Source organism: Ahaetulla prasina, chromosome 4 (genome assembly GCF_028640845.1).
Source record: "Ahaetulla prasina isolate Xishuangbanna chromosome 4, ASM2864084v1, whole genome shotgun sequence".
In the NCBI taxonomy this organism is placed as follows: domain Eukaryota; kingdom Metazoa; phylum Chordata; class Lepidosauria; order Squamata; family Colubridae; genus Ahaetulla; species Ahaetulla prasina.
Window position 1 is genome coordinate 15,600,374 of NC_080542.1, and position 121,184 is coordinate 15,721,557.

At 39.6% G+C, this 121,184-nt stretch overlaps 6 protein-coding genes across 6 annotated transcripts in view; all 6 read right to left on the reverse strand.

Annotated features, from left to right (window-relative positions):
* The window catches only part of LOC131197998 (vomeronasal type-2 receptor 26-like), a 10,573-nt gene extending 2,185 nt beyond the window's left edge, over window positions 1-8,388 (reverse strand). Inside the window, exons 1-3 of the mRNA XM_058182507.1 lie at window positions 8,216-8,388; window positions 7,431-7,716; window positions 5,024-5,106 (exon numbers count right to left, since the gene is read on the reverse strand). Of these exons, the coding sequence (XP_058038490.1) occupies window positions 5,024-5,106; window positions 7,431-7,716; window positions 8,216-8,388 (542 nt within the window). The remainder of the gene's footprint in view (window positions 1-5,023; window positions 5,107-7,430; window positions 7,717-8,215) is intronic.
* Window positions 8,389-12,506: 4,118 nt separating this feature from the next.
* On the reverse strand, window positions 12,507-27,336 carry LOC131197999 (vomeronasal type-2 receptor 26-like). The gene is made up of 7 exons (XM_058182508.1): window positions 27,164-27,336; window positions 26,055-26,340; window positions 24,340-25,191; window positions 22,577-22,780; window positions 14,144-14,371; window positions 13,501-13,627; window positions 12,507-13,405 (listed from the first exon to the last, which is right to left on the reverse strand). The coding sequence occupies exons 1-7, from the start codon at window positions 27,334-27,336 to the stop codon at window positions 12,507-12,509; spliced, it is 2,769 nt and encodes a 922-aa protein (XP_058038491.1).
* A 4,346-nt stretch (window positions 27,337-31,682) lies between these two features.
* On the reverse strand, window positions 31,683-55,004 carry LOC131198000 (vomeronasal type-2 receptor 26-like). Its single transcript, XM_058182509.1, has 6 exons — window positions 54,832-55,004; window positions 54,001-54,286; window positions 52,737-53,588; window positions 33,319-33,546; window positions 32,677-32,803; window positions 31,683-32,581 (listed from the first exon to the last, which is right to left on the reverse strand). The coding sequence occupies exons 1-6, from the start codon at window positions 55,002-55,004 to the stop codon at window positions 31,683-31,685; spliced, it is 2,565 nt and encodes an 854-aa protein (XP_058038492.1).
* A 2,923-nt stretch (window positions 55,005-57,927) lies between these two features.
* LOC131198001 (vomeronasal type-2 receptor 26-like) lies at window positions 57,928-68,225 on the reverse strand. The gene is made up of 6 exons (XM_058182510.1): window positions 68,008-68,225; window positions 67,226-67,511; window positions 65,980-66,831; window positions 59,561-59,788; window positions 58,918-59,044; window positions 57,928-58,826 (listed from the first exon to the last, which is right to left on the reverse strand). The coding sequence occupies exons 1-6, from the start codon at window positions 68,223-68,225 to the stop codon at window positions 57,928-57,930; spliced, it is 2,610 nt and encodes an 869-aa protein (XP_058038493.1).
* A 10,264-nt stretch (window positions 68,226-78,489) lies between these two features.
* Window positions 78,490-93,262, reverse strand: LOC131198002 (vomeronasal type-2 receptor 26-like). The gene is made up of 7 exons (XM_058182511.1): window positions 93,090-93,262; window positions 91,050-91,335; window positions 88,827-89,602; window positions 83,014-83,197; window positions 81,886-82,113; window positions 79,489-79,615; window positions 78,490-79,388 (listed from the first exon to the last, which is right to left on the reverse strand). Exons 1-7 carry the CDS (start codon window positions 93,260-93,262, stop codon window positions 78,490-78,492), a joined length of 2,673 nt encoding a protein of 890 aa, XP_058038494.1.
* A 1,190-nt stretch (window positions 93,263-94,452) lies between these two features.
* LOC131198003 (vomeronasal type-2 receptor 26-like) lies at window positions 94,453-110,463 on the reverse strand. The gene is made up of 6 exons (XM_058182512.1): window positions 110,258-110,463; window positions 109,407-109,692; window positions 100,469-101,320; window positions 96,503-96,730; window positions 95,442-95,568; window positions 94,453-95,351 (listed from the first exon to the last, which is right to left on the reverse strand). Exons 1-6 carry the CDS (start codon window positions 110,461-110,463, stop codon window positions 94,453-94,455), a joined length of 2,598 nt encoding a protein of 865 aa, XP_058038495.1.
* Window positions 110,464-121,184: the final 10,721 nt, after the last annotated feature.

Consider the following 121,184-nt stretch of genomic DNA (forward strand, 5'->3'; position numbering starts at 1 on the left):
ACCATATAATTGCATTTATTTCACACAGTAGCAAGGTTCTATTCAAAATGCTATAAGTTAGGCTTCAGCAGTATGTGAACCGAGAACTAAGAAGTACAAATAATTTTTTGAAAAGGCAGAGGAACTGGAGAACAAATTTCCTCCATTTGTTGGATTATGACAAAGCAACATTAGTTTCAGAAAACCATCTACTTCTGCTTCATTGACCATGCTAAAGCCTTTGATTGTGTAGATCACAGTTATCTGTGGCAAGTTCTTAAAGTGTTGGGAGTACCAGACCACCATAACTGCCAAGTGAGAAGGCTAATGTCAGTTCTGCCTGATTCTTTTTTCAACTAAACATTTGAAAAAATATAGTTTCCTTAGTTTAATTTTAACGATCTAAGAGGAAATCAAAAATTAAAAAAACACAGAAAAAAGAGACAGACACTTAAGACAGGAAAGATACTGATGAATTTTTCAAGAGAACAAAAGGTCAAGAATTCTTATAAACTATTAAGAAGAAATATGATTGTCACTTAAAATGCCTAATTTGTTATCTGTGCTTTGTAATTGTATGACTGATTTCTAGTGGCAGAGGAAGAATATAAGAATCGAATGGCCCTTGTGATTTCAGGACCATTCCCCCAAAGATTGATGCGGAGGTGATAGCTTTAAGAAAGGATTTTGAAAGGCTGCCTTTAGACTTTCGTTAAGGAATTAAGCAGAGAACTTTATTATGGATGTAAAAATACAAGTGGTATCTATAAAATAACTATTAATGATATTTTGAGGAATGAAGGAGGATCAAATGGGGAAGGAGGGAAATAGGTATTAAAAACTCACATTGAGGAAATAAGATTATTTTTTCCTTTTTTTAAAGAATTTGTAAGGAAATTAAAATGATTAGTAACTTTCAAAGGAATAGTTGAATATAATCAGAGAAACTATTTGGATAGATAAAAGTATTTACCCTTTTAATTTTATTTTTTATTGAGAATTGATTATGTGGGACTTTTAACCATAGGTTATCTAGAGGCAAAGATAGATGGTAAGAGGAACAATCTTTGTGATTTCAGGACCATTCCCCCAAAGATTGATGCGGAGGTGATAGCTTTAAGAAAGGATTTTGAAAGGCTGCCTTTAGACTTTTGTTAAGGAATTAAGCAGAGAACTTTATTATGGATGTAAAAATACAAGTGGTATCTATAAAATAACTATTAATGATGTTTTGAGGAATGAAGGAGGATCAAATGGGGAAGGAGGGAAATAGGTATTAAAAACTCACATTGAGGAAATAAGATTATTTTTCCTTTTTAAAGAATTTGTAAGGAAATTAAAAATGATTAGTAACTTCAAAGGAATAGTTGAATATAATCAGAGAAACTATTTGGATAGATAAAATATAAATATAGTTTCCTTAGTTTAATTTTAACGATCTAAGAGGAAATCAAAAATTAAAAAAACACAGAAAAAAGAGACAGACACTTAAGACAGGAAAGATACTGATGAATTTTTCAAGAGAACAAAAGGTCAAGAATTCTTATAAACTATTAAGAAGAAATATGATTGTCACTTAAAATGCCTAATTTGTTATCTGTGCTTTGTAATTGTATGACTGATTTCTAGTGGCAGAGGAAGAATATAAGAATCGAATGGCCCTTGTGATTTCAGGACCATTCCCCCAAAGATTGATGCGGAGGTGATAGCTTTAAGAAAGGATTTTGAAAAGGCAGAGGAACTGGAGAACAAATTTCCTCCATTTGTTGGATTATGACAAAGCAACATTAGTTTCAGAAAACCATCTACTTCTGCTTCATTGACCATGCTAAAGCCTTTGATTGTGTAGATCACAGTTATCTGTGGCAAGTTCTTAAAGTGTTGGGAGTACCAGACCACCATAACTGCCAAGTGAGAAGGCTAATGTCAGTTCTGCCTGATTCTTTTTTCAACTAAACATTTGAAAAAATATAGTTTCCTTAGTTTAATTTTAACGATCTAAGAGGAAATCAAAAATTAAAAAAACACAGAAAAAAGAGACAGACACTTAAGACAGGAAAGATACTGATGAATTTTTCAAGAGAACAAAAGGTCAAGAATTCTTATAAACTATTAAGAAGAAATATGATTGTCACTTAAAATGCCTAATTTGTTATCTGTGCTTTGTAATTGTATGACTGATTTCTAGTGGCAGAGGAAGAATATAAGAATCGAATGGCCCTTGTGATTTCAGGACCATTCCCCCAAAGATTGATGCGGAGGTGATAGCTTTAAGAAAGGATTTTGAAAGGCTGCCTTTAGACTTTTGTTAAGGAATTAAGCAGAGAACTTTATTATGGATGTAAAAATACAAGTGGTATCTATAAAATAACTATTAATGATGTTTTGAGGAATGAAGGAGGATCAAATGGGGAAGGAGGGAAATAGGTATTAAAAACTCACATTGAGGAAATAAGATTATTTTTTCCTTTTTTTAAAGAATTTGTAAGGAAATTAAAATGATTAGTAACTTTCAAAGGAATAGTTGAATATAATCAGAGAAACTATTTGGATAGATAAGAAGTATTTACCCCTTTTAATTTTATTTTTTTATTGAGAATTGATTATGTGGGACTTTTTAACCATAGGTTATCTAGAGGCAAAGATAGATGGTAAGAGGGAACAATCTTTGTGATTTCAGGATTGCTCCTAAGCATGATGGAAATGTCTATGTGATTGCAGGGCATTAGAAAGAGCTTTTAGATAGTTTGACCTCTGAGGTAAAAATAATACAGAAATAAGCTTTGACTTGTGAAATTTAAAAAGATATAGGTTTAAAAGGGGTTTAAAATATTGGGACTAGACTTCATTTAACTTTGATTTCAGAATGGGATGAATTATTTTTCTTTTTACCAGATCTGTGCAAATAACAATCATTTTAGAGAAGGAGAAGGAAATATATTGTATACAATACAATGGGGGATGAAATTTGAAATATGTATAAGGATGTACCTGAGTGATAACCTGTTCAAAATGATCTTTTAATTATGTTTATAAAAAATAAAAAAAAAATCTCAAAAAAAAAAAAGAATTCTTATAAACTATTAGCCACAGGGAAAATATTTAAATTTTTAGAAACATTTAATTTTTTAGCAAACAAATAAAGAAAAAAAAGTGATGGAAATGGACACTGACAGTATAGTGACTTGCAAAGAATGCCATATGTTTCAGCTTATGCCCACAGAGCTCAGATACTTTGGGATGCTTTGGGCTCATTGGACAATCCCCTGATGTTGTGAAAGATTGAAGGCAAAAGGAGAAGAGGATAACAAAGGATGAAATGGTTAGGTAGTGTCAGCAGCACATTAATATGGGCAAATTGCAGAAAATAGTGGAAGACAGGAGGACTGAGAGTCTATGGTTCATGGGGATGCAAAGATTCAGAGAGAATTTAGCAACATACCAACAACAATAACTGAGATAGCACAGCAACCCTTAAGTACAGGTGTTCCTTCTTTAATGACTGTTCAGCAACCATCTGAAATTGAAAGAAATTATAATTGCAGAATACACGATACTTATGATTTCCTTACAGTGCTTGTGTGATCACAATCCTGGAAATTAGGAATTGGCCTTTATTTCTGTCACGGCATCCCACAGTTACTTGATTGTGATTTGCAATCTTTCTTGCTAGCTTTCAACAAGCAAAGTTAATGGGGAAGCTAGAAGGAAACTGGAAGTTGTGATCACATGAATTCCATGCTTTAAAAACTATGCAATCCTCACTTAACAATGGTAACTGTGGTCTGCCAAAGTTATTGTTGCTAAACCGCTGTCGTGTCCCACCCCCCACTCCGACGAACGAGTCAAGGAAGTCTGTGACAGACTTGGCAACGAAGCCTCTGCAGCTTGCCAAGTTCCTTCGAGGTTTATCAGGGCAGGCAGGAGTCCAAGTTGTGACTTCAGCGATAGGGTCCGGTATCAGCAAACTCGATAAGACTTTGCTTGACTCAAGGTTGGAATGCCAAAAGCAGGTCCTTTATATAGGCTGTGGAGTGTGGCTCCATGACTCAGCATTTATCCAGGCCTGCCCCACCCCTTCTTCTGCTGGCGTCACCTCTCAGATCTCTGAAAGTGAGGGTCCTCCCACCCTGAATCGTCTTCAGCTGGATCTGCTGGCAACTTCTGGGAAAGGGAGTGGTCAGAGGGAATAGGGCCGAGTAATTCCAGCATCTGGCTGATGTCCCGCTCTGACGGCTGAGCCAAAGGAACACACGCTGTATGAATGAGGTTTATTGGGCTTGTCCTCCCACTCCTGGAATCCTCTCAGGGCATGGGGCCAGGGCTGGGGGCTGGAGGCATGTCAGGCCATTCATCTTCAGTATCAGACTCGGAGTCTGATAAAAGGCCCGGTTGGAGATGGGAGGGACACGGCTGAGGAGAGGAGGGAGGATGAGTCACAACAACCACATGGTCAAGTGATGTCACAATTTATAACTGCATCACTTAGCAATGGAAATTCAAGACCCAATGACCATCATTAAGTAAGGGCTGCCAGTAAAATTTACAATATAATCGGAGATAGACTTACTTTTACAAAATAAAATGTAAAATTAATGACCTACACCAACAATATGACCCGGCATGATTTTTCATGGTGCTCGCAATATAAGACCTACCCCTCCAAATAAGCCTTAGTTCAGAGAATCAGCAGCAGGGATGGGGCTGTGTGGGTAGCTATCATAGGAGGTGGCAAGCATGTGCACAAGGCAAGATGGTGTCCAGAAGCAGGTGCAGCCTGTGTGGTGCCAGGGAGGAAGGAACATAATCCGTTCCACCACCAGTCTTTCCTTGCAGAGTGTGTGGCAAAGCTGGAGGACCCCATTGGACAGTGGGAACTGAGAAGGCAGGGGCGTTGCCATGTTACCACCACCCACCCCACCATTTTCTGACTGTATGAGGTAGTCCAGTCAGCATGGCTCCACTGGCAGCAAGAGGATGGTTTGGAGGTCATAGATCTGGGATGACTCGCCCCATACCATGCAGGAGCAGCACAGCAGGGTACCTGAGAGTAGCACTACCAGGAGGGGAAAGCACCCCCATGAAGCCAGCAGTAGTACAGGACGGGGCTGGTGGGCTTGCCATCTCCTGTACATGGAAAAAATAAGAGACACCCAAAAATAAGAGACACTCTCAAATGGTCTATGAAGCAGTCAGAACCAATTCCTCATCAAATGGGAACATTACAGCATGCTGAATCTTCTTTGAGTAAGAATGACACAATATATCAGTCCTTCCTTTTCCACCTTCCACCCATGGATTGTATGGGAAGAGCCTCATCAGGAAATGCCAAAAAATATTGGCATGATTCAGTGGTGGGTTCCACTTACCTTCGCTACCGGTTCGCTATCGTGAATGCATATACACAGAACGTCCCTGATGAAATCAGGGCAGTGAGCAGAACGTCCTACCACCGGTATTGGTTTGTGTGAACCTGGGTGAACTGGTAGGAACCCACTACCAGCATGATTGTACTTTCAACAATCAATGAACTGTGTCTGCAAATGCAAACATTCCAAATAAAGCATATATAACAACAACAAGAATAACCAATACAGCTTCAGCATTCAGTAATAACCTCCTTCCATTTATTCATAGATTGAATTTATGGAACAAGAAGGAAGTGGCTTTCCAGGATGGAGGCGAAGCATTTCAGAGAAGTAAAAGACATTTCAGGTTGGATTTTGTGTCTGTGAGAAAGAGGAGTAATAACTCACAGAGTAAATTGAAGATACAGATAGTGGAGTGCTCAGATTGTCAAGATTTTATCTATAGATGTAAAACAAGAAGAAATCAGCTTAAAAGATTTACTATCTCTCATTCTTGATTTTGGTCTTGAGAGGAAGTTAATTTCATCGAGTGAAAGACATTCTACGAAATTTTGTAGAATGCCATTTACAATTTTAATATCAGCATATAAATATTTTGATTACTTATTCCATTACTCTCACTTTTGGGTTTTCAGACATCAATATCCCTGGAGACTATTGTTTGTTAGAGGTTATGGATACATGTTGCAACTATAGATATGGTGGTTTCTGCACTACCTTGCTAACAGATTTACCTGCCACCATACTTGATTGTGAAAATGTTTCTTCCTTTCTTGCATCATTGTTGTTTCTCTAGATTCGGATATAGAGAGAGATTGCAAAGCATATGCCACAGCATAGACTGCATTGTAAATATTGTAACTCTGACTACTCATGCTTGTTTCAAATACAGATGTAGGAAGGGTTTCAAGCTTTTCCTGTCCAGTGCATATTTTCTGAGACGCCTCCATTTTTGAGTTTGAGAAGAAACAGCTGAACGCCTGTTCCCAGAAATCTTTCCGAAAATGATCATTCTGATTGTTGCTTGGATTTAGATTTTGAAGGAATTCCTGGAAGTTTTGGATATCCTTTGTGTGTACCGAAAAGGATAAAGCACCATGCAGAAAATGGATATCCCAAGATTTATGTAAGGAAATTGAAGTATAATCTGTTTGAGCAGTTATAAGCCAAATCTTATTCTTCTTTGGTATATCATCCACTTCTGAAAACTGGAGGATACTTCTCAGAACTAATAAAGATTGAATTTCACCATATAAGATTATCAAATTTGCTGTGCTCTTCATGAGAACATGATATATATGTAGCACTTCATATATGGTTTCAGTCGAATCACTGTAAAAAGATCCATTTGGGAATTCTGCTACTAATTCAGTGCAGATGCCATGCTCAGAAAATGTGGGGAGCACCTCCTGGAGAAATTTCTCTCCTTTCTCATCCTTTACTACAAGAATTCCAACCCAGATCCATCTAAAATACAGCAATAAATGCAGGAGGCCCTTACGTTGGTGGGATTCATTTGGAAACATTTGTTGGAAGAAAACTGCTTGAGTCTCTTTATCTATGACCGGAGCAGAGCCATAGGTCAACTACGCAAAGATAAACATATGCAATTGCAAAGTTTTATGTGAACCTCTGAAAATGTATATATTCATTTCAGTTGGGTATCTTTGACCTTTTACACTGAAATTATGCAACTAGTTGTGTTTCTCGTCCCTGTGCTAATGTTCCCTTTAATTGTATTCATTTTATGTATTCAATTCATGCTTATATATTTTATCTAATACGTACTCAACAAATATATAAATAAAATAATAAATAAATAATTTCCCCCCCGAAAGTAGTCTCATTGTGAACATTTCAAAGTTGAACCTTAGTTCAATGTCTGGAATTGGAGTACATTTTGCTGTGTCAAATATCCCCACCATCTGCTCAGAATGACAATTATTCATGTTGCTGTGCTGATTCTATCAAGAAGATAATAATATTTAGGAATCTGAAAGGTCTCTCTTTTTACGAAAAGAAGCATACCAATGTTTGTGGAGGTGTGGCAAAATGATAATATCTATCTTCAGCACATTTTACCTGAGGAACTTTGTAGATTCCCAGTACAGTTGCCATGTGAAGAGAGATGTCAGGTGTACCAATGACTGCAGCCAAGGTATTTGGGATCCCACACTTGTAGTTAGGGTTGAATTTGCCCTGAGTGAAAGGTAGATTGATTGAGGCAAAGTAAGTCCAGCTTGGACTAAAATTGCTGTTAAAAATGTGGAAGCCCAGAGTGACATTGGGGAGGATCTGGGTTTTTTCATCTATCTCTATTACAGAAAAAACTAAAGCCAGGATATGCTGGTAATTCTGAAAAACTATCCTGGAAAACAGAATTAAAAACAGCTCATTAAGAAAGATCTGCTTTACATTATGGCATCTACAAGCCTTTTGTACAACATATTTTGTGGAATGTGGGAAATAATTCTTCTTTCTATGTGTGAGAATGATTCACTGTCAAACTGCAGCTTTTAAGAATGGCTTATATGGAAAAGGAAGTTGCTATAGTGTGGTACCTGAAATAAAGAATGAGAAAACGTATCATGGGAAATATGTGTGTTTCCTTGCTTAATAGTAGTAACAGCTTCATATTCTTATGGAATTAAGCCATACACACCTGTATATTAATAGATATTGAGATGTAATTAGTTATAAATGGAGATTTGATCTCCATTTCAACTTTATCTGGAAACTGAAGTAAAATATAACAGCAGATAAAACAAATCTAGGATCCTATTTGAGATGTTTATATCAGGATTTTTTGCCACTAAAGGAAAATATTTCAAGAATCATATGAGTTTGACAATTAATGATATACTTACATAGGTCCATCATGAAATGCCTTGGAAGGATGTTGACTGAACACAATGGGATCAGAAAATATTACGAATGCAGAAATAATGCCAGCAATGTTAACATCTCCAAGCTGATGATAGGTGTGCCGAATAGGAAGAGGCTCACGAAAGTCACATTGAAGGTTAGGATTCCTGCACATCCCTTCAGGCAATACTATTAACAGTAATGCCACAAATGCTAACATCTTCCATGAGTGTCTTCTTTCTATGTATAAATGCCTCTGTCTGCTACAAAATCTTTGAAATAGACCAGAGAGATCTGCCTCCTGGAGGTCTTCTTCAGACAAAACTAGAGTGCAACATACTAACAAATCAACTCACAGAGTTTTGGGGCTCCCAGCCATGGGTTGGAATAGGAAGAAAGACAATAATTATAATTATTCATTATCAGTTGCTCCAATTTTTGTGGAGTCCCAGAGCATTTGGAAGAGGGAAACTGTCTAATTTCATAATGATAGTAAGACAGTCACATATGTCTTACCCACAATTATAAAACATGTGAGGTCTTGCAGAGGCACGAATGCATGAGCCACAAGACAAAAAATAAAATCCTTGGATCTATAAAGTGAAATAGAGATGTAAATATATGTAAGTGTAAATGCATTGCTGTAATTCTATTCTATTCTATTCTATTCTATTCTATTCTATTCTATTCTATTCTATTCTATTCTATTCTATTCTATTCTATTCTATTCTATTCTGTCCTGTTCCGTCCCATCCCGTCCCATCCTGTCCCATTCATTCTTACACTACATGACACCACATTCTCTACCCCATTGCACTCCACTCCATTCCAGCTAGTTTTATGAAATTATTTGAGGGTTTTCATGGAATGCCTTTTCACTAAGAATTGATTGCTTCACTTTTTGAAATGTATTGTTATTTATTTGATAAAGTCATTGGTATTTTCATGATTGATTCTTTTACATAATCAATATTTTTTTCTGGAGACCCATAGGAAGATGTGTGAAATATCACAATGAGACTGGTAGGAGTACGAATTTATTGAATCAATCATTTATAACTCTGGCCCAACCAAGAGTGCCTTCAATTTATTTCATTCATGAGTTCAGGATGAGATTGAAGAAAATATTCTATGGATGCAACGTAAACAACAAAAGGACACAATTCTGCATCATATAGACATACAAGTGGGAAAAAGTATAACTCCCAAATTTCCACAATCCATTAGACTATAAAATATTTCAGCTATAGTTGAGTGTAATGTATTAAATGAATACAACACCAGGCCCTCTTCCAATTACTTCACTGTCCTCTGCTGTCACTTGATCAAAATATGGTCATATTTATAATGCATGCCCCAGTCTCCCTGGAAACTTCTAGAATTCCCTCTCTGTTGTACTTCTACAAAATCTGGAGATTCCTAGCAGTGAAGGTTCTACTGCTCCTTTTTTGTAATTGGGGGATGTCATCATCTCACATCAGATCATGAGTTCCCCTCCAAGTTCTTTCAAATAGTCCTCAATTTTCAACCATTTCTTTAGTGATCATTGAAAGTTATGATGGCGCTGAAAAAGGTGAGTTACGATCATCCTCACACTTAGAACTGTCACAGCATTCCTGTGGCCATAATCTAGATGCTTGACTATAAGTTTACACTTATGAGATAGTTACAGCATCCTGAAATTTCACTATCTCAAGCAAAGTCAATGGCAGAGGCCAGCAAGAAAGGTTATAAGCCATGGCTTCATGCTGTCTCGGTTAACAATAAAAAAGATCATAATATCAGATGAGATCACATAGCAATAGCAATGTCACTTAGACTCATATACCGCTTAACTGGGCTTTACAGCCCTGTCTAAGCAGTTTACAGAGTTAGCATATTGTCCCCAAATTGGGGTCCCCTTTTTACTGACCTCAGAAGAATGGAATGTTGAGTCAACCTTGAACCAATCAGGATCAAACTCCTGGCAGTTGGCAGAATTAGCCTCCAGTACTGCATTCTAATCACTGTGCCACCACAGTTCTATGATGCCTCACTTAATTATTGCACCACTTAATGAACGTTGGGATCCCAACTGTGGTTTTAAGTTGCAGGCTACCTGAAGTTTTAGATCATGTTGACAAATGTCTCAGCTCACTACTAGAGGGCAGGGAACGGGCCACAAATCTGTCTTCTTCAAAGGCAGAAAGAAAGTTTGCAGGTGTGGGGAAGGGAGAGGGAGGATAAGGGGGAGAAACAAGTGAATAAAAGCAAATTTGCAAGACAATATGACACACCAACTTATGTTCTGGTCCCTGCAATTTTGTAGATCTGATTTCTGGGGTTGGTTGAGAGTTTCTATAACGTTCACAGCACTCATAGTTCCTTTAATGCCTAGCAAGGAAGAAATACACATGAAGGAAACAGATCAAACTTTATTTTATGTCTATTTATTGAGAAGCGTGTATATGATTCCTACATGCCAGACTTCAAACTTCTTAACAAGTACACCAAAAGAAACAAAGGCATTGGACATTGGTGGACCTTAAGACCATAAGAAACCATTCTGGAGGCATTTTTGAAAAATTAAATGAAGGATGGCTGGAGTCTCATGGTTTTGTTTGGAGGCTATAAAGGAAAGCAATCATGGTAAGTAGAACTTGAATGGGGTTACTTATTTATTTATTTATTTATTTATTTATTTATTTATTTATTTATTTATTTATTTATCAAATGTATACAGCCACCCATCCCACTTGCATGTGATTCTGGGAAATGTAAAAAATTTAAACACATCAGATCATCAACATAATTAACAGATGAGTAATAATGCATAATTAGAAGGAGGAAGAAGTATGAGGTATGTTCTCCACCTTGAGTTTGAAAAATATAAAGACGGAGATCTGAATAAATAAAATAATAATGATGGGACGGTGGACAACATGCACTGAAGTTAACATATCAGGAAGACCTAATCAGTACTGGAGAGACCAAAATGGCCGGGGATCACCTGGCAAGAAGATTGCACAGACTGACCACAAACCACAGCATGACAAAGTAGCAACAATGGTGCATTGGGAAGATCTTCAAGAAATACCATTTGCCTGCATGCAAGAACTGTTCGGATCATAAAATAGAGAAAGTCATAGAAAATGAAGAAGTTACATTGATCTGGGACTTTGGAATTCAAGCATACAGGCACCTGCCACATAAACACTCCAGATTAACAATCATTGATAAGAAAGACAAAAAAAGTCTGGATAGCAAACATGACAGTAGATAGAGACAACAGAATAGTAGAGAAAGAATTGAGAAGATAATAAAATACTGCAAATACAAATAGAATGACTGGCCAAAAAAGAAAGCGAAGGTAGTACCAATAGTAATAGGCATCTTGGGTTCAATCCCAAAACAATTGGAGCCCTTGTTGAACAACATTGGCACTGACAAATTTCATCACCCAATTGCAACAGGCAGCTTTACTTGGAGCAGCTTACATCCGGTGATGATAACTATGACACCATGCAATATCTACATCTGTCTATGCCTGTCTTTGGGAAGGATTTGATATGTAGATAAAAATGTGAAATCCAATCTGAACAACTGGTAATTGTGTGACAAAACATAATAGTCCCCAATGAGACAGTTCCTCACTGCATAAACTGAGGGATGGAATCAAGATCATGTGAAATGTTAATACCACTTTATACTTCCTTGGTAAGGCCACACTTGGAATACTGCATCCAATTTTGGTCACCACAATGTCAAAAAATATGTTGAGACTCTAGAAAGAGTGCAGAGAAGAGGAACAAAGATGAAGAGGGGACTGGAGGATAAAACATATAAAGAAGGATTGCTGGAATTGGATATGTCTAGTCTTTTGAAACAAAGAACAAGGGGTGACATGATAGCGGTGTTCCAATATTTCAGGGGTGGCCTCAAAAAAGTCAAACTATTCTCCAAAACACCTGATGGTAGAACAAGAAGGAATGGGTGGAAACTAATGAAGGAGAGAAGCAACTTAGAATTAAGGAGAAATTTCCTGAGAGTTGGAACTATTAATCTGTGGAACAACTTGCCTCCAGAAGTTCTAAATGCTCTAACACTGGAAGTTTTGAAGTGCTCTCCAAAACATACTACATTTATAATTGCCTCCCAGGAGGAAAAGAAAGAAAACTTCCTTCCTATTCAAATCTCAGAGGAGAGGGCAACATCGAAGGTCAATGTTTCTTTACATTGTTCTTTGATTTAAATGTCAAAATGGGGAAGTTCTCGAACATGTACATATAAAAATATCAGGCAAAAACAGACTTTTTAAAACTTTCTCTTCATGAGCTGGTGTTTATCATTCAGCTCAGGTCTCATCACAATGATAAAACACTTGGGAAGAAAAATACACACTAATAAGCCAGCACTGGAGGAGATCATGGAGAAGATCTCCACAGCCAACATATATTTTCCCCTTGTGCTTAGATAGGTTGGAATAAAACACAACCAAACACTGCAGAAGACCAACATGCTGAAGGTGATCAATTTAGCTTCATTGAAACTGTCAGGTAAATTCCTAGCTAGAAAAGCAGCAGAAAAGCTAAGCAGAGCAAGAAAACCCATAAAACCCAAAACACAGTAGAACATGACCGAGTCTTCATTGCATTCCAGGATGACTTCTTCAGACATTGACTGCGTATCAAAATCTGGGTATGGTGGGGAAGTTATCAGCCACAAAGCGCAAACACATATTTGAATAAGGGAGCAGGATAGAAGAATGAAACTGACCATCCTTCCTCCCACCCATTTCCTCAATCTAGAACCAGGTTTGGTGGCCATGAAGGCTAGAACCACAACAAACGTTTTGGCCAAGACACAAGAAACTGCCACAGAAAAGATAAGACCAAATGCTGGTTGTCGAAGGAGACACACAATCGTATTGGGCCTCCCAACAAATAGAAAGACACAAAGGAAAGTGAGGAGAAGAGAAAATAGAAGTGTATAAGTGAGATTCCGGTTGTTGGCTTTGACGATGGGAGTATCTTTATGTTTCATGAATACTGTGATTACCAAAGTTGTCATTAAAGAAAAGCAAAGAGAAAGAACAGTCAGACTGATCCCCAAAGGTTCTTGATAGGACAAAAAGGTGATCCGCTTTGGAATGCACATATTTTTCCTGGGATTTGGGTATTGATCTTCTGGACATGGAGAGCAATCATCTACGTCTGAAAAAGAACACAGTGGAATTGATATAGTTATTTACAGGCAGTGTTGTACCCCATTGTTTCAGTCCTATTATATATATAGAGAAATTTCCTACCCTTCTGCTTTGATATTTTCCCCTCTGGACATAGATGGCAATCATAGCAACAAAACATCTTCCCTTCTTTCTTGGCCTTCCTGTATCCTGTCTCACAAGGAGCATTACACAAAGATAAAGGTAATATCTATCAATGAATGGAGAAGAATATATTAAGATACAGAGAGGAAAGGAAGTGTTTGGAGAGTTACTGTGGAATTAACAGATTAAAAATGAATTAGTGGGATGACATAATTTGTAATTGCTCTGAAATTATAATTAATTAAATCTCTACAAAAATTGTATTGATAGCCTTTGTTAACCATTATTACTCTTCAAAGCCAATTTCTGTACTAGTTAGGTAAAGATGTTGGTTTTCTCAACTTCTAATTTTGATGTCAGCAAACTGATGAGATTTAGTGTGATGATATGCAGCTCTTACTTCAAAAGAATAAAACCATTGTCTTTAATTAACAGGGAGACAGGAAAGTATATTTCTTAATATTCAATAGAATTTGCTAGAAAAGTAAAAAAAAAAAATCTTACTGATATCTTTTGTTTTCCAGGAAATTTGTACCTACATTAGTCAGAGATGATACCATGACACTTTCATCAATAAAGATATTTAAATGAAAGCAGACAAATTTGGATTCAAAAAGCTAACCTGGTTAAAGCCTACTGGCCATGTGATGGAATCTACAGAAATAATGAAGAACTTGTCTGCTGGAACTGTGGGATCTATCACTCCAACTTTGACCCTCGCAAATGACTGGTTTGGGAATGTGATCCAGTTGATAATATCAAATCCACCAATGAATTCTCCATTTGTATCAAAGGAGATCTTTTCACCAACACTATTGTTGAATCTGACACTTCTCAGAAAAGAATGAACCTGAAACACAGAGGCAAGCAGAGAGGAACAAAGTGATGGAGGGAGAAATAATTCATATATTCAAAACATACATATGAATGTTTCTTTAAACAAAGACAATATAAACACTTTTTTTATTTTTGTGATAGGCGAGTATCAAATAAGTAACATAACTATCATTCTAAATAGCAGTAGAGATTACATATCAGATTTCTGAAACAGAATTAACATAGAATTACAAAATAGACAACCATAAAAAATTAATGAAATTGGACTTCCAGTGGTGCTGTTGAGATGGCGCAGAGGGAAGAGAATGAGCTCCATCCTTTACCTCTGATTTTTCCATGTTTGGGGATCCCTTGAAATAGAGGGGAATCCTGGAGATCAGTGAGGTGGTGTGCAATCACCCATTGAGGCAAGGGAAGCCCTCTTTAACCCAGCGAGAAGACGTCCTGTCATTTCGCCTGATATGATTCGCCTGAGGCTGTGACAGCCCACAAGAGGACTGGAAGAAAATATTGTTGGCAAACTGTGTCTATTTTTGCTGGTGACAAACTCTCGTGCATGGTGAATGGACCTGTCAAAGTAAGAAAATATAAAAATTATTTAGCAAAACTGAAAGAAGCTCTGATAGAAAATTAGTGGCGACTAAAAGAGACTGAAAGAGACAAGCCATGACTCATCAAAAAGAAAAGTGCTGAGGGAGAAGAGTGAAAAGGAAAATAAGATTTGAATAAGACTGTAAGTGTGAAATCAAAAGTGGGAAGATATAGGATAACAGCGGAAAGAAACAGAGAGAAAAAGAAAGAAATTACGCACTGGGAATTAAAAACTATTGGAGATTAGAAGGAGAAAGATCAAAACAGAAGTAGAACGGTGATGAAGAAGTGTGTGAGATGCAAGAAATCAACTTGGGAAGGAGAGGAGAATCAGATGAAAAGATCTGGAGAACTGGGGAAAGCACTATCGAAGAGAACAGACTTGAGACCCTCAGCGAGAAAAGTGGAGAGAAAAGAGAATGACTGTGCAAAACTGGACTCTACTAGCGGAAATAAGAACGCTAAGGAGAAGCAGTGAGAGAGTGAAGTGGAAAACAAAGGGGAATGGCAGCGATAAAGAGACTTGAATATAATATAATATTGAATGACCAAGTGGAAAAGAGGACAGTGGTGTTGCGGAAATGAAGTAGGATTAGTAAAGGAGTTGAAACATCTTAAAAATTTAAAGGATACAAAAATATCCTTTAAATTTTCCATATGGAATATTGCATATGGAATATTAATAAGGCAGTTATATTATAGGCAGTGGCTATTGTTTTAGAGATAGAATAGTTTGAATAGTGCTTTTGATATTGTTTTGATATTTGATATTGTTCTTGCAATGAAAATATACTTAAAAATACATAGATCAAGTACTACCAGTAATCATTGTTTAGATAGATAATAGAGAAGAAACTATATTATATTTAATGAAGAAATATCTAAATTTTCATAAACTGAACATACAAGAGTAGAGACACCTATTATATCTATCATATTTAACTTAGCTTAATTTACTATAATTAATTAAAGGAATAGATTAAATACGGAGTAACTATAAAGAATAGTTTGTAATTGGATTGTAATTCTATAAAATATTGTTTTCTACATTTTGCTATTGGTATATAATGGTAAATTTTTGGCTGAGTAATTAAGGATAATAGAATAGAAATAGAATATTAAACTAGAATGTAAGAAACACAAATTATAAATAATAGACAAGCAACTCAGTGGATGGTAATCTGAGCAAGAATTTATAAAATCTTGGGAGAACAAAGCAGAATCCTAAAAGAAATGACTAACATTACTACTACAACCTTAAGAGCAGGGGAAAAGGCAGCATGAAGGGCCTCTGGTGGCTCAGACTGGTAAGACAGTCTGTTATTAACAGCAGCTGCTTGCAATTACTGCAGGTTCAAGCCCCACCAGGCCCAAGGTTTACTCAGCCTTCCATCCTTTATAAGGTAGGTAAAATGAGGACCCAGATTGTTGGGGGCAATAAGTTGACTTTGTATATAATATACAAATGGATGAAGACTATTGCTTGACATAGTGTAAGCCGCCCTGAGTCTTCGGAGAAGGGCGGGATATAAATGCAAATAAAAAAAAAATGAAACCTGATGGTGGCGACGGCTCTCTATTGAGCCAGATAATGATTGACATGATGCTCCCAGTAGAAAAACTCATCTGCTCAAATGTTGCAATCTACCTTGGTAACAATACAGGATACCATGATGAAACTTCAAGAGAGGATGGTTAAAAATCATGGTGACCTGAAAAGTGATATACAAACTCTGGATAATAAAATGGACTCAATTCAACAGGCAATACAAAAAAACGAACCAAGAATTAAATTGGTCGAAATAAAAACAGAACAAACTGGAAAAAAAATAGAACAGGTAGAGCAAAAACTGTTGGTGGTAAACAAGGATTTGGAAAACTCTTTGATAGATCTCGAAATGGACCAAGCCTCTTTCTACTTGAGGTTTCAAAATGTAGCCGAAACAAAAGAAGAGAACTTAGGGGAGATAATGGTGTAACTGATTCCAGAAGTCTTACAGAAAGGTAAAAGAGAAATTAAGAATGAGCTCGATGAAATATATTGAGTTCAAACTATGCAAGGCATCATCATCTCTCAAAAGAGGTGCATATTAGATTTGCACGTAAAAAAAATTGTGATGATGTATATAAAACTACAAGAGAGGAATCAATATTCTATAAAGGGACAGAAATCATTACACAAAAACAGATTCCTAGACGGATACAAGAACAAATTCTTGTATTCTACAATTCTTGGCATCTCTATTGAACACAAGGAAAATTCTTTTTAGGTGGAATGATAATAATTTGGCAAGGTAAAAAAAATAAAATTGACAATTTAGACAAAGCCCAAGAAATATTGGACCGATTAACAGGAATGGAGGAAGGTTCAAACAGTAGAGAGCAATTGGAGACAGCTAGCACCGAAGAACAAATACAAGAATCTGGAAGTGAGGAAGTGGAAGAGGGAACTAAGGTGACAATAGAAAATTGAGATGAAGGAAAGAAAAGTAAGAATGGACCACAAAGAACCACTAGAGCAACCAGAAATCAGAAACCAGCAGATAAATAAGAAAATAGAAACAAGAACCCAATTACTATCAAAATATGTAAATGGACTGAATGACTAGATAAAAAGGAAAAAGATATTTTCAAAATTAGCAAAGCAGAATGTAGATATAAAATGTCTCCAGGAGGCACACATTAGAAAACAAGATAGAAAATACCTGGAATCCAACAAATTGGGAAGCTTGTTTGCAGCACTATCAGAAAAAAGGAAAGGAGGGGTAGTGGTATATATCAGAAAAGAAATAATAGCTAAATCTATGAGGATCCTAAAGGAAGAGTAGTTTTGGTAGAAACGATAACAGGGGAAACCAAAATGTTATTAATTAACTTATACGCTCCCAACAAAAAACAGAAAGAATTTTATAGGAAAATGCATGATATGATTATTGAGGTGGATTACCAAAATGTATGTATAGTGGGTGATTATAATGGAATAATAGATATAAAAATGATTATATTTGTAATAAAAAAACAAAAAAAGAGGAATGTATTACCAAAAACTTTTTTAGTATGGCTGAAGAATTGAATCTGAAGAATGCATGGAGACTATTAAACTCCAGGGAAAACCTTACTCCGATCAGAATGGCTTTCTCCCACTGAGGCAAATTATTTATTTGTTTGTTTGTTTGTTTATTTATTTATTTATTTATTTTATTTTATTTTATTTTATTTATTTATTATTTATTTATTTTTGTCACACAGTATATATAAGCATAAGCATGAAATAATTATACAATATATAAGCATATATATGAGTATGAGTTGTAATAACTATATTAATTGGATATTACGAAGGAAAACAATAGGACAGGAATGGTAGGCACGTTTGTGCTCTTATGCGTGCCCCTTACAGACCTCTTAGGAATGGGGTGAGGTCAATGGTAGATAGTTTTTGGTTGAAGCTTTGGGGATTTTGGGAAGAGACCACAGAGTCAGGTAGTGTGTTCCAAGCATTAACAATTCTGTTACTGAAGTCATATTTTCTGCAATCAAGATTGGAGCAGTTAACATTAAGCTTAAATCTATTGTGTGCTTGTGTATTGTTGCGATTGAAGCTGAAGCAGTCTTTGACAGGAAGGACATTGTAATAGATGATTCTATGAGTTAAACTCAGGTCATGTCGAAGGCAGCGTCGTTCTAAATTTTCTAAACCCAGGATTTCAAGTCTGGTGGCATAAGGTATTTTGTTGTATTCGGAGAATTGGAGAACTCTTCTTGTAAAATATTTCTGGACACGTTCAATTGATGTCAGAAATGTGGTATGGGTTCCAGACAGTCGAGCTGTATTCAAGAATTGGTCTAGCAAATGTTTTATATGCTCTGGTTAGTAGTGTAGTGTTTTTGGAGAAGAAACTACGCAAGATTAGGTTTACAACTTTTAAGGCCTTTTTTGCGATGTAGGAGGTTCCTGACCACTCTGAGGATCCTGACCACTCGGGGAATGGGAAAAGACAGAGGGACCGGAGCGCGAGATCATTCGCAGATAATGTTCATGCCCCCCCAACATGATATGGTCCCCTGCTTCCACCATTTCTGCCCCTCCAGTTACTGTGCTAATGGAATGACCCTCATGGAACCTGCTCCACCCCCTCATGGAGTCTGCCTCCACCCCCATCCCCGAACCCAAGCTAGCAACGATGCGAGCCTTTGCAGAATCTGGTCATATCCTCATCCCTCCCCTTGGTGGGTTTTCCCCCAAACCCACCCTAACCCTCCCTCCCCTTAAAAACCGATTAAAACGCTCTTTTAAAAAAAAACCTAAGATCTTTCTTAGCTGCATGCCACCTCTCGGGATTCCAAAATCCGTCATCGAGGTAGGGCCTCAATAGAGCGGAGGGCCATTTCTGCGAGAGATCTCACAGACCAAGAAGAGTCGCTAGCGAATACATGTATATTGCGAAGCATGGAGGGTAGTCTCCTCCCGGCCAGTCCAGATGTTAAACAGACAAGTTTCCGACTAGGAACAGATGGAAGAAGTCAGTCCACGATTGAAAATGATGTTAGGGTCGACAATGTTCAGCAGCATCAATGCAAACCCTCAAAGGAGAAAACGTTGCAGCCAATGTCACCACTGTCACTGCTGCATGATGCTGCCGTCGTCAGAAGACGCCACAATCACCATCACAGCAGCCGTATTTCCATTCAGACCAACCCCCCATAACTCCCGGGGGGGAGCTCCAGGTGGTCTCCAGGTGGTCTCCAAAGGGCTTCAAGGTCTCCAAGCCTCCAAAGGGCTCCAAAAAAGAAAACCCCCGCAGGGCCCAGGGAGGGGGGGTGCGAGGCCTCCATTCCAGAGGAATATCGCCAGTCATCACCACCACCCAAATGTAACAGCCCCCCAAGATCTCTGTGGAGCTTCAAAGGGCTCCGTGGGGCCTTGTAGGGCTCCGTGGGGGGTCTGCAATGTCTTCAGGGGAAGGTCCATGGGGACCTTCCATGTCTCTGGGGGGGCCTGATCTTTTTAGGGCTCCATGGTGGTTCCATGGGGCTTTGTGGGAGGACTGGGTGATTCGTGGGGGCTTCATGGGGGCTTCATGAGGGGGGGGCATGATGGATCCATAGGGCTCCACGGAGAAACCTCCCTGCTTCCTCACCGCTGCCACCCCCACCGCTAGTCATCTCTGCCTCCCCTACGGCCATGGATAAATAGAAATGGCCGCAGAATAGAAATGGCTGCAGAAAAAACACCATTTGGAGGCGCCGTCCTGTCAGCTCCTCAGCTGCCGCCGTCACCATTTTCAGCCTGGCCGGCCAGGCCTCTTACCGCTCGCCGCTATTTACCACTCCCCCGGCCTCGTTTCGCTCCCAGACACATTTCCCAGGCAGAGGGGGAGTTCTACTAGCCGGGCCAGGGGTCGAAAGGATCTAAAAATCGATTCCCTGGCTCGGACCAGCCGAAAAGACCGCCAACTGCCGTTCTGTGTTCAGCTCCGCAGCACCATCTTGGGCATGCGTGTGATATATCTATATATGAAAATGCCTGGGTAGGTGTCAACAATGGAAGCAATGATACACCCAGGTGACATGGATATAAATAAAAGAGTCAAATATTATGAAATTTTAGATGCCCAATGAAATTTTAAAAATAGGCAAGACTTGGAGAAACAAGCAATTAACATTGATTGATGGCCTTACCTATAAGTAAAATTGCAGTATTTAAAAGATAAAGAGGAATATGGAATTGAATTGGCTCCGCAGCACTTAGATAATTATTGATTGGCTCAGATGAAAAATTAATAACTAAATTCTATAAGTATTTTTTGGAATTTGACAAAGCAGAAGAAACAGTGAAGGGAGTAATGATAGCATGGGCAAAAAATGAAGGGCACAACATTGAATTCGATGAATGGGAAACAATTTGGAACAGAAATTATAAAATAACAAGATCGGCAAAATATAAAGAAAATCAATACAAAATGTTCTACCGCTGGCATTTGGCTCCCTCAAGATTGGCAAAAATATATCCAAATTTAACCCCAAATTGTTGGAAATGTGGACAGAAGCCTTCTATCATTCATGGTGGCTGTGTCCAGAATCGAAAAAATATTGGAAAAAAATAAAAAATTGGTTACAGGAAATAACCGCTGTTCAACTGGAATATACAACAGAATTGTTCCTTCTAGGGATAATGAGAAAACTTATGACAAGAAAACAAGACATATGATTATATATATAACAACTGTGGCAAGATTGGCCTTTGCGTAATGTTGGAAGAATGTAAAGATGCCTTACGAGGACTTAATAAAAAACTTTTTAAAAAAATAATTAAAAGAAATTTTATCCATGCTGAAATGGATAAACTATCATTGGAACTGAGTGGAAAGAGAGACTTGGAGTATTATTTATCATGGGAGAAATGGTACAAATGGATTGAAAACAGAAGACTAAAACAGACTCAGACATAGTAAAAAATTTGATGAAGTAAAATGTATAGAATATAAAAACTTTGTAGTGATATCTAGTGTAAATGGTCACAGTTCTGCACAAAATTTTTCTTTTTTGTATTTTTGTATTGCTGTATTTACTTTTTTTGTTTTTTTGTTTGTTTTAAAATTAATAAAATATGGTTTAAAAAATAATGAAATCAAAAAATAATGAGATGGTTAGGTATTGTCATTAGTACAATGAACCTTAATTTGGGCAAATTCTAGAACACAGCGGAGAACAGGAGGGTCATTGCTATGGTTCCTGGAGTTGCAAGAGTCGGACAAGACTTAGTGACTGAATACCAATATTAATAACTGAAACAGCACAGGATCCCTAAAGTACAGGGGTTCAATGTTTAATGACTGCTTGTTCAGCAACCATCTGAAATTGTAACAGTGCAGAACAAGTGATAATTATGACTTCCTTACTGTGCTCATATGATCACAATCCTGGAAGTCAGCAATTGGGTTTTATTTCTGACTGTCATGGCATCCCACAGTTACTTGATTGTGATTTGCAATCTATCTTTCCAGCTTTCCACAAGCAATGTCAATGTGTAAAAGCTAGAAGGAAAATGGAAGTTGTGATGACATGAATGCCGTGCTTTAAAAACTATGCAATCCTCACTTAATAATGCTAACTGGGGTCTGCCAAAATTATTGTTGCTAAACCGTAAGGTCAAGTGATGTCACAACTTATCCCTGAGCAATGGAAATTCAGGTCCCAATGACCATCATTAAGTAAGGGCTGTAGCTGAAGATAGACTTATTTTTACACATTAAAACCTAAAATTAACGACCTACTCCCAAAATATGACCTAACATTATTTTTCATGCTGCTTGCAATATAAGCCCTACCCCTCCAAATAAGCCCTACTTCAGAGCATCAGCAGCAAGTGTGGGTTGGTGGGAGTAGCCAGGTGGCAAGCATGCGCACAGGGCAAGAGGTGTCCAGAAGCAAGTGCAGCCTGTGTGCATCCAGGGAGGAAGGAACGTCATCCATTCCACCACCTATCTTTCCTTGCAGAGTGTGGGCAAAGCTGGTGGACCCTGTTGGACAGTGGGAACTGAGAAGGCAGGAGCTATGCCATGGCACCAACCCCCACCACACCATTTCCTGGCTGTGTGAGGTGGTGCACTTAGCATGGTTCTACTGGCAGCAGGAGGGCACTCTGAACATCATAGATCTGGGACGACTCACGCCATGCCAGGCAGGAGCAGCCCAGTAGGGCAGCCAAGAGCAGCACTACCAGGAGGGTAAAGAGTTCCCATGAAGCCTGCAGTTGAGAAATGTCCTTGAAGCAGCAGGGCAAGCAAGCATTGAAACAGAGAGGATGAGGCTGGTGGGCTGACATCTCCTGTACGTGAAAAAAGTAAGAGACACCCAATTATTTCAATCCCTAAAAGAAAATAAGACCGGGACCTATTTTTCAGGGAAACATGATATATTCTACCTAAGAAATAAAATCTCAATAGAAGAGGTTAGACAATAGGAATTGAGGACCAAAGGGCAATGGCATTTCTTTTATTGGATGCATTAAAGTAGAGCCAGAGTCAACATTAGCAGGAGCTGCTGGAATTTAAAATCCTGCATTAAGTGGATGCTGAATTTGATGGCTGAAATGTCCATCATTTGAAATCTATGATTGTTTCATCCAATGGGAGTACACTGTGCCGAAGTGGTGCAGTGGTTAGAGTGCAGTACTGTAGGCTATTTCAGCTACTTCAACTGACTGCTAGCTGCAGATCAGCAGTTCAAATCTCACCAGCTCAAGGTTAAATCAGCCTTCCATCCCTCTGAGGTGGGTAAAATAAGGACCCAGATTGTTGGGGGCAACCTTGTAAACTGCTTAGAGAGGGCTTTAAAAGCACTTTGAAGTGGTATATAAGTTTAAGTGCTATTGCTATTGCTAAATATCTTTTTTAAAAAAGAGTCAAATTAACATCCCACCTTGGCCCTCTTTTATTAAGTGCCTGAGATATTAAATGCAGGTGACTCTCAAATGGTCTATGACATGGTCAGAACCAATGCCTCATAAAATGGGAACATTCCAGCATGCTGAATCTTTGAGTAAGAATGACACAAATTATCAGTCCTTCCTCTTCCACCCATGGATTGTATGGGAAGAGCCTCATCACGAAATGCCAAAAAATATTGGCATGATTCAGTGGTGAATCCACTTACCTTCGCTACCGGTTCGCTATCGTGAACGCACATGCACAGAACGTTCGTGATCACGTCCGGGCGGTGGGCGGAGTCTCCCACTGCCGCTGCAACTGGTTTGCGCAAACCTACCACTGACATGATTGTACTTTCAACAATCAATTAACTATGTCGGCAAATGCAAACATTCCAAATAAAGCATATATAACAACAACAAGAATAATGTTACACAATACACCTTCAGCATTCAATAATAACCTCCTTCCATTTATTCATAGACTGAATTTATGGAACAATAAGGAAGTGGCTTCCCAGGATGGAGGGGAAGCATTTCAGAGTAGTAAAAGACAACTCAGGTTGGATATTGTGTCTGTGAGAAAGAGGAGTAACCTAACCTCCCTAATAATTCACAAAATAAATTGAAGTAACAGATAGTGGAGTGCTCAGATTGTCAAAAGTTTATCTATAGATATAAAACAAGAAGAAATCATCTTAGAAGAATTACTATCTCTCATTCTTGATTTTGGTCTTGAGAGGAAGTTAATTTCATGGAGTGAAAGATATTCTACAAAATTTTGTAGAATGCCATTTACAATTTTAATATCAGCATATGAATATTTGGATTACTTAATCTATTACTCTCACTTTTGGGTTTTCAGACATCAATATCCCTGGATTGATTTGCTAGAGCTTGTGGTCACATGTTGCAATACAGCTATAGTGGTTTCTGCACTACTCTGCTAACAGACTTACCTGCCACCACACATGATTGTGAAAATGTTTCTTCCTTTCTTTCATCATTGTTGTTTCTCTAGATTCGGATAGAGAGAGAGATTGCAAAGCATGTGCCACAGCATAGACTGCGTTGTAAATATTGTAACTCTGGCTACTCATGCTTGTTTCAAACACAGATGTAGGAAGGGTTTCAAGCTTTTCCTGTCCAGTGCATTTTTTCTGAGACGCCTCCATTTTTGAGTTTGAGAAAAAACAACTGAATGCCTGTTCCCAGAAATCTTTCCTAAAATGATCATTTTGATTGTTGCTTGGATTTAGATTTTGAAGGAATTCCTGGAAGTTTTGGATTTCCTTTTTGTGAACAGCAAAGGATAAAGCACCATGTAGGAAATGGATATCCCAAGATTTATGTAAGGAAATTGAAGTATAATCTGTTTGAGCAGTTGTAAGCCAAATCTTATTCTTCTTTGGTATATCATCCACTTCTGAAAACCGGAGAATAGTTCTCAGAACTAATAAAGACTCAATTTCACCATATAAAATTATCACATTGGCTGTGCTGTTCATGAGAACATGGTATATATGTAGCACTTCATCTACGGTTTCATCAAAATCGCTGTAAAAAGCTCCATTTGGTAACTCTGCTATGAATTCAGTGCAGATGCCATGCTCAGAAAATATGGGGAGTACCTCCTGGAGAAATTTCTCTCCTTTCTCATCCTTTACTACAAGAATTCCAATCCAGATCCATCTAAAATACAGCAATAAATGGAGGAGGCCCTTACGTTGGTGGGATTCATTTGGAAACATTTGTTGGAAGAAAACTGCTTGAGTCTCTTTATCTATGACTGGAGCAGAACCATAGGTCAACTACAGAAAGATAAACATATGTAAATGCAAAGTTTTATGTGAGCCTCTGAAAACGTATATATTCATTTCAGTTGGGTATCTTTGACCTTTTATCCTGAAATTAGGCAACTAGTTGTGTTTATTATGAAATATTAACCAAGATGTCATTTCTGAGGTATCAGTAAATATATTTTTTGTGAAATTAGTTTTATTGTGAACATTTCAAAGTTGAACCTTAGTTCAATGCCTGGAACTGTCCGTCGCCTTCGACAAGACCTAAGTTTAACTCACAGAATCATCTATTGTAATGTCCTTCCTGTCAAAGACTACTTCAGCTTTAATTGCAATAATACAAGGGCAACCAATAGATTTAAACTTAATGTAAACCGCTTTAATCTAGATTGCAGAAAATATGACTTCTGCAACAGAATCATCAGTGCTTGGAATACTTTACCTGACTCTGTGGTCTCTTCCCATAATCCTAATAGCTTTAACCAAAAACTTTCTACTATTGACCTCACCCCATTCCTAAGAGGACCATAAGGGGCGTGCATAAGCGCACAAACGTGCCTACCGTTCCTGTCCTATTGTTTTTCTTTTCTTCTTCCTATATATGTTTATATGTGTATATACTATATAATCTTTTTGTATGATGTTGTGACAAAAATAAATAAATAAATAAATAAATAAACTGGGGTATATTTTGCTGTGTAAAATATTCCCAATATCTGTTCAGTTTGACAATTATTCTTGCTGTTGTGCTCATTTTATCAAGCAGATAATGATATCTAGGAATCTGAAAGGTTTCTCTTTTTACAAAAAGAAGCATCCAATGTAGGTGGAGGTATGGCAAAATAATAATATCTATCTTCAGCACATCTTACCTGAGGAACTTTGTAAATTCCCAGTACAGTTGCCATGTGAAGAGAGATGTCAGGTGCCCCAATAACAGCAGCCAAGGTATTTGTGATCCCAGACTTGTAGTTAGGGATGAATTTGCCCTGAGAGAAAGGTAGATTCATTGAGGCGAAGTAAGTCCAGCTGGGACTATAGTTACTGTTAAAAATATGGAAGCCCAGCGTGACATTGAGTAGGATCTGGGGATTTTCATTGATCTCTTTTACAGTAAACACTAAAGCCAGGATATGCTGGTAATTCTGAAAAACTATCCTGGAAAACAGAATTAAAAACAGCACATTAAGAAAGGTCTGCTTTACATTATGGCACTTAAAATCCTTTCGAACAACACATTTTGTGGAATGGGTGAAACAATTCTTATTTCTATGTTTCTATGGGTGAGAATGGTTCACTGTCACACTGCAGGTTGTAAGAATGGGTTATATGGAAAAGGAAATTGCTACATTTTGGTACCTGAAATAAAGAATGAGAAAATATATGGGAAATATGTGGTTTCCCTTCCTAATGGTAGTAACAGCTTCATATTCCTATGAAGTATGGAATTAAACCTGTATATTAATAGATCTTGAGCCGTGATTTGTTAAAAATGGAGATTTGATCTCTATCTAAACTTTATCTGGAAACTGAAGTAAAATATAAGATCAGATAAAACAAACCTAGGATCCTATTTTAGATGTTTATATCATGGGATTTTGCCATTAGAGGAAAATATTTCAAGCATCATGTGATTTATTTTATTTATTTTTATTTTATTTATTTATTTTATTTTGTCACAACAATATATGTAGGTGTCATACAAAAGATTATATAGTATATAAACACATATATGAGTAAATATAAGGAGGTATAAGCATATATATAGGCACGTTTGTGCGCTTATGCACGCCTCTTATGGTCCTCTTAGGAATGGGGTGAGGTCAATAGTAGAAAGTTTTTGGATAAAAGTTTTAGGATTATGGGAAGAGACCACAGAGTCACGTAAAGTATTCCAAGCACTGATGATTCTGTTACAGAAGTCATATTTTCTGCAATAAACAAAGTTCAGAGCTTGACAATAAATCAGTGATATACTTACATAAGTCCATCATGAAATGCTTGGGAAGGATGTTGACTGAAATCAATGGGGTCAGAAAATATCACAATTGCAGAAATAATGCCAGCAATGTTAACATCTCCAAGCTGATGATAGGTGTGCTGAATAGGAAGAGGCTCACGAAAGTCACATTGAAGATTAGGATTCCTGCACATCCCTTCAGGCAATACTATTAACAGTAACGCCACAAATACTAACATATTCCATGTGTGTCTTCTTTCTATGTAGAAATGCCTCTGTCTGCTACAAGATCTTTGAAATAGACTAGAGAGATCTGCCTCCTGGACTTGTTCTTCAGACAAATCTAGAGAGTGCAACATGCTATCAAATCAACTCACAGAGCATTGGAGCTCCCAGCCATGGGCTGGAATAGGATGGAGACAATAATTATAATTATTCAGTGTCAGTTGCTCCTATTTTCATGGAGTCCCATAGTATTTGGAAGAGACAAACTGGATAATTTCATAATGATAGGGAGACAGTCCCAAATGTGAACAAAACATGTAAGGACTTGTAGAGGCAGAAACACATGAGCAACAGGACAAAAAAATAAAATCATTGGCTCCATAAAGAGAAATAGACATTTAAATGTATGTATGTATAAAGGCATTACCATAATTCTATTCTATCCTATCCTATCCTATCCTATCCTATCCTATCCTATCCTATCCTATCCTATCCTATCCTATCCTATCCTATCCTATCCTATCCTATCCATTCTTACAGTACAGTACACCACATTCTCTACCCCACTGCACTGCACTCCATTCCAGCTTGTGTAATGCAGTTATTGTGGGCTTTCATGTAATACTACAGAGGAATTATTGAATCTGTCATCTGCACCTGTATAAATGTCTGGTTTGGTTCTGCAACCCAACAAGACAGACACAGACTTCAGAGGATAATTAGAATGGCAGAAAAAAACAATTGCTACCAACCTGCCTTCCACTGAGGACCTGTACACTGGACAAGTCAAAAAGAGGGCTGTGAAAATATTTACAGACTCCTCATACCCTGGACATAAACTGTTTCAACTCCTACCTTCAAAATGACACTACAGAGCACTGCACACCAGAATAACTAGACACAAGAACAGTTTCTTCCCGAACGCCATCACTCTGCTAAACAAATAATTCCCTCAACACTGTCAAACTATTTACTAAGTCTGCACTACTATTAATCTTCTCACCGTTCCCACCACCCATCTTCTTCCACTTGTGACTATATGACTGTAATTTTGTTGCTTGTATCCTTACAATTTATATTGATATTGTTTCCTGATTGCTTATTTGTACCCTATGACTATCATTAGGTGTTGTACCTTAGCTTTCTTGATGAATGTATCTTTTAGTTTATGTAAACTGAGAGCATATGCATCAAGACAAATTCCTTGTGTGTCCATAACACTTGGCCAATAAAAAATTCTCTTCTCTTCTCTTCTCTTCTCTTCTCTTCTCTTCTCTTCTCTTCTCTTCTCTTCTCTTCTCTTCTCTTCTCAAGCATTTTCACCATGGGTTGATTGCTTCACTTTTTAAATGAATTGTTATTTATATGATATAGTCATTGGTATTTTCATGATTGATTCTTTTACATCATCAATATTTGACCATAGGAAGACTTGTGAAACATCACAATGAGACTGGTAGGACTACCAATTTAATAAATCCATCAATTACAACTCTGGTCCAACTAAGAGTGCCTTTTTCTTTATTTCATTCATGAGTTCAAGATGAGATTGAAGAAAATATCTTTTGGGTAAAGTATAAATCAAAAAAGGACGCATGCTTGCATCATACAGACTTCAAAGCAGGGAAAGATACAAATTTCAAGTTCCCACAATCCATTAGAGTACAAAATATTGAACCAGTCAGGATCAAACTACTGGCAGTTTTCAGAACTAGACTCCAGTACTGCATTCTAATCACTGTGCCACCACAGTTCTATGATGCCTCACTAAATGATTGCACCGCTTAATAATGAACATTGGGATCCCAATTGTGGTTGTAAGTTGCAGGCTACCTGAAGTTTGAGATCATGTTGGCAAATGTCTCAGCTCACCACTAGAGGGCAGGGAACGGGCCACAAAATCTGTCTTCTTCAAAGGCAGAAAGAAAATTGCAGGTGTGGGGAAGGGAGGCGGAGGATGAGGGGGAGAAACAATTGTTCACCGAGACATCCCATCAACTGATGAAATTTATTTGAATTGACTAGAATTATTTTTTGTGCCAAAGATTTCTTCGATCTTTACTATTGAGAAGAAGACATATGGCCAGCTTTTGAATTTACCGCATGTTTTGTAGGTGATGACTACAAGTGGTGTGCATCAGGGGATTCCCTCTTTCTGATTGCTTCAGGAAAAAAAATCATAGACCTTCCCTGTTTAAACAAATTCCCATTTGTATTTAACTGCACTTCTTTTTACACATCCTATTATATATGAATTAAGATGACTAGTAAAGACAAATTTACAATTCACATTTAACCAATACATTTAGTCAGAGCTCACCATAACATACTAAAATGTGTCAATATATCAATAATGTCAATAAATACATCAATACGTTAATTTGTTCTGTAATTGTGCAGGGAAGCGGAACAAAGATGATGAGGGGACTGGAGGATAAAACATATAAAGAAGGATTGCTGGAACTAGATATGTTTAGCCTTATGAAATTATTATTATTTATTTATTTTTTATTTTTTATTAGATTTATAAACCGCCCTTCTCCCGAAGGACTCAGGGCGGTGTACAGCCAGAATAAAAAAGCAATATACAGTTAAAAATACAGGTAAAAAACTTATTATACAATGTGGCCGAATTTATAATAAGTAAGAATCTAAAAAACCCCAATTAAAACCAAAGAGAAATTTAGAAGTTAAAACTAAACAATTTAAGAAAGCCCCGCACGAACAAACAGATATGTTTTCAGTTCGCGGCGAAAAGTCCGAAGGTCAGGTATTTGGCGTAAACCAGGGGGGAGTTCGTTCCAAAGAGTGGGGGCCCCACAGAGAAGGATCTTCCTCTGGGGGCCGCCAGCTGGCATTGTCTGGCGGACGGCACCCTGAGAAGGCCCTCTCTGTGCGAACGTACGGGTCGGTGGGAGGCATGAGGTAACAGAAGGCGGTCCCGTAAGTACCCAGGTCCCAAGCCATGGAGCGCTTTAAAGGTGGTTACCAAAACCTTGAAATGCACCCGAAAGGCAACAGGAAGCCAGTGCAGTCTGCGCAGGAGAGGTGTCACATGGGAGCTACGTGTGATTCCCTCTATCACCCGCGCAGCTGCATTCTGGACCAACTGAAGCCTCCGAGTGCATCTCAAGGGGAGCCCCATGTAGAGAGCATTGCAATAATCCAGGCGGGAGGTAACAAGAGTGTGAGTGACTGTGCATAGGGCATCCCGATCAAGGAAGGGGCGAAACTGGCGAACCAGGCGAACCTGGTGAAAGGCTCTCCTGGAGACGGCCGCCAAATGATCTTCAAATGACAGCCGTGCATCCAGGAGAACACCCAAGTTGCGCACTCCCTCCTTTGGGGCCAATAACTCGCCCCCAACAGTCAGCTGCGGCTGCAGCTGACTGTATCGGGGTGCCGGCATCCACAGCCACTCCGTCTTGGAGGGATTGAGCTTGAGCCTGTTCCTCCCCATCCAGACCCGTACGGCTTCCAAACACCGGGACAACACTTCGACAGCTTCGTTGGGGTGGCCCGGGGTGGAAAAGTACAGCTGAATATCATCAGCGTACAGTTGATATCTCACCCCAAAGCCACTGATGATCTCACCCAACGGCTTCATATAGATGTTGAACAGGAGGGGTGAGAGAATCGACCCCTGTGGCACCCCACAAGTGAGGTGTCTCGCGGTCGACCTCTGCCCCCCTGTCAACACCGTCTGCGACTGGTCGGAGAGATAGGAGGAGAACCACCAATAAATGGTGCTCCCACTCCCAATCCCTCCAACCGGTGCAGCAGGATACCATGGTCGATGGTATCGAAAGCTGCTGAGAGGTCTAATAGGACCAGGGCAGAGGAATAACCCCTGTCTCTGGCCCTCCAGAGATCATCCACCAATGCGACCAAAGCTGAAGAACAAGGGGTGACATGATAGCAGTGTTCCAATATCTCAGGGGTGGCCTCAAAGGAGTCAAACTATTCTCCAAAACACCTGAGGGTAGAACAAGAAGGAATGGGTGGAAACTAATGAAGGAGAGAAGCAACTTAGAATTAAGGAGAAATTTCCTGAGAGTTGGAACTATTAATCTGTTGAACAACTTGCCTCCAGAAGTTCTAAATGCTGGAAGTTTTGAAGTGCTCTCCCAAACATACTACATTTATAATTGCCTCCCAGGAGGAAAAGAAAGAAAACTTCCTTCCTATTCAAATCTCAGGGGATAGGGCAACATAGAAGCTCAATGTCTCTTTACATTGTTCTTTGGTTTAAATGTCGAAGTGGGGAAGTTCTCGAACATGTACATATAAAAAATATCAGGCAAAAACAGATTTTTTAAAACTTTCTCTTCATGAGCTGGTGCTTATCATTCAGTTCAGGTCTCATCACAATGATAAAACACTTGGGAAGAAAGATACACACCAATAAGCCAGCACTGGAGGAGATCATGGAGAAGATCTCCACAGCCAACATATATTTTCCCCTTGTGCTTAGATAGGTTGGAATAAAACACAACCAAACACTGCAGAAGACCAACATGCTGAAGGTGATGAATTTGGCTTCATTGAAACTGTCAGGTAAATTCCTAGCTAGAAAAGCAGCAGAAAAGCTAAGCAGAGCAAGAAAACCCATAAAGCCCAAAACACAGTAGAACATGACTGAGTCTTCATTGCATTCCAGGATGACTTCCTCAGACATTGACTGTGTATCAAAAACTGGGTATGGTGGGGATGTTATCAGCCACAAAGCGCAAACACATATTTGAATAAGGGAGCAGGATAGAAGAATGACACTGACCATCCTTCCCCCCACCCATTTCCTCAATCTGGAACCAGGTTTGGTGGCCATGAATGCTAGAACCACAACTAAGGTTTTGGCCAAGACACAAGAAACCGCCACAGAAAAGATGAGGCCAAAAGCTGGTTGTCGAAAGAGACACACAATCATATTGGGTCTCCCAACAAATAAAAATACACAAAGGAAAGTGAGGAGAAGAGAAATTAGGAGTATATAAGTGAGATTCCGGTTGTTGGCTTTGACGATGGGAGTTTCTTTGTGTTTCATGAAGATTGTTATTACCAAAGTTGTCATTATAGAAAAGCAAAGAGAAAGACCAGTAAGACTGATCCCCAAGGGTTCTTCGTAGGACAAAAAACTGATCTGCTTTGGAATGCACATATTTTTCCTGGGATTTGGATATTGATCTTCTGGACATGGAGAGCAGTCATCTACGTCTGAAAAAGAACACAGTGGAATTGATATAGTTGTTTACAGGCAGTATTGTACCCCAATGTCTTAGTCCCATTATATATAGAGAGAAATTTCCTACCCTTCTCCTTTGATATTTTCCCCTCTGGACATAGATGGCAATCATAGCAACAAAACATCTTCCCTTCTTTCTTGGCCTTCCTGTATCCTGTCTCACAAGGAGCATTACACAAAGATAAAGGTAATGTCTATCAATGAATGGAGAAGAATATATTAAGATACAGAGAGGAAAGGAAGTGTTTGGAGAGTTACTGTGAAATCAACAGATTAAAAATGAAGTAGTGGGATGACATAATTTGTAATTGCCCTGAAATTATAATTAATTAAATCTCTACAAAAATTGTATTGATAGCCTTTGTTAACCATTATCCAAAGCCAATTTCTTTGCTAGTTAAGTAAAGATGTTGGTTTTCTCGACTTTTGAATCTTGATGTCAGCAAACTGATGAGATTTAGTGTGCTGATATGCAGCTTTTACTTCAAAACAATAAAACCATTGTCTTTAATTAACAGGGAGACAGGAAAGTATATTTCCTAATATTCAATAGAATTTGCTAGAAAAGTAAAAAAAAAAAAAAAATCTTACTGATATCTTTTGTTTTCCAGGAAATTTGTACCTACATTAGTCAGAGATGATACCATGACACTTTCATCAATAAAAATATTTAAATGAAGGCAGACAAATTTGGATTCAAAAAGCTAACCTGGTTAAAGCCTACTGGCCATGTGATGGAATCTACAGAAATAATGAAGAACTTGTCTGCTGGAACTGTGGGATCTATCACTCCAACTTTGACCCTCGCAAATGACTGGTTTGGGAATGTGATCCAGTTGATAATATCAAATCCACCAATGAATTCTCCATTTGTATCAAAGGAGATCTTTTCACCAACACTATTGTTGAATCTGACACTTCTCAGAAAAGAATGAACCTGAAACACAGAGGCAAGCAGAGAGGAACAAAGTGATGGAGGGAGAAATAATTCATATATTCAAAACATACATATGAATGTTTCTTTAAACAAAGACAATATAAACACTTTTTTATTTTTGTGATAGGCGAGTATCAAATAAGTAACATAACTATCATTCTTAATAGCAGTAGAGATTACATATCAATTTCTGAAATAGAATTAACATAGAATTGCAAAATAGACAACCATAAAAAATTAATAAAATTGGACTTCCAGTGGTGCTGTTGGGGTGGCGCAGAGGGAAGAGAATGAGCTATGTCCTTTATCTCTGATTTTTCCATGTTTGGGATCCCTTGAAGGCATTTGGAGCTTGAAGAACTTGAAATAGAGGGGATTCCCGGAGATCAGTGAGGTGGTGTGCAATCACCCATTGAGGCAAGGGAAGCCCTCTTTTACCCAGCGAGAAGACATCCTGTCATTTCACCTGATATGGTAGACCTGAGGCTCTGACAAGAGGACCGGAAGAAAATATTGTTGGCAAACTGTGTCTATTTTTGCTGGTGACAAACTCTCTCATGAGTGGTGAATGGACTTGTTAAAGTAAGTAAATTTAAAAACTATTTGGCAAAACTGAAAGAAGCTCTGATAGAAAATTAGTGGCGACTGAAAGAGACTGACAAGCCGTCATCAAAAAAGAAAAGTGCTGAGGGAGAAGAGTGAAAAGGAAAGTAAGATTTGAATAAGACTGTAAGTGTGAAAACGAAAGTGGGAAGATGTAGGATAAGAGAAATTATGTACTGGGAATTAAAAACAGACTCTACCAGCGGAAATAAGAATGCCAAGGAGAAGCAGTGAGAGAGTGAAGTGGAAAACAAAGGGGAATGGCAGCGATAAAGAGACTTGAATATAATATAATATTGAGTGACCAAATGGAAAAGAGGACAATGGTATTGCAGAAATGAAGTAGGGATTAGTAAAGGAGTTGAAATATCTTAAAAATTTAAAGGATACAAAAAGGCTCTATTGCATATGGAATATTAATAAGGCTGTTATATTATAGGCAGTGGCTACTGTCTTAGAGATAGAATAGTTTGAATAGTGCTTTTGATATTGTTTTGATATTTGATATTGTTCTTGCAGTGAAAATATACTTAAAAATACATAGATCAAGTACTACCAGTAATCATTGTTTAAATAGATAATAGAGAAGAAACTATATTATATTTAAGGAAGAAATATTTATAAATTTTCATAAATTGAACATATAAGAGTAGAGACACCTATTATATCTATTATATTTAACTTAGCTTAATTTACTATAATTAATTAAAGGAATAGATTAAATACGGAGTAACTATAAAGAATAGTTTGTAATTGGATTGTAACTATATAGTATATTGTTTTCTACATTTTGCTATCGGTATATAATGGTAATTTTTTGGCTAAGTAATTAAGGATAATAGAATAGAAATAGAATATCAAACTAGAATGTAAGAAACACAACTATAAATAATAGACAAGCAACTCAGTGGATGGTAATCTGGGCAAGAATTTATAAAATCTTGGGAAAACAAAGCAGAATCCTAAAAGAAATGACTAGCATTACTACCACAACCTTAAGAGCAGGGGAAAACACAGCATCAAACCCGATGGTGGCGACAGCCTCTCTATTGAGCCAGAAAATGATTGACATGATGCTCCTGGTAGAAAAACTCATCTGCTCAAATGTTGCAATCTATCTTGGTAACAATACAGGACACCATGACGAAACTTCAAGAGATGATGGTTAAAAATCATGGTGACTTGAAAACTGATATACAAACTCTGGATAATAAAATGGACTCAATTCAACAGGCAATACAAAAAAAAATGAACAAAGAATTAAATCGGTCGAAATAAAAACAGAAAAAACTGGGAAAAAAATAGAACAGGTAGACCAAAAACTGTTGGTGGTGAACAAGGATTTGGAAAACTCTTTGATAGATCTCAAAATGGACCGAGCCTCTTTCTACTTGAGGTTTCAAAATATAGCCGAAACAAAAAAAGAGAACCTAGGAGAGATAATGTCAGAACTGATTCCAGAAGTCTTACAGAAAGGTAAAAGAGAAATTAAGAATGAGCTTGATGAAATATATCGAGTTCAAACTATGCAAGGCATCATCATCTCTCAAAAGAGGTGCATATTAGATTTGCACATAAAATTTTTTTGTCATGATGTATATAAAACTACAAGAGAGGAATCAATATTCTGTAAAGGGACAGAAATCATTACACAAAAACAGATTCCTAGACAGATACGAGAACAAATTCTCATATTCTACCCTTCTTGGCATCTCTATTGAACACAAGGAAAATTCTTTTTAGGTGGATCATTCCAGAAGGAATGATAATAATTTGGCAAGGTAAAAAAAACAAAACAATTTAGACAAAGCCCAAGAAATATTGGACCAATTGACAAGAGTGGAGGAAAGTTCAAGCAGTAGAGAGCAATTGGAGACAGCTAGCACCGAAGAACAAATACAAGAATCTGGAAGTGAGGAATTGGAAGAGGGAACTATAGTGACAACAGAAAATTGAGATGAAGGAAAGGAAAGTAAGAATGGACCACAAAGATCCACTAGAGCAACCAGGAATCAGAAACCGGCAGATAAATAAGAAAATAGAGACAAGAATCCAATTATTATCAAAAAATGTAAATGGACTGAATGACTAGATAAAAAGGAAAAAGATATTTTCAAAATTAGCAAGCAGAATGTAGATATAAAATGTCTCCAGGAGGCACACATTAGAAAACAAGATAGAAAATACCTGAAATCCAACAAATTGGGAAGCTTGTTTGCAGCACTATCAGAAAAAAGGAAAGGAGGGGTAGTGGTATATATCAGAAAAGAAATAATAGCTAAATCTATGAGGATCCTAAAGGAAGAGTACTTTCGGTAGAAACAATAATAGGGGAAACCAAAATGTTATGAATTAACTTATACGCTCCCAACAAAAAACAGAAAGAATTTTATAGGAAAACGCATGATATGATTATTGAGGTGGATTACCAAAATGTATGTATAGTAGGTGATTATAATGGAATAATAGATATAAAAATGATTATATTTGTAATAAAAAAACAAAAAAATATGTGTAAAATGTATATGATGGTACATTAAATATGTTATTGGATAAGAATGTTAAAATAAAACTTTTTTAAACAAAAAAAACAAAAACAAAAAAAGGGAAATGTATTACCGAAAACTTTTTTTAGTATGGCTGAAGAATTGAATCTGAAGAATGCATGGAGACTATTAAACTCCAGGGGGAAACCCTACTCCGATCAGAATGGCTTTCTCCCACTGAGGCAAATTATTTATTTATTTTTATTTTTTATTTATTTATTTATTTTTGTCACACAGTATATATAAGCATAAGCATGAAATAATTATACAATATATAAGCATATGTATGAGTATGAGTTGTAATAACTATATCAATTGGATATAATGAAGGAAAACAATGGGACAGGAACGGTAGACACGTTTGTGCTCTTATGCATGCCCCTTACAGACCTCTTAGGAAAGGGGTGAGGTCAATGGTAGATAGTTTTTGGTTGAAGCTTTTGAGATTTTGGGAAGAGACCACAGAGTCAGGTAGTGTGTTCCAAGTACTAACAACTCTGTTAGTGAAGTCATATTTTCTGCAATCAAGATTGGAGCAGTTAACATTAAGCTTAAATCTATTGTGTGCTTGTGTATTGTTGCAATTGAAGCTGAAATAGTCTTTGACAGGAAGGACATTGTAATAGATGATTCTATGAGTTAAACTCAGGTCATGTCGAAGGCGGTGTAGTTCTAAATTTTCTAAACCCAGGATTTCAAATCTGGTGGCATAAGGTATTTTGTTGTATTCGGAGGAGTGGAGTATTCTTCTTGTAAAATATTACTGGACACGTTCAATTGTATTGGTGTCAGAAATGTGGTATGGGTTCCAAACAGTCGAGCTGTATTCAAGAATTGGTCTAGCAAATGTTTTATATGCTCTGGTTAGTAGTGTAATGTTTTTGGAGAAGAAGCTACGCAAGATTAGGTTTACAACTTTTAAGGCTTTTTTTGCGATGTAGTTGCAGTGGGCTTTGGTACTTAGATCATTTGATATGAAAACTCCAAGGTCTTTAACGGGATGGGGGTCATCAGTAAGGTAATATCCATCAAGCTTGTACTTAGTGTTTGGGTTCTTTTTTCCAATATGTAAGACTGAGCATTTGCTGGTTGAGATTTGGAGTTGCCAAGTTTTAGACCATTCAGATAAGAAGTCCAGGTCTTTTTGGAGGATAGCTGTATTATTGGTGGTATTAAATAGTTTGACATGGTCAGCAAAGAGAACACAATTACTTGTAATATGGTCACAGAGATCATTAATGTATAATATGATAATATATTAATATAATATAATATTAAAGACAATACAAGGACAATTTTGAATATATTAGAATACTATGAGACGCATGCAGAAAAACAAGTAGCCTTTGTTTTTCTAGATGTGCAGAAAGCCTTTGATAATTTAAATTGGAAATAAATGATAAAACAAATTAAAGAAATGAAATTCGGCAATAAATTTGAAGTGATGATTTAAACAATTTACTCCATCCAAAAAGCAAAGATCATAATCAATGGGGAAATCACAAAATCATTTGAGGTAAGGAAAGGAGTTTGCCAAGGATGCCCATTATGACCTCTGCTTTTTATCTTGACATTAGAATAATTATTGAAAAAAATTAGAGCAAACAGAGATTAAGGGGACCAAAATTAAGAGAGAAGAATACAAATTAAAGGCATTCGTAGATGATCTGGTGTTTTTTATTGAGGAGCCAAAAGAGACACTCACTTTTTTAATAAGTGAGATAGAAAAATATTGAGAAATATCAGGCCATAAAATTAATATGACAGAAACAAAAATGATAGTTAAAAACATGACAAGACAACAGGAAAGAGAATTAGAAGAAAAATTGGGATTAAAAAGTGTAAAGAAAATTAAATATTTAGGAATATGGTTGACAGAGAGATACTCCTCAATAAAAGAAGATAATTATGTAAAACTTATAAAGCAAATAAGATTGGATTTAGAAAGATGGGGTGCATTATAATTATCGATATTAGGCCAAATTCAACCATTAAAACGTATGTCTTGCTAAAACTATTATATCTTTTTCAGACCATGCCCATAAAATTAGATAAGAATTTTTTTATAGAATTGAACCAAATTACAACAAAATTTATATGGGCTGGCAGAAAAGCACAAATAAAATTAACAGACCTTCGAGATAGCAGAAGCAGAGGTGGTCTAGGGCTTCCAGATTGGCAACTCTATTACAAAGCAGCAATTTTAACCTGGATAAAGGAGTGGATAAATTTAAAAAAATAAAATCTTACTCATATTAAGAAGAAGAACTCGTCGCCGCCTGGGAAAGGGCAGCGGCGGGGGCCTTGGACCGCATCGTACTTTTGTGGCCTCTGACCCGGCACCGATCTCGACTGGCTCCTTGGTATTCCGAGGAGTTGAGAGAGATGAAGCGCCGGAAAAGATGCCTAGAGAGTAATTGGAGGGCCAGCCATTCTAATCAAACACTAGTAAGGTCTCATATTCAGACCTATCTAGTGGCAATAGGAGCGGCGAAGCATGAGTATTTCTCCACTCTTATTGCGTCAGCAGATAACCGCCCAGCAGCCTTCTTTAGGGTGACCCGCTCCCTTCTTACTCAGGGAGTTAGGGAAGACCCCTTGCAAGGCCATGCTGAGGACTTTGGACAATATCTGCACAATAAAATCGCTCATTCGAGATGGGCTGGACACAGATTGGGTAGTCTCAGATGGGATGATGGAGGCGGTTCTTGAGACTGTCATCTGGGAGGAGTTTGACACTGTGGCTCCCGACGACATGGACAGGATACTGAGGAGGCTGAATGCAACCACATGTTTATTGGACCCATGTCCCTCCTGGCTGGTACTGGCCACAAAGGAGGTTACACGAGACTGGCTCCAGGGAATGGTTAACGCTTCTCTGAGGGAGGGTGTCTTCCCTACGGCCTTGAAAGAGGCTGTGGTGAGACCCCTCTTCAAGAAGCCCTCCCTGGATCCAGCTATTTTATTGAACTACCGTCCGGTCTCCAACCTTCGTTTTGTGGCGAAGGTTGTTGAGAGTGTGGTAGTGCATCAGCTCCCTCAGTACCTGGATGAAACTGTCTATCTGGACCCATTCCAGTCTGGCTTCCGGCCTGGGTACAGCACTGAGACGGCATTGGTTACATTGGTAGATGATCTCTGGAGGGCGTGGGAGAGAGATTGTTCTTCTGCCCTGGTCCTATTAGATCTCTCAGCAGCTTTTGATACCATCGACCATGGTATCTTGCTGTGGCGGCTGGAGGGGCTGGGAGTGAGAGGCACCATTTTTTGGTGGTTCTCTTCCTTCCTCTCTGACCGGTCGCAGACAGTGTTGGCAGGAGGGCAGAGATCGACCGCGAGACGCCTCTTGTGTGGGGTGCCCTAAGGGTCGGTTCTCTTGCCTCTCCTGTTCAACATCTATATGAAGCTGCAGAGCGAGATCATCCGTGGTTTTGGGGTGCAGTGTCATCTGTATGCTGATGATACGCAGCTATACATTTCCACCCCTAACCACCTCAGCGAAGCCGTTGAGGTGATGTCCCATTGTCTGGAGGCCGTGCGGATCTGGATGGGGAAAAATAGGCTCTGACTCAACCCCGTCAAGACTGAGTGGCTGTGGATGCCGGCGTCCCGATATAATCAGCTGAGGCCATCGCTGTCTGTGGGGAACGAATCATTGGCCCCCACAGAGAAGGTCCACAATCTGGGCGTCCTTCTGGATGCACGACTGTCATTGGATGAGCATTTGACGGCCGTCACCAGAGGAGCTTTTTATCAGGTCCACCTGATACGCCAGTTGGGTCCCTTCTTACACCGGGATTCCTTGTGAACAGTCACTCACGCTCTCGTCATTTCCCATCTGGACTACTGCAACACTCTCTACATGGGGCTTCCCTTGAAGAGCACCCGAAGGCTCCAATTGGTTCAGAATGCGGCCGCGCGAGTGATAGAGGGAGTAACTCGTTGCTCCCATATAACACCTCTCCTGAGCATGCTGCACTGGCTTCCGGTGGTCTTTCAGGTGCAATTCAAGGTGTTAGTTACCACCTTTAAAGCACTCCATGGCATAGGACCGGGTTACTTACAGGACCGCCTGCTGCTACCGGCGATCTCCCATCGACCAGTGCACTCTCATAGGGAGGCTCTCCTCAGGGTGCTGGCGGCCAGTCAATGTCGGCTGGCGGCGCCCAGGGGGAGGGCCTTCTCTGTGGGGGCACCAACCCTCTGGAACAAGCTACCACCAGGTATCTGCCAACTCCCTGATCTTCGGACCTTTCGACGTGAGCTGAAAACATTTCTGTTTCATCGTGCAGGACTGGCCTAATGGGTTTTAATAATGGGGTTTTATTGTTTTTAAGTCTTCAACCAACTTTAAATTTTCTTTTTAAACTGGTTTTAAAAATTGTACTAATTGTTTTTACTTTGGCTGTAAACTGCCCTGAGTCCTTTGGGAGAAGGTCGGTATAGAAATTGAAACAATAAATAAATAAATAAATATTAGAAGGGCATGATGTACAAAAAGGGTGGCATGACTTTCTATGGGACAAAGAAAATAAATCCCATTCATATTTTTTTCATCATAAAATACAAGAGGTCTTAACGATAATATGGCAAGTGACTACGAAAAAATACTATATGAAAATGCCTGGGTGGGTGTCAACAATGGAAGCAATGATACACCCAAGTGACATGGATATAAATAAAAGAGTCAAATATTATGAAATTTTAGATGCCCAACAAAATTTTAAAAATAGGCAAGACTTGGAGAAACAAGGAATTAACATTGATTGGTGGCCTTACCTACAAGTAAAATTGCGGTATTTAAAAGATAAAGAGGAATATGGAGTTGAACTGGCTCCGCAGCACTTAGATAATTATTGATTGGCCCAGATGAAAAATTAATAACTAAATTCTATAAGTATTTTTTGGAATTTGACAAAGCAGAAGAAACAGTGAAGGGAGTGATGTAGCATGGGCAAAAAATGAAGGGCACAACATTGAATTCGATGAATGGGAAACAATTTGGAACAGAAATTATAAAATAACAAGATCGGCAAAATATAAAGAAAATCAATACAAAATGTTCTACCGCTGGCATATGGCTCCCTCAAGATTGGCAAAAATATATCCAAATTTAACCCCAAATTGTTGGAAATGTGGACAGAAGCCTTCTATCATTCATGGTGGCTGTGTCCAGAATCGAAAAAATATTGGAAAAAAATAAAAAATTGGTTACAGGAAATAACCGCTGTTCAACTGGAATATACAACAGAATTGTTCCTTCTAGGGATAATGAGAAAACTTATGACAAGAAAACGAGACATATGATTATACATATAACAACTGTGGCAAGATTGGCCTTTGCGCAATGTTGGAAGAACGTAAATATGCCTTCTGAGGACTTAATAATTAAAAGAAATTTTAACTGTGCTGAAATGGATAAACTATCATTGGAACTAAATGGAAAGAGAGACTTGGAGTATTATGTATCATGGGAGAAATGGTACAAATGGATTGAAAACAGAAGAATAAAACAGACTCAGACATAGTAAAAAATTTGATGAAGTAAAATGTATAGAATATAAAAACTTTTTAGTGATATGTAGTGTAAATGGTCACAGTTCTGCACAAAAAAATTTCTTTTTTGTAATTTTGTATTGCTGTATTTATTTTTTTCGGGTTTTTTTGTTTGTTTTAAAATTAATAAAATATGGTTTAAAAAAATAATGAAATCAAAAAATAATGAGATGGTTAGGTATTGTCATCAGTACAATTAATATTAATTTGGGCAAATTCTAGAACACAGTGGAGAACAGAAGGGTCATTGCTATGGTTGCTGGAGTTGCAAGAGTCGAACAAAACTTAGTGACTGAACCCCAATAATAATAACTGAAACAGCACAGCAACCCAAAAGTACAGGGGTTCATTGTTTAATGACTGCTTGTACAGCAACCATCTGAAATTGTAACAGTGCAGAACAAGTGATAATTATGACTTCCTTACTGTGCTCATATGATCACAATCCTGGAAGTCAGCAATTGGGTTTTATTTCTGACTGTCATGGCATCCCACAGTTACTTGATTGTGATTTGCAATCTATCTTTCCAGATTTCCACAAGCAATGTCAATGTGTAAAAGCTAGAAGGAAAATGGAAGTTGTGATGACATGAATGCCGTGCTTTAAAAACTATGCAATCCTCAATTAATAATGCTAACTGGGGTCTGTCAAAATTATTGTTGTTAAACTGTAAGGTCAAGTGATGTCACAACTTATACCTGCATCACTGAGCAATGGAAATTCAGATCCCAATGACCATCCTTAAGTAAGGGTTATAGTTGAAGATAGACTTACTTTTGCACATTAAAACCTAAAATTAATAACCTACGCCGAAAATATGACCTAACATTATTTTTCATGCTGCTCGCAATATAAGCCCTACCCCTCCAAATAAGCCCTACTTCAGAGCATCAGCAGCAAGTGTGGGGTGGTGGGGGTAGCCAGGTGGCAAGTATGTGCACAGGGTAAGAGGTGTCTAGAAGCAAGTGCAGCCTTTGTGCATCCAGGGAGGAAGGAACGTCATCCATTCCACCACCTATCTTTCCTTGCAGAGTGTGGGCAAAGCTGGTGGACCCCGTTGCACAGTGGGAACTGAGAAGGCAGGAGCGATGCCATGGCACCAACCCCCACCACACCATTTCCTGGCTGTGTGAGGTGGTGCACTTAGCATGGTTCTACTGGCAGCAGGAGGGCACTCTGGACATCATAGATCTGGGACGACTCACGCCATGCCAGGCAGGAGCAGCCCAGTAGGGCAGCCAAGAGCAGCATTACCAGGAGGGTAAAGAGCTCCCATGAGGCCTGCAGTTGAGAAGTGTCCTTGAAGCAGCAGGGCCAGCAAGCATTGGGACAGAGAGGATGAGGCTGGTGGGCTGACATCTCCTGTATGTGAAAAAAGTAAGAGACACCCAAAAATAAGCCCAAGTGCTTATTTCAAGCCCTAAAAGAAAATAAGACTGGGGCATATTTTTCAGGGAAACATGATATATTCTACCTAAAAAATAAAATCTCATAGAAGAGGTTAGACAATAGGAATTGAGGACCAAAGGGCAATGACGTTTCTTTTATTGGATGCATTAAAGTAGAGCCAGAGTCAACATCAGCAGGAGCTGCTGGAATTTAAAATCCTGCATTAAGTGGATGCTGAATTTGATGGCTGAAATGTCCATCATTTGAAATCTATGATTGTTTCATCCAATGGGAGTACACTGTTCCAAAGTGGTGCAGTGGTTAGAGTACAGTACTGTAGGCTATTTCAGCTATTTCAACTGACTGCTAGCTGCAGATCAGCAGTTCAAATCTCACCAGCTCAAGGTTAAATCAGCCTTCCATCCCTCTGAGGCGGGTAAAATAAGGACCCAGATTGTTGGGGGCAACCTTATAAACTGCTTAGAGAGGGCTGTAAAAGCACTTTGAAGTGGTATATAAGTTTAAGTGCTATTGCTATTGCTAAATATCTTTTTCAAATTAACCTCCCACCTTGGCCCTCTTTTATTAAGTGCCTGAGATATTAAATGCAGGTGACTCTCAAATGGTCTATGACGTGGTCAGAACCAATGCCTCATAAAATGGGAACATTCCAGCATGCTGAATCTTCTTTGAGTAAGAATGACACAATATATCAGTCCTTCCTCTTCCACCCATGGATTGTATGGGAAGAGCCTCATCAGGATATGCCCAAAAATATTGGCATGATTCAGTGGTGGGTTCCACTTACCTTCACTACCAGTTCGCTATCGTGAATGCACATGCACAAAACGTTCGTGATCATGTCCCAGCGGTGGGTGGAGTCTCCCACTGCCTTTGCAACCAGTTTGCGCAAACCCACCACTGACATGATTGTACTTTCAACAATCAATTAACTATGTCGGCAAATGCAAACATTCCAAATAAAGCATATATAACAACAACAAGAATAATGTTACACAATACACCTTCAGCATTCAATAATAACCTCCTTCCATTTATTCATAGACTGAATTTATGGAACAATAAGGAAGTGGCTTCCCAGGATGGAGGGGAAGCATTTCAGAGTAGTAAAAGACAACTCAGGTTGGATATTGTGTCTGTGAGAAAGAGGAGTAACATAACCTCCCTAATAATTCACAAAATAAATTGAAGTAACAGATAGTGGAGTGCTTAGATTGTCAAAAGTTTATCTATAGGTGTAAAAATAAATATGATTAAATATGATTAAATAAAACAAGAAGATATTGTTAAGTTCGGGCAATGAAGAGGCAGGAGACGATACAAGTGACAACAGCTCTTTAGTTTATTGTGATCCCAGCAAAAGCCAACAGGCAAAACCCCTCTTTAAATAGTATTTTGGCTGAGGCATCAGCCAATCAGCAAAGTGCAATTTCCCGCCCAAATTTCCCTCCTGAAATTCAAATACATTACACTCCTCCCCTCCCAGAACACATTGTACCATATTTACATAGTTTTTTGCATAACATTTGCATGTTATTTTTCCACGTAGTCACACAGGTAGACAGGGCGTCTCCTAACTCTTTCTGACCTGCGCAATTCATTCCCTGGGAGTGAGTCAAGCTGGTCGGAGGGACTGTTTGTTCCTCCCAGCTCCTCCTCTGGGCCATCCGGCCCTGGATTATTGGCAGAGTCATCCCTGCTGTCCTCTGGAGGAGCCGGTTGGTGTCGCTGGACTTCTTCAGACTCAGCTAAGTCCTCCGATCGCCTTGGGGTTGAGTTAGCTGTTGGTTCAAATATTGGGTAGTCAGGGTCTGGCTGTTTGGTTTCTGGATTGTGTTGTATTCTTTTTCGCAATTGATCTATGTGGCGTCTCCATACTCGGCCATCCCCCATGTCCACTATGTATGACTTTGGGCCCGTCACTCCTACAACTGTTCCCTTTAGCCACGCTGGGCCCTCACTATAGTTATGTGCCCATACCGGGTCACCTGTTGTCATTACCTATACGGTGGTTCCGTCCCAGGCGCCTGATGGACCCCGAGAGGTTCCTGATGGAGCTTGGGCCATTCCCTGAGGATCTGGCCCACGGCACGACTGAGGAACTGGTCGTGGCCAGGGAACAGGCTGCGGCCGCGGCCTTGGACCGTGTCACGCCTTTGCGGCCTCTGACCCGGCGTAGATCTCGTCCGGCCCCTTGGCTCTCCGAGGGGCTGAGGGAGATGAAACGCCGGAGTAGACGCCTAGAGAGCACCTGGAGGTCCAGTTGCTCCGAAGCTGATCGGACACTAGTTAGGTCCTATTCTAGGACCTACCTAGTGGCAATGAGGGAAGCGAGGCGTTCCTACGCCTCCACCCTCATTGCGTCGGCAGATAACCGCCCGGCCGCCCTGTTTCGGGTGACCCGCTCTCTCCTACATCAGGAGGTGCGGGATGACCCTTTGCAGGGACGAGCCGAGGAGTTTAGCGGTTATCTATACGATAAAATCGCTCAGCTGAGGGACGGTCTGGACCGAATTTGGGATGATCCAAGCGAGGGAGAGGAGGCACGTCTTGTTGAGCCCATTTGGAATGAGTTTGACCCTGTGGCTCCCGAGGACGTGGACAGGTTGTTGGGGAGGCTTCACGGCACGACATGTTTACTGGACCCGTGCCCTTCCTGGCTGGTACTGGCCACTCAGGTGGTGACATGAGGCTGGCTCCAGAGGATTATCAACGCTTCTTTGTTGGAAGGGGTTTTCCCTGCCGCCTTGAAAGAGGCGGTGGTGAGACCCCTCCTTAAGAAGCCCTCCCTGGACCCAGCTATTTTGGGTAATTATCGTCCAGTCTCCAACCTTCGCTTTGTTGTGAAGGTTGTAGAGAGTGCCATGGCGCAACAGCTACCCCAATACCTGGAGGAAGATGTCTATCTAGACCCGTTCCAGTCTGGCTTCCGACCCGGATACAGCACGGAGACAGCTTTGGTCGCATTGGTGGATGATCTCTGGAGGGCCAGGGACAGGGGTTATTCCTCTGCCCTGGTCCTATTAGACCTTTCAGCGGTGTTCGATACCATCGACCATGGTATCTTGCTGCGCCGGTTGGGGGGATTGGGAGTGGGAGGCACCGTATATCGGTGGTTCTCCTCCTATCTCTCCGACCGGTCGCAGACTGTGTTGACAGGGGGGCAGAGGTCGACCGCGAGGTGCCTCACTTGTGGGGTCCCACAGGGGTCGATTCTCTCGCCCCTGATGTTCAACATCTACATGAAGCCGTTGGGTGAGATCATCAGTGGTTTCGGGGTGAGATACCAGCAGTACGCTGATGACACCCAGCTGTACTTTTCCACCCCGGGCCACCCCAATGAAGTTGTTGAAGTGCTGTCCCAGTGTTTGGAAGCCGTACGGGTCTGGATGGGGAGAAACAGGCTCAAGCTTAATCCCTCCAAGACGGAGTGGCTGTGGATGCCGGCATCCCAATTCAGTCAGCTGCAGCCGCGGCTGGCTGTTGGAGGCGAGTTACTGGCCCCAAAGGATAGGGTGCGCAACTTAGGTGTCCTCCTGGATGATTGGCTGTCATTTGAAGATCATTTGACGGCCGTCTCCAGGAGGGCCTTCCACCAGGTTCGCCTGGTTCGGCAGTTGCGCCCCTTCCTTGATCGGGATGCCTTGTGCACGGTCACTCATGCGCTTGTTACCTCTCGCTTGGATTACTGTAATGCTCTCTACATGGGGCTCCCCTTGAAGTGCGCTCGGAGGCTTCAGTTAGTCCAGAATGCAGCTGCGCGGGTGATAGAGGGAGCTACGCGTAGCTCCCATGTAACACCGCTCCTGCGCAGACTGCACTGGCTGCCTGTGGCCTTCCGAGTGCACTTTAAGGTATTGGTTACGACCTTTAAAGCGCTCCATGGCTTAGGACCTGGGTACTTACGGGACCACCTGCTGTTACCACATGCCTCCCACCGACCCGTACACTCCCATAGAGAGGGACTTCTCAGGGTGCCGTCCGCCAAACAATGCCGGCTGGCGGCCCCCAGGGGAAGGGCCTTCTCTGTGGGGGCTCCCACACTCTGGAATGAGCTTCCCCCGGGTTTACTCCAAATATGTGACCTTCGGACATTCCGTCGCGAACTGAAGACACATCTCTTTATCCGCGCGGGGCTGGCTTAAATTGGAATTTTTAATGTTAAATTTTATTAATTTTATTAATTTTTTAAACGGGGTTTTTAGTTTATGGCAAATTTTAATTTTCAGGCTAATTTAAATAAGTTTTTTAAATTGTATTTTAACCTGTATATTGTACTGTTGGTTTTATCTTGCCTGTACACCACCCTGAGTCCTTCGGGAGAAGGGCGGTATAAAAATCAAATAAATAATAAAAAATAATAATAATTGTTCTGGTTCTTCCCTTTGTGCTTTGGTACCCATCAGGGGAGTATGTTGGGTTTAACCGATCTAGGGGGCACGGGAGTCTTCTACCCATTAGTAACTCCGATGGGCTGCGGCCGGTGGTCACACAGGGAGTTCTATGTTGGACTGCCAGGAAGGTATCAATTTTGGATTGCCAATCTCCTGGGCTAATTCTAGATAGTGCTTCCTTGGCACTGCGTATGAAACATTCTGCAAGTCCGTTCGTCGCCGGGTGGAAAGGCGCCAAGAGGACATGTCGGATGCCCTCTTCTGCCAAGTACCCCTCAAACTGGGTGGCTGTGAACTGTGGGCCATTATTGGACACTAGAGTGTCGGGCAACCCGTGTGTTCTGTTTCCCTTCCCCCAATACTCCCAGCAAAGAGTCCGTCAGAGGCCTTCCTTTTTTTCTTTTCCTTTTATTTACATAGATACATGTCCTGGCCACGTCTACCCACGGGCCTGCCAAGTTTCTGGAGATAACGAGGAAATTATAGATAAGGCCAGAATTACTCACGAATATATTCTTCCCTCCATTGAAATAGTTAGCTCGCGCCAATTCATTAGCTCGCGCCAACTCATTACTTTGTCCAAGACAAAAAACCAGGAAGTCCCGCCTCCTATTTATAGTCTCTGCAGATGTCACTGCATGACAATTATGACTTGGCTTTGTCCCAACTCTTCCGCTGCTGCGCACGGCCATTAATCTACGTGACCTTGCATCGCCCAAAACTGTTCTTGGGGGCTACAAATCAGAAGGAGGCTCCATGGAATCAGGCTGTGCCGGCCCCTCCCCCTCCCTTTGAGTGGGTGCCAGGGAGGGAAAGGGCTCAAGAGAAGCAGGGCTGGCCAGGTCTTCTCCCTCACTTTCTGAATCATCCGAGTCCAGGAGTCCGGGTCCAGGAACCTGGGTCACAACACCGTGTGTCACAAATAGATGCCTCAATACTGTGATTACAGCTTCCACTGTTGTGGTTTTCATGAGTAAAATTTCTAACCACTTCGAGTAGGCATCTACCACAATTAAAAAGGTCTGCCCATGGAACGGCCTGGCAAAATCTATATGGATCCTGGACCAAGGACCCTAGGGTTTCTCCCAATCCCTTATGGGGGCTGTTGGGGGTAGTGGCCTTGATTCTTGACATGCTTGGCATTTCCCTACCCGGTCGCTAATGTCTTTATCCATTTGTGGCCACCACATGTAATTTCTCGCTAGGCTCTTCATCCTCACAATCCCCGGGTGGCCCACATGCAATAGTTCCAACACATGCCCTCGTAATTTCTCTGGAATAACTACCCTATCCCCCCATAACAGACAACCCCCTTGTACCGACAGTTCCGAACGCTTTTTTGTAAAGTCTTTGAAACGATCCCCTGGAGCAGTGGGCCATCCCCTCTGCACCCAACCGATCACAGTTCTTACGACAATGTCCGTAGATGTGACTGGGCCAGAGTCCAAGGAGTCAATTAACAAGATGGGCGTCCCTGGGGTCGGGTCTTTGATAGTCTCTGGCAACGGGCATCTACTTAAAGTGTCCGCATGTCCCAAATCTTTGCCCGGTCGGTGAGACAGTTTGTACGAATATGCTGCCAGGAAAATAGTCCAATGGGTCAGCCTGGGTGATAATGCAACCAGTGTTGGATGGTCCCTCGCCAAGAATCCCAATAAAGTTCTGTGGTCTGTGACTATTTCAAATTGCCGCCCAAACAGGTACTCGTGGAATTTTTTAATCCCAGAAACTATAGCCAGGGCTTCCCGGACTAGTTGGCTATAGTTCCTTTCCACTGCAGACATCGTGCAGGAAAAATATGCGATAGGGACTTCTGAACCGTTCCGTAACCTGTGGCTGAGGACAGCTCCTACCCCGTAGGGTGATGCATTACAAACTAGTACTAATGGCAACGTCCCATTGTACTGAATTAGAAGGCTATCGCTAGATAAGAGATTCTTAACGCCTTCAAATGCCTTAGCTTCAACCCTGCCCCAAGTCCAAATAGATTTTTTCGCTAGCAGTTTATGTAGCGGTTCGGCTACCATTGCCTTATTTTTTAAAAATACCACATAGAAGTTTACAAGCCCCAAAAATGCTTGTAATTCTGTTTTGTTTTTTGGGGTTGGGGCCTTTCTAATGGCTCGCACTTTGCTCTCAGTTGGGTGGATGCCTTCCTTATCTATCTGGTAACCCAAGAATTCTACAGATTCAACTCCTATCTGACATTTGTTGAGTTTAACCTTAAGCCCCGCAGACCTGAAAATGCCCAAAACCTTCCGTAATTTGACCCCTAATTCTTCCACGTTTTCTGCTGATACCAGTACATCGTCGAAATATGGAACTACTCCCGGTAAAACTTGCAGGAGTCGTTCCATTAGGTTTTGGAATAACCCGGGGGCTACATTAACTCCGAACTGAAGTCGAGTGCATTTAAAAGCACCCCAATGTGTGACAATCGTCTGCGCTTCGGCCGTTTCACCGTCAACTGGTAATTGTTGGTAGGCTTGGGCCAGATCGAGTCTGGCAAAAACCTGTCCCTGTCCTAATGAGTGCAACAAATGTTGCACTACAGGAACGGGGTAAGCACTCTTTTGCAATGCTTTGTTAAGCGTTGCCTTATAGTCAGCAGAAATCCAGGCTGATCCGTCCGGTTTGACTGAGGTCACTATTGGTGTCTCCCATTTTGCATGGTCGACGGGGACTAGTATTCCCTGGCTTACTAATTTGTCTAGTTCCCTGTCAATCTTGGGTTTTAGGGCGAACGGGACCCTCCTAGCTTTTAATCTAATGGGAGCCACCTGGGGGTCCAAATTGAATGAAATGGGGGTCCCCACGTACTTGCCCAGGCAGTCTTGGAAAACGTCCTCGAATTCTCTCAACAATTCGTCCTTCAGGTTGACTCCGCTTCTGTAAACCCCGGTTACTTTCATGCCCAAGGCTCTGAACCAGTCCAGACCTAGCAAACTGGGCAGGTTTCCCTCTACGATGGTGATCGGCAGGGTTTTCTTGAATTGTCCATATTTCACTCTGACGGACGTGACCCCTCGAACAGGGATTCGGTTCCCCTGGTAGTCTTGCACTCTCAGCTTTTGGGGTTGCAGCTGGCGTTTCGCGACGTCTGGCAGGTCCCTTGCGATTGTGTCCCAAGACATAATCATGATTGATGAGCCGGTATCCACCTCCATTTTACACTGCACTCCTTCGATGTGTGTCTTGATGAATATTTTCTTCTCTAGCTGTGTCGATGCGTGGCCCACTCTCACAGTGGTCTGATTCAACTTCGCGCCCTTTTTGAACTGACCAATCCCTGGCCGCTTCACGGATCCGGCACCCTGTTGATTGGCCGGTTTGAATTTTGGGCGGGAAAGTTGAGAGGCTTGGCAGGCCTGAGCTATGTGTCCTTTCTTTTCACACCGCCGACAAATTGAGTCTTTGAACTTGCAATTCTGTCGTTGGTGTTGGCCTCTGCAACTCACGCACTCGTCCCGGTCGCCTCTCTCCGGCCTCCCGGTGTGGAAGACCTTTTCCTCTTCTTCAACCTTCAATTCAGCCTGGATTTCTTCACTGTGGACTGGCATTGCTTTCGCCGCAGCATTTGGCGTGTTCAGCTTTTGTAAGGTTTCCACTGCTTTGGTGGACATCTCGTGTGCCCTGGCCTCATCCAGGGCTATCGCCAGGGTTAGGTTGCTTTTCGACAGCAGCTGCCTCTGTAGTTGGATGTCCCTGACTCCACAAATGAGTTGTTCTAATAAAGAGTCCTCCAAGTCTCTATACTCACAGTGGTTTGTGGCTTTCCTTAATGCGGCCATGTACACGCTTATCGATTCGCCCTCTCGCTGAACTCTTTGCCTCAACTCGAACTGTTGTACAAACTTTGATGGTACCGGCGCGTAGTGTGCTCGTAGCATCGTCTGTAGCGTTTGCCATGGCACCGACTGTACCGGTGTTGGTTCCGACAGCAATTCGGCAGTATCGAAGACTTCTGGCCCACAGTGGCTCAGGAAGTAGGCTCGCTTCCGATTATCCGATACTCCTTGCAGTTCGTTAGCTTCGAGGAAACACTCGAAACGAGCCATGTACGACCCCCATTTCTCCTTGGCTGGGTCGAATGGTGCTGGCGGCGTATAGCTAGACATTGCTATGTATCCGCCCTTGATACCGGCTGGGTTTGAAGTTACGTTGCTCCTTCAGCTCTTTTCCTAGTCTCACTGTCTTCAATATCCCATCCTTGCCGCCAATGTTAAGTTCGGGCAATGAAGAGGCAGGAGACGATACAAGTGACAACAGCTCTTTGGTTTATTGTGATCCCAGCAAAAGCCAAAAGGCAAAACCCCTCTTTAAATAGTATTTTGGCTGAGGCATCAGCCAATCAGCAACGTGCAATTTCCCACCCAAATTTCCCTCCTGAAATTCAAATACATTACAGATATCATCTTAGAAGAATTACTATCTCTCATTCTTGATTTTGGGCTTGACAGGAAGTTAATTTCATGGAGTGAAAGATATTCTACGACAATTCTGTAGAATGCCATTTACAATTTTAATATCAGCATATAAATATTTTGATTTACTTAATCCATTGCTCTCACTTTTGGGTTTTCAGACATCAATATCCCTGGATTGATTTGCTAGAGGTTATGGTCACATGTTGCAACTACAGCTATAGTGGTTTCTGCACTACTCTGCTAATAGATTTACCTGCCACCACACATGATTGTGAAAATGTTTCTTCCTTTCTTGCATCATTGTTGTTTCTCTAGATTTGGATATAGAGAGAGATTGCAAAGCATGGGCCACAGCATAGACTGCATTGTAAATATTGTAACTTTGGCTACTCATGCTTGTTTCAAACACAGATGTAGGAAGGGTTTCAAGCTTTTCCAGTCCAGTGCACTTTTTCTGAGACGCCTCCATTTTTGAGTTTAAGAAAAAACAACTGAATGCCTGTTCCCAGAAATCTTTCCTAAAATGATCATTCTGATTGTTGCTTGGATTTAGATTTTGAAGGAATTCCTGGAAGTTTTGGATTTCCTTTTTGTGAACAGCAAAGGATAAAGCACCATGTAGGAAATGGATATCCCAAGATTTATGTAAGGAAATTGAAGTATAATCTGTTTGAGCAGTTGTAAGCCAAATCTTATTCTTCTTTGGTATATCATCCACTTCTGAAAACCGGAGAATAGTTCTCAGAACTAATAAGGACTCAATTTCACCATATAAAATTATCACATTGGCTGTGCTGTTCATGAGAACATGGTATATATGTAGCACTTCATCTACGGTTTCATCAAAATCGCTGTAAAAAGCTCCATTTGGTAACTCTGCTATGAATTCAGTGCAGATGCCATGCTCAGAAAATATGGGTAGTACCTCCTGGAGAAAATTCTCTCCTTTCTCATCCTTTACTACAAGAATTCCAATCCAGATCCATCTAAAATACAACAATAACTGCAGGAGGCCCTTACGTTGGTGGGATTCATTCGGAAACATTTGTATGAAGAAAACTGCTTGAGTCTCTTTATCTATGACTGGAGCAGAGCCATAGGTCAACTACAGAAAGATAAACATATGTAAATGCAAAGTTTTATGTGAGCCTCTGAAAACGTATATATTCATCTTTGACCTTTTATACTGAAATTAGGCAACTAGTTGTGTTTATTATGAAATATCAACCAAGATGTCATTTCTGAGGTATCAGTAAATATATTTTTTGTGAAAGTAGTTTTATTGTGAACATTTCAAAGTTGAATCTTAGTTCAATTCCTGGAACTGGGGTACATTTTGCTGTGTAAAATATTCCCAATATCTGTTCAGTTTGACAATTATTCTTGCTCTTCTGCTCATTCTATCAAGAAGATAATAATATCTAGGAATCTAAAAGGTTTCTCTTTTTATAAAAAGAAGCATCCAATGTAGGTGGAGGTATGGCAAAATAATAATATCTATCTTCAGCACATCTTACCTGAGGAACTTTGTAGATTCCCAGTACAGTTGCCATGTGAAGAGAGATGTCAGGTGCCCCAATAACAGCAGCCAAGGTATTTGGGATCCCACACTTGTAGTTAGGGATGAATTTGCCCTGAGTGAAAGGCAGCAACATTGAGGCAAAGTAAGTCCAGCTGGGACTATTGTTACTGTTAAAAATATGGAAGCCCAATGTGACGTTGAGTAGGATCTGGGGATTTTCATTGATCTCTTTTACAGTAAACACTAAAGCCAGGATATGCTGGTAATTCTGAAAAACTATCCTGGAAAACAGAATTAAAAACAGCACATTAAGAAAGGTCTGCTTTACATTATGGCACTTAAAATCCTTTCGAACAACACATTTTGTGGAATGGGTGAAACAATTCTTATTTCTATGTTTCTATGGGTGAGAATGGTTCACTGTCACACTGCAGGTTTTAAGAATGGGTTACATGGAAAAGGAAATTGCTACATTTTGGTACCTGAAATAAAGAATGAGAAAACATATGGGAAATATGTGGTTTCCCTTCCTAATGGTAGTAACAGCTTCATATTCCTATGGAATTAATTAATTCGTATGGAATTAAGCCATACATACCTGTATATTAATAGATATTGAGACGTGATTTGTTAAAAATGGAGATTTGATCTCTATTTAAACTTTATCTGGAAACTGAAGTAAAATATAAGATCAGATAAAACAAACCTAGGATCCTATTTTAGATGTTTATATAATGGGTTTTTGCCATTAGAGGAAAATATTTCAAGCATCATGTGATTTACCAACAAAGTTCAGAGCTTGACAATAAATCAGTGATATACTTACATAAGTCCATCATGAAATGCCTGGGAAGGATGTTGACTGAAATCAATGGGGTCAGAAAATATCACAATTGCAGAAATAATGCCAGCAATGTTAACATCTCCAAGCTGATGATAGGTGTGCCGAATAGGAAGAGGTTCACAAAAGTCACATTGAAGATTAGGATTCCTGCACATCCCTTCAGGCAATACTTTTAACAGTAACGCCACAAATACTAACATATTCCATGAGTGTCTTCTTTCAATGTAGAAATGCCTCTGTCTGCTGCAAGATCTTTGAAATAGACTAGAGAGATCTTTCTCTTGGAAGTGACCTTCAGACAAATCTAGAGAGTGCAACATGCTATCAAATCAACTCACAGAGCATTGGAGGTCCCAGCCATGGGTTGGAATAGGAGGGAGACAATAATTACAATTATTCAGTGTCAGTTGCTCCTATGTTCATGGAGTCCCATAGTATTTGGAAGAGACAAACTGGATAATTTCATAATGATAGGGAGACAGTCACATATGTCTCACTCACAATTTCAAAACATGTAAGGACTTGCAGAGGCAGGAACACATGAGCAACAGGACTAAAAATAAAATCATTAGCTCCATAAAGAGAAATAGAGATGTAAATGTATGTATGTATAAAGGCATTACCATAATTCTATTCTATTCTATTCTATTCTATTCTATTCTATCCTATCCTATCCTATCCTATCCTATCCTATCCTATCCTATCTATTCTTATACTACAGTACACCACATTCTCTACCCCACTGCACTCCACTCCATTCCAGCTTGTGTAATGCAGTTATTGTGGGCTTTCATGTAATACTACAGAGGAATTATTGAGTCTGTCATCTGCACCTGTATAAATGTCTGGTTTGGTTCTGCAACCCAACAAGACAAACACAGACTTCAGAGGATAATTAGAATGGCAGAAAAAAACAATGGCTACCAACCTGCCTTCCATTGAAGACCTGTACACTGGACAAGTCAAAAAGAGGGTTGTGAAAATATTTACAGACTCCTCATACCCTGGACATAAACTGTTTCAACTCCTACCCTCAAAATGACACTACAGAGCACTGCACACCAGAATAACTAGACACAAGAACAGTTTCTACCCGAACGCCATCACTCTGCTAAACAAATAATTCCCTCAAACTATTTACTAAGTCTGCACTACTATTAATCTTCTCACCGTTCCCACCACCCATCTTCTTCCACTTGTGACTATATGACTGTAATTTTGTTGCTTGTATCCTTACGATTTATATTGATATTGTTTCCTGATTGCTTATTTGTACTCTATGACTATCATTAGGTGTTGTACCTTAGCTTTCTTGATGAATGTATCTTTTAGTTTATGTAAACTGAGAGCATATGCACCAAGACAAATTCCTTGTGTGTCCATAACACTTGGCCAATAAAAAATTCTCTTCTCTTCTCTTCTCTTCTCTTCTCTTCTCTTCTCTTCTCTTCTCTTCTCTTCTCTTCTCTTCTCTTTTAATGCATTTTCACCATGGGTTGATTGCTTCACTTTTTTAAATGAATTATTATTTATATGATATAGTCATTGGTATTTTCATGATTGATTCTTTTACATCATCAATATTTGACCATAGGAAGACTTGTGAAACATCATAATGAGACTGGTAGGAGTACCAATTTAATAAATCCATCAATTACAACTCTGGTCCAACTAAGAGTGCCTTTTTCTTTATTTCATTCATGACTTCAAGATGAGATTGAAGAAAATATCTTATGGGTAAAGTATAAACCAAAAAAGGATGCATGCTTGCATCATACAGACTTCAAAGCAGGAAAAGATACTAATTCCAAGTTCCCACAATCCATTAGAGTACAAAATATTGAACCAGTCAGGATCAAACTACTGGCAGTTTTCAGAACTAGACTCCAGTACTGCATTCTAATCACTGTGCCACCACAGTTCTATGATGCCTCACTAAATAATTGCACCACTTAATAATGAACGTTGGGGTCCCAACTGTGGTTGTAAGTTGCAGGCTACCTGAAGTTTGAGATCATGTTGGGAAATGTCTCAGCTCACCACTAGAGGGCAGGGAACAGGCCACAAAATCTGTCTTCTTCAAAGGCAGAAAGAAAGTTTGCAGGTGTGGGGAAGGGAGGGGGAGGATGAGGGGGAAAAACAATTGTTCACCGAGACATCCCATCAACTGATGTAATTTATTTGAATTGACTAGAATTATTTTTTGTGCCAGAGATTTCTTCGATCTTTACTATTGAGAAGAAGACATATGGCCAGCTTTTGAATTTACCCCATGTTTTGTAGGTGATGACTACAAGTGGTGTGCATCAGGAAATTCCCTCTATCTGATTGCTTCAGAAAAAATAATCATAGACCTTCCCTGTTTAAACAAATTCCCATTTGTATTTAACTGCACTTCTTTTTACACATCCTATTGTGTATGAATTAAGATGACTAGTAAAGACAAATTTACAGTTCACATTTAACCAATACATTTAGTCAGAGCTCACCATAACATACTAAAATATGTCAATAAATCAGTAATGTCAATAAATACATCAATACGTTAATTTGTTCTGTAATTGTGCAGGGAAGCGGAACAATGATGATGAGGGGACTGGAGGATAAAACATATAAAGAAGGATTACTGGAACTAGATATGTTTAGCCTTATGAAATGAAGAACAAGGGGTGACATGATAGCAGTGTTCCAATATCTCAGAGGTGGCCTCAAAGGAGTCAAACTATTCTCCAAAACACCTGAGGGTAGAATAAGAAGGAATGGGTGGAAACTAATGAAGGAGAGAAGCAACTTAGAATTAAGGAGAAATTTCCTGAGAGTTGAAACTATTAATCTGTGGAACAACTTGCCTCCAGAAGTTCTAAATGCTGGATGTTTTGAAGTGCTCTCCAAAACATACTACATTTATAATTGCCTCCCAGGAGGAAAAGAAAGAAAACTTCCTTCCTATTCAAATCTCAGGGGACAGGGCAACATTGAAGGTCAATGTCTCTTTACATTGTTCTTTGGTTTAAATGTCGAAGTGGGGAAGTTCTCGAACATGTACATATAAAAAATATCAGGCAATAACAGATTTTTTTAAAACTTTCTCTTCATGAGCTGGTGTTTATCATTCAGCTCAGGTCTCATCACAATGATAAAACACTTGGGAAGAAAGATACACACCAGTAAGCCAGCACTAGAGGAGATCATGGAGAAGATCTCCACAGCCACCGTATATTTTCCCCTTGTGCTTAGATAGGTTGGAATAAAACACAACCAAACACTGCAGAAGACTAACATGCTGAAGGTGATGAATTTGGCTTCATTGAAGCTATCAGGTAAATTCCTAGCTAGAAAAGCAGCAGAGAAGCTAAGCAAAGCAAGAAAACCCATAAAGCCCAAAACACAGTAGAACATGACTGAGTCTTCATTGCACTCCAGGATGACTTCTTCAGACATTGACTGTGCATCAAAATCTGGGTATGGTGGGGATGTTATCAGCCACACAGCACAAACAGCTATTTGAATAAGGGAGCAGGATAGAAGAATGAAACTGACCATCCTTCCCCCCACACATTTCCTCAATCTGGAACTGGGTTTGGTGGCCATAAATGCTAGAACCACAACAAAGGTTTTGGCTAAGACACAAGAAACCGCCACAGAAAAGATGAGGCCAAAAGCTGGTTGTCGAAAGAGACACACAATCGTATTGGGCCTCCCAACAAATAGAAAGACACAAAGTAAAGTGAGGAGAAGAGAAACTAGGAGTATATAAGTGAGATTCCGGTTGTTAGCCTTAACGATGGGAGTATCTTTGTGTTTCATGAAGATTGTTATTACCAAAGTTGTAATTAAAGAAAAGCAAAGAGAAAGAACAGTCAGACTGATCCCCAAGGGTTCTTCATAGGACAAAAAGGTGATCTGCTTTGGAATGCACATATTTTTCTTGGGATTTGGATATTGATCTTCTGGACATGGAGAGCAGTCATCTATGTCTGAAAAAGAACACAGCGGAATTGATACAGTTGATTACAACCAGTGTTGTATCCCAGTGTCTTAGTCCCATTATATATGGAAATTTCCTACCCTTCTCCTTTGATATTTTCCCCTCTGGACATAGCTGGCAATCATAGCAACAAAACAACTTCCCTTCTTTCTTGACCTTGCTGTATCCTGTCTCACAAGGAGCATTACACAAAGATAAAGGTAATGCCTATTAATGAATTAAGAAAAATATATTAAGATACAGAGGGGAAAGAAAGTGCTTGGAGAGTTACTGTGGAATCAACAGATTAAAAATAAAGTAGTGGGATGACATAATTTTAGATGTAACTGCTCTGAAATTATAATTAATTAAATCTCTACAATAATTTTATTGATAGCCTTCATTAACCATCATCCCTCATCAAAGACAATTTATCTGCTAGTTAAGTAAAGATGTTGGTTTTCTTGACTTTTGAATCTTGATGTCAGCAAACTGATGAGATTTAGTGTGCTGGCTTGCAGCTTTTCCTTCAAAACCATGATAATCATTGCTCATAATGAACAGGGGACCAGGAAAGGATTCAATATTCAATAGAAATTGCTAGAAAAGTTTTAAAAAAACCACCTTAATGATATCTTTCCCTTTCCAGGAAAATTGTACCTAGGTTCGTCAGAGATACTTTGACACTTTCATCAATAAAAATATATAAATGAAGGCAAACAAATCTAGATTGAAAAAACTAACCTGATTAAAGCCTACTGGCCATGTGATGGAATCTACAGAAATATTGAAGAACTTGTCTGCTGGAACTGTGGGATCTATCACTCCAACTTTGACCCTTGCAAATGACTGATTTGAGAAAGTGATCCAGTTGATAATATCAAATCCACCAATGAATTCTCCATTTGTATCAAAGGAGATCTTTTCACCAACACTATTGTTGAATCTGACACTTCTCAGAAAAGAATGAACCTGAAACACAGAGGCAAACAGAGAGGAACAAACCAAGGGAGGGGGAAATAATTCATATATTCAAAACATACATATGAATGTTTCTTTAAACAAAGAAAATATAAACCCTTTTTTATTTTTGTTGTAGGCCAGTATCAAATAAATAACATGACAATCATTCTTAAATAGCAATAGTGGTTACATTTCAGATTTCTGAAATAAAATAAACAACCAGCAAACAATAAAATTAAGCTCTGTAGTTTAATTGTGAAAGCTACTTAAGCCATATAATTAGTAATAAATATGTAATAAATACTAGGATGTATAACACTAGCATATAATTGCATTCATTTCACACAGTAGCAAGGTTATATTCAAAATGCTACAAGTTAGGATTCAGCAGTATGTGAACTGAGAACTAAGAAGTACAAATGATTTTTTGAAAAAGCAGAGGAACTGGAAATCAAATTTCTTGCATTTGCTCAATTCTGAGAAAGCAAGGTAGTTCCATAAAACCATCTACTTCTGCTTCATTGACCATGTTAAAGACTTTGATTATTTGGATCACAAGAACCTATGGAAAGTTCTTAAAGAGTTGGGAGTACCAGACCATTTTAACTGTCACCTAAGAGGCTAATATTTGCTCTGCCTGATTTGGCTTGGCATCTCATAGGCTTCCTGCCATGAAAGGCTGGAATATGTGGGGAGGATGAAAGGGCAGTAAATCTGTGTTTGTATGTGATGGAAAATTGGAGGGGGAATGACAGGTGATAAAGACCAGAGCAGTCAGATTCTGTTTGCACCAGCATCCCAAGGACAAGCACCTTGAGAAATTTGTGAATTATCCGGAAGGACCTCAGTATTTTCAAAACATCTTGGTGAACTATAGTTTACTGGAAATGGAACTGATCTCGGGGTATAAGAATGGGCTGTGGATGAATCTTTTTTGTATCTTGCAAGCATGGGAGAATTCAGAGCTGCCGTGACATTACTGCAAACAACACCTTTAGTAAAAGAACCCTTTGCTTTAACTAAATGGAGTTGAGGGTCTTTCTTTCCTAAGGGATCAGATTGGGGCAGATCTGACACCTGCATGCCAGGCAAGAAGCAACTGTTAGAACTAGACATGGAACAATTGATTGATTCAAAATAGGTAATAAGTACAACAAGTCTATATATTGGACCTTGCTTAGCTAAATTACATGGAAAGTCCATGTTGTGAAATGCCAAGCTGGAGGAATCACAAGCAAGAACTAGAATTGCTGGGAGAAATATCAACAACCTCAGAAAGGCAGTCGATACCACTCTAATAAAAGAAAGTGAAAAGGAACTAAAGAACCTCTTGATCAGGTAAAAGAGTAGAGTGCAAAACATGGCTTGAAATGCAATATTAAAAAGCTAAGAATATGGCATCTGGTCCCATCACTTCATAGCAAATAGAAATGGAAGAAATGAAAACAGTAACAGATTTTATTTTCAAGGGCTCCAAGATCAACGCAATACTGATTGCAGCCATGAAATTAAAAGGTTGCCTGCTCCTTGGCAAACCTAGACAGCATATTAAAAAGCAGAGACATCACCTTCTCAACAAAGGTCTGAATAGCTATGGTTTTACCAGTAGTAAAGTACAACTGTGAGAGTTGGAGCATAAGGAAGGCTATGCACCAAAGAATTGATGCTTTCAGACTGTGGTGCTGGAGAAGACTCTTGAGAGTCCCTTGGAGTACAAAGAGATCAAATCAGTCAATCCAGCTAAACAGAGTGTCCACATCAGCATATCATATCTGATATGCTCAAATCGCCCAAGGAGCTGCTGATCCAGTTCTACAGAAGAATTATTGAGTCTGTTGTGTGTACCTCTATAACTGTCTGGTTTGGTTCTGCAACCCAACAAGACAGACACAGACTTCAGAGGATAATTAGAACTGCAGAAAAAAACAATTGTTACCAACCTGCCTTCCATTGAGGACCTGTATACTGTATGAGTCAAAAAGAGGGCTGAGAAAATATTTACAGACCCCTCCCATCCTGGACATGAGCTGTTTCAACTCCTACCCTCAAAACGACGGTATAAAGCACTGCACACCAGAACAACTAGACACAAGAACAGTTTTTCCCCGAACAACGTCACTCTGCTAAACAAATAATTCCCTCAACACTGTCAAACTATTTACTAAGTCTGCACTATTATTAATTTTCTCATCGTTCCCATCACCCAACTTCTTCCACTTATGACTGTATGACTGTAACTTTGTTGCTTGTATCCTTATGATTTATATTGATATTGATTGTTTCTTAAGTGTTATACCTTAGAATTCTTGATGACTGTATCTTTTCTTTTATGTACACTGAGAGCATATGCACCAAGACAAATTCCTTGTGTGTCCAATCATACTTGGCCAATAAAAAAAATTCTATTCTATTCTGAAAACCCTGGAAGTGGCTAGGCACCCAAAGGGCAAATAAGCAGGGGGAAAAGGATAAGGATAACACTTGTGGATAGGGAGGAAAGGGGTAAACTTTCAATGCAGGGAGTAGAGGGTTAAGAACAAAGCATCTCCTAGAAAAGAGCTTGAGTTTTCCAACAAAAAAGAAGTGCAAAAGGGCCAAAAACTATTGTAAATTCTTAATTTTTTTTAAATCTCTGAATTTCCTTTATTTTAAGAAAAAAAAACCCTTTTCAGTTTTTTTTTCAAATTTTCCAATTCTTTTTTCAATTTTTAAATGTCTTTTTTTCAACTAAAGATTGGATGAGATGGTTAGATGGTTAAGGGCCTCTGGTGGCTCAGACTGCTAAGACAGTCTGTTATTAACACAGCTGATTGCAATTACTGCAAGTTCAAGTCCCACCAGGCCCAAGGTTGACTCAGCCTTCCTTTATAAGGTAGGTAAAATGAGGACCCAGATTGTTGGGGGCAATAAGTTGACTTTGTATATAATATACAAATGGATGAAGACTATTGCTTAACATAGTGTAAGCTGCCCTGAGTCTTCGGAGAAGGGCGGGATATAAATGCAAATAAAAAAAAAGATGATGTCATCAGCACAAGGAACTTTAATTCTGGAGGACAGGGGAGGACAGGGGAGTCCGGGGATGCTGTGGTTCATGGGGTTGCAAGACTCTGACAGGACTTAGTGACTGAATGCAGGAGTTCATGATTTAATAACTGGTTGTTCAGCAACCATCTGAAATTGCAACAATGTGGAACAAGTGGTACTTATGACTTTCTTATTGGGCTTGTATGATCACAATCCTGGAATCAGTAACTGGTCAAGTGCAGAGGTGGGTTTCAGGTTCTGAACAGTTCTGGAGAACCGGTAGCAGAATTTTTTTTTTTTATTATTGAAAGAGTTTTAAAAAACAAAAACATTTCCCCCCTTTTTCCCCCCTCCCTCCCAAACCCCCCCCCCCCGGCTTCCCGGGTCAATCACAAGGTATTGTTATACATAAACCAAACATAGAATAAAATTTTCCCTTCCAATCCAAATAACCACATCCAAAGCTTTTCATCTCCCAACCCCCTCCCCATTACATAAAATAACTTTCTAATTATTCAAAGGCAATCTGATATTTCTTAATCTGATATCTGTTTTGTAGATAATCAATCCATTTTTTCCATTCAATTAAATATCTTTCCTGCGTATTGTCTTTTAAAAACGCTGAGATTTTAGCCATCTCAGCCAAATTAATAACTTTCAATATCCATTCTTCTATTGTAGGTATCTCTTCTTTCTTCCAGTATTGTCCAATCAACAGTCTTGCTGCTGTTATTAAATTCAGAATCAATTTAGTCTCAATCCCTGTACAATCCGTTATAATTCCCAAAAGGAAAAATTGTGGCAGGAACTTTATCTTCTTCTTCAGTACATTTTGAATAATCCACCAAATTCTTATCCAAAAGACCTTAATTTTCTTGCAAGTCCACCAAATATGAAAATATGTAGCATCATCACAATCACACCTCCAACATTTCGCTTGGATATTAGGATACATACATGATAATTTTTTGGGATCTAAGTGCCATCTATAAAACATCTTATAAAAATTTTCCTTAAATTCTGTGCTTGTGTAAACTTAACATTTCTAACCCAAATTTTCTCCCATGTTTCCAACATTATTGGTTCCTGAATATTCTGTGCCCATTTTATCATACAATCCTTTACCAAATCCTTTCCGAATCTATTTCAAGCAACACATTATACAATCTCTTTATATGCTCCTGGGTCTGATTTCTAATTTGCTTTATTAAATTTTCCTCCTTTGCATTATACCAATTTTTGATCTTCTTTCCATCTAGCACTTATTTGCCCATATTGAAACCAAGTATAATTCCTCCCTTCTTCATTTAATACCTGTAATGATTTTAATTGCAATCTACCTCTTTCAGCATACAAAAGTTCTTTATAAGTAATCATTTCCTGTTTCTGTTCTATATTTATATTCTCTATTGCATGCCTAGGGCTCGCCCATATAGGAATCTTGTATTCTAATTTATAGGAATATTTTTTCCAGACCATAAAGAGCACTTCTCAACACATGATTCTTAAAAGCCCTATCCACTTTTTTTCCATAAAATAAGTACGCATGCCATCCATATAACAAGTCATAACCTTCTATATTCAAAATTCTTTCCTCTGTTAAGTTAAACCAGTCACTTATTACTGAAAGGGCTACTGCTTCACAATATAGTTTAAAGTTAGGCATTCTTAAACCACCTCTTTCCCGTGAGTCCTGTATTATTTTCATTTTAACCCTCGCCTTTTTACCCTGCCATATAAATTTGTTATTCAAACTTAATAACTCTCCTTCCCTCCTTTCAGTATAAAAAAACTCCGTTTGTAACAATCCACAAATAATGCTGCTTCATCGTACTAAAAAATTTTACTTTCACTTTCAGATGCCATTTTAAAAGTCAATTAATCAAAGACAAAGAAAGGTTTCAAGTTTCAAAAAGGGAGTCAGTACTTGCCGTGCTGATTCTGCATCAAAGATCGAACGCTTGTGAAATTCCCGTCTGCTTAGAATATCAATCAATTTAATAAGTCCTTTAGAGCAGAAGCGACATTCCCACTCCTTTTTCCTGATAAAAACAGGAGCGTGCTGAAGTTGGAGGGAGTGGAATTCGGTGGGGTCATAAATCCAGGAAAATTCGCTCTTGAGAGCAAACCCCCTGTCAGACCTGCCACTTTCCCACAACTCTGATAACCTCTTTCACCCAGAGGTTATGCTAAGCTCAGTGAACAGTGATTTTTTTTCTGTTTCACTGACTTTTACAATCTTCTAGCACGGAGTGCTCTGTTAGAGCACCCAGCAGGAGGGTGACATCACTGGAGAGCCCTCGGTAGCAGAATTTTTGACTAGTTCAGAGAACCAGTAAATACCATCTCTGACTGGCTCTGCCCCCATCTATTCTCTGCCTCCTGAGTCCCAGCTAATTGGGAGGAAATGGGGATTTTGCAGTATTCTTTCCCTGCAGTGGGGGGGAATGGAGATTTTACAGTATCCTTCCCCTGCCATGCCCATCAAGCCATGCCCTCCAAGCCATGTCATGCCCACCAACCCACGCCCACAGAACTGATAGTAAAAAAATTTGAATCCCACCACTAGTCAAGTGATGTCACAACTTCTAACTGCATCACTTAGCAATGGAAATTAAGGTCCCAATGACCATCATTAAGTAAGGGCTGTCTGTAAAATTTATAATATAATGGAAGATAGATACTTTTAGAAAGTAAAATCTAAAATTAATTTAGAAAATACTTTTAGAAAATTATTTAGGAAATTAAGAGCATGAGCCATTGAATGCAGTACTGCAGGCTACTTCTGCTGCCTGCAGTTCGGCTGTTCTATTGTCACTGGCTCAGGGGTGACTCAGCGTTTGATTCCCTTGGATAAATGAGGACCTGGATTGTTGGGGGCAATATGCAACATGCTGAATCTGTAAACTGCTTAGAGAGGGATGTAAAAGATTGTGAGGTTTAAGTGCTAAGTTAATTTCATTGAGAGAAGCATATTCTAAGGAATTTTGTAGAAGGCCATTTACAATTTTAATATCATCATATGAATGTTTTGATTAGTAATCCATTATTACATCTCATTTTTGGATTCTCAGACATCAATATCCCTGGAGAATATTGTTTGCTAGAGTTTAAGGACACATGTTGCAGCTACAGATATGGTGGTTTCTGCACTACTCTTCTAACAGACTTACCTGCCACCATATTTGATTATGAAAATGTTCCTTTCTTTCTTTCATCATTGTTGATTTTCTAGATGATGATATAGAGAGAGATTGCAAAGCATGTGCCACAGCATAGACTGCATTGTAAATATTGTAACTCTGTCCACTCATGCGTGTTTCAAACACAGATGTGGGAAGGGTCTCAAGCCTTTCCTGTCCAGTACATTTCTTCTCAGTTGTCTCAACTTTTGAGTTCAAAAAGAAGCAGTCGAATGCCTGTTCCCAGAAATCTTTACGAAAGTGATCTTGATGATTGTTGTTTGGATTTAGTTTTTGAAGAAAATCCTGGAAGCCTGGGACCTCCTTTGTGTGAACTGCAAAGGATAAAGTACCGTGTAGAAAATGGACATCCAAAGATTTATGAACGGCAACTGAAGTGTAATCTGTCTGAGCATTTACAAGCCAGATCTTTTTCTTCTTTGGTATATCCTCCACTTCTGAAAACTGGAGGAAAGTTCTCAGAAGGGATAGGGACTGAATTTCACCATATAAGATTATGACATTGGCTGTGCTGTTCATGAGAACATGGTATATATGCAATCCTTCATCTATGGTATCAGTAAAATCACTGTAAAAAGCTACATTTGGTAATTCTGCTATGAATTCAGTGCAGATGCCATGCTCAGAAAATGTGGGGAGCACCTCCTGGATAAATTTCTCTCCTTTCTCATCCTTCACTACAAGAATTCCAATCCAGATCCAACTAAAATACAGCAATAACTGCAGGAGGCCCTTATGTTGGTGGGATTCATTCGGAAACATTTGTTGGAAGAAAACTGCTTGAGTCTCTTTATCCATGACTGGAGCAGAGCCATAGGTCAACTACAGAAAGATAAACATATGCAATTGCAAAGTTCTATGTGAGCCTCTGAAAACATATATATTCATTTCAGTTGGGTGTCTTTGACCTTATACACTGAAATTATGCAACCACTTATGCTTATTAGCAAATATCAATCAAGATCTCAGTCTTGAAGTACCAGAAAATACTTCCTGGAAGTAGTTTCATTGTGAATATTTCAAACTTGAACCTTAGCTCAATGTCTGGAATTGGGGTATGTTTTGCTGTGTCATGCTGCTATTCTGATCATATCAAGGGGAAAAAAAATCTACTTATCTGAAAGGTCTCTCCTTTTTACAAAAAGAAGCCTGAGCCAAATAGATGTCTGAGAAGGTATGGCAAAATGATAATGCATATATCTTCAGCACATCTTACCTGAGGAATTTTATAGATGCACAATACAGTTGCCATGTGAAGAGAGATGCCCGATGCCCCAATGACTGTAGCCAAAGTTTTTGGGACCCCACACTTGTAGTTAGGGATGAATTTTCCCTGAGTAAAAGGCAGCAACATTGAGGCAAAGTAAGTCCAACTTGGATTAAAATTGTTGTTAAAAATGTGGAAGCCTATTGTGACGTTGGGTAGAATCTGGGGGTTTTCATTGATCTCTTTTGCAGTAAACACTAAAGCCAGGATATGCTGGTAATTTTGAAAAACTATTCTGTAAAACAAAATTAAAAACAACACAATAAGAAAGGTCTGTTTCACATTGTGTGCCTTCCAATTGTTCAGTGTAGCATATTTTGTAGAGCGTGTTTAATAATTCTTATTTCTATGTTTCTATATATGAGAATGGTTCACTATCAAATCACAGCTTTTAAGAATGGCTTATAAGTAAAAGGAAATTGCTACATTTTGGTACCAGAAATGTCAAATGAAAAAAAACTTATCATGGGAAATATGTGCTTTCACTTCCTTAATAATAGTACCAATTGCTAAATTAAGCCATACTATATATTAATAGATATTGAGATGTGATCTCCATTTCACCTTTACCTGGAAACTGAAGTAAAATATAACATCAGATAAAATAAACCTAGGCATTTTCTTTTAGATGTTTATATCATGAGATTTTGCCATTAGAGGAAAATATTTCAAGAATCATATGATTAACCAGCAAGGTTCAGAGCTTGACAATAAATTAATGATATACTTACAAAACTCCATCTTGAAATCCCTGAGAAGGATCTTGAATGAAATTAATGGGATTAGAAGATGCAAAGAAGGCAGAAATAATGCCAGCAATATTAATGTCTCCAGGCTGATGATAAGTGTGCCGCATAGGAAGAGGCTCCTGAAAATCACATTGAAGGCTAGGATTCTTGCACACCACTTCAGGCAATACTATTAACAGCAACTCCACCAATACTAACATCTTCCATGAGTGTCTTCTTTCTGTGTACAAATGCCTCTGTCTGCTACAAGATCTTTGAAACAGACTAAAGAGATCTGCCTTCTGGAGATGTTTTTCAGACAAAACTAGGGAGTGCAACATACTATCAACTCACAGAGCTTTGGGGCTCCCAGCCATGGGTTGGAATAGGATGGGGATAATAAATACTATTATTTGATGTCAGTTCCTCCTATTTTCATGGAGTGCCATAGGATTTGGAAGAGGCAAACTGACTAATTTCTTAATGATAGTGAGACAATCACATATGGGGAGAACGTCAAAATGTGAGGGTCTCCTGAGGCAGGAACGTATACGTTGCAAGACAAAAATATAATCATTAGATCCATAAATCAAAATAGAGATTTAAATACAGTGTATAGATAGATAGATAGATAGATAGATAGATAGATAGATAGATAGATAGATAGATAGATAGATAGATAGATAGATAGATAGATAGTTTTCTGAGGTTTTCATGGGTGTTTGTATGTAGGTCTTTGGTTATTCAGGTTTTCTCCCGCATAAAATTGGAAGTGTCTTGGCGACGTTTCGATGAAGTCTCATTCGTCATCTTCAGGCTTCACTTCGTGCTTCTGGAAGCAATGTGTGCTCACAGCTGTTTCTTCCTTTTAACTGCTAGTGGGGGTTTGAACTGATTGGGTGGGAGCTTGGCTGTGCTCTGATTGGATGGGTTTTTTTGGTGCTCTGATTGGCTGGGGGTGTGTCCTGTTTGAGTGGGGGCTTGGTTGTGCTTAGTCTGAGTTGCAGGGGGATTTGAGCTGGTGAGCTGCATTGCTGTTGTTTGGCTTCATGGTTGTGGCCGTGCTACATCTTCATAGTGGGTGTCAGTCTGCTGCATGTATGGATTGGAGGGGTTTGAAATAGCTAATATTGCAGCTGCGGTCTGGCTTCTGGTCCTTGGTCATGCTTCATCATCAGTGTGGGTTTGGGTTCCTACTCAAAGTCAATAGAGTCATTAAACTCTACGTACCACAAACCACCACCAAAATCAGGAAAAACAAATTACCCATATCAATAAAAAAGCTTCAATCCAAAAAAAAAAAATCCCTTTGGAGAAAAAACAAAAAGGGACATGTAGCTAATTTCAAAAAATGCTACAGAGATATATGCAATCAAATAAAAATTGAATGTACCAATTACCACACCAAGTAAGAAGAAGAACTTCTGCGCACAAATTCCAATTGTGCTTTTTATAATTTTGTGAACAACAAACTTAATGACTAGAGATCCATCCCACCACTAAAAGAATCTAACAGCAAAGAAAATAATGATGAAACAGTTAAAGCAAACCTCTTTAACACATTCTTCGGCTCAGTCTTTGTTAACAGTAATGGCTCATACCTGCCATTCCCCAACTGCACCAACAACGACCTAACACATATAGATTTCACTGAAGAAAATGTTGAAAAGCTCTTTGCAAACTGAAACCATCCCTATCTATAGGACCTGATGGACTATGTGCATACTTAACATAACATAACATAACAACAGAGTTAGAAGGGACCTTGGATGCCTTCTAGTCCAACCCCCTGCCCAGGCAGGAAACCCTACACCATCTCAATCAGATGGTTATCCAACATTTTCTTAAAAATTTCCAGTGTTGGAGCATTCACAACTTCTGCAGGCAAGTCGTTCCACTTATTAATTGTTCTAACAGTCAGGAAATTTCTCCTTAGTTCTAAGTTGCTTCTTTCTTTGATCAGTTTCCACCCATTGCTTCTTGTTCTACCCTCAGGTGCTTTGGAGAACAGCCTGACTCCCTCTTCTTTGTGGCAACCCCTGAGATATTGGAACACAGCTATCATGTCTCCCTAGTACTTCTTTTTATTAAACTAGACATATCCAGTTCCTGCAACCGTTCTTCATATGTTTTAGCCTCCAGTCCCCTAATCATCTTTGTTGCTCTTCTCTGCACTCTTTCTAGAGTCTCAACATCTTTTTTACATCGTGGCGACCAAAACTGGATGCAATATTCCAAGTGTGGCCTTACCAAGGCATTATAAAGTGGTACTAACACTTCACGTGATCTTGATTCTATCCCTCTGTTTATGCAGCCCAGAACTTCTTAAAAAAGCTTTCCACTAATATAGCAGAACCCCTAAGCATAATCTTTGGAAAAGCCTTCACGACCAGTTCCCTTCCCAAACTTTGGTCACTAGCCACGGTCATCCCTGTCTTCAAAAAAGGAGACCCCAGCTTAGTTGAAAATTATAGACCAATCTCTCTATGCTGTGTCACCTGTAAAGTTATGGAATCTTTAGCCAATCCATTACCCTCCACCTAGAAACAAACAATCTACTCTCTAATAAACAATTTGGTTTCAGAAAAAAATTATCATGTAACTTACAACTTCTTCACTGCAAAAACATATGGACCAGAAATCTTGATCAAGGCAAAACAATAGATGCAATTTACATAGATTTCTGTAAAGCTTTTGACTCAGGGGTACATGACAAACTTCTCAGGGGTACATGACAAACTTCTCCTAAAACTAAAATCCTACAGCATCTCTGGACCCCTCCACAATTAGATAACAGCGTTCCTGTCAAACAAACAACAAGTGGTCAAAATAGGCAGCGTACTTGGACCAACACTCTTCATTAATGATCTCTGTGACCATATTAAAAGTAATTGTGTTCTCTTCGCTGATGATATCAAACTATTTAACACTACCAACAATACAGCTACCCTTCAAAAAGACCTTGACTTTGTGTCAGAATGGTCAAAAACTTGGCAACTCCAAATCTCAACCAGCAAATGCTCTGTCTTACACATTGGAAAAAAGAATCTAAACTCTAAATACAAACTCGATAGACTTTACCTTACAGATGACCCCCACCCTGTTTTTTTTTGTTTTTTTTTGCAAAATTTTTTTATTTTTCCATAATAATTTATTTTTCCATAATAATTCCCACAATTTGACCAGTGTACAATACAATCACTTATCCAACAATCAGTCCTATACTCAAATTATACTCAAATTATACTCAGTCAGGGCTGCTCGACTGCTCGACTGCCACTCCCCCCTTTAATCCTTTCTTCCCTTCTCATCCTTCTTAAACTTCCCCCACCACCTTCTCCTCGCTTTCCTACTTCCCCTCCTCTTTCCCACTTCTCACTACCATCCTTTCTAACCTCTATCTTCTCCTTCTTCTCCTCCTCCTATCCTTTCTTCTCCTCCTTCTTTCCTCCCTACCCACCTACCTACCTACTTTCTTCCTTCTTTATTCCTCTTTCCTTACCCTTTCCCTTCGGGAGTGTTTGCCGAGCAGTCCCGACCTTACACCATTCCAACTTGTTTAATTCTACCATTATTCCTGTACAATGGCAACCAATCAATTTATAGTCTTCCCCTTCCCCCCCCCCGAGACTTCCCAGAACAGAATACAGGGTATTGTAACTAACAAACATAATCTAAAATATAACATAAAACATATTCCATTTCACACCATCACACTATCAATTCCCTTCTTTCTTAAACTAATACATAATAATTCCTAACTTCACTCAAAAACTAATTGATATTTTTTAATCTGATACTTATTTTGAATATAATCAATCCACTTCCTCCATTCCAATATATATTTTTCTTGTGTACAGTCTTTCAAGTAGGCAGAAATTTTTGCCATTTCTGCTAAATTTGATACTTTACTAATCCATTCTCCAATTGTAGGATTTATTAAGGGGAGACAGATGAGATATATTATGAGACAAATTGTAAATTTACTTGAAAATTTGGAAGGAAACAGCCAGGTTTCAGCAGCATTCCTCTTTTTGGATGCCGAAAAAGCTTTTGATAGATTGGATTGGCAGTTTTTGTTTAAAGTAATAGAAAAAATGCAATTTGGGGATTATTTTATTCAAGCAATTAAGGCTATATATCAAAAGCAAACAGCTCAAATAATAGTAAATGGTGGATTAACAGAATCTTTCAAGATTGAGAAAGGGACTAGACAAGGATGTCCCTTGTCACCATTATTATTCATTCTAACTTTGGAAATATTATTGAGTAAGATACGTGGTTTAGATCGAATAAAAGGAATTAGAATTAAAAATCAAGATTATAAATTAAGAGCGTTTGCAGATGATTTGGTTGTTTCTTTATCTCAACCAATACATTCAGCTGTATATTTGATGCAGACAATTGATCAGTATAGTAAGGTATCTGGGTTTAAAGTGAATCAACAGAAGACAAAAATGATAATTAAAAATATGAATACACATCAGAGGGAAGAATTAGAAAGAATAACTGGATATGAAGTAGTTAAAAAGGTTAAATACTTAGGAGTATACATTACAGCATCGAATGTAAAATTATATAAAAATAATTATGAGGTATTGTGGGAAAAGTAATTAAAGAAATGGAGAAATGGAAGAAGTTACAATTATCATTGTTGGGAAGAGTGGCAGCTATAAAATGAATGTTTTGCCTAGATTTTTATTTTTGTTTCAAATGATTCCAATATTGAAGAAAGATGCAAATTTACAAGAATGGCAAAAGGATTAATAATTTGTATGGAAGGGTAAAAACCGAGGATAAAGTTAAAAATAATGCAAGACGTTAGGAAAGAGGGGTTTAAAATGCCTAATTTGAAATTGTACTATGATGCAGTTGTTTTAACTTTAATTTCTGATTGGATTAATTTAACAGAGGAAAGGATTTTGAATATAGAAGGTTATGGTTTGTTATATGGATGGCATATGTAATATATGACAAGAAAATTGACAAGACATTTAAGAATAATATGGTCAGAAGTGCGTTGTTGAGGATTTGGAAAAAATATCAATATAAGTTAGATGGAAAGATACCAATATGGATCATCCCCAGACATATGATAGAGAATATAAATATATTACAAAAATGGAAGTTATCACTTACAAAGAGCTTTTGACTATGGAAAAGGGAATTACAGTTAAAATCTAGGGAGAAATTGAGGATGAAGGGAGAAATTATACATGGTTCCATATGGACAATTGCAATCTAGATGGAAAATAGATCAGAAAATTGGTATAAGGCAAAGTGATGATAATTTGGTAAAACAAATAAAAGATCAAGGTCAACAGCATATAAAGAGATTATATAATGTATTGGTTGAAATTGATTCAGAAATGGAGTTGGTTAAAGATTGTATGGTAAAATGGGCACAAAATTTTCAACAACCTATAATGTTAGAAACATGGGAAAAATTTGGGTGAGGAATGTTAAATTCATAAGCACAAAATTTAAGAAAATTTTATAAAATGTTTTATAGATGGCATTTAGATCCTAAAAAACTGTCATGTATGTATCCAAATGTGAAAGCAAAATGTTGGAGATGTGATTGTGAGGATGCTACCTATTATCATATATGGTGGACTTGCAAAAAAGTTAAAGCCTTTTGGATTAAAATATGGTGGATTATGCAGAACATTTTGAAAAAGAAGATCAAGTTTGTTCCACAGTTCTTTTTATTAGGAATAATCTCAGATTGCACTGTTATAGAGACAAAACTGATTCTGAATTTAATAACTGCTGCAAGATTATTGATTGCACAATATTGGAAGAAAGAAGACTTACCTACCGACCCCCACCCTGTTAAAGACCTTGGAGTTTTCTTATCCAACGATCTAAGTACCAAAGCCCACTGCAACTACATCACAAAAAAGGCTTTAAGAGTTGTAAACCTAATCTTACGTAGCTTGTTCTCCAGAAACACTACACTACTAACCAGAGCTTACAAAACATTTGCTAGACCAATTCTTGAATACAGCTCACCTGTCTGGAACCCATACCACATTTCAGACATCAATACAATTGAATGTTCCCAGAAATATTTTACAAGAAGAGTTCTCCACTCCTCTGAATACAACAAAATACCTTATGCCACCAGACTTGAAATCTTGGGTTTAGAAAACTTAGAACTCCGCTGCCTTCGACAGGACCTGTGTTTAAACTCATAGAATCCTCTATTGCAATGTCCTTCCTGTTGAAGACTACTTCAGCTTCAATCACAACAATACAAGAGCAAACAATAGATTTAAACTTAATGTTAACCGCTTCAATCTTGATTGCAGAAAATATGACTTCTGTAACAGAGTTATTAATACTTGGAACCCACTACCTGACTCTGTGGTCTCTTCTCAAAATCCCCAAAGCTTCAACCAAAAACTCTCTACTATTGACCTCACCCCATTTCTAAGAGATCTATAAGGGGCGTGCATAAGAGCACAAGCGTGCCTACCGTTCCTGTCCTATTGTTTCCTTTCATTATATCCCTTTAATATAGTTATTACATATTTATGCTTATATATATGCTTATATATTATATAGTTATTTTCATGCTTATGCTTAAATATACCGTTGTGACAAAAATAAATAAATAAAAAATAAAATTAAAATTCCATTTTAACTGAATTAAAATTCAGTAATCAAAATGGAGAGGATGGGAGTGAAGTGCACATGGGGAGGAGATTAGTTCTCTTTAATCCATTGACCATTTCCAAGGTGCCACAGTCCCATTGGGGCATGCTGTTATTCAACTGCCTTCATTTCAGAAGACCAAAATGGTGGGTGTTGATCATATTTTAGGAGACACAAGTTTCAAGGGGGTGGGCACCATTGCAGAAAATGCTCTTGTCATGAATGCCATCAAACTGAAATTCCTTGTCTGACATGCCACCTCTGCCACCATGACTTGGCTGGCTGAATCCCTCTGGGGTGAGGTGTTTCCAAGTTCTCTGCAAATTCCAACCAAGGCTCATTCAGCTGACTCATTTAGAATTACCACATGCCTCTCATACAAGTACTGCAACACTCTGTTTATTAAAACAGGTTTAAAACAATGGAACGAACTGTTTACACAATTATTATACTCCATCGAATTTCCTAGAAAGAAATCATTATGCAAATTGGATACAAGCATGTATCGGATTTCTGATGGAATTTATTTAAATTTACTAGAATTATTTTTGTACCAGAGATTTTACTGGTTTTGATACTGAGGACAAAACATATGGCCAGTTGGGAGAAGAATGGGACAACTCGCCTGTTCTGTCCCCCTCGCCTCAGTCCGAGCGATGGCTTAATTAGCCGGCACTATCAGCTCTGGCAGCAAACTAGCGAGCGTCTGCCAAGTGTCTCTGTTATCTCCCTTGATGCCGATGAGTCAACAAACAGTACTTCAGCTCTAGTCAAGCAGTTGATTTGCCTGTTACGAAGAGGCATAGCAGCTTTGCTGCTTTTATATCCTGTGGGGTGTGGCTCCATAACTCAGAATTTCCTAGACCTGCCCCACCCCTGCTTCTGTTGTTCCCGCCTTGCCTGCTTACGAAACCTAGGGTCCAGCCAGGCCTGCCATCAGCTGGGTCTGGAGGCATGGCCTGGGGGGAGGGAAAGAGTCAGGGGATGGAGGCCTCATTATCTCCTCCACCTGGCCTGCCTCTGGCTACTGGAGCTGAGCCAGGGAAGCCGGTGCTCCCAAGGTAAGTCCTGATGGCCCTTCCCCCTCACTTTCCGAGTCACTTTCTGGCAGGGGGCCTGGCTCGGGGGGGCACAGACACAACACTGCCATAACCAACTAGCCACAGCCAACTCACTGTTTCCAACTCACCATTATTAACTCGCTGTGGCCAGCTCTCCACAGCCAATTCGCTGAAGGACAATTCCTTCATTTCAATTTTATTTAATTATTTAAAATAGTTTAAAAATATTTAATTTTTCTCATTCACATTATATTTTGTCCTTCCTTCTGCATCCTTTCTTTAATGATTATATTCCATCCTTTCTTTGATATTAAGTAACTTTTGTCCCTTGGTGACTGGCCGTGGAGAGTTTTCTTAAACCCAGCTGGAAGATCTTTGGATTTTACTCCATGTTTTGTAGGTCACCACTACCCATGATGTGTATCAGAGATTTCCCACTATCTGATTGCTTTATAAACAATTAATAGACCTTCATTTTTTAAATGAAAGGTTCATTTGTGTTTAATCCCCACTTCTTTTTACACATTCAAATGTGCCTATAAATTTAGATGACCACTAAAGACAAATTTATAATTAACATTTAATGTATATATTGAGACACATATTGAAATATCACAAATATCATATTTTTGTGTTTTATTTATTTATTTATTTATTACTTTATATAGTGTTATGGTTCCCATGTTTAATTGTCTTCTACAAGGAAAAATATTTGAGCTACCCAAATCTCAGGGACAGAGTAGGTATTGGAATATAGAAGGCCGATCAAACTGCAGATTGTTCTCTGGCTTAAAAGTGCAAGTGGGAAAAATCTGAACATGGACAAATAAAGAATATCTGTCTCAAAACTTTTTTCATGAGCTGATGTTTATTGTTCAGTTCAGGTCTCATCACAATGATAAAACACTTGGGAAGAAAAATGCACATCAGTAATCCAGCACTGGAGGAGATCATAGAGAAGATCTCCACAGCCAACATATATTTTCCCCTTGTGCTTAGATAAGTTGGAATAAAACACAACCAAACACTGCAGAAGACCAACATGCTGAAGGTGATGAATTTGGCTTCATTGAAGCTGTCAGGTAACTTCCTGGCTAGAAAAGCAGCAGAGAAGCTAAGCAGAGCAAGAAAACCCATAAAGCCCAAAACACAGTAGAACATGACCGAGTCTTCATTGCACTCCAGGATGACTTCTTCAGACATTGACTGCATATCAAAACCTGGATATGGTGGGGACATTATCAGCCATGCAGCACAAAAAGATATTTGAACAAGGGAGCAGGATAGAAGAATAAAACTGATCATTCTTCCCCCTACCCATTTCCTCAATCTGGAACCAGGTTTGGTGGCCATGAATGCTAGAACCACAACAAAGGTTTTGGCCAAGACACAAGAAACTGCCACAGAAAAAATCAGGCCAAAAGCTGGTTGTCGAAGGAGACACACAATCTTATCAGGTCTTCCAACAAATAGAAATACACAAAGGAAAGACAGGAGGAGGGAAACTAAAAGAGTGTAGGTGAGATTCCGGTTGTTAGCTTTGACGATGGCAGTGTCTTTATGTTTCATAAAGATTATTATTATCAAAATTGTCATTAAAGCAAAGCAATGAGAAAGAACAGTCAGACTGATCCCCAAGGGTTCTTGATAGGACAAACAGTACTTCAGCTCTAGTCAAGCAGTTGATTTGCCTGTTACGAAGAGGCATAGCAGCTTTGCTGCTTTTATATCCTGTGGGGTGTGGCTCCATAACTCAGAATTTCCTAGACCTGCCCCACCCCTGCTTCTGTTGTTCCCGCCTTGCCTGCTTACGAAACCTAGGGTCCAGCCAGGCCTGCCATCAGCTGGGTCTGGAGGCATGGCCTGGGGGGAGGGAAAGAGTCAGGGGATGGAGGCCTCATTATCTCCTCCACCTGGCCTGCCTCTGGCTACTGGAGCTGAGCCAGGGAAGCCGGTGCTCCCAAGGTAAGTCCTGATGGCCCTTCCCCCTCACTTTCCGAGTCACTTTCTGGCAGGGGGCCTGGCTGGGGCAACACAACAATGTAGCCACTGTTTAACTATTCACTCACTATTATCATGTGGAAAACAAAAGGACAATTCCTTCATTTCAATTTTATTTAATTATTTAAAATAGTTTAAAAATATTTAATTTTTCTCATTCACATTATATTTTGTCCTTCCTTCTGCATCCTTTCTTTAATGATTATATTCCATCCTTTCTTTGATATTAAGTAACTTTTGTCCCTTGGTGACTGGCCGTGGAGAGTTTTCTTAAACCCAGCTGGAAGATCTTTGGATTTTACTCCATGTTTTGTAGGTCACCACTACCCATGATGTGTATCAGAGATTTCCCACTATCTGATTGCTTTATAAACAATTAATAGACCTTCATTTTTTAAATGAAAGGTTCATTTGTGTTTAATCCCCACTTCTTTTTACACATTCAAATGTGCCTATAAATTTAGATGACCACTAAAGACAAATTTATAATTAACATTTAATGTATATATTGAGACACATATTGAAATATCACAAATATCATATTTTTGTGTTTTATTTTATTTATTTATTTATTTATTACTTTATATAGTGTTATGGTTCCCATGTTTAATTGTCTTCTACAAGGAAAAATATTTGAGCTACCCAAATCTCAGGGACAGAGTAGGTATTGGAATATAGAAGGCCGATCAAACTGCAGATTGTTCTCTGGCTTAAAAGTGCAAGTGGGAAAAATCTGAACATGGACAAATAAAGAATATCTTTCTCAAAACTTTTTTTTCATGAGCTGATGTTTATTGTTCAGTTCAGGTCTCATCACAATGATAAAACACTTGGGAAGAAAAATGCACATCAGTAATCCAGCACTGGAGGAGATCATAGAGAAGATCTCCACAGCCAACATATATTTTCCCCTTGTGCTTAGATAAGTTGGAATAAAACACAACCAAACACTGCAGAAGACCAACATGCTGAAGGTGATGAATTTGGCTTCATTGAAGCTGTCAGGTAACTTCCTGGCTAGAAAAGCAGCAGAGAAGCTAAGCAGAGCAAGAAAACCCATAAAGCCCAAAACACAGTAGAACATGACCGAGTCTTCATTGCACTCCAGGATGACTTCTTCAGACATTGACTGCATATCAAAACCTGGATATGGTGGGGACATTATCAGCCATGCAGCACAAAAAGATATTTGAACAAGGGAGCAGGATAGAAGAATAAAACTGATCATTCTTCCCCCTACCCATTTCCTCAATCTGGAACCAGGTTTGGTGGCCATGAATGCTAGAACCACAACAAAGGTTTTGGCCAAGACACAAGAAACTGCCACAGAAAAAATCAGGCCAAAAGCTGGTTGTCGAAGGAGACACACAATCTTATCAGGTCTTCCAACAAATAGAAATACACAAAGGAAAGACAGGAGGAGGGAAACTAAAAGAGTGTAGGTGAGATTCCGGTTGTTAGCTTTGACGATGGCAGTGTCTTTATGTTTCATAAAGATTATTATTATCAAAATTGTCATTAAAGCAAAGCAATGAGAAAGAACAGTCAGACTGATCCCCAAGGGTTCTTGATAGGACAAAAAGGTGATCTGCTTTGGAATGCACATATTTTTCTTGGGATTTGGATATTGATTTTCTGGACATGAAGAGCAGTCATCATTGTCTGAAAAAGAACACAGTGGAATTGATATAGTTGATTGTAGGCAGTATATATACTTAGGGTAAAATGGGACTTAATCCCATTACATTTGGAAATTTCCTACCCTTCTCCTTTGATATTTTCCCCTCTGGACATAAACGGCAATCATAGCAGCAAAATGACTCCCCTTCCTTCTTGGCCTTGCTGTATCCTATCTCACAAGGATCATTACACAAAGACAGAGGTAATGCCTATCAATGAATAAAGTAGAATATATTAATATATAGAGGGGAAATGAAGTGCTTGTTACTCTGGAATCATCAGAACAAAAATGGATTAATAAGCAGAAATAGTGTATTGACATCATTTTGATATGGAATTAGTCTGAAATAATTATTCATTAAATATCTATCTTTATTGTCCATAATTAACAGAGGGCCAACGTAAGAATTATATACCAAATACAGATTTATTTATTTATTTTGCCTTCCTGAGGATATTTGTACTCATTTAGAGATGGTGCTCTGGGACTTTCATCATTCGGACATGGACTCGATCTGAAACAATAATTCATTAATTATCTATCTTTATTGGCATCTATTGCTTTTCATAACTGTCTTCCTCACTCTCCAAAGACAATGTTGTGTCCCACTCCTCCTCTGACAGCCAGGTCTGTAAAGTCTGTCTCAAGTGTGGCCACGAAGCCTCTGCAGTTTTGCCAAAGTCCTGTCAGAGTTCTCAGGGCAGGCAGGAATCCAAGGTGTGACTTCAGCAACCAGGTTAGACTTTGCCTGACTTAAGGAATGCCAGAAAGCAGATCCTTTATATAGGCCATGGGGTGTGGCTCCATGACTCAGCACTTATCCAGGCCTGCCCCTCCCTCCCTTCCTTTTGCTGACGTCGCCTCTCCATTCTCCGGAAGCGGGGATCTGTCCACCCTCCAGCTGCCAGCAATTCTAGCTCATGACTGGCTTCATGCTCATCATGCTCACACGCTGGGGGGGAGGTTTATTTGCTCAGTCTGTCTGGGCATGGTGCCAGGACTGGGGGCTGGAGGCATGCCAGGCCATTCGTCTTGCTCAGTCTGTCCAGGCATGGTGCCAGGACTGGGGGCTGGAGGCATGCCAGGCCATTCGTCTTCATTATCAGTCTCTGGCTGAGATAGCAGGAGATGGGATGGGCCCGGCTGCGGAGAGGGGGCAGGCGAGGCACAACAGACAACTTCTGTGATGGTTAGATTATTTTCTTAGCCTCTAAATTTTGATATGTCCATATTGATGAAATCTAGTATACTGTTGTGGTCCATCAGCAGCCTATGATGCTGGCAACAGAATTGGTCAGCAATGAAGCTGCGGTGTGGACTCTAGAGCCTCCAGAGTCTGAGATTAGTGAGGAAGAGGAACTGGATAAGCCTGTTCCTAATGCTCGCATGAGAAGAGCTACCAAAAAGCAAGGGCAGCTCAAGCACAGAGGTCAACTCGGGAGTAGGGCCAAGAGATTATTGGCCCCTCCCATAAGTCTTAAAAGAAGACCAGCATCAGTGTTTCAGTGGGCCTGAAAACAACATTGCAGCTACGTTCTTTGCTCTGTTCTCTGCTCTGGACATTTATCAGAAAGGACCTTGGCAGTTTGCCAAACTGAACTCAGGTTTGTAATAACCAAAGAATGTTTGTTTGTGAAGCCTTTTGTTTTATTTGGAGTTACACGATGTTGGGAATGAACTAATTCCCAGCTATTCGAATAAAGTTTATTAGTAATAAGGACTGCGTTTATTGCTACCTACTTGGGTCTGGGTCATAACAGTATACTTGCTTGCAGCTTTTACTTCAAAATCATGAAAAACATTGTCCATAGTTATCAGAGGGCAGTAATGGCTTTCACTTACCTTCGCTACTGGTTCGGAATCAGGAGGTACATGCGCACTTGCTTCGTTCATACTCAGAGTGTCTGTGATGATGTCCAGGCAGGTGGGCAGAGCCTCCCGCCACCGCCACTACCAGTTCACCCAAACTAGGACGAACTGGTAGAAACCCACCACTGACCTACAGATAATTTTTTCTGTCCTGAGGACATTTATATTTAGCCTATTCAGAGATGATGCTTTGGGACTTTCATTATTTTCAGATGGAATTGGTCTGAAATAATAATTCATTGAATATCTATCTTTATCAGTATCTATGACTTTTCATAGATATTAGCCTCACTCTCCAAAGATAATTTCTGTAGTGGTTAGTTACAGAAGCTTTTTCTCAGCTTCTGAATTTGAAATCAATAGGCTGATGAAATGTAGTACACTGGACTTCAGCTTTTAATAAAACATGAAAATATTGTCCATAATTAACAGTCAAAATAATACCAACTATTAGAAAAGTAAAGATTCTTACAGATAATGTTTTCCTTCTCCAGGACATTTCTACTTAGTACAAACATTATTCAGAGATGATGCTCTGAAACTTTCATTAATACTTGTATTTTACAGTATATAAATGGAGAAAGACCAATCTAGATTCTTACAACTAACCTGATTAAAGCCTACTGGCCATGTGATGGAATCTACAGAAATATTGAATAACTTCTCTGCTGGAACTGTGGGATCTACTGTTCCAACTTTGACCCTAATAAAAGACTGGTTTGGGAATGTGATCCAATTGATAATATCATATCCACCAATGAATTCTCCATTTTTATCAAAGGAGATCTTTTCACCAACACTGTTGTTGAATCTGACATTTCTCAGAAAGGAATGAATCTGAAATATAATAATACAAAAGAGAAAAGTCAGTAAAATGAAGACCCAGATTGTTGGAGGCAATATGCTGACTCTGTAAACCACTTAGAGAGGGCTGTAAAGCACTGTGAAATAGTATATAAGTCTAAGTGCTATTGCTATTGCTAAGAAGAGCTTGAGCCTGACCAAGAAATATGAATTGAAAAATCATTTCATAGAAGCCCACATCAAACAAAGAGAATATGAGAGAGAGCTAAACATGTTTTAGACTTGTAGGATTCTGTTACTATGAAGGTACAGGTAAAGGTTTCCTCTGATCAATTGAGTCTGACTCTAGGGGCGGTGGTCTTCTGTTTCTTAACCAAGGGAGCCAGTATTGTCCGAAGACACTTCCACAGTCATCTAACTCAGCGGTCACCAACCAGTGGTCTATGGACCACTGGTTGTCCGCAAGAAAATTTTGGTGGTCTCTGGAGAAATCTTCATATTTTTGCCAGTGCACCCTGGTGGAGGGGCTGCTCTGGGATGGAATATGGTACCGGTCATGGCAGGGCTGGAAATCTCTGCCCTGGGGTGGCACGTGTAATGTGCAACTTTCCAGGTGGTGCAATATGCAAAAAGGAGCGCAGTCTTCTCCATCCAGAATGAAATAATGGTGCTATTGCTATGGTGGGGGAGGGGCGGTGCAAGCGGGCCGAAGTAGCGAAGCTGTGGGAGAGAAGGACTACTTGCAATTGTGCAGCATCAGAATTCCACCTCAGTATATTTGCCCAGCCGGTGGTGCAAAGCAGCCCTCGTCTCCTGCAGCTTGGGACTCGGAGCAGTAAATGGCGTCTGGTCCAAGGAGCAGCCAGATTTTGCTCTCCATTGTGAATGACAGATCAGTCCCCTGCAAGCTCTTGTCTCTTGAGGAGCGCTCACTGAAGCAGCGCGGGAAACTTCGGCCAGGCTCCTCAAGAGATGAGAGCTTGCAGATGCCTGATCTGGTGTCCGCAAATCTGGCTGCTCCCCAGACCAGACGTTGTTTACCGCTCTGAGTCCCAAGCGGCAGGAAACAAGGGCTGCTTTGCACCACTGGCTGGCAAAAATATACTGAGGTGGAATGCTGATGCAGCACAAAATGAAATACAGAAAAAGAGACACAATAAAAGTGAGAGAATGAGAAAGAGAATGAGAGAGAGAGAAAGAGACAGAGAATCAGAGAGAGAGAGAGAGAGAGAATCAGAATGAGAGCGAATGAGAGACAGAGAAGGAGACAGAGAATGAAAGTGAGAATCAGAGAGAGAGAATCAGAGAGAGAGAATCAGAATGAGAGAGGGGGGAGAGAGAAAGAGAGATGAGAGAGAGAATGAGTGGGAGAGAGTCAGAAAGAGAGAGGGGGAGAAAGAAAGAAAGAAAGAAAGAAAGAAAGAAAGAAAGAAAGAAAGAAAGAAAGAAAGAAAGAAAGAAAGAGTTGGAGAGAGAGAGAGAGAGAGAGAGAAAGAAAGAGAGAATGGGAGAGAGAGAGAGAATGAGAAAAAGAGTGGGAGAGAGAGGGGAGAGAGAGAGAGAAAGAAAGGGGAAGAAAGAGAGAGAGTGAGAGAGGAGGGAGAATGCCTGAAGGACCCCATCCCATCACTGGGAGTCCAGACATTTCAGCAAGCAGCATGCTGGATTCGTATTAGTGGTCCATGGGATTTAAAACTATGAATTTGGTGATCCCTGAGATCCAAAAGGTTGGGGACCCCTAATCTAGCTGGCATGACTATAAACCAAAGTACACTGAACACTGTTACCTTACCACTGAAGTAGTACCTATTTATCTACTCATATTTGCATGCTTTTGAACTGCTAGGTGAGCAGTTCCTATTTACCATCAGTTCGTATTTACCATTAGTTTGAATGTGACTGTTTAATTCTGCATACAGCCACCTCCCTACTTATAATAGGATCTGCACACTTACACAACAAAATTATTGTACATTTATTGTTATTTCCTGCCCCCCCAAAAAAAAAGGTTTGTTTTTCAGTTGAATTGAACATCTTAGGGTGAACACCTAAGATTCAATTTTAGTTCAATTTCAGTTGAATTGTACACAGGGATGAAATCCACAGGTTCCGACGGGTTCTGGAGAACTGGTAGCAGAAATTTTGAGCAGTTTGGAGAAATTGGGCAAATACCACCTCTGGCTGGCCCCAGAGTAGGGAAGGAATGGAGATTTTGCAGTATCCCTGCCACGCTCACCAAGCCACACCCACAGAACCAGTAGTAAAAAAATTTGGATTTCACCACTGGTTGTACACCTTAGGATGTATATCTTATGTCTTACATTAAAATGGACTAAAATGAAAGATAGATTAAAAATTCTGAAATGATTTATCTTGGTCTGATACTTTTACATTTCAAAACCTAGCATCTTAACAGGGATAAGTAAGCTTTTTATTTGCAGTAAGAAATAAAGTCTCAGTAAAAAATGTTAGGTGGTGGGAACTGATGATCAATTGGATGTGTTCAAGAAGAGGCTGAATCAACATCTGCTGAAGCCACACGTGAAGTAGTTCAGTAAGTGGGGGCTGGATTTTTCAGCAAATGAACCAGCAAACATGTGGAAAACTCTTAAAAATATCACCGGCTATGGCAAACCTCCTTCCCAGGCTGAAGGTAATCAACAACTGGCAGATGACCTGAATGAGTTTTACTGCAGTTTGAAAGGAAACTACAGCCACCTATCTCCACAACCCCCATCTCAGACACACCAACAACAGCCAAGCCTCCTACAATTGACCCCATTTCATTGGGTTCATAACCCCTAGTGATCACAGAAAAGGAAGTGCAGGACCTATTTCACAGACAAAAGCCAGGAAAAGCTCCAGGCTCAGACAAGATAATTCCTTCTTGCTTACTGTGCTGACCAATTGGCCCCCATCTTCACCCATATTTTCAATAAATCACTAGAGATGTGTTATGTTCCTTCTTGCTTCAAACGCTCTACCATCATCCCAGTGCCAAAGAAGCCCACCATCAAGGAACGGAATGACTACAGACCAGTTGCTTTAACATCTGTAGTCATGAAAACCTTTGAAAGGCTAGTGCTTTCCTACCTGAAAACCATCACGGATCCGCTGTTAAACCCCTTGCAATTTGCATACCGAGCAAATAGATCAACAGATGATGCTATTAATATGGCTCTGCACTACATCCTACAACATCTTGAGTCTCCAAAGACATATGCAAGGGTCCTTTTTGTAGACTTTAGTTCAGCATTGAATACCATCATTCCAGACATTCTTCTAACTAAGCTAAACCAGCTACAGGTACCGGAACAGACTTGTAAGTGGATCACAAGCTTCCTAACAAACAGGAAGCAGCAGGTGAAGCTAAGCAAGATCACATCAAATACCTGTACAATTAGCACAGGGGCCCCCCAAGGCTGTGTGCTCTCCCCACTTCTCTTCTCTCTGTATACCAATGACTGCATCTCCAATGATCCATCTGTTAAGCTACTGAAGTTCGCAGATGACACAACAGTGATTGGTCTCATTCGAGACAATGACGAATCCGCATATAGACAAGAGGTCAAATGACTAGCCTTGTGATGCAACCAAAACAATCTGGAACTGAACACACTCAAAACCGTAGAAATGGTGGTAGACTTTAGGAAAAACCCTTCCATACTTCCACCTCTCACAATACTTGACAACACAGTATCAACAGTAGAAACCTTCAAATTTCTAGGTTCTATCATATCGCAAGATCTCAAATGGATAGCTAACATCAAAAACATCATTAAAAAAGGACAACAGTCCTTAAGCGTAAAGAAGAGCAACAGTCTCAAAGTAAAAGTCAGGATCCCAGTATGGAAGCTGTGGGAGGAGCTAGACGGAAGATACCGGAGGAAGAGCTTTCGTTGTCTGCTTCAAAGCTTCAGGAGGCCAGTAATGGCAAATAGAATCTTGTCATGGAATGTTAATGGCTTGAATTCAGCTCAGAAAAGAAGGAAAATATTTCACTACTTGAAACAATTTAAAAATGATGTGATTTGTTTGCAAGAGACACATATAAAATTATCAGACCAAAAATATTTAATTAATTCAAAATTGGGTAACCATTTTGTTGCATCAGCTTTGGAAAAGAAGCATGGAATTGTTGTATATATCAGGAAGGATATACCAGCTAAGTTAATTGAGGCAGATATTCAAGGAAGATTTATTGCTATTGAACTGGTGATAGATGCAAAAAAGACTTTGCTGATAGGTATTTATGCACCTAATCAGCAACAAGAAAAGTTTTACAAAATGTTACATGAGAGGTTGACCCTCTGGGATTATAGTTCGTTTATTTTATTAGGAGACTGGAATGGAGTAATTGATACAAGAAGGGATAAGAGAACCTCCTCCAAGAAGATATCTATACATGCAAAATTACCAAAATCCATTTTTGAAATGATGGAAGACTTTGAGTTTAGAGATATATGGAGGTTACGGAATCCAGATGAGAGAGATTTTACTTTTTTTTCTGATAGGCATCAATCTTTTTCACGTATTGATTTTATTTTAATTTCTAATGACTTGCTTTCTAGGGTGAAGAAAACGAAGATATTTCCGAGGTGTTTAACTGACCATAGCCCAGTATGGATGGAATTATTACAAGGGAAAAAAGGTGGTAGAACATGGAGGTTGAATGAAAATCTGTTTAGATATGAGGATAATGTAACTTATTGTAAGAAACAGTTAAAAGAATTTTTTGATTTTAATATGTACAAAGGGACACCTATAGGAACTGTGTGGGAAGCGAGCAAAGCGTTTATTAGAGGGATATTGATTTACTTGGACAATAGGCAAAGGAATAATAAACAAAGGCAGCGTAGGTATTTGGAAAAAGAAATTCAAAGGAAGCAAATATCAGATTAAGAAATATCAGATTGCCTTTGAATAATTAGAAAGTTATTTTATGTAATGGGGAGGGGGTTGGGAGATGAAAAGCTTTGGATGTGGTTATTTGGATTGGAAGGGAAAATTTTATTCTATGTTTGGTTTATGTATAACAATACCTTGTGATTGACCCGGGAAGCTGGGGGGGGGAGGGAGGGGGGAAGGGTTTTTTTTTTTTTGGGAGGGAGGGAGGGGGAAAAAAGGGGGGAAATGTTTTTGTTTTTTAAAACTCTTTCAATAAAAAAAAAAAAGGACAACAAAGAATGTTCTTTCTGCGCCAACTCAGTAAGCTCAAACTGCCCAAGGAGCTGCTGATCCAATTCTACAGAGGAATTATTGAGTCTGTCATTTGCACCTCTATAACTGTCTGGTTCAGTTCTGCAACCCAACAAGAAAAACACAGACTTCAGAGGATAATTAGAACTGCAGAAAAAATAATTGCTACCAAACTGCCTTCCATTGAGGACCTGTATGCTGCACGAATCAAGAAGAGGGCCGTGAAAATATTTGCAGATCACTCGCATCCTGGACATAAACTGTTTCAACTCCTACCCTCAAAACGATGCTATAGAGCACTGCACACCAGAACAACTAGACACAAGAACAGTTTTTTCCCGAAGGCCATCACTCTGCTAAACAAATAATTCCCTCAACACTGTCAGACTATTTACTGAATCTGCACTACTATTAATCGTTTCATAGTTCCCATCACCAATCTCTTTCCACTTATGACTGTATGACTATAACTTGTTGCTGGCAATCCTTATGATTTATATTGATATATTGTCCATCAATTGTGTTGTAAATGTTGTACCTTGATGAATGTATCTTTTCTTTTATGTACACTGAGAGCATATGCACCAAGACAAATTCCTTGTGTGTCCAATCACACTTGGCCAATAAAAATTCTATTCTATTCTATTCTATTCTATTTGATGGCTTAAATGTCCATTTGAAATCTATGATTCTTTCATCCCTTAATAAAAGAGGATCAAGGTAGCATATTATTTTGAGCCCACATTTTGTGAGATATTGTTTCATTCCATGGCTGCCTTGATTATCTTTTGTTAATTGCCTTGGATGTTTAAAACACCTTCACTCCCTTCCTTTCTGCTCCTAAAGCCCCTAAAGCCGTGTTCCTGGAAGCATATAAGGCTCTTCTCATTTTTCTTTATTCATTTGCTCTAAAACTATGCAGGGGTTATTGTGAATATCTGTGTGTTGAACTGCAAGTGCCTCCAAAATGTTCTATTAAGACATGGGAACCAGTGGTGGGTTTCATTTTTTTTTACTACCGGTTCTGTGGGCGTGGCATGGCTTAGTTGGTGTGGCTTGGTGGGCATGGTAGGGGAAGGTTACTGCAAAATCCCCATTAACTCCCAGCTGGGACTTGGGAGGCAGAGAATAGATGGTGGCAGGTCCAGTCAGCATTTTTACTACTGGTTCTTCGAACTACTCAAAATTTCCACTACCGGTTCTTCAGAACTGGTCAGAACCTTCTGAAACCCACCCCTGATGAGAACTATATGCCAAATGAAAAGGGAAAATTCTAGTATTCTGAATCTATTTTTAAGTAATCATGTCACAATATAATTATCAGTCTTTCTTCTTCTACACATGGATTGTATGGGAAGATCCTCATCAGGAAAGGCTAATAAATGCAAACATAATTGTACTTTCATAAAAGAATGCAACTATTGACTTAAATGCAACTATTCCAAACACAGCATCTAGGGGAAAGACTTACCTGCCACCACACTTGATTGTGAAACTGTTTCCTTCCTTCTTTCTTTATTGGTTTTTCCCTGGATTTGGATAAATACAGAGATTGCAAAGCATGTGCCACAACGTGGACTGCATTGTAAATATTGTAACTCTGGCCATTCATGCGTGTCTCAAACACAGATGTGGGAAGAGTCTGAAGCTGCTCCTGTCCAGTACATTTCTTCTCAGACATCTCCATTTTTGAGTTTGAGAAGAAACAATCAAATGCCTGTTCCCAAAAATCTTTCCGAAAATGATCATGTTGGTTGTTGTTTGGACTTAAATTCTGAAGAAATTCCTGGAAGTCTTGGATCTCCTTTGTGTGAACTGCAAAGGATAAAGCACCATGGAGGAAATGGATATCCCAAGATTTTTGAAGGGATACTGAAGTGTAATCTGTCTGAGCTGTTATAAGCCAGATCTTATTTTTTCTTGGGATATCCTCCACTTCTGAGAACTGGAGGAAACTTCTCATAAATGACATGGATTGAATTTCACCATATAAGATTATCACATTGGCTGTGCTGTTCATGAGAACATGGTATATATGTAGCCCTTCATCTATGGTATCAGTAAAATCACTGTAAAAAGCTACATTTGGAAACTCTGCTACGAATTCAGTGCAGATGCCATGCTCGGAAAATGTGGAGAGCACCTCCTGGACAAATTTTTCTCCTTTCTCATCCTTTACTACAAGAATTCCAATCCAGATCCATCTAAAATACAGCAATAAATGCAAGAGGCTCTTATGTTGGTGGGATTCATTTGGAAACATTTGTAGGAAGAAAACAGCTTGATTCTCTTTATCCATGACTGGAGCAGGACCATATGTCAACTACAGAAAGATAAATACATGCAGTTCCAAAGGTCTATCTGAGCCTCTGGGAATGTGAATATTCATTTGAGAGTTTGAGTACGTTTGAGCTAACCAAGTACTAGTTTTATTTATTTGGAAATATCAAGCAAGATATCATTCTTAAGCTATCAGTAAATTACTTTTTCCTGGAAGCAGTGTCATTGTGAATATTTCAGATCTGAACCATAGTTCAATGTCTAGAATTGGAGAATGCTTTTTCTGTGTCAAATATCCCCACCGTCTATTCCAGGGGTAGTCAACCTTTTTATACCTACCACCCAATTTTGTATCTCTGTTAGTAGTAAAATTTTATATCCGCCCACCAATTCCACAGTAATGTGCCATGTATCGTCGTCTGCGCATGCCTCTCATGCATTGTGGATTGGTTTGGGGAGGGCGCTGGCTACCAGCTCTGCTTGTCTGTTACAGCTGGGTGGTATGGGGGGAGATGCATGAGCTATTCTTGGATGAGGCTTTTTTGTTTGCGGTCACACTATAGTGCCATTTAGTTTCACTTACATAATGTGAACTAAACTTATGCGATACAAATAGTATATTTTCAGAAATTTAAATTGTCACAGGGAATTTTATGAAAACCTAATGAAAATGTTTTTAAATAATGCTATGAAATTTTTTAAAAAGTAAATTAAATTAAAAAAAAGGAAAGTGCTTCAGTATCAGACAAAATCCCTACTGCCCATCATGAAAGCTGGAACGCCCACTAGTGGGCGGTAGGAACCAGGTTGACTACCACTGGTCTATTCAGAATGACAATTATTCATGCTGTTACGATAATTCTACCAAGCAGAAAATAATATCTAGGAATCTGGAAAGTCTCTCCTTTTTACAGAAAGAAGCATACAAATTGTACTGTCTCCATCCTCACTTTGGAGTAACGAGCTGGCCTACAGCCAGTGGGTTCACGGCTCCTATCAGTCCTGGCTGAGAAAACACAGCTGCCTGCCAAAAAGTTCAAACAGATTAAGACTTCAGCTTACTTCGACGTGGTTTAGCTAATTTGCTTCCCATGGAACTGAGAGCAGTCCCAAAGCTCCTTATATATCCTGTGGGGTGGGGCTCCTGCCCCACCCTTCCCTTTGATGACACCACCTCTCTAATCTTCTGAAGCGCGGGTCAATCCAGGCTTGGTTAGTATGATTATAAGCTGCATCTGAAGGCGTAGCCTGAGGAAGGAAGGAATCAGGGGATGTCAGCTCATTACGTACTCCGACTGGCCTGGTTCTGGCTCCGGGAGCCAGGCCAAAGGAATCGGTGCTTCTGAGGTAAGCCTTACTGGCCCTTCCCCCTCACTCTCGGAGTCACTTTTGGGCATGGGGCCAGGTTCGGGGGCTGGAGCCACAACACAAATGCTTCTGGCATTTGTAGATATGGCAAAATGATAATGTATGTCTTCAGCACATCTTACCTGAGGAATTTTGTAGATGCCCAATACAGTTGCCATGTGAAGAGAGATGTCAGGTGTACCAATGACTGCAGTCAAGATATTTGGAACCCCACACTTGTAGTTAGGGATGAATTTGCCCTGAGTGAGAGGCAGTAACATTGAGGCAAAGTAGGTCCAGTCTGGACTAAAATGACTGTTAAAAATGTGGAAGCCCAGCGTGACATTGGGTAGAATCTGGGAGTTTTCATTAATTTGTTTTACAGTAAACACTAAGGCGAGGATGTGCTGGTAGTTCTGAAAAAATACTCTGTAGGAAAAAACAAAGAAAAAGTGGAATAATAAAGATCTGCCTCTTTTTTTTATTACATTTTTTATTTATAACACAAACACAGTAGAACAAACACAAAACACATAACATATATTCCCTTATTACAACTGTTTTGTAGCAGTAATCTTCTAATATTTACATTTTTCTCCCATTTCACCTTATAATATTTATATCCTTCTTGTCCCATTATTCCTTATTACTCTATAATTCCTATCGCTCATAATATTGATTTTATACATTTTATACATTATCTTACAAACTCTTTACGCTTATAATTTCTCCCCTTTCGTTATTGTTCTCTATTTCTAGACTCCAGACAGTTGTACCATTCATTCCATATTGCATAATATTCTGTATCTTCCTTTTCTTTAATTTCCTTTGTTAATTTGTCCATCTAGGCACAATCTAAAATTTTCTTTATCAGTTCTTCCTCTGTTGGTGTATTTTCTTTTTTCCAATTTGTGCATATGAGATTCTTGTGGCCATTATTATATGTAAGATTAAGTATTTTGTTTCTTTGGTATAATTTCTAATGAATAGATCTGCCTCTTAATATGGCACTTACAATCTTTAAGTACAACATATTTTGTGGAATGTGTCTGAACACAATATTTTTATTATTCATCTCAGATCCTGGAAAATGCAAAGCAAAATACCTACACCTATATACCCCTTGAATAACTGGAATTATTTGTAATAAAAAACAAACACTAGGTTGAAACTGGAAGCATTGTTTCTTAATACATGGGAAAGGCACAGTATCCAATCCCAGTTTTAAGTATTTAACTTTAAAACTATCCCAGTTTTAAATTTTCCAGAGGAAAATTGCTAAATTCATATACCAGAAATATCAAATGACAAATGTTATTGTGGGAATTGTGTGCCGTCCCTCACAAATATCTTAACGTCGTAGATTAAGACATACATTCCTTCATATTTATAGATACTTAGTTGGGATTTTTTATAAATGTAAATTTGGTCCCTCTTTCAGCTTTTCATGGAAATTGAAATAAAACAATAACTTCACATAAACAAATCTAGCCTCCTGTTTAAGTTGTTTGTTTTTGGAACTTTTGTCATTATAGGACAATATATCAAGCATCATGTGATTTAATAGAATGGACAGAACAGAACAGAATAGAACAGAACAGAACAGAACAGAATAATAAGTATTGTCACTTCGGATGTGCACTTATCAGAATACATTAAAATGAAATTCCATTGCACAGCTCTCAAAGAGTCAGCACCTCCAATATGAACTACATAAATATGACAAAATAAATAAATAAATACAAAATTATGCATACACTCACATATATTATATGACACAGAGAAACAACACAGTTTAATTTGGATGTATAAATGCACATATCAAGAAAAACGAATCTTACAAGTTTACCAGATGGATGGACAACAAAGCTGTTACAAAATCTGGTAGACCTGCTAGAAATACCTTGATCTTTAAACACATAGTGTTTATAAGCAGTATCCTGTATAACAGGAAGCGAGCTTCCTATAATCTTCTCGGCTGTCCTTACCACTTTCTGTATGGACTTTCTATCTGAGGCACTGCCGCCAAACCAAATAGTGATGCAGTTTGTTAAAACACTCAATTGTACCTCTGTAAACAGTGGACAGGATAGGAGAAAGATCTGCTCTCCCCATCCAACACAGGAAATGCAGAAGCTGGTTTGCACGTCCAGAACTTGACAATGAATTGTTGATGTACTTACATAAGTCCATCATGAAATCCCTGATAAGGATGTTGACTGAAATCAATGGGTTTAGAAAATGTAAAGAATACAGAAATTATGGCAGCAATATTAATCTCTCCAAGTTGATGATATGTGTGATGAATAGGAAGAGGCTCATCGAAGTCACATTGAAATCTATGATGCTTACACATCACTTGAGGCAATATTATCAAGAATACCTGCACAAATGCTAACATCTTCCATGAGTGTTTTCTTTCTATATAAAAATTCCTCTGTCTGCAACAAGATCTTTGAAGTAGATCAGACAGATCTGCCTTCTTGAGATATTTTTCTGACAAAACTAGAGAGAGCAACATACTATCAAATCAACCCACAAAGCTTTGGGGCTTCCATCCATGTAGCAGAATATAACGGAGACAACAAATAACATCCTTCAGGGTCAGTTCTTCCTTTTTCCGTGGAGACCCATAGGATCTGGAAGAGACAAACAGGCTAATTTCATAATGATAGTGAGACAGTCACATATGTGAATATCTTCAAAACATCTGAAGACCTCTTGAGGCAAGAAGGAATGAGTCACAAGACAAAAATAAAATCTTGAGATCTATAAACCAAAATAGAGATGTAAATATAGGCATAGTATTGGCATTGATATAGCTTCTGTAAATATACTCTACTCTACTCTACTCTACTCTACTCTACTCTACTCTACTCTACTCTACTCTACTCTACTCTACTCTAATTGAAAAAGATTTTCATACGATTCCAAATATCAGGGAACAGGGCATCATAGAAGGCCAGTCTAACTGCACATTGCTTTCTGGCTTCAATGTATAAGTGGACAATTTCTCCAGTATGTATATATAAATGATGGCAGGCAAACAGAGAGATTTGTTGATCGAATAGGATAAAATTTATTGGCCAAGTGTGATTGGACACACAAGGAATTTGTCTTGGTGCATATGCTCTCAGTGTACACAAAAGAAAAGATACGTTCATCAAGTTACAATATTTACAACACAAATGATGGTCATAGGGTACAATTTAACACTTAATGATACAAAATTTAATGATAATCATAGGGTACAAATAAGCAATCAGGAAACAATCAATATCAATATAAATTGTAAGGATACAAGCAACAAAGTTACAGTCATACAGTCATAAGTGGAAAGAGATGGGTGATGGGAACGATGAGAAGATTAATAGTAGTGCAGATTTAGTAAATAGTTTGACAGTGTTAAGGGAATTATTTGTTTAGCAGAGTGATGGCCTGTGTCTAGTTCTTGTGTCTAGTTGTTCTGGTGTACAGTGCTCTATAGCATTTTGAGGGTAGGAGTTGAAACAGTTTATGTCCAGGATGTGAGGGATCTGTAAATATTTAAAACTTTCTTTTCATGAGCTGATGTTTGTTGTTCAGTTCAGGTCTCATCACAATGATAAAACACTTGGGAAGAAAGATGCACACCAATAATCCAGCACTTGAAGAGATCATAGAGAAGATCTCCACAGCCAACATATATTTTCCCCTTGTGCTTAGATAGGTTGGAATAAAGCACAGCCAAACACTGCAGAAGACCAACATGCTGAAGGTGATGAATTTGGCTTCATTGAAGCTGTCAGGTAACTTTCTAGCTAGAAAAGCAGCAGAGAAGCTAAGCAGAGCAAGAAAACCCATAAAGCCCAAAACACAGTAGAACATGACAGAGTCTTCATTGCACTCCAGGATGACTTCTTCAGCCATTGACTGCGTATCAGAATCTGGGTATGGTGGGGAAATTATCAGCCACGTAGCACAAAAAGATATTTGAACAAGGGAGCAGGATAGAAGAATGAAACTTATCATTCTTCCCCCAACCCATTTCCTCAATTTGGAACCAGGTTTGGTGGCCATGAATGCTAGAACCACAACAAAGGTTTTGGCCAGGACACAAGAAACTGCCACAGAAAAGATGAGGCCAAAAGCTAGTTGTCGAAGGAGACACACAATCTTATTAGGTCTCCCAACAAATAGAAAGACACAAAGGAAAGAGAGGAGGAGGGAAAGTAGGAGTATATAAGTCAGATTCTGGTTGTTGGCTTTGACGATGGGAGTATCTTTATGTTTCATGAAGATTATTATTACCAAAATTGTCATCAAAGAAAAGCAAAGAGAAAGAACAGTCAGACTGATCCCCAAGGGTTCTTCAAAGGACAAAAAAGTGATCCGCTTTGGGATGCACATATTTTTATCAGGATTTGGATATTGATCTTCTGGACATGGAGAGCAGTCATCCTTGTCTAAAAAAAACACAGTGGAATTGATATAGCTGATTATAGATAGTGTTGTACCCTTGTTGCTTAGTCCCATTATATATGGAAATTTCCTACCCTTCTCCTTTGATATTTTCCCCTCTGGACATAGATGGCAATCATAGCAACAAAACAACTTTCCTTCTTTCTTGATCTTGCTGTATCCTGTCTCACAAGGATCATTGCACAAAGATAGAGGTAATGCCTATCAATGAATCAAGAAGAATATTTTAAGATACAGAGGAGAAAGGAAGTGTTTGGTGAGATACTGTTAATGTATAATCAACAGAACAAAAAAAAAAATTCTGGACTATGCAAAGATTGATAAATTAATGAAAGAAATAAAAGAAAAAGAAGAGACAGAACACTTCAAGTATGGACCAAAAGGTACGATTGGATACAGAATAGGAAAACTAAACAGAAATAAATGATCGAGAAGAGAAGATGACAAATGTGTAAAATATTGTAAATAAATAAAACTAGATATAAAGGGACGATAAAGACAAAGATAAGAAAAAAGAAGAAAAAAGGGGAATATATGGAACAAAAAGGGGAAAAGTGGAACAAAACTGACATGTAAAAAGAAAATACATATTATGGGTTTATGTTATGTAAACACTATGCACTGTTTGCATAGTGTTGTGCTGTTGTAATAAAATCAATAAAAACTTTTTAAAAAATGGATTAATAAGCAGAATGTGATGACATCATTTTGAGATGTAATTGGTCTGAAATAATTCACTTAATATCTACCTTTATTGGTAACTATGGCCTTTCATAACCATCATCACCACTTTCCAAACACAATTTCTTTGCTGGTTACTTAAAGATGGTTTTCTCAGATTCTTAAATTTGAAGTCAACAGACTTATGAAACGTAGTACATTGAATTTCAGGTTTTACTTCTAAACCATGAAAATCATAATGCATAGTTAACGGAGGGCCAAAATGAAGGGTATAATATTCTACAGGTATACCAACTATTAGAAAAGTAAACATTCTTATAGATACTGTTTTGCTTCATCCGGATATTTCTAGATAGTACAAACTTTATGAATGTTGATGCTCTGGGTCTTTCATCAATGAAGGATTTTTTAATATATAAATGAAAGCAGATCAATTTAGATTGAAATGGCTAACCTGATTAAAGCCTACTGGCCACGTGATGGAATCTACAGAAATATTGAAGAACTTGTCTGATGGAGCTGTGGGATCTACCATTCCAACTTTGACCCTAAGGAAAGACTGGTTTGGGAATGTGATCCAGTTGATAATATCATATCCCCCAATGAATTCTCCATTTTTATCAAAGAAGATCATTTCACCAACACTATTGTTGAATCTGACATTTCTCAGAAAGGAATGAACCTGAAATACAGAAATACACAGAGAGCGACAAAGAGCGAACAGGACAGAAGGAGACAAAAATAATTCAAAACATATGTTCAAAACATATATATAGACGGATTCTTCAAAGAAAAAAAATATAAAATTGTTTTTTTTTTTAATTTTAGGCCAATAGCAAAGAAATAACAATCATTACAAGATAGCAATAGATGTAAAATATCAGACTACTGAAATAAAATTAACATAGAATTGCAAAATAAAAGAGCAAAAAATATGCTTTGTAATTTAATTGTTAAAGCTACTTAAACTAGATGAGTTCTGATAAAAATATAAGAAATAATAGGACGCATAAGGCTACAAAAGTTTAATACTTGTCTTACTTCTAAAGAGCCTTATATTTGCTATAGTCATGCTAAAGTTTGATTTGAATTATTACAGTTAACAATGCAACAAGATAATGAAAGATAAAGGAAAAGGAATAAGTCCATCTATTTATGTATAGATGCAACACATTCATATAGGAAGATATACTGCTCCAGTTACATTATTTTTTTCTTATTCTTGTCTTCTATGTTGACATATATAATCTTATATTGAAAAGAGAGGGAAACATGACCATAAGCTCATATTTGAACAAGCAGTGTTCCAATATCTAGGGCAGGGATAGTCAACCTTTTTATACCTACTGCCCACTTTTGTATTTCTGTTAGTAGTAAAATTTTCTAATCGCCCACTGGTTCCACAGTAATGCGCCATGTATTGTCATCTGCATATGTCTCTCACACATCGTGGATTGGATTTGGCGGGGGGCACCGGCTAGCAGCTCTGGTTGTCTGTTACAGCTGGGTGGTGCGGTCGCACTGTAGCGCCATTTAGTTTCACTTACGTAACATGAACTAAACTTATGTGTGGGCAATACAAATAGTATATTTTCAGAAATTTAAATTGTCACAGGGAATTTTAATAAAACCTAATGAAAATGTTTTTAAATAATGCTATGAATTTTTTTTTAAAAGTCAATTAAATTTTAAAAAAAGGAAAGTACTTCAGTATCAGACAAAACCCCTACAGCCCACCATGAAAGCTGGAACGCCCACTAGTGGGCAGTAGGGATCAGGTTGACTACCACTGATCTAAGGTCTTGCCATAAAGAAGAGGAAGTCAACCAATTCTCCAAAGCACCTGAAGACACGACAAGAAGTAATGGATGGAAGCTAATCAAGGAGAGAAGCAACCTAGAACTAAGGGAAAATTTCCTGACAGTTAGAACAATTAATCAGAAGTTGTGAATGCTCCAACACTGGAAGTTTTTAAGAAGAGATTGGACAACCTTTTGTCTGAAGTGGTATGGAGATTTGGACTAGAAGACTTCCAAGTTCCCTTTCAACTGTTATTTTAATAAATTCTGTTGGCCTAGATGGGCTCAGAATTATTTCACTTACAGGAGTCATATGAGTTCAAAAGGAAGAATCAACAGTTGCTGGAGAGCACTTGAAATTCTGCATTAAGCAGGGACTGCATTGGTTAACTTAAATGTCCTTTTGAAGTCTATGATTCTTTAATGCCGTGGGAGTATATATATCTCACAAAAAATAGGTTCAAAAAAGCCCCACATCCTGGCTCAGTCATCTTTTATTAAGGGCTTGGTATGTTAAAAATACCATCACTCGCTTCCTCTTATAACCATGTTCCTGAAAGCATATCCAGTAAGGCTGTTCTCATTCTTCTCCATTCATTTGCTCTACAACTTTGCATGTGGTTTTGTGAATATCTATGTGTAAAAATGCTCTCAGATGCTCTATTAAGACTCTATGCCAGATAGAAATTTTATGGGAAGATCCTCATCGGGAAATATCTAAAAATGTGGGCATGATTGTTCTTTTGACAATCAAAGAATTTTGTCTGACTAAACGCAAACATTCCAAAGAAGGCATCTAGAACAGTGGTTCCCAATGTGCGGCTCACACCCCATAGGGATGGCAATTTGACTTTTAATGGGGGCAAATGGAACCTTGTTTAAACCAAGTTAATGGCCTTTTAGGCTTCTTCCTAAAGTACGAGTTCACTTTTTGAATAGTAAGAATTATATGTCATGGGAGAGGGCATCAGAATTTTCGAGATGCTTAGGTGGGGCATGTCCAAAAAAAGGTTAGGAACCACTGAGCTAGAAAAACAAAACAAAAAGTTTCAGCAAATCATGTGGAGGGAGTAGAGCATCTCCTTCCATTTATTTATAGACTGAATTTATAGCAAAGTGACGGAATGTAGTAAGGAGGTGGAGTCCCAGATGGAGGAGATGAATTTCAGAGAGGTAGAAGCAGGGGTGAAATCCAAAAATTTTCCCTACCAGTTCTGTGGGTGTGGCTTAATTGGTGGGCGTGGCTTGATGGTCAGATGACTGGGTGGGTATGGCCAATAACAATAAATAATAAAAATAATAAATAAGGTATACAAAACAATAAGAGGTACCAAAAACCATCTTTCACACTTTACACACACACAATACAACATAACTGACTCACACACAATGTAAAAGCAGGTGCACTTCCCCAAAATGGCCCCTGCAACAAGCAGGAACCCCACACTTTCACACTTTACACACACAAAACACAACTGACACACACACACACACACACACAACTTATACAGCTTTGTGAGATTTTGTGTGTTTGTGTAGTTAGAGTGAAACACTACAGAAACACACCAAATCTCAGAAAGCTGCACAAATATTTTATTTTATTATTTTAATTTATTTTTTTAGAACAGGGGTCTCCAACCTTAGTAACTTAGCTTGTGGACTTCAACTCTCAGAGTTCCTCATTCAGCAAAGCAGGAAATCAAAGCAAGCTTTTTTTTCCCCCTTCAGTAGCTGAAGAAAAAGCATGCCGTTGCCGAAAGGACAGTAATTATAGGTAAGTGAGGAGGGGGAATTGGCTGGGCATGGGTGGGGACTCTTGTAGGTGGGGCTGTTAAACACTGAGTTTAAAAGCCTGTGAGGATCAGGAAACTCCTCTGGGATTGCCAGAGGAGGCTTTTAAAACCTCTTTTTTTTCCTTTTTTCCCCCCTTTGGCTAAAGGGTTTTTTTTAAAAAAAACATTTAAAGGGTTTTGATGATCTCTGCTCAGCCCCGCAATCATCAGAGGGTTTTTTTTATTTTTAAAGGCATGTTTCTGCTAAAGAAAAACTTTTAAAAAGTAAAAAAAAAAAAACCCTCTGCTGATAGTGCAGCTCAGCAGAGGCAGGGAGGTGGGGCCAGGGATTTTTGCTACCAGTCCTCCGAACCAGCAGCCGCCATTGCTACCGGATCGGCTGAGCCGGTCTGAACTGGGAGCATTTCACCCCTGGGTAGAAGGCAATTCAGGCTAGATATTATGTCTGAAAGAAAGAGGAGAAAGAATGGCCCTCCCTAATAATTCACAGAGTATACTGTAGATAAAGATAGTAGAGTGCTCAAATTGGCAAGATTTTATCTACCAGTATAGCAGTAAAACAATAAGAAATCAACTTAGAAGAATCATTATCTGTTCTTCTTGATTTGGCAGGCAGTTAATTTCACGGAGAGAAGCATATTCTAAGGCATATAGTTAAAATTTTGTACAATACCATTTACAATTTAAATATCAGCATATCACTATTTTGATTAATTAATCCATTGTTGCTTTTCACTTTTAGACCTAATGTCAATATCCCTAAAAAAAAATTCTATGGTAGAGTTTATGGGTAGTTGTTCCAACTACACTACTCTACTTACAACTAACCTGCCATAACATTTGATTGCGAAATTGTTTCCTTCCTTCTTTCTCTATTGTTGTTTCTCTAGATTTGAATAGAGGGAGAGATTGCAAAGCATGTGCCACAGCATAGACTGCATTGTAAATACTGTAACTCTGTCCACTCATGCGTATTTCAAACACAGATGTGGGAAGGGTCTCAAGCCTCTCCCATCCAGTACATTTCTTCTGAGATGTCTCAATTTTTGAGTTCAAAAAGAAACAGTCGAATGCCTGTTCCCAAAAATCTTTTCGAAAGTGATCTTGATGATTGTTGTTTGGATTTAGGTTTTGAAGAAATTCCTGAAAGTCTGGGACCTTCTTTGTGTGAACTGCAAAGGATAAAGCACCATGGAGGAAATGGACATCCCAAGATTTATGAACAGCAACTGAAGTATAATGTGTCTGGGCAGTTATAAGCCAGATCTTTTTCTTCTTTGGTATATCCTCCACTTCTGAAAACTGGAGGAAAGTTCTCAAAAGGGATACGGACTGAATTTCACCATATAAGATTACCACATTGGCTGTGCTGTTCATGAGAATATGGTATATATGCAATCCTTCATCTATGGTATCAGTAAAATCACTGTAAAAAGCTACATTTGGTAATTCTGCTATGAATTCAACACAGATGCCATGCTCAGAAAATGTGGGGAGCACCTCCTGGAGGAATTTCTCTCCTTTCTCATCCTTCACTACAAGAATTCCAATCCAGATCCATCTAAAATGCAGCAATAGCTGCAGGATGCCCTTACGTTGGTGGGATTCATTTGGAAACATTTGTTGGAAGAAAATTGATTGAGTCTTTTTATCCATGATTGGAGCAGAGCCATAGGTCAACTACAGAAAGATAAACATATGTCAATGCAAAGGTCTATGTGAGCCTCTGAAATCCTATACATTTGTTTGACTATTTGGAAGCCCTTATTTTTATAGAGTAAAACACTGTGCAACTAGACATATATCAACCAAGAAAAATTTGATAAAAGAAATATGTATTTAGTATTACATGTTTTAATACATGTAATACTAAATACATGGGGAATGGATGGGGAAGAACAGGCTCCAGCTCAACCCCTCCAAGACGGAGTGGCTGTGGATGCTGGCGTCCCGGCACAGTCAGCTTACGCCATTGCTGACTGTTGGGGGTAATTATTGGCCCCCAGGGGGAGGGTGCTCAACTTGGGCGTTCTCCTGGATGACCGGCTGTCCTTAGAGGAACATCTGACGGCTGTCACCAGGAGAGCATTTTATCAGATCGCCTGATTCTCCAGTTGCGTCCCTTCCTAGACTGGGACTCCCTATGCACGGTCACTCACGGCCTCGTCACTTCCCGCCTGGACTATTGCAATGCTTTCTACATGGGGCTCCCCTTGAAGACCACAAGGAGGCTCCAGCTAGTCTAGAATGCGGCTGCGTGGATGATAGAGGGAGCACCGCGTTGTTCCCATATAACATCTCTCCTGCGCGGCCTGCACTGGCTGCCAGTAGTCTTCTGGGTGCAATTCAAGGTGCTGGTTATCATTTTTAAAGCGCTCCATGGCTTAGGACCGGGCTATTTACGAGACCACCTGCTGCCACCGATAGCCTCCCATCGACCTGTGCACTCCCACAGGGTGGGCCTTCTCAGGATGCCGTTGACCAAACAATGCCAGTTGGTGGCCCCCAGGGGGAGAGCCTTCTCTGTGGCAGCACCTGCCCTTTGGAATGAGCTGCCTCCAGGGTTGCGCCAACTCCCCGACCTCCGGACCTTCAAACACGAACTTAAGACCTTATTATTTCATCGTGCGAGACTGGCCTAAGCGAAATTTTTTAAATGAAAATTTTAATGGGTTTTATGTCGGTCTATGACCGTTTTAGTTTGATTCAGCCTATTGTAATTTGGTTTTTTAATTTTGCTTTTAAATTTGTGTTTGTATTTTGTGTCGGTTTTAATATGGCTCTAAACCGCCCTGAGTCCTCCGGGAGAAGGGCGATATAAAACATTAAATTATAAATAAAATAAAATAAAATAAAATAAAATAAAATAAAATAAAATAAAATAAAATAAAATAAAATAAAATAAAATAAAATAAAATAAAATAAAATAAAATAAATAGCAGCAAGGATTATCTTCACACAATATTGGAAAGATGAAGAATCACCTGAAGATGAAGATATCATTAAGAAGATATTAGATTGTGCAGAAGTGGACAGACTTAAAGAAGACACAGAATATTATCAAATTTGGAATTTATTTTACCAATGGTTGGGAAAAAGTGATGGAGAATAAGAATGGCATTTGTATTGTTAAGCAAATTAATTATCCAGACAACATGATGTTTATTAAGCACTAAATAATGTAACTAATAGAAAATTGATAAAAGAAGACCCTAAGATATCAATCTTGGGGTATCCATAAATACCTTTTTGTGGAAACAGTCTCATTATGAATAATTCAAATTTGAAACATTGGTGGTATTTAGCCAGTTCTATCCAGTTCAGGTGAACTGGTAGCTGCAGCTGTGGGAGACTTCGCCCACCCACCCGAACATCATCGCATCCAGTTTTTGATACTCTGCACATGTGTGGAAGGCGTGCACGCTCACATTTGTGAACCAGTAGGGAAGGTAAGTGAATACCACCCCAATCTGAAACTTAATTCAATGTCTGAAATTGGTGTGTGTTCTTCTGTGCCAAATATCTTCACCATGCTATCTCTACCATGTTATCAAAAGACATGACCCACTATCCCTTATGTCAGTCCACAAAGATTCAGAAAGTCACAAATCTGATCTAACCGGGACCAGAGTTGTAACCCAGGTGAAATCAAGGAGATAAAGAGAATTTCTTGATGCCTGTTTTTTTTCCCCCAATGTCAATAAACAGACACATTGACATTGACCCAGACTACCAATTGCTGAATACGAAAGAACTGCATCAACCACAATCCTGAAGGGAGCATTTAAAACAAACAAACAGGCACCCCACTACACAGCACAAAATTACAACCCATCGCCTCACAAGAAATTGGACCACATCTCAGTAACAAGAGCCAGCCACTCAAACTATCAAACAAGTTGAAACCAGTAGCACCCCGATAACAAATCTAATCCTAATCTGCATCACACAGACATTATTTAACTACAGCCCAGCAATCAATTTAACTACAGCCCAGCAATCAAACAGCCCAAAATCAGACCATGACTAAGAAATATCTAAACAAACAACATTCAGACTAATTTGCATCTCATAGAAAGGTATGGCAGCAACTATGGGATAGAAATTATAAATTAACAATGTCAACTGTATACAAGGAGAACTTGTACAAGATGTTTTATAGATGGCATCTTCCATCTATAAAGATTGGGAAGTTGGCAAAAATGTTTAAAGATAAATCAGCTAAATGTTGGAAATGTCATCAGACACCTGGCTTGTATTTTCATATGTGGTGGACATGCATAGAAGCCAAAAAATATTGGACAAAAATACATATGTGGTTGGAAAAGATGATACAACAACATATTGATTTGAAACCTGAAATATTCCTGTTGGGCATTTTACCAGAAATTTATAGCAAAGAAAATGTATATTTGATTATCCATGTAATAACTGCAACTAGAATTGTATTTGCATAAAATTGGAAAAGTGAAGAGATCCCTACAGAGGAGAATATGATTAAAAAAATATTAGAATGTGCAGAAATGAATAGTTTAACACTGGCAATTAAAGAGAAAGAACAAAGCGAATATTATATTATATGGGAGTTATTTTATCGATGGTTAGAGAATAAATATAAACATTAGAAAAAAAGTAGATGAATGAAACTGAGAAAATGTATTAATAGAGTTAAATAAATTAAGAAGAGGATTGTTATAGTATTAGATATTCAATGTATTGGTATTAAGCTAAGACTGGATTAAATAATGAATATGACTGTAAATTTTAACTGTTATTGCACAAAAAATTTGTACCCAGGTTGTAATGTATCTTTAAAAGTTTTGGCGGGAAAATAGCACGTTGCTGATTGGTTGAAGCCCCCGGCTAAACTGTATATAAAGAGAGGTTTTTCCCAGCACTGGCTGCTGGGTTCACCATATAGTAAAGAGCTGTTGTCACTATCCTGGTCTCCTGCCTCGTTATTGCCCGAATCTAACACTGGCGACGAAGGTGGGATCTCGAGGCTAAGAGCGCCAGGAAAAGAGCTGAACTCACCAGGAAGGCGCGAACCCAGCAAACAAGGGGCGGAAAGCAGCAATGTCCAGCTACACACCGCCAGCGCCATTCGACCCAGCTAAGGAAAAATGGGGGTCATACATGGCTCGTTTCGAGTGTTTCCTCGAGGCGAACGAACTTCAAGGAGTTTCAGACAACAGGAAACGAGCGTATTTCCTGAGCCACTGCGGTCCAGAGGTTTTCAACACCGCAGAATCCCTGGCGGAGCCAACGCCGGTACAGTCGGTACCGTGGCAAACTCTACAGAATTTATTGAAAACCCACTATGCACCAACGCCGTCCAAGTATGTGCAACGGTTCGAATTCGGGGAGCGCAGACAGCAAGAGGGCGAGTCCATCAGCGCATACATGGCCGCCCTGAGGAAAGCCTCAAAACATTGCGAGTACCGAGACTTAGATGAGGCATTGCTGGAGCAACTCATCCGCGGGGTCAGGGACATCCGTTTGCGGAGGCGGCTGCTGTCTAAAAGCAACCTAACGCTGGCAAACGCCTTGGACGAAGCCAGGGCTCACGAGATGTCTACCCAAGCGGCGGAAACGCTACAAAGCAGGTCGCACCAACGGCTGGTGCGAATCAACCCCGTCCACAACGAGGAGATCCAGGCTGAGTCGGACGGTGAGGAAGAGGAAGGAGTCTTCCACACCGGGAGGCCGGAGAAAGAAGACCGGGTGACTGCGCGAGTTGCGGAGGGCAACACCAACGACAACAATGCAAATTTAAGGATGCAACTTGTCGGCGTGCGAAGGAAGGGGCACCTAGCACAGGTCTGTCGAGCTCCCCAACCTTCCCGCCAAAATTCAAACCGACCAATCAGAGCGGAACGCGCGCCCGTGATTGGTCAATTCAAAAAGGCGCAGTTGAATCAGACTGTCGTGAGTGGGTCACGCATCAACACGCCTAGAGAAAAAATCTTTACAAAGGCAAAGATTGAGGGGTGCCGTGCCGATTGAGGTGGACACGGCTCATCGATCACGATCATGTCCTGGGACACTCGTGAAAGCCTTACCCGCCATCGCAAAGCGCAAGTTGCAACCACAGAAATTAAAGGTACAAGACTACCAAGGAAATCGCATCCCTGTTCGAGGGGTAACGTCCGTCCACGTCGAGTATGGACAATACAAGAAAACTCTGCCCATCACCATAGTCGATGGGACCCTGCCAAGCTTGTTGGGACTGGACTGGTTCCGAGCATTGGGCATGGGAGTGACTGGAATCTTCAGAAACGATGTCAACCTCAAAGACGCACTCGTGAAAGAATTTGGGGCGTTTTCAGAGACTGCCTGGGCAAGTACACGGGACCCCTATCTCTTTTAACTTAGACCCCAAGTTGCCCCTATCCGCCTAAAGGCTAGGAGGGTCCCGTTAAGCCCTAAAGCCCAGGATTGACCGGGAACTGGACAAGCTAGTACCCCAGGGAATTCTAGTGCCAATTGACCATGCTAAGTGGGAGACCCCTATAGTCACCCCAGTCAAACCGGACGGATCGGTCCGGATTTGCGCTGACTATAAGGCAACGCTAACAAAGCGTTGCAAAGAATGCTTACCCGTCCCAGTGGTACAGCACTTACTGCACTCAATGGGGCAAGGGCAAGTTTTGCCAAGCTAGACTTGGCCCAACCTATCAACAGCTGCCCGTAGATAGCAGCACAGCGAGCGCAGACAATTGTGACTCACAGAGGGGCTCTTAAGTGCACCCGGTTACAGTTTGGGGTTAGTGTGGCTCCAGGGTTATTTCAGAACCTAATGGAGCGGCTGTGCAGGGACTACCAGGGTGGTACCATACTTTGACGATGTACTGGTATCCGCTGAGAATCTAGAGGAATTAGGGGTAAGGCTGCGAAAAGTTTTGGGCATTTTCCGGTCTGCGGTCTCACAGTTAAACTGAACAAATGCCAGATCGGGGTTGAGTCTGTGGAATTCCTGGGCTACGGATAGACAGGGAAGGATTCACCCCACTGAGAGCAAGTGCGGGCCATCAGGAAGGCCCCGGTTCCAAAGAACAAAACGGAGTTACAGGCATTCTTAGGTCTGGTCAACTTCACGGTATTCTTAAGGAATAAGGCAACAGTAGCCGAGCCGCTGCATAAATTACTAGCAAAGACGGCTGCATGGTCTTGGGGAAAGGTGGAAGCTAGGGCATTCGAAGGGGTAAAGAATCTCCTATCGAGTGATAGCCTCCTTATCCAATACAATGGCACGCTGCCATTAGTGTTAAGCTGCGATGCATCCCCCTATGGGGTGGGGGCTGTACTCAGCCACAGGTTACCAAATGGCACAGAAGCCCCTATTGCATATTACTCCCGAACCATGTCATCAACTGAAAGGAATTATAGCCAGCTTGATAAGGAAGCCTTGGCTATAGTCTCCGGAGTAAAGAAATTCCACGAATATGTATTTGGTCGTGATTTTGAAATCATCACGGACCATAGACTTTTGCTAGGTCTGTTGGCAGGCGACCGCCCAACGCCTGTGGCACTCTCGCCCAGACTGACCCGATGGACTATCTTCCTGGCAGCGTATTCTTACAAATTACTACACCGGCCAGGGAAGGAATTAGGGCATGCAGACGCCCTGAGCAGATGCCCGTTACCAGAGACTATTGAAGACCCCACCCCGGGGATACCAGTTCTGCTAATTGACTCTTTGGACTCTGGCCCAGTCACATCCAAAGAGGTGGCTCAGGCATCGTACAAGGACATTACAATAAGAACTGTAATTGGTTGGGTACAAAGAGGTTGGCCCGCTGCGCCGGGCGAGCGTTTTAAAGAGTTTGTAAAAAAACGTGGGGAACTCTCAGCTCAAGGGAGGTGCCTGCTATGGGGGGATCGAGTGGTGATCCCAGAGAAATTGAGGAAAAAAGTATTGGATCTCCTTCACGAAGGCCACCCAGGGATCGTGAGAATGAAGGGTCTAGCGAGAAGCTATGTGTGGTGGCCCTTAATGGACTCGGAAATTGCTGAAAGGGTAGGGAAATGCCAGGCCTGCCAGGAGTCCAGACCGCTACCCCCAACGGCCCCTATTCGGGAATGGGAGAGACCCCAAGGCCCCTGGTCTAGGATCCATATCGATTTTGCCGGCCCCTTCCACGGCCAAACCTTTCTGGTAGTAGTCGATGCCTACTCCAAATGGCTGGAAATCATTCCCATGACAGCCGATGCCGTGATTTCAGTCCTGCGGCACCTATTTGTAACCCACGGGTTGCCCGACACGTTAGTCTCCGACAATGGCCCGCAATTCACGGCAACCCAGTTTGAAGGGTACTTGGCAGAAGAGGGCATCCGGCATGTCCTCTCGGCGCCTTTCCACCCTGCGACGAATGGCCTTGCAGAACGTTCCGTTCGGAGCGCAAAGAAGCATTGTCCAGAATCAGGCCAGGCGATTGGCAAACAAAATCGATACCTTCCTAGCAGTCCAACACAGAACCCCTGTGTCACAACTGGCAGAAGCCCGCAGGAGTTATTAATGGGTCGGAAGCTCAGGTGCCCACTAGACCGCTTAAACCCAAACTACACACCAGACGGTTACAAGGGGTACAGGTAAAACAAGAGGGATGGCAGTAGGCGACCTAGTGTGGGCACACAACTACAGCGAGGGCCCGACCTGGTTAGCAGGAAAATCCTAGAGATAACAGGACCAAAATCATATCTAGTAGAGATAGAGGATGGCCGGGTATGGAAGCGCCACATAGACCAGATAAGGAAACGATAACCGTAAATCAGAAACAGACAAACAGGCCCTGACTACCAATGTTTGAATCCACAGCTGACTCAAACCCGGGCAAACGCGAGACTTATCTGAGTTCCAGGAGGTCCAGCCGCCAACCGGTTCCTCCTGAAGACAGCAGGGACGACTCTGCAATAATCCAGGGCCGGATGGCCTAGAGGAGGAGCTGAGAGGAACAAACAGTCCCTCCGGTCAGCTCGACTCACTCCCAGAGAATGAATTGCGCAGGTCCGAAAGAGTCAGGAGACGCCCAGTCTACTTGCGTGATTACGTTGAAAAATAAGATGTTAATTTTATGTAGATATTGGTAAAGTGTTTTCTGGGAGGGAAGGAGTGTAATGTATCTTTAAAAGTTTTGGCGGGAAAATAGCACGTTGCTGATTGGTTGAAGCCTGGCTAACGTGTATATAAAGAGAAGTTTTTCCCAGCACTGGCTGCTGGGTTCACCATATAGTAAAGAGCTGTTGTCACTATCCTGGTCTCCTGCCTCGTTATTGCCCGAATCTAACACAGATTGCACACTGTTTAATGGAAGATGGATTGTTTGTATTAAAATAAAATAAAAAAAATTTTTTTAAAAAAAGAAAGCTATTTAAAGACCTGTGTTCTCACAGAGGTGTATAATCCAAAACGCACTGACAATGTCTCTTCGAATGGTGAAGAAATGTTTGCAACCAAATTGTGAAACACGAAGCTCAAACCAACCACCCCTAACTTCCAAACCAAGCTACTAATATTCAAACACATTTCAATCTCCACCATCTGTTTAGTAAGTACAATTATTCATCCTGCTATGATGATCCTAGCAAGCAAATAAAATAAAAAAAATAAAATAAAATAATAAAATAAAATAAAATAAAATAAAATAAAATAAAATAAAATAAAATATTTAGGAACCTGAAAGATCTCTCCTTTTTAGGAAGAGAAAGTACAGCCATCTGGGAAGGTACAGCAAGGTAATTAGGTATATCTTCAGCTCATCTTTACCTGAGGAAATTTGTAGATGCATAATATAGCTGCCATGTGAAGAGATATGTCAGGTGCTCCAATGACTGCAGCCAAAGTATTTGTGATCCTACACTTGTAGTTAGGGATAAATTTTCCCTGAGTGAAAGGCAGAAGCATTGAGGCAAAATAGGTCAAGCTTGGACTAAAATTGCTATTAAAGATTTGGAAGCCCAGTGTAACATTGGGTAAGATCTGAGGATTTTCATTGATCTCTTTTAGAGTAAAAACTAAGGCCAGGATATGTTGGTAATTCTGAAAAACTACTCTGTAAATAAATAAAGACAAAAATGCATGAGGAAATGTCTGCTTCAATCTTATGGTACTTCCAACCCTTCAGTACGACACATTTTGTGGAACAAGTTTTAGTGTTATATCTTCACTATTCAACTTGGAACTTGCAAAATGCAAAGCATAATACTAATACATAAATACATCTACAGATATATATGTAGGATTACTTTTAAGATAAACATAGGCTGAAACTGGAAGGAAATGTGAGAAATGTCCAGTATCCAACCACAATGCTTAATGGTTTATATTGAAAAGGAAAAAGCTGAGTTTCCCCCCATCTTATTGGTAGTTGCATCTTCATAAATTACAATATACATTCTATATATTTATAGATATTTAGATGTGATTTTTTTATAAAGGGAGAATTTGTCTCTTTTTCACTTTACATGGAAACTAAAGTAAAATATAACCATGTAAAATACACCTAAGTATCCTATTTTTTAAAAAAAAAAACCCAGTAAAGGAAAGCATTTTAAGCATCCTGTCTATGGTTTGACTGCAATGTCCAGAGCATGACAATAAATTGATGATGTTCATACACAACTCCATCTTGGAATCCCTGAAAAGGATGTTGACTGAAATCAATGGGATTAGAAAATGTAAAAAATGCAGAAATAATGCCAGCAATATTAATGTCTCCAAGCTGATGATAAGTGTGCCGAATAGGAAGAGGTTCATCAAAGTCACAGTGAGGACTAGGATCTTTGCACACCACTTCAGACAATATTATTAATAGTAACTCCATGAATGCTAAGATCTTCCATGAATGCCTTCTTTCTGTGTACAAAGGCTTCTGTCTGCCACAAGATCTTTGAAGTAGATCAGACTGACTTCTCTTCTTGAGATGTTTTTCAGGCAGAACTAGAGAGTGGCACATACTATCAAATCCACTCACAGAGTTTTAGGGCTCCCAGCAGTGGGTTGGAAGGGGACAATAAATAGCATCCTTCAAGGTCGGTTCCTCCTTTTTCCATGGAGTCCCATAGGATTCTCAAGAGACAAACTGGTTAATTCCATGATGACAGTGAGACAGTCACATATGTGAACAATTTCTAAACATGCAGAGCCTCCAGAGGAGGAACCCATGAATCACAAGACAAAAATAAAATCATTAAAAACTTACAGCAAAGTATAGACATTGATACTGATCTCCCCCCGTTCCATTACACTACACTAAACCATTCTACTCTCCATTCTCTACTCTCCATTACAGTCCATTCCATTTCAATTACAGGTAATTCTCAAGATACAACTATAATGGAGCTTGTCTATTATGGTCACAAGTCATGGCAGTTATGAGGTGAATATGTCACCTAACACCTCCCCCACCTCTGCTCATGACCCAAGTTACTGTAAGGTCACAGAAGTTTCCCTGAGCCACTGAGATACCAAAGAGTGTGAGACTCAAGATGAGGCTTGCAAAAAGAAACAGATTTTATTTTTGACCAAAACAAAATACTGGGTGAAACTATATTCAGAACATACAGATACAATGCATGAAAGGAATAACCACACTTTGGGGAAGGTATGGTGTCCTTTTTTTACCTTCAGAGGCACTAGCTTAGTACCCATTTCTGGCCCCCTGGCAATGCAGCAAGGAACAGGGGGTTGAGAGCTTAGCAACAGAGGGGCTGAACCCCGCTTCTTGAGATATCCACCAGACAGGGAGTTGTACAGAAAAACAAGATAACAAGATAACAGAAGTTAGATCACTGGTAGAAACCAATGGTGGAGGCAATTCCAATTCTTATTAAAGCAATTCTTACAGAAGCAAAACAGCAAGATTTATTTATATATTTATTTTGTCACAACAGTATATATAAGCATAAGCATGAAAGTAACTATATAATATATTATATATATATATAAGCATAAGCATGCAATAACTATATTAATTGGATATAATGAAAGAAAACAATAGGACAGGAACGGTAGGCACATTTGTGCTCTTATGCACGTCCCTTACGGACCTCTTAGGAATGGGGTGAGGTCAATAGTAGACATTTTTTGGTTAAAGCTTTGTGGATTTTGAGAAGAGACCACAGAGTCAGGTAGTATGTTCCAAGCATTAAAAAGTCTGTTACAGAAGTCATATTTTCTGCAATCAAGATTGAAGCGGTTAACATTAAGTTTAAATCTATTGTTTGCTCTTGTATTGTTGTGATTGAAGCTGAAGTAGTCTTTAACAGGAAGGACATTACAATAGATGATTCTATGAGTTAAACACAGGTCCTGTCGAAGGCGGTGGAGTTCTAAGTTTTCTAAACCCTAGATTTCAAGTCTGGTGGCATAAGGTATTTTGTTGTGTTCAGAGGAGTGGAGAACTCTTCTTGTAAAATATTTCTGGACACGTTCAATTGTATTGATGTCTGAAATGTGGTATGGGTTCCAGACAGGCGAGCTGTATTCAAGAATTGGTCTAGCAAATGTTTTATAAGCTCTGGTAAGTAGTGTAGTGTTTCTGGAGAAGAAGCTACGTAAGATTAGGTTTACAATTCTTAAAGCCTTTTTTGCGATGTAATTGCAGTGGGCTTTGGCACTTAGATCATTGGCACTTAGATCATTGTGTCCCAGTAATTCTGCCTATTCTACTATTATTATGTCTCTACAATACATCAAATGAATGTTTGGGTCATTAAGTGAGTGTAGATTGCCTCCTGGGTGGGTGTGGGCGTTGGAGGCCTAGTACAGGTTTAGGCTCACATGCCCTGGCAGCTGGACCTCCCAAAACCTCCCCAACCCTGAGAGAACCCATGCTCCACTCCTAACCCCTTAGGTCCCAACAGGCATTTTCTCATTCTCATCAGTTTGTCTGAGGCCTTAGGTCTAATTCCTATCAAACACCTTTCTCTTCACCTTTTGAGGAGCTCCGAGGACTTCCAGAGCACTGGAATGACCTCCCTTTTTTTTCAATGGCTGCATGATACAGTAGCATATTTTGTCACAGGTCATTTCCACACAGCCCGGGGACAAACGCCTTCATTTTGCTGCCTGAACGAACTCTGCACTCTGCGGTGTTCAGAAGTTTTTGCAACTTTTGTGGAGGCCTCTCTAAGGCAGCTGAAGGAAGCAGCTTGTCTGACAGCCACCATTTATCCCCCACTTGTTTATGAGTGGGGACAAAATAGCAACTTTTATTCAGATCACTGCTGCCCAGCCTACTTTGTTTGCCTACCTTAATGAGGTCTCCATAGTTTGGTAGCCATAATTTTGTCCCACCCACAAATGGGCAGGACAATATGGCAGTTGCATTAGGGTCGCCAGTGTGCTGCCTGTGGATGAACTGCTTTGCTTTCCTGTCTCACCATGTTTTTTTAAGACATACATGCCTTTGTATTTATAGATATTTAGATGTGATTTGTTATAAATGGACATTTGTCCCCTTTTTCACTTTGCATGGAAACTAAGGTAAACTATAACCATGTAAAATACACCTGGGCATCCCATTTAAGATGTTTCTTTGTGGAGGTTTTGTGAATAGAGGAAAACATTTCAAGCATCCTGGTGGTTTAACTGAAATGTCCAGAGCTTGACAATAAATTGATGATGTACTTATATGCCAAGTTTCAGAAGTTTACACAAGCTGTCAGGGTTCCAAGTAACACCCCCAATGAAAAAAAGACTCCAAGGCTTGAAGTTCCTCAAAGTTCCATTTTATTAGAGATATCATATTGGCACATCTAGGAAAACCTGAATCTGAAAGCTTCCAGGTTTTCCCCACCCCAAGGAAAATCCAGGTCCCTGCCCAGAACCCACATGTCCATCACATGGTCCAATCAAAGCATTGTCCCATCTGGAGATGCCTCCCAGTCATGCCCCTCCAGTTGCAGGGCAAGATGTGCTTGACTCTTTGAGAAAGGAATGTTATTATGACTATACACCTCCCCTGATCCATACAATCCCCCCTCTCAGTTTCCCACAGTAGTAAATGTGGCAGGCCTGAAGGTCCAAGGAAAAAGATGGCTTCCAGGCCTGACACAAGCTTTCAAAAGCTTTCTGCAGTGTTCAGAAGCTTCTGCAGCACTAAGGCAGCAAAATGAAACAATGTCTCTGGTGGCCGCCATTTCATCCCACTCACAAATGGACCAGAGAAAATGGTAAACACATTTAGATCACTTCCACATGGCCTGGGGACAAAAAGCCTGGCCTCCTTCCACAACATGAGGAGGACCTCCTATGAGGTCCATAGAGCTTCAGAAAATAAGTGTGGGGCATGATAGGTATATGGGGAGTAGGCCAGGGGTGAAATGCTCCCGGATTGGACGGGATCGCGCGATCCGGTAGCGATGATGGCTGCTGGTTCGGAGGACCAGTAGCAAAAATCCCTGGCCCCTCCCTCCCTGCCTCTGCTGAGCCGCACCACTTACAGAGGTTTTTTGTTTTTTTTTACTTTTAAAAGCCGGTTTTGCTTCAGCGGAAACAAGCCTTTAAAAGTAAAAAACAGCAGAACCTTACTTGTACTCTTACTTGTAGAAAACATGTTTTCTACAAGTAAGAGTAGAGATTCTAAGGCACTTACCTGATTACTGAGGAACGCATGGCCACAGCCCGAAAGCAGTTTCAGTTTCAGCCAGACAGCATCAATTGCTCAGCTAATCTATTTCCTCGGTGATCAACTGGCTGGCTTTGCTACCTGAGGAACTCTGGGATTTGAAGTCCACAATAAAATAAAATAAAATAAAATAAAATAAAATAAAATAAAATAAAATAAAATAAAATAAAATAAAATAAAATAAAATAAAATAAAATAAAATAAAATAAAATATTTGTGCAGCTTTCTGAGATTTGGTGTGTTTCTGTAGTGTTTCACTCTAACTACACAAACACACAAAATCTCAGAAAGCTGTATTGTGTGTGTGTGTGTTAGTTGTGTGTGTGTAAAGTGTGAAAGTTGGTTTTTGAGCTTTTTGTGGCTATGTGAAGTGTGAAGTGCAGCTGCTTTTACATCGTGTGTGAGTCAGTTGTGTTGTGTTGTGTTGTGTGTGTGTAAAGTGTGAAAGTTGATTTTTGAGCTTTTTGTGGCTATGTGAAGTGCAGCTGCTTTTACATTGTGTGTGAGTCAGTTGTGTTGTGTGTGTGTAAAGTGTGAAAGTTGGTTTTTGGTACCTCTTATTGTTTTTTTATACTTTATTATTTTTATTATTTATTGTTATTGGCCATGTCCACCAAGCCATCTGACCACCAAGCCACACCCACCAATTAAGCCACGCCCACAGAACCGGTAGGGAAAATTTTTAGATTTCACCCCTGGAGTAGACCCAAGTGCTGCAGGGCCCCCAGCAGGGTGAAATGGGGGGAGATAGGCAGGAGGGCAGGTCAGTGACCCTGTGGTGGGTTGTAAGGCCCCTTCAGTCATCATAACTTTTGAAAAGGTATCATATGTAGCTTTTTTGGGGGGGGCTTCAGTGGTGGGATTCAAAAATTTTCATTATCGGTTCTGTGGGCATGGCTTGCTGGGTGTGGGGAAGGGTACTGCAAAAATCCCCATTTCCTCCCAATCAGCTGGGACTCGGGAGGCAGAGAATAGATGGGGCAGTCAGAGGTGATATTTACCGGTTCTCCAAACTACTCAAAATTTCTGCTACCAGTTCTCCAGAACTGGTCAAAACCTGCTGAATATCACCTCTGCTCCTGTTGCAATTTAAAACACTCATTAAATGGCCTGTATTTTTATGTATTCTTCCAGAAATAGGAATGTTCATTGCAACACTTGGTTGTCATGTAAGATTGGCATATGATGCAGTCAAATGCTAATTTATGAAGACTGCATTGGGAAACAGATAAATGACAGTGTGGTAAGAACATAGCAGAGTGAGGATTGGTTTACCAGCCACAGAACAGAGGAAAAAGTAAACTTTGGTAAGGGCTCAAAGCATAGTGTTAATTTGAAAATTAATAATATAGGAATCAGAATATGGAACTGAAGAAGCTTATTGGATAAGAAGCAAAACATTTTTTAAAAAACCAAGAAAGTCCAGTTGCTTTTTGAAAAAGTACCTTTGAGACAACCTTGATCTGGATGATTGAAAATCACCATAGATATTGAGTCAGAGTAGATTCTTTTTATTAAAAAGTTCTACAAAAAATTCCCCCCCCATATCCACCCCTCCCCCTCCTGTCCCCTCCCCCCTCCCCCCAAGACTTCCCAAAACCGAATACAGGGTATAAAATTAACATTCATAAATTAAAATACAACATAAATCATAATCCATAATCACTCCTTTCTCTAAAACTTTAACTCCCCTTCCAGAAACAAGAAAGTACATTCTTCTTCCAGTCCATTATATATCAGTCCATTCCATTCCTAAAGTCTTCAGAATCTTCCAATTAAATTGGTATTTCCAGTTCTTTGATAAAGTACATAGTTTTTAGTATCCAATCTTCATCGATTAACGCCAAAAAAAAGTTCCAGAGTAGAGTTTTGTTTAACTCTCTTAGAAGTCCGAATAGGGTGAGTCAATTCTCCACTAATCAACTATTTTGAAGTCCCTTTATATAACATTCTAAGTACAGGAAGTACTTATGGTCATATATCATCACAGTCACTTCATGACAGTGTTTAGTTTTACAACCTGTCTTTAGTAGACACAAAGTGAAATTAGTGATCATTGAGCAGATTCATCATCGGCCATGGATACTTTTTATTTATTTATTTATTTATTTATTTATTTTTCATATTTATATACCGCCCTATCTCCCTAGGGACTCAGGGCGGTTCACAGGCAATTAAAAATACATATAAATACAAACTAAAATGACAATTAAAAAACTTATTCTATAGCCGAATTATTAAAAAACAGTATAAATACTAAAAACCCATTTAAAACCAGTAAATTTAAAATCTAATCCAGTCCCGCGCAGATGAATAAGTGTGTTTTAAGCTCGCGACGAAAGGTTTGGAGGTCCAGAAGTTGACGAAGTCCTGGAGGGAGTTCGTTCCAGAGGGTGGGCGCCCCCAAAGAGAAGGCCCTTCCCCTGGGTGTCGCCAGACGACACTGCCTAGCTGACGGCACCCTGAGGAGTCCCTCTCTGTGAGAGTGCATGGGTCAGTGAGAGGTATTCGGTAGCAGTAGGCGGTCCCGTAAATAGCCCGGCCCTATACCATGGAGCGCTTTAAAGATTGTCAACAACATCTTGAAGTGCACCCGGAAGGCCACAGGTAGCCAGTGCAGTCTGCGCAGGATAGGTGTCACGCGGGAGCCACGAGGGGCTCCCTCTATCACCCGCGCAGCTGCATTCTGGACTAACTGAAGCCTCCGGATGCCCCTCAAGGGGAGCCCCATGTAGAGAGCATTGCAGTAATCCAGACGAGACGTCACGAGGGCGTGAGTGACCGTGCATAAGGCATCCCGGTCTAGAAAGGGGCGCAACTGGCGCACCAGGCGAACCTGGTGGAAAGCTCTCCTGGAGACGGCCGTCAAATGGTCTTCAAAAGACAGCCGTTCATCCAGGAGGACGCCCAGGTTGCGCACCCTCTCCATCGGGGCCAATGACTCGCCCCCAACAGTCAGCCGAGGACTCAGCTGACTGTACCGGGATGCCGGCATCCACAGCCACTCTGTCTTGGAGGGATTGAGCTTGAGCCTGTTTCTCCCCATCCAGACCCGTACGGCTTCCAAACACCGGGACAGCACTTCGATAGCTTCATTGGGGTGGCCCGGTGTGGAAAAGTACAGCTGGGTGTCATCAGCGTACAGCTGGTACCTCACACCGAAGCCACTGATGATCTCACCCAGCAGCTTCATATAGATGTTGAACAGAAGGGGCGAGAGAATCGACCCCTGCGGCACCCCACAGGTGAGGCACCTCGGGGCCGACCTCTGCCCCCCCTGTCAACACCGTCTGCAACCGGTCGGAGAGATAGGAGGAGAACCACCGATAAACGGTGCCTCCCACTCCCAATCCCTCCAATCAGAAACTAGACCTTTTCAGGAAAAAAAAAATCATAAATGTCTGTAGGATGTTGCAAATAGCCTTTAATGTGGGCTGATGACTGAGCATTCAAAATGTCATAATGTGACCATAGGGATATGTCAGGACCTTAAATCATAGGTAACCCTAGAGATGTCCATTGTAACTTCGAATGTTCACTAAAAAACTGATCATAAGAGGTAAGACTACTAGAATTAATGGAGGCAACCAAAAAGCAAAAGATAAATAAAGCACCAGGTCCTGATGGGCTGCCATCAGAAATATACAAGAGCCACCAGGGAGTACTGAGTCCTGTCCTGTTAGATGTTTACAATGTTGTCTTAAGTGAGGCAAAAAATTCCAACTTTATTTTTATTTTTATTTATTTCATTTTGTCACAACAGTATACAAACATTGATATAAAACAACAACACATCGTATAAAAAATATATATAAATAAGCAAAAGAATGCAACAACTGTGTTAATTTGATATAATGAAAAGGAACAATAGGACAGGAACAGTAGGCACATTTGTGCTCTTATGCACGCCCCTTATAGTCCTCTTAGGAATGGGGTGAGGTCAAAAATAGACAGTTTTTGGTTGAAGATTTTGGGATTTTGAGTAGAGACTATAGAGTCAGGTAATGAGTTCCAAGAGTTGACAACTCTGTTACAGAAGTCATATTTTCTGCAATCAAGTTTGAAGCGGTTGACATTGTTTGAATCTATTGTTTGCTCTTGTATTATTGTGATTGAAGCTGAAGTAGTTCTTGGAAAGAAGCGACAATCACATTGATCCCAAAGGAAAATTCTGACCTGACACACATTAAAAATTACAGACCGATATCCCTATTAAATTCAGATTACAAAATTTTTATGATGATTATAGCTGAAAGACTTAAAAAAAATTTAGAAAATTTTATCCACTCAGATCAAAATGGTTTTTTGCCCAGACAATACATTAGGAATAATATTAGAATTATATTAGACATTATAGAATATTATGAGTCTCACAATGAAAAAGAGATGGTACTAATATTTGCAGACATGCAAAAGGCATTCGATAACGTTGAATGGGAATTTATTCTAAACCAGTTAAAATATATGGATTTTGGGGAAAAATTTATAAAGATGGGTGGAGCAATTTATTCGGAACAAGAAGCAAAAGTTGTAATCAATGAGGAAACAACAATGAACTTTCGAATTCAGAAATGCACGAGACAGGTTTGTCCGCTGTCACCATTATTGTTTACTTTATCTCTAGAAATGCTGAACAGAGTAATTCGTGAGGATAATCAAATTAGGGACTTGAAGATCAGAAATGAAACCTTCAAGGTGCAAGCGTTTGCGGATGACCTTGTTTTTATCATTGAGGAGCTATTGTAGTCTGGTGTACAGTTGATGGAAGTGCTGGAGGAATATGGGGAGATAGCCGGTTTAAAGATAAATAAGGATAAAATAAAAAACTGATCATAACTCAGGAACTAGATATAATTGCAGAAACCACTAGTCAATGGAGGAACCAGTTTCTGCCGCAATCTTTTAATCAAATACAACCTTCCCTGGCAGCACACTTGCAAACATTGCTGCATGGTGGCAGATATTTTAACCTCTTTCTATTTGCATCTCATTTCTATCAATGAACCATGATGTTTCCTGTAGAGCTCTCTATCTTATATCTGCTGCTGTAGCCACAACAAAAATCATTCATTCATTCATTCATTCATTCATTCATTCATTCATTCATTCATTCATTCTGTCAGGCCTGGAAACCATATTAATCTTTAGTTTCCCAGCCGCTGCCACATTTTTATCTGGGGGGGGGGAGGGGGGGTGGAGGGGTATGGTAACATTCTTCCAGCGGTCAAGGTCGGATGGTGTTCACGTCTGCAGGAAGAGTGGCAAGAAGTTACTCGAATGAACTGGAAGAACGGGGGACCGTGTGATCGTCAGAGGGGTCAGGGGGGTGGGACTATTGGGGTTTGTATAACTGGGGAAACGAATCCGGAACTTCAGTTTTGGGAATTGCACTCATCGTGTGCCAGTCTCCTCATGCTAGTAAAGGACTTTGAGAAAAAGAAAAGATGCCTCCGAGTCTCTTTTACGCAGAAGAGGTATTTCTGGAACCTTGACACATTCATTCATTCATTCATTCATTTTCTATGCTCTCCATCTACCGGTTATAAATATGGTCTGTATTATAAATTTGCTCTCCTGATTATAAATTGGTCTGTATTATAATGTGTTATATCCTATTTGATTGAATGACAGAAAACCTAGAGTTTCTAGGAGGTTTATAGTATTTACTATAATACCTAGGAGGTATTTAATCAAATACCATATAAAACATTAAAACATTAAATACAGACCAGTTTAATATTCAGCTAAAATTCTACAGTATTAACCAAAATGAAGTGGGCAATATGAGTAGGTGGATTCTCTCTAATCAATTAACCACCTTGAAGATGTCACTTCCTTCATTGGAACCCCAAACCAACTGGTGGAGCCAAGTGTTCAATCTTTCAAGAGGCCAGAAGAATGGATGTGAATTTCACCTTTGTGGGCATAGGTGTTCCATAGGATAAGTAACATGGCAGAAAACAATCTTTTCCTGAACCCTGCCAGCCAGAATTCCTTCAACAACATCCACATCTCTTCTGCTGGCACAGTTGTGGTGGAATAATTCCATAGGGTTGAGACAGTTCCTTAGATAACCTGGTTCCAAATTGTCCAAATTGTTCCTCAAGAGATCTTATTAGCTAGTACTTAGAATCACAATACGCTTCTCAATCAAGGAATTGCAAAACTCTATGTACTCAGACTTATGACAATGAAACTACTGTTCTACACAGTTATCATACTCAATTGAATTAGAATCCTAAAAAGAGACCATCATGTAATTGGATACTAACATGCGCTGGACTTACGATGGGATTTATTTGGATTTACTAAAATTATTTTTGTGCCAGAGATTTTCTTGGTCTTTGCTACTGAGGAGAAGACAGATGGACTGATAAAAGATCTTTTGATTTCACACCATATTTCATAGGTGATCACTACATATGATGTGGACCAGAGAATTCTCACAGTCCAATTGCTACCAAATCAATTCATAAGCCTTCCATGTTTAAATGAAAGTCTCATTTGTATTTAATCATTTTACATATTCTAGCGTGCATATGTTGAGGGGACATGATGGCTTAATAGTTAAAGACACTGAGCTTGTCAGCTGGAAAGATGACAGCCCAGATTTGAGACCCAAGTGTTGCATAGTGGGATGAGCTCTAGTTCGTGTCCAAGCTCCTGCTCACCTAATAGTTCAAAGGCCTGCAAATGCAAGTTGATAAATAGGTACCACTTTGATGGGAAGGTAACAGGGTTCCGTGCACCTTTGGCATATAGCCATGCTAGTCACATGTCTATAGAAAATGTCTTCGGACAATGCTGGCTCCCTCAGCCAAGAAATGTAGATTATCACCATGCCCAAGAATTGAGCACAACTGGATAGGGAAACCTTTAACTTTAGCATGCATAGGAATTAAGATTTATAAACA

Coding starts and splice junctions, on each gene's coding strand:
- LOC131198000 (XM_058182509.1), bottom strand. CDS start 55,004: ATGTGCAGGAATCCTAATCTTCAATGTGACTTTTGTGAACCTCTTCCT. Junction 53,589..54,000: donor GAATCTACAAAGTTCCTCAG/GTAAGATGTGCT, acceptor ATCTTTCTGTAG/TTGACCTATGGCTCTGCTCC. Junction 32,582..32,676: donor GAAAATATCAAAGGAGAAGG/GTAGGAAATTTC, acceptor GTTCTTTTTCAG/ACGTAGATGACTGCTCTCCA.
- LOC131198001 (XM_058182510.1), bottom strand. CDS start 68,225: ATGTTAGTATTGGTGGAGTTGCTGTTAATAGTATTGCCTGAAGTGGTG. Junction 66,832..67,225: donor GCATCTATAAAATTCCTCAG/GTAAGATGTGCT, acceptor ATCTTTCTGTAG/TTGACCTATGGCTCTGCTCC. Junction 59,045..59,560: donor GGCCAGTAGGCTTTAATCAG/GTTAGTTTTTTC, acceptor ATTCATTAATAG/GCATTACCTTTATCTTTGTG.
- LOC131198002 (XM_058182511.1), bottom strand. CDS start 93,262: ATGTGTAAGCATCATAGATTTCAATGTGACTTCGATGAGCCTCTTCCT. Junction 89,603..91,049: donor GCATCTACAAAATTCCTCAG/GTAAGATGTGCT, acceptor ATCTTTCTGTAG/TTGACATATGGTCCTGCTCC. Junction 79,616..81,885: donor GGCCAGTAGGCTTTAATCAG/GTTAGTTGTAAG, acceptor ATTCATTGATAG/GCATTACCTCTGTCTTTGTG.
- LOC131197999 (XM_058182508.1), bottom strand. CDS start 27,336: ATGTGCAGGAATCCTAATCTTCAATGTGACTTTCGTGAGCCTCTTCCT. Junction 26,341..27,163: donor GCATTTCATGATGGACTTAT/GTAAGTATATCA, acceptor TCTGTTTTCCAG/GATAGTTTTTCAGAATTACC. Junction 22,781..24,339: donor ACAATCATGTGTGGTGGCAG/GTAAGTCTGTTA, acceptor TTTCACGTACAG/GAGATGTCAGCCCACCAGCC.
- LOC131198003 (XM_058182512.1), bottom strand. CDS start 110,463: ATGGAGTTACTATTAATAATATTGTCTGAAGTGGTGTGCAAAGATCCT. Junction 95,569..96,502: donor GGCCAGTAGGCTTTAATCAG/GTTAGCCATTTC, acceptor ATTCATTGATAG/GCATTACCTCTATCTTTGTG. Junction 95,352..95,441: donor GAAAATATCAAAGGAGAAGG/GTAGGAAATTTC, acceptor TGTTTTTTTTAG/ACAAGGATGACTGCTCTCCA.